The sequence below is a fragment of the Melozone crissalis genome, unplaced genomic scaffold, assembly GCF_028551555.1.
Source record: "Melozone crissalis strain CALT ecotype California unplaced genomic scaffold, PUWL_Pcris_2 ptg000027l_1, whole genome shotgun sequence".
NCBI classification, from domain to species: Eukaryota; Metazoa; Chordata; class Aves; order Passeriformes; family Passerellidae; genus Melozone; species Melozone crissalis.
Window position 1 is genome coordinate 1343673 of NW_026535805.1, and position 144179 is coordinate 1487851.

The 144179-nt window shown below is 41.6% G+C and overlaps 4 protein-coding genes across 8 annotated transcripts; all 4 read right to left on the reverse strand.

Moving 5' to 3' along the window:
- Positions 1-1272: 1272 nt before the first annotated feature.
- On the reverse strand, positions 1273-5386 carry CUNH1orf115 (chromosome unknown C1orf115 homolog). Its single transcript, XM_054280061.1, has 2 exons — positions 5099-5386; positions 1273-2792 (listed from the first exon to the last, which is right to left on the reverse strand). Exons 1-2 carry the CDS (start codon positions 5384-5386, stop codon positions 2673-2675), a joined length of 408 nt encoding a protein of 135 aa, XP_054136036.1. The 3' UTR covers positions 1273-2672.
- Positions 5387-8031: 2645 nt separating this feature from the next.
- MARK1 (microtubule affinity regulating kinase 1) lies at positions 8032-65516 on the reverse strand. Of its 5 annotated transcripts, none has more exons than XM_054279361.1 (18): positions 65378-65516; positions 42820-43023; positions 42196-42249; positions 35890-35938; positions 34722-34787; positions 33696-33766; positions 32659-32715; positions 28697-28933; positions 28488-28607; positions 24340-24439; positions 23608-23720; positions 22207-22360; positions 20962-21155; positions 18261-18361; positions 15972-16130; positions 14896-15150; positions 12350-12394; positions 8032-10279 (listed from the first exon to the last, which is right to left on the reverse strand). In XM_054279361.1, the coding sequence occupies exons 1-18, from the start codon at positions 65426-65428 to the stop codon at positions 9925-9927; spliced, it is 2385 nt and encodes a 794-aa protein (XP_054135336.1). In that variant the 5' UTR covers positions 65429-65516; the 3' UTR covers positions 8032-9924. The 5 variants fall into 5 exon arrangements, with proteins under 5 accessions (XP_054135336.1, XP_054135338.1, XP_054135337.1 ...); XM_054279362.1 differs by having other exon boundaries at positions 8033-10279; positions 14896-15147; positions 65378-65515; XM_054279363.1 differs by lacking the exon at positions 12350-12394.
- Positions 65517-121147: 55631 nt separating this feature from the next.
- Positions 121148-124079, reverse strand: LOC128938788 (acrosin-like). The gene is made up of 5 exons (XM_054279266.1): positions 124009-124079; positions 123034-123273; positions 122463-122728; positions 122056-122201; positions 121148-121567 (listed from the first exon to the last, which is right to left on the reverse strand). The coding sequence occupies exons 1-5, from the start codon at positions 124077-124079 to the stop codon at positions 121148-121150; spliced, it is 1143 nt and encodes a 380-aa protein (XP_054135241.1).
- Positions 124080-136089: 12010 nt separating this feature from the next.
- LOC128939354 (acrosin-like) lies at positions 136090-138232 on the reverse strand. Its single transcript, XM_054280259.1, has 5 exons — positions 138165-138232; positions 137664-137885; positions 137096-137361; positions 136751-136896; positions 136090-136275 (listed from the first exon to the last, which is right to left on the reverse strand). Exons 1-5 carry the CDS (start codon positions 138230-138232, stop codon positions 136090-136092), a joined length of 888 nt encoding a protein of 295 aa, XP_054136234.1.
- Positions 138233-144179: the final 5947 nt, after the last annotated feature.

Below are 144179 nucleotides of genomic sequence, written 5' to 3' on the forward strand. Positions count from 1 at the left end.
GTTTATTGCAGCAGCACAGGTTTCTCACTTACTTTTTCTTTCTTTGTCCTCTTTCTTAGTTTTTGGTCTATTTTAGAAACATTGGCCAGCCAAAGCTGACTCACCAATATGCCTGAGGCTTTTCTTTTCTCAGGCTCACACAGAAGAACCATGGACATGTCATTCAGGTTCTGTATGGATAGCAACCAGGTTATTCCCTTAAAGTTCCACCAGGTGAGCAGAGACTGGATGTCAGCAGGCAAAAGTCCACTGTGCTGAGCAGCTCAGGAGCTAAGGTTCATGTTTACCTTTGTGGAAAGTCTGAACGGGCTGGACTCTGTGTGTTGCAATGAGGGAGCAGCCTTACTAGTCAGGGGACATAGAGACAAATAGGTGGGACACTCACTCCACACAGAAAAATGGAGACACAAATCTCTTCCTGCATGGCTTAAGTAGTGTGAAAAAAGGTCTAATGATTTATGCTGTAAGAGCACTGTAAAACATGGAGGGGTGTAACAAAATGTAGTTAATCTTAAACTCTGCAGGCTGGTGTGGCATGTGGATGTTAGGACAGCCCTGTTCTTATTGCATTATAACAGCCCTATGGCATGCTGGTGGGGCAGACAAGAGGGACAGGTCTCAGGACGCTGTCGAGGCAGAGACGGAATGAAGGACTCCATTCTGCAGAAGGGGAATCATAAGGCTGAAGGCCAGCCTAATGAAAGTAGCAGGTCCTTTTGTAATGTGGCTTGCTAAGGTGAGACTTGATTGGTCTCAAAGTAAAAACCTCTCACACTATTGGTGAATTATGAATAGCACACTCTGGAGAATTGTATCTATAAACAATGGTTACAGAAAGAGAGATAATAATTGTTTTAATTCTTTTCTCTAAGTTTCCCACAGCTTCTCACAGCTTCCCAGGAAAATCCTGGCACAGCTATGTCTCTCTGTTCAGAGGATATGTGATTCCTACAGTCTGTCCCCACATAAAAGCTCAAGAGAAACAACTGAAGGTATGAAATCAATGAGCAAAATGCCTTTGTGGCTTCTCCTACCCCAGCTTCTGCAGCCTTAGATCCTCTGCAGCCTCATCTCCACACCTTGCTGTTCCTGAGCATTTCCACACGGTCTGGGCTACAATCATGTCCTACCAGGGCCCTGAGGCCACAGGCAAAGCAACGTAGGGAAGTTTACACTGCAGCTTCCCCTCGCTGGCTGGGTTGCTGCTGAGAAACTCCTCTTTTGTGAGCTTACTTAGGAGTGTAGGTAAAAACAGACATGGATCTCATGGCTTTTATTTACAGTCCAGTAAGAAAACAGCATAACACCCCGCCCTCTCCCCCCCCATCTGATTCATTTGCTACATTTAAAAGAAATACAGTGTGGTTTGCCAAGACATACAAACTCCTTTGTTCTGAAAAGGCAAAGAAAGCAAGTGAACAGCATTTTTTTCCAGTTAAGTCAACTCCTTGATTACAAAAACACCATCAAAACTAGAAAGATACATAATACACAGAGAAAGTGCTAGCAGGGAAGTCAGTTACGACCACCACAAAAGACTGACAGAAACAAACCAAAAAAAAACACCCACAAAATTTTTAAGGCCCATAAACCACCTTGTTCCTGTGTCATCAATATATAGCTTATGTCCCTGGAGGTGTGACATGGAAGCTGCTGCATCTGCAGCACTAAGCTGAGCTATCTGGTATTGACATCCTCTGCTTACAGCTTCCAGGTACAGAAATGATGATGGAACTGGCAGGTTATTTGGCCCCATTCTCATACATCACACCTGTACATTCTTATACCAAATGCTGTATGTATATTTTTTTTCTCAGATGCAGCTGGCAAACATTTGTTTTTGCCCTGGTGAACACCACAGAATTAGGTGTAAAATGCCCAGCTTCCAGAATCAAGTATATCACATATAAACTCCACTCCCAGTAAAAAAATACATGCAGATTTCATAGTAGCAGAGGAAAAGTTTAAAATGTTAATCACAGTGAGCCTTTAATGCCCCAAAATCACAAATACACACCTTGTTTTCTTTCTGTATTTTTACATCTTTCTCATGATTATTTAAAGGCTTGTGATGTCCAGGGTTTGAAATGCACAACCATGGTGCAGCAAAGCTCTCCGTGTCTCAGGCCACATTCCATTTATGTCCAAGTATATTTTTAAGTACACTCATAATCTTAACCCTCTCAGGTAAAAAACCACAACAAACTCAGAATCTCAGAAAACCAAAGACTATCTTTTCCTAATTCTCTGCTATCTGTTCCCTCCACTGTTCTGACAATTTCTCTCACTATTCAAACTCATCTCCACCTCTCCAGCAGCTCTGCCATCCTCTGTTGTCCTTCCTTTCTCTCTCCCTCATCTACTTGCTTTTCCATTTATCCTTGGCGCCCTTCCACACAGCAGGAAGCTCTGGAAAACCAACTCAAGCCTGAAAACAAACTTCAGTTCAATTATTCAAAGATTATTTTCTCATCCTTATACTTCTTTGACTTGATCTGATTTTACAAAGCACCAGAATTTTTTTCAGAGAAGAGCACTCAGTCTTGGAAAGGGCCTGGTGCAGGGGTTCAGGGGTGTTGGTCCAAGAGGTTTTTCAGATCCAAGTCTCAAATTTAATCCTGAGAAGGCAGCAATGGCCTTGTGTCCTCTCCCGTGGGGCACAGGGAGCTGCGCTAGCGGACGAAGGATGCCACGTGTGCTGACACTCCAAAGGGAGCAGAATAGGCTGCTGCTAATCCTTGCAGGCCAACCACCAAGTAGTGACAACCCTTCTGCAGAACCTTCCCGACATTCTGGGGAGAGAGATGAGAAAAAGGGATAAAAAAAAGTCAAGGTGAAAGAAAATACCTTCACATAAAATCATTCCAACAGCCAGTGTTGCAGCCCCAGAAAATGAAATCCTCCCATAGCTAACAAGGGCTGAAGGGTGGAAAAACATTTTACCATCTATTTTTACATAGGCCTACACACCCACAGGGTATAGTTAAACTGAAAGGATGCAGCCTCCACAGGAAGCCAGGCTTTTACATGTGATTCTATTCAAGAATAAAATTAGTTTAAATTCACCCTAGTTTCTAGAAGTACATAATTCCCACATTACGTGTTCTAACTATGTTAGCAATCCTAGAAGCTCATAATGTGCTAAAACTGGAGGTAAACAAGAGGGCAGTAATCACTGAGAATATTTTTAAGGAAATGTCACTGCTTTTTGTCAAAATAAGAAAGTTTTGGTCCACATCAGTACACATTCAGGAAGTCACCTATGTACTGCACTAGAGATAAACTTGCCATTGATTATTTAACCGAAAACCTTAATCTAATTTTAATTTCATTTTTGATAGTTTTTGCTCATGCGGCTGCTCTCAACTGGGGAATTAATACAATGTAGTCAGATTTGGAGGAAGATCAGAATTAATTGTTAGTAACTCCTTATGGTTACGTAGGACTAGATTAAAATGACCTCTTATAACATGGAAAAAACCAAATCTGAGTAAGTATTTTTAAATCAGTGAAATCCAGTCAATATCTATTATATTCTTATGATTTCTTAAAGCTGGATTACAGAGGTTCTAGCATATAAAAACCTTCAGCTGTCATGATGCAAAAACAAGTTAAACTTTGCTGGTTTTACTCCCATGGAAACTTACTCAAAAGGAGTAAAGATGCCAAATAAAATGTGTCTGGAGCCTGGGGGCAGATCCTGAGGCTGGAGGAGGAGATGCAGGGCCTTCTCTTCCCACATCTGCCCCTGCCTCACTATGTCATGCTTTCCCCCTTCCTGCCCTTCACTCACCCAGACCTCACCTGATCTTTGTTGGGTTGTTCTTTGTGCCAGAGCCAAACTGGCAACCCTTCCCTGTGGGAATGTCATCTGATCAACACAAAGGGGAATACAGAGTGCCCAAGAACCGGCCTGTGCTCTAAACACCATTAAAAGCCAACAGCAACAGCACCACCATCAAAGTCATGACCTACTGCAACCATTCTCACAAGACTGCACTGTACAGATCAGGCCTACAGGCTTGAGACAGCTTCCTACTGCACGGAACCTGGAAAACACAGTGCTGGAGACTCAAAGAATCAAATTCATCATGAAAGAATGAAATATTCTGGTAATTTCTTTATGAAACAGTAGGATTTGGGAGGCAGTTACTGACAATGTTGACATCTGTAAACTGAATTTCAAAAGTAACTTTGCCAGGCTTAATGGCATTTTCTGCATGTCAGACATAGCAAGCATATCTTTACCAAAATGATGCGGTTTTTAATAGAATGCAGTAGAAAATCATATCTCATGCTGACATCTGTAATGTCAGCAGCAGGAAAGGATTCCTGACAACAGACAGGTTTCTCCTGATAACACAGAAACTATTTTTTACTACGAACATCCAAGACATACCTGAAATGTACTTAAGTGACATGAACAAGAGAAAACAATAGAATTCTTCCACATGGCAGTTTTGTAACCAAAGGCACCCATCTTCCGGTGGGAGGAAAACCAAACCACCAGACTGTAGGACTTGTGATTTCCCACACAGGAAAGCAAAAGAACAATTTTGATCCAAAATTGTTGTTGCAGATGAAGAACAAACTGCTTTTTTTTTTCCCTGTAAATCACAGCAGTGATTTCTAAGGGTCACCTTGGCCAAGGAATGTCCTGCAGGGCTTTTTACCGTTTCTTTCGGGCACTTCAGTGGAAGGGAAAAAATGCAGGCCAATTAACTATTAGTTTTAAGAAATAGTTTTAAAATTATGACGCCGAGGAACGCAGAACCAAGCGAGACAGCACCCGTCCCCGTCACATGGATCAGCTTAGTGTCATTTTCACTTCGAGCAGACAGATTTTGTGCTCTTTGATCCAGACGGTGGGCGTCCGCCCCCCCGCCCCAGCAGCCCCGGCTCCTTCCCGAGCAGGTCCACAGCCGGCGCTGACCCCTCCCGGAGCCGGGCGCTGGCTCCGAACCGCCTGCGGGACAAGGGGCATTCCGAGAGCCCCGTGGAACTGCCGGTACCGCAGGCCCCGTGCCGGGGTCCCCGTGCTGAGGGTCCCCGTGCTGGGTTCCCCGCTCCGGCCGTCCAGGGCGCGCTGTGTCCTCACCTTTCCGTACTTCTTCAGGCGCTTCCCGTAGGGCCGCTTGCCGGGAGCCCGCGGCGGGCGCAGCGGCTCGTAGGAGTCGGGCAGGACGGCGAAGCGCACCTTCCTGCACCCGGCGCCCTCCTCCTCCTCCTCCTGCAGCGCCGCCGGCCGCGGGGCCCCCGCGCTGCCCCCGGCCCCCGCCGCCGCCTCCTCCTCCTCGCCGGGCAGGATGCACACCTGGTCGTCGCCGGCCCCGCGGCGGGAGAATCTGCCCCTCACCTTGGCGCCCAGCCGCGCACCCACCGTCATGGTGCCTTCGGGCGCCGACCCGTCTGCGCCGACCTCGGGCGCTTCCTCCGCCGCTGCGCCACAGGTGTGGCCGGAGGCGGCCGCTGCCCCCTCCCCGGGGCGGGCCGGCCGCGGGAAGAGGCGCCCCGGCCCGGGGCAGGCGGTGCCCCGGCTGCGGACCCCGGCCCTTCCGCCGCTCCCGTGCGGGAAGCCGGGAGCCGCTGCGGAGCCCGCGATTGGAGTCCGTCAGCTCAGCGGGGACAGGCGAGCGCTGCCGGGGCGGCACAGCCCCGCACCGCGCCCGGGCTGCTTCGGCCGCGGCTCTGCGAGGGCCGGCGAGACCCTCGGAAGATCCTTCCGTGGCACCGCACGCACTGCCCCAGCTCACGGCAGGTAACGCTCTTTCCTCGTCAAAGGCCAAGCTCCTTGGACATCCCTCAGTTATAGGTGTTCCTACTAAAGCCACGGATGAACAGCATCTTCTGCGTCCTGGGCTGCATTCGAATGCCCCTGGACAAGGGGAAAGTGATGAAGTTTCTCAGTGCCTTTGCCCAGATGCTGGGGGAGGCTGTGATAGCCCCACCTCCGCGGCTGGGGTGCTGCAGTGTCGCAGCTGCCTCTCCTAAGCGGTGTTCCTCTGCTAGGGCACATCAAGAAACACAAAATTGTACAGGGAGGACAGATACAATTTATTAAACCAGTTGGTGTATTTATCAAGATTTGATATGCATATGAAGGTTTGGACAGGCAGATGCAACAAGGGGACAGACTAAACCTTTCCCCTTTAGTAAGAAAAATCTAAGAAACAAAGCCTTGAACCCGCATCTCCCCAAGATGTGTGTAACATTCAGAAAGTAAATCCTGCACTTCACAGTCTTGCCTGCCCCAAGGATGGTGATTCACCACCTTCACAGCTCCAGAAAGAGCTGTGTAAAGAACAGGGGGGCGTGTCCCTGAAGGGAGGAAGGTGTGAGCTAAGTCTCGGGACTGTCACTACAGGAGAAGAGCTCTATCCCAATAAATGAGAAGCTCTGAGGTAGATCATTTTTCCCTATCTTCCCAAGAGAGGCAGACCTTTCCCCACAGAGTTGGTTTGCACCTTGCAAGCTTGCTTCCCTTTCCAGAACTCAACTATCAAAAGCCTCACAGAATACATCTCTCAGCTGAGATTTAGTGTCTCCATTTGCACGGTGGCAGGGGAATCATAACATGTTCTGAGATGAATAGGTCCAAGGTACCCTCAGGTGTATGACACCAGATACCAAAACCTCACATCTAAACAGTTCATGGAGTTTTAGCATCATCCACTACCATATGGCATAATGACCCCACTTGGTTCCCAGCAATGCCATTCATTCAGTGGACCAGGAATGACTGTTCATTGTATTTTCACTGATTTATATACATTTTAATATTTTTAAACTGGACTGTGTGAAAAGAGATGCACTAGTTTTGGAAATGTTGATATACCTGAAAGCAAGAAATGCAAAAAACCTCCCAACCCTGACTAGCTGAACCATGCAGTAACCTCACTGCTCACCCTCCACCCATCCCAAATACCCTCCAGAGATGCTGCCAACAAATTACAATTGAATTCATGAGGTCCCTGAAAATTTGAGGCACCTGTATCCTTGCCTCAAGCTGGGAAGTTTGATGTGGCATTTAAAAACTCTTTTGTATTTCTAAAGTTAAGGCTGTGCTGATAAAATGCCACACCAGTTCCCTCCCACATGGAAGTTGGGAACATTTGGATCTGAAATGCAGCTGATCCCACTCTTACCTAAGGAGTAACTGATAGTAAACAGGTCCAGCATAAGGCTGATTCCTGTTGAGGGAGCTGTTGAGGGAGCCCAGAACCAGACACTGAGGCTGGGTAGGCACCATCTCACTGATCCCAGACTAAGAAGACTCTGCTTGCCAATAAAACATGAGACCTTTCTCAGAACTGCTTTCTTTGATATTCCTGTCTTACTCCTGCTGGGGCAGCAGATTTGGAAAGCCAAATGCTGCACTTGTGTGAACCTACACCTTTTACACTCAGACTGTGTCCTTGAGGAAGCTCCAGGTGTATTTGCTATGGAGAGCATGAGGTGGGTCACAGCTCGTCTTCCGGCAAGGCAAAAAGAGGGCACAGTGTTTAGGAATCAGGGCAATTTCACACGGCTGGCAGTCACTGGACAGAACACCATTTGCAAGCTGCTTTGATATATAAACATTAAATTGGCAGTGCCATATTTCATGGGAAAGCTGAACTAAAATTTGTCAGCTCTGTCCTCTGGAAAAGCTGTGTCTTTTATGGAACATTGCTACATTTCTGGTTACGCGGAGCAGAGAAAACCAGCGGCAATCTAGGGCAAAGTTAGCCATGGAAAAACAGTGCCTGTAAAACGGGAAGCTCTCCTAAGTACTTAATCTACTGTCTCACAGCATGACCTATATTTTTTTCCACTGAACCTTCTGAAAAGGCAAAGGGTTTTGTTTCATGACCAAGTTCACATGTGACCTTAGATTAGCATCACGGTTACATTTGAGTTGTGTATTTTTAAGAATAATCAAACATTTATAGCCATTTATGGGTAAATTGAGTAGACACACAACTTCCTCCTCCCCAGATCAATTTTTGGTGAATTCCTGTAAAAGCTCCTGGACATGCATTTCTCAGCAATGCTAAAGCACCAACAGTTTCTGAACACTGCAGGACCACTGAATCTGTGCAATGCTAATTCAGAATTCCCACCATGCTGAAGATGGAGCCTCTGCACCTTGAAACTGTTTTGCTACCTGCAGTAATGACTGTGCTTTTATAAAGGGCAAACAACAAGTATTTTAGTATGAGAACTGTTCAAGTAAGTTTTAATAGAGTGCACCAGTGAATCAAGATGACTTGCATCAGATTTGGTTCAATGAACATCAGATGAAAAAAAAAGAAAAGGGGCTACAGTTCTTTCTTTCCAAACACCACCCTTTTTCTAAGGCAACAATACACGTCCATTTCCGAACATAACTGTTACATAGGAAAGCTACATCACAGTACAGTATGTAAAGTCCATCTTGGTCAAGAAGCCATTAGAGAATGGCACATTTACTACACTTACAGCTTTCTAACTTAGGGTTACAGAGTTTACCACAGCTTTTTTTTTTTAATTTTTATTTTTTAAAGTGACGATTTCTTAATGAACTTTCTATTCTTCACAAGAGTGTGCAGATGGGGCCCATATGTTGATATTACAGTAATTACGACATTAAATAACATTGCACAACCAACCTCTATGGTTAATTCAGTACAAAAGAACAAGTATTAAAATGTACCAGTACTAGTGGTTTTACATAGTTTATAATCATTAATTATGAAGGAAAAAAAAAAGTGGGGCTGTTTTTTTTCTTTTCTGTAGGCAAGTGCCTAATTACAAAGCTGCACATTACAGGCATAATGATGTGGAATAAATACAAGAAATCTGGTAAAATATTAAACACAAACAGGTTACATGGGAACAAACTGTACAACCACAAAAGCATAAATCAACAATTTATCATTATAAACAATGTATGTTTAGCTGTAAAATATTATGTGGAATTGCATGTATTCTTTGGGGGCACATGTTCCAAAAGCCAAGCTAATTCCTGAGGTGGTGTTATTAACTTACACAGTTGGTCAACACTTCAGATTATCTTGTGCTATTAAACAGTCCCAATCTTAATAGAGTTCCATAAAATGGAATTTGTATTATTCTGAAGGCAGCAAATAAGTGATATTTTACACCAAGATATTAAAATGAAATTATTTTTTATTTTGGTGCTACATTTGTTAATGGGCCATGGGAATAAGCACTGGAATTTGCAGACAGAAATCACTTATGCCTGGTTTCTGTTCTCCCACAGCTCCAAGCTGGCCAAAGGCAGAACAAAGTTTCTAAACTGTAAGTGCCAACACTGTAAACATATTTGTCTCTTTTCTTCAACTAAACACTATCCAATAACAAAGATAAGAGCCAAAGATAAGCAGGAACAGTCTCATGTAGAACAAAAGCCAATTACTCATTGACTTTTGGTTCAACTCATGAACTATTTTTAAATAATTAAAAATGGTCATGCTACAGTTGTGAAAACTAGTTTGTGCATTTGACTCAGGACACAAGTTTTTTAAAAAACGCATGGTAGAGGTAAGACTTATAAAACTCACCAAAAATGTAAATGATAGGGAAGAACTTTTCCAACTCAAAGCATCAAACATACATTTCTGTGCAGAAATCTAGACAACTATACAAGGTCTGAATTTAAGCAGTCATCTTTTTATTATACAACTCTATGAACATAAAATGAACAGAATGCTCTATATACTTACCTGTACATGTGAACATAACTTCTTTAGCTACAGTTATTTAATATAGGTCATACTGGATTTAACTTTACAATTCTGAATAACTATGTATAACCTTATTGCAATAAGGGCAATTTCTACATGGGGAGTTTCACAGGCCAATCACATTAGGCAAAACCAGTACATTCAAAGTGTAGATCATGTATGAATCTTCCCTGATCCCAAAGAATTTAGGTTCTCTTTACAGCTTAAGCTCGTTTGCTATCTTGGATGCAATGTTCTTAAATGCAATAGAAGTCCCAGATATTCTCTTGAAGCGAACTCCATTGAGCGACAATCGTGGCAGTTTGCAGACTTCCATCTCCCACTGAACAAGGCTGTCTTGTCGTGCATCACCGTGGACACAGAAGAGCAAAAACCTCTCTTTTTGTTCATAATCACAGTTATTGGCATCTAACACTTTCCGAATCTCTCTCATCATATCGTTCGGGTCCATAGAACTTGTGGTCTTCATACTCCACGTGAAGCGCAAGGAGCGTGGCTTTGAATCTTTGCTATCCTCCTTCTCTCTGTCTTTAGGCTCCCCAGAAACACTCCTGGAACAAGTGACACAGAGCCAAGTCAAAACCAGAACAGTGTAGCTGAGAGAGAGAAGAGAAATACAGTTCTTGAACAGGGGTTTCTAAACTGCCATTGAGATGCCATGAGTCAGGGAAAGCTAATTCAGAGAGTGGATGAACACTGCTGGAACAGCCTGCCCCACGTGCTGCGTGCGTGTGCTCAGCACAGCACTGTGCCACTGTAGTGGCACGCAGCAAAGCAAGTTTGGAAACCCCTGCTCTACAATGTTCTGATGACAACATATGCAATGGGAACTGCAGCAGACACACGTTACTCCATACTGCTCCAAAGAAAGTGGAATCTATGTAAAAGCATGACTGAAGTTCTGCTGATTTCATGATTTGGAGCATGCCATACACCAACAAAACTGAAGTTGAGGGACACAATCCTGAAGCAGAAATCATACGGTAAAAGCAGCAGAGGAAGAAATCCCACCCTGCAATTCACAAGTTTTAGTTAATTCCCTCCCTTCTATTCTGCCTCCCTCCCCAAACCCTTTTGTATTTGTTTAGATTTTTGACCTCTCTCTGTGTCAAAAGACCTTATAATAACATGTTTTATTTTAACTGATGAGGAAGATTTTGGACTGTAATTTGGTTGTGAACAGCCTGTTGGTCACCATTTGAGTACATGGCCAGCAGCTTTTACAAGTAAGCAACAGCAATGTGTATTTTACAAATACAGACAAACTATTTTATTTGATAAAGGACAAAATTGCAAGGGAGCAATTTCCAATTAATGCTCTTAGTCTGATGCTTCCTTATCAAATAGATTACTTGTTCCACTGCAGAAAACATTTTGAGAACCAGCACTAATTATTTTAAAGTAATTCCACAGTCAGCTGTTATCTGCTCTTGCCCCAGGGTACTCCTGATGCTGAGGCCTCCCCATCCATCACTGGGGAAAGGTGCTGCTCTCATTTCAAGTCTATACACTGTCATCATTATTCAGAGAGGAGTCAAAATAAGCATTTTTAATTCAACTTTGTGTGACCCCCAGAGAACCCCATTGATATTAAGAGATAGAGCAGGGATAAGATCTCAAATGACTTTAGCCCAAAACAGACACTGTAGGATGACAAAAAGCAGAGAAAGCTAGAGAATGAAAGCAAGAGCTGAAAGCAACTTTACACTTAATTTGAACACTCAGTCTCTTTTCCCTTTCCATAGCCAAGAATTTGACAGCTAAGAGACTCTGAATTGAAAAGGGCTAACTTAGATAAATGCATTGTGCATTATATGCAGTCTATCTGGGTAAAAAAGTACTGTTTATTTTTTTTTTAATAGAGGCTTTCTGTTTTGAAAACTAAATCAATACTTTCTGTAAGTGACCAGTTTAGAATGAATGCAAACTACAATGCCTGTTCATTAGAAAGCAGAAAAATAAAGAGGTATGTACTGTGCTTAAGCACACCAAAAGCAGAAACATGGCAAAATAGCAGATATACTGGAAAATGAGCATATGAAGAATGTTTTATTGTTAACAAAGCATCTATACATTTGTGTACAGTGGTTGCCACAGAAATTCAATATTTGGCAGTCACCAACCCTTCTGTCTGAATGTCACTTGCTTTATCTCTTAGAGCAAGCGACGTTCATTTCTCAGGGACTATAAGGTGTTTACTTATGGCAAGCAGCAGCTTTAGTAATGAGCACGGTATGTAACTATAATAAAAATTTAATAGATGCATATATACACACAGACACACAAAGTATTTACACTGTCCACTGAAACCAAAAGTAAACACATTAAATATTTGTAAGTCAAATCATGATTTTAAGTGCCTAAAGGATTGGTTAACTCCTACAGGGGGGTTTTACTGTTCAAAGGAATACGCTTACGTAGTTTTGTATTAAATACTTCGCAAGAAAGCAGAAATGAGGGAGAAAAAGGACCTCAACAAGACCCCCTCCCCCCAAAGAGAAAACATTTTTGAAATACAGAATACTTAAGCACTATTCTCTTTTACATCCTGATTTAAAAGGTTTTAAGAAATCACTTGATTTGAAAGACCTAGGAGCGAAGTATTAATAGTGACTCCTCACCTTGAGGTGTCAGTTCTGCCACTGGCTTCGCCTTCACTTGGATCCCTCAAAACAAAGTTAAGGTTGAGATTCAATGATAAAGGTGAAAAATAAAAGTTAAGAAAACCTATACCTAGAACAATGTTAAATAGCTACTGACAAAAAAAAAAAGAATCAGTATAATAATGTTAAGCCTAATACTATTTAAAAGAATTTTTTCACAGCTGTAATTTTAGTTTCCCTTTATGACACCTTAGTTTTTTTTCTGGCTCTGACATGTAATTGTTTAAATTTTTTTTCCCCAATTGATGTCAAAATGAACATGTTGTTCTGAACCTACAGCAGACAGAGCAATGGCCACATGTAACTCCAGCAAGCACCGAGGAGCAGTTGGTCAAGGTGGTCCAGGGGGCTCCACTCTGCACCCTTGTGGGTCAGGCCTTTTGTATCCCTGAAAGCACTTTGAGACAAGCCCATGCTTAAGCACACTCAAGCAATTAACAATAAGATGTGCCTAAGAGTTTGAGAGACAAAATGTTTGCAGCCCAGTTCAGGAAGGTTACTTCGACATCTGCTTAACTTTAAGCAAATCAGCTGTTACACTGACTTCAATGAGATTACCGAAGAACTTGAGATTAAATGTTATCTTTAACTTGTTGCATTAGAGCTTTGCAAGGAACTGTTTTATATTACGTAATTTTAGTATGAAGCAACTTGAAATAAATTCCCAGATTGCGTAAGCCACGTAGGTATGTTCCTAGTGCTGCTGTACCAACATTTAGCTCCTAATTTCAATTACCTGATTAATGTAATACTTTCAAAACACTAATACTTTAGTAACTAACACCAGGGAAGTATCATTTGACATAAACCATTGATTCAAAATACTTCAATACCCTATTCACTAAGCATTCTCATTAGGCATTAATTTTATATACTTACCAGAATAGGCATTTACCCTTGTCAAAAGTTAGTAAAAAAAGTCTTTCATGACATCTTCTAGTAAAAATATGTTTTAAACCATTATTTCCTGAACAATACAGAAGTTATGTGATCCAACTCAAAGAACAGCAAAAAAATAACCCCCTGAACCTCCACCCAGGTAATCCCAGCCACTAAGTCTTAAACAACCGAAATGAAAAATAAAAAATAATTAAAAAAAAAACCAACAACAAAAAAAACCCCCTACCATCAGCAGTAACAAAACAAACAGACATCCTGCAAGGCCATGACAAAATATATTTTTAACATTATAAAGCATACTAGGAAATTGTATAAAATCTTCTATAATAAAAATAAATTTAAAATACATAAATTTAGGGTATCTTAATTCTAAACACATAATATAATTTTAATATTTTAAGATAATGTAAACATTATTTCTTTGATCTAACTCTTAAAAACAAAGTCAAGATACCATTCCTTGCAAAAAACAAGGAGCTATAACACAAAAAAGCAGCCTGTACTCTTGAAGTTGATTAGTTACTCAACAGAAAATACCTTTCTTCCTATTTAGACATCTACACTGAGAATAGTTGACTAGCTTTACTGTAATACTTTTTTGCTCTTGAAAATCAGAGAACAATTCTCTCCTTACAACTTTATAAGTGCTGGAGATACCAATAATGGAAGATCACAGTCCTGTATGTTCAGGTTTCTGGAAAAAGAAAATAATTCATACACTTTTTTTCTTTTTAGGTCTTCATAGGAGGTATTACTTAGACACACACTGATGCACTATCAGCTCATCAGGTGAAATTCATAGATAAATCACTGGTAGAAAGAGGCAACATGAAAATTACGTCCCCTTTTGGGAAAGCTCTTGTGATTGCTAAGTCAACAGTCATTTGATCTTGAACAGTGTATTTGTAAACCTTTCTCAGCACCTCTCCTCACAGGATTATTACTGATCGCATCATCACAGGAATGAATGCAGATCCAGGATGTGTGGGTTTTCTTCTTTCAGAAAACTGAACTTACATTTGAAGAAACTGCTGACATAATAAAACAGGCTGTATGATACTGAAATACTATTGTTTCTGCACCTCCAGATTTCTGCCTGCTTCTAACTTCTCATTTATTCACAGATTTTAGAATTACCTGAAATAACTTGTGAACACCTACTCCTTTTATGCACAGCAATTAAGTGATTGTAAATATCATCCTTGCAACAAACTGCATCCAATTAAAAAAGTAAATAAAGTAAAATTAAAAGTAAAAAGTAAAATAATGATTTATTTTGAAGTCACTCTTTTCAATATTTAAATGAATTTGATTTTACTTTAATTGTATCACAGCTGTGAAACAGGGGTAAAAGACCCTTTTGACCAGCATTCTCTTGTTCCTTTAAGGTAAAGAACAATAGCTGGTCAAACAATGGTTACAATATATACACAGAAGTGAAACAAGTCAGATTCTGGAAGGAACACCCAAACAAAGCAGCATTCTAACTAAATTGATATTTACTTCAGAGTTAAACTGGAAATTGTCAAAGACTTTGTATTAAAGTCCTGCTTACAGGCTGGGCTTTTGTGATTCTTTTTTCTCCTGAAACTCGAGGTACCAACCTGCGAACGAACTTGGAGGTGATCTTGCTGATGATGCCCGTGGACGTCCCTCTCCTGGCGTGCGCGAAGGCGCCGGTCTCGTGGGAGGGCGAGGCGGGCGGGCCGTTGTAGGTGGCGTTGCGCCGCTCCCGCAGCTGCTCCCCGTGGAACGTGCTGCGGCTGGAGCTGCCCCGCGGAAAGCGGGTCCGGTCTGGAGTGCTGGTGCTGATGCTATGAGCAGATGGGGAGGCAGCAGGCACTCTCTGAGTTGCACTGCTGGGAAAACAGAAACATAAATAACGACAAAGACCAGGCTAAAAGCCCTCCTACATGACAACTGTTTCTCAAAGATGGGAAAGAAACCCTGCTCTTGATTCTTTTAAACAACTGAATGTGCTACTCATTTGCTCTTAGGATTCATACTTGGTTTGATTTTACAATGAAAATATCTCTTATTTCTATCTCAGGTATTAGAGCTGAGATATACTGTGTATATATACTTAAAAAAAGTATACACAGATAATAAGACAAAAGGAAAAAGGTTTAAAAAGTGTGTAGCGAGATCTGAAGGTGCCCCTAGCATTTTTCTGGAAAAATGTGTTCATTAATACCCTTAATGCACTCCCAAAAAACTTCATGGATATTTCTTAAGTCATAACCTGACAGAAATAAGTGTCTAAAACTATTCAGGCAGATAATAGAAAGAACAACTATACCATGGTGCTTTTAGACAACAACAAGTTTAGCAATCTACAAATCAGAAAGGTTTACATTCCAGTATTTCATTTCAATTTATGGTGGCCTGTGTTGTACAAACCCATCTAAAGTAGTCAAATTTTTAACTACTTAAGTTTCCAAGAAGTCTCTGGAGGGAGGCAGTCAAGGAATTTCTTTAACTGTATACAAACATGTGCCATGCACAACATCAGGTTTAAACCATCATTTAATACCCACAATACTCGAGCAAGCTCCTGTTTAAAACCAGAATGCAATGCAGCAGTTTTGACTGGATTACAAACACTTTGATGTCTGTCACAAACTGAACAAGAGCACTTCTGAAGTGCACAGCAAAAAAGAAATGCCCACCAATCTGTTACCTTGGTCGGTAAGCTTCAGTACCATCTTTGATGGTTGGCAGTGTGACTTTGATAGGGTGACCAGAGGCAGACATAGACTTTTGATGCCGAGGGCGTGTAGAGACAGAGGCCACTGCAGAGCCTGCAGAGGATGTGCTGCTTGCAGACATTTCTGTCAGGCTTTTCCATGGTAGCAAGGCAGCAGGGATGGAGAAATGGGAAAAGAAAGGTTAGTGTAAAACCCCTTACAAAAAAGAGAGAAAAGAACTAATTTATTCTTTTAGAACTCAGCAGTACTGCTTAATTAAACAGAAGACTGGGCGACCAGGCTGCCTGAGTCAGCTAAAGTAAAGAATACAAAACTCTAAAAAAATTATGTTAATCCATAAATGAACTCTCCATATACGTTAAGTTAGGCCTTTTCTTTGCTCCCACAATTAAAGCTTACACACACATTATTCAAAGTAATGAAGAAAGACTGCAATGAATACCAGGACATAATTAAAAAATACTGAAAAAGAAATTCACAAAGATTGATTAAACAGATTTTCCTTTTGTGAATACTCTTATTTGTAGTTAAAACAAACATCTAAAACATGAAACAACTGGAACTGCTGTCACATTATCACTTGGAAGTGACTGGTTTTTAAAGGACCAATTTGTCGTCCTCTGGACAGCGTCCTCCAGATGCTGCTGGGCTGGGTCAACCCTTTCAACGTACAGTTCCTTCTATCAGTACTTTTATTTTTCCTTCCTTAAGTGGCAAGAAAGATGAAAGTAGTGGTGAAAGTATTGTGCCATTAATTTTTTAAAACAAAAGTCAAATGAATTAAGGCAAAACACAGCTTTGCCTCTACAAGCATAAGTGAAATTGCATTAATAATGTATTAGCAACTGGAGTCCCACAGCTAAATATCAATAGCAAAGAGGCAGCGACTTCAGATGAATAATTCGATGACACAAGACATTCAGCTCCACCAAATCCAAATTCAACTGCAACATAACATCTTGTAGGAAGGGCAAATAATATAACTCAAAAGAAAATTCTTCCTAATGTTTCAGAATATGCTCCAAGAACTGAGCACAATATTCACTGCATTCATGAAAGGAATAAGGATTAGGGATCTTTTGATACTATATAAAAAAATCAACTGTAAAATGAAAAACTTTGGGAAAAGTCCCTTCTCTTGACAATATTTTATGTATTAAATCTCTTGAAAGAAAAATATCTTTGTCAGATCAGAAAAGTATTGTAATACATATTATAATGGTCTATCTAAGAAACATCTGTAATCTGTTTGGTTTTTTTTTCAGAGAAGGATTTTTACTACCTTTGTTCAAATACTTGAAACTATACACAAAAAAACCAAAAGTGTTTGGGAAAACACTTTTGAAAGCACCCGTCCAGTAATTTGAAATTAAAATGCTTTAAGGAAGTACATTAAAAAGCAGAAAACTAATTTGAAGTGTTTAATTAAATAGTTGTCTTTCACATGTTCCACAGCTCATAATTTTACTGTAAATGAACAACCCTGTACTTCTTATTCCCAAAATTTTATGCATCAGTAAAAAATTCAAACATTATGATGGAAAACACAAGAAGACTAGTTTACTAGATTATGCTACTTCATGCTATGAGTTTTTTATTCATTTTACAGTAACTGTTTTATTTGAATAGCTTGAAAAGCATCAGAGTAAGAGCTGTTATTTGAGTCTCAATTTTAAAAATCCAGTTTTTATTACACTCCATTAAAGCCAGTATTTTATTTTTCAGTCAAGTACAGGGGTTAAATAAGACCAAGGGTGACCAAAAATTTTTCAAAAAAGACTAACTGGCAGTGTTAAACACAATACTACTCAACAAAACATACTAAACTGAGCTTCATAGTCATCCCACAAACAGACACAAACTGGTTACCATCACTATGAAAATACTATTTAGGCCAAAAACTTCTATTGAAAGCAATCGACAAATTTTAACCATTTCAGCTTTCTGAGTGGTTAGGGGAGAAATTAAAAAGGATCAGGCTACACTCTCAGAGTAATCCATCTGAAGCTCTACACAGCACAACTGCCCACTGAGCAATTAGTTGTTAGCACAATTACTTCCTCCTGTGTTGGAAGACAACCCTCAGTAATTAATGTGTCCATAAAAAGAAGCAAAGGCTGACTGACACATTTAGCTTAAAAATTCATTGCAATCAAAGAAGCAGCAGTGGAAGATAAAAACATTCACTTGGACTTTATGTATTTCACATTGTGATTCAGTTCTTGTACCCAAACTAATAAACAAGGAAAGGTGAACAATACCTGTTGTCCTTCCCATTCTGTATTGCAGAATAGCGATCTGAAGAACGTTCACAAACATAAGTGTTCCTCCTTGTCATTCCACTGCCAGAAAACACATTATTCTAGAGGAGGATTAAGATTAAAGTTAAATACTTTCTACTGTATATATATTGGACAAAAATCTAAGCATTGGAAGAAGCAAATCAAAACAGAGTTTCAGCTACTTATGTATATTGTTAATGCATTCAAATGTACTAAGTCAATCTGTCAACACAAATCACTTACATCATCAGCTGTTTTTTCCAATAGCTCACTCACCATCTCATTACTTCACCACTGAGAATACACTGAGAGAACACAGGGAAGTGTAATTTTGCTGACACACACTACTAAGTATTATTATGCAATTCCCACATACTGTATTCCTGTATTGTTTGTCCCTGGGATCGAATAAACTGGGATCCCAGAGAACACACCTATGGCTGACTGAAAGGTTTTCCTGCACAGCATAATTTTCCAACAAGCACTCTGGTTTGTTGCCCCTGTCAAAAGAGCTTTCAAGAGGAAAATGGAAATACTGTCAATCTATGTCAGTCAACCCAGAAATTATGATGCAAATAACATGGCAAACACTTCTTGTTGCAAAAATACTGATGGTATTTCTTTCTGTTGCTAATTTCAATTTGGACAGACTTCCTAAAATAAGCACAAACATGCTCTTCCATCCCGACCAAGCACAGGTTAGCTACTGAAGGCTTAGCTTTAGTACATGACATACAATTCTCATTTTCAACACACTACATACTGAATTTGGGGTGGGAGAGGTTGTGCTGTGCCAACATTACATTCTGATGCCTGCTGGCAAATGATTTCAAATACTCTAGACTCAGGTACTGTAGGACATCACAAACTCTGCAAGATTTACTATGTTTAGGTCTCTCTCACCTGCAGTTTTTCAACATTAATATGAACCCACAAAGATCACTTAATAAACTGTTTTACAGCCAATTGTAAGGAAGATTAACAACTGCAATAACTGTTCCTGAAAGTCAACTCCCCTGAGTCACACAAATATGACTGATGGTCATAAATATGTTTTCAAGAAATTCTGCCTTTCTAACGTCATGTTACCCCCAAAGTTACACAAAAGTATTTTTAAACTATCCACATTAAATTAGCTTTTTTCACTTTAAATGTTTGAGTTTCAAACAAAAATACTCACTATCTGTGTAAGCTGTTCAACCTTGAACTACTGTTGTAATATCAGACACTAATATTCCCTAATCATGCCCATCACAAAGCCTTTCAAAGTCCCCAGTATAGTAACAGAGCTAAAAATGCACAAATATTGAAGTTGCCATTAGCAAGTAAATCAATTTCTCATTCTTCACAGCAAAGATACTCCATTTACTTAGTTCTCACAAAGCAGAGAAATGCTTGTGACATATCAGCTTGTACCACACGACTCTAATCAGCTTTGGGGCAAGACATTTTGGAAAAGCTCAGATATGAAATCTAATCTTAGAAGACTCAAAGTTCCTGCATGCAATCCACACAACCAATTTCAAAGATTTTTGCAGGGGTGGGGAGACAACAACCCTATTTAAAATAAAAAAAAAATTAAAGCATGTGCAGATGTACAGCAGACACAGCCTGCAGAACATTAGGAGTTAAATGAACTTCAGCATTTATTTTGCTTTCAGAAAATTCTAATAGAAATGCACATCATTTTTCCAGAATATCCAAGATGGAAGCACACCAAATCCCAAAGGACAATGAGAATTCCTGCTGCCAGTCAAGTGTACTGAAAGAGGCAAGAGTTTTTGCATTTAATAGACCATGTCTCCTTAATAGCACAAAGTATACTTGAATCTTAAATCATGATTCATGCATATTTTTTTCTCCTCACATGAACTCCTGCTCCTAAGTAGCTGTTTAAACACCATGCAGTGTTTAAATTTTTTCACTGTGAACCCTAAACATCAATCCTACTGCACATGAATTACCAAAAGGCAAAGTAGATGCTTTCACAGTAGAAGAGACAGACTCTCCAATTTGGAACAAAGGTGTTTGAGGCAGTAATATGATAGCAGTTTACAGAACTGTGAATATTGTAACAGAAGCATTAAGAAATTATTCATTTGTTAGTTCAGTTCCTTAATACAACAACCAGGTTGTAAACCACATTAGCAGGCACATGCACCAGGGAACAAGTGGGTTGTTCCAACTCATCGCACTCCCTTTCTGAAGCTCAAAATTAAGTGGTTTCAGAGAACCCAACAACCAGATTTACAGAGAAAGTTCAAGAGAGATATTATGTAGGATTAATCAGATGAAATCCCTGAATCAGAAGTCCCTTGACTTCCTTTGTAGAGAGACAAACATTAGACACCAGAAAAAGAGCACCCCATATTGGCTGCACTCTTATGTTCTTTCCTTAAATATCCAGTATTTTTCTTGACAGAAACTGAAGTTTGCCCAAGTGCAGACATTCTCATGTTTACTGTTATGTTAGTGTTAGAAAAAGTAAAGTTGAGGGGGAAGGGAAAGGTTTATTTTAAAAGGCGTCTACTGTAGCCTATTTCTGTCTGCCAGTAAAAGTTACCAGAAATAGATTTAGTGGCTTATTCAGTACCCATTATGTCTATAGTAATCTTGTGCTGCACATTTTGTTTAAATAGGGAAAAATAAATATAACAAGCCAAAAGCACACCCAACTCACACTGGTAACTGCACTTGACTTCTTTCTTTCTGGACCCACAAGTGGACTTGCAGCCATCTCTCCTTTGGATCCTACTGTAGTGCTGCCGTGTTTGCGTGAGACATCCTTGTCCCAGTCTTCTTTCTGCTCACTTTCCACACTGTTTGCCTGAGACCTTTTTGTGTATGACACAGCAGGAGGAATTGAGGGGCCAACTGCCAAATAAAAATAGAATTAATAAATACCTAAAAATAATCACTGCATTTTTCTTGGCCAAAGTAGCCTAAATATAATTCCCTGAGTCCAAAAAAAGCATTTGAACAACTCTGACGGCAAACTCAGCACACAGACCAGCCTACTAAATCGAGCTGTGCTCTTTTTACCTACTCTCTCTTCAATTCCAATTTGCAGTTCAGAATTACTTCCTATTTCACATCAATATGTAAAACCTAGAAGAGCATTTTAATTCTCATTTTAAATCCATGCAATTTGTACAGTATTATGAAAAAAGGAATTAAAATATATTTTTCAAATTTTTTTAGTACTTTTTTCTGTATACCTTTTCTTCTAAATACTATGAAATATTATTTTCCCCTGAAAACCCTAGGCCTACTTTGTTTACAAGCATGTCTATACTTGAAAAATAACACAATTATTTTCCCCTCATCATTCTTTAAAATGTTTTGGGAAAACTCCACCATCAGCAGACCTTTACATTCCTGTGAAATAAAATCATATCAGCTAACAAAACGCAGAAAATAGTAATGTAAATTAGGCAGAGAAAAGGGCAAAACATTTTAGAAATGTTTATAGCAATTTGACGGCTGAGGAAAAAAATAATCTTTCATTTAATGTTTCAAATATGTATTCTCTTTTCATAGAATAATTTTCACCTGAAAATGTTTCCTGAATACTTAATAAATTTGTTGTCTCTTGGAAGCAAACAATTCAGCCCCACAGCCGAATGTAATGATAAAATAATTGGTGTGCTGCCCTTGGGGTTATCCAGAGCAATAGCTGCCATTAGTTCCTAAGCACAAAACACCCTCAGTGTCTCATTTAGTGAGTCAACCAAGTAACAAATCCAAAGAATTAAATCTGTGAGGTGCGCAGATCCAGATTTACCGCGGAAACCTTCATACAGACACACATCCCGATCAGCTACACAACAAATGCACAGAGTGGGGGCTCTGCAAGGCTTACAAACCCCTGCCCACTCCCACTGAGCTGTGTCTGTAAGTTCACTTGTTGGAATGCTATCCGCACCGTGGTCGCTGAAGCGACGCTGTTTCTGGTTGGTGGAGATGCTCCGCTGGACCTTCAGGTGAGCAGGGGACTGCACCGAGCTGTTGTTGAGGTCACTGCTGGGGCGAGACCTCTGACCCAAGTTGCTGCTGGACAAGGAATCACCTGCTTCAAACTACAAGGAAAACAGGTTTTCAAAGCATAAACAAAATTCAACACTACTGGTACTTCTATAGCATTATAAAGCGAAAAGTTCCAATCAAGGTACTTTAAAAAAATTAACATTGTATGCAGAATTGAATATTCTTCAAGATTAATTTTATCATTTCATCTCTGTTTAATGTGCTTTAAAAACACACAGCTAAAGCTACATAGTTAATGAATGCTCAAAACAAAATTAGAAGGATCATGACAGAAACAAAAACGGTGCTATTTTAAAACCAAAGCCATAGAGTGGTTTTCCCTGACTTCTTAAATTTTATTTTTAATCCTAAGAGCATTCATAGCTCCAGAACAATTTTAAAATGCACTGGACTGAGTCAGAAGGACTAAAAAAGCAAGTACTGACTAAAGGATCCTTTATGGCTTTCAAAACATCTTTATAAGGTCTGTATCTCAGCCAGTGATTTGTTCATCTTTAAGAAGCCTAAGTTCTATGTAAATGCAGAGGAAAAGACAAATACCCTCTTCCAAGCAATTTGAGCCAAAATGATTTTAGACCAATTCCCTCCATGCTCTGCCATCAGAAGGGAATTCTGGCTCAGAAATGTGAGAAAATGCACTACTCAAGGATGCACATATCAGATCCACACTTTCTTGGAATTGAAGGAAGGCCAACGAAGCAGCAGGGAAAAAAATTCCTTCAAAAAGAAAGCCTCAGTCTTTGATTTCTTGAAAAATCCATGTGGTCTAAAAGATGTACAGATCATTCCAGTTCCAAAACAATCACAAGATTTTCTGCCACAAATCTATTAATTACTACAATGCAATAACTTACTGAATAATCCAGTATATTATAAAACAGTATATGAGTGAGAAAGGATGAGCATATTTCTGAGAAATAAAGGATGCCACATCTGAGTAGCCAGAAAAGTAATTGTTATTAACTATTTCAGATTTTAACTGAAAACATACACGACAAGAAGAAAACTCAGCAATTAAAAGTCATGACACTTCAGATTAACAGCCAGCTTTTTAAAAAAGCAATTCAACACATTTACAAGCAAACATGAACATACTGGAGGATTTAATTTATTTCTTCATATGGGAACTAGCAAGATATCCAAGAGGATATGAAAAGGGAAAGACATTCATAAGTTATCAATCACAATAAAAAAAAAAGTTACAAAATAATTTAAAAAACCCCAGCATTCAACCCAGCAACATATAAAGGCCAAACCAGAAAATGTAAACAGCACTTACTTCAGGTGGTTTTCTACCTAGAAGCAGGTAAGTGGCCATGACTTCATCATACTTTTGGTTTACTAAAGATTCATGGATTTCTTCTCTTGAAAAGCCCATTGTGACCATAATGTCTAAAAGTAAAAAGAGCCAGATATATCAGCAGAATGTGTTTGGGTTTACTGACAACTTAAGAACAGTGAAAATAGAAAAACAGCCTTAAATTTACAAGTAACTAAGATTCAAATCAACCCAGTGAGGTTTTCTTGCTGTGCAAAAATAGAAAACGCTACTAACTCCTCTCTTTCTTCTTATTTTTGTCTTGAAAACTCCCAACTACATTATACAACTCTGAACTAATTTATAAAACATTCAATGTTATTCAACAACAAATAAAGCAGTGGCAAACAGAAACTATGAATAGCTACTGGGCCAAAACAGTTACTTTCTCTAACCACGGTGGGCAAGAAGTGTTGCCTCCATAAGAAAATCTGCCTCTTTCAGTCTGTCAAATTCTGTAGTCTTATTTGTCTTTTGCTGTGCTTCAAACTAAATTTCAAGACTGATGTCAGCTCAGTGAAGTCACAAAAGTAGTTATAAGGAGGCCATTGTAATGGAATTTCTCATTTAAATAAAAAGAATGCATTTTACTTGTATGATGAGATTGTAGGTCAAATTCGTAAGAGCTTAGTTTGCCTTCCAAGATAAAACTGCTTGTGTGCACCAGATGTAACATCCTTCTGAAAGTCTTACCTATTCTTTTGGTGTCATTGAAATCTGGTTCAGGCTCAGTATATGGCTTTAGTTCTTCTTCTTCATGGCCAACATTCATCCACCGATCCTTCATGATTTGCTAAGAAAATAAAAGAGCTTTAGGCCAACATGCTCTTTACCATACCCCATTACACTTGTGCTAGCTTGTCTGATGAAAAGCAATTTAAAGTTCATAATAATCTGAATGCTGCTTGCTCTTTCCCTCATACCTTTTCTCCTCACGTCTTATTTTTCTTTTATCTTTCACATCCTTATGCTCCCATAAATTCATTCCTCCTATTTACCATTCCCTACACAATCACCCTGACTAAAATATCAGAAAAAACCACTGAAAAACAGAATCCTTCATTTTGTTCCTTCGCTTCCATGTGCTCTTCTTGGTTAACATCCTAAGATGCTAATGCAATACCAGCTCTATCATGATAAAGAGCTCCTTTGAATAATAGCAAAGGTAGTGTTTAAAAACTAAGGTATAATTCAGGAAAGTGCTGATGCTTCCTACAGTCATTAGTTTCAAGATCACGATGCCAACTGGTCATTCTTTCCTATGGATCTGCTCACTGCACTTGACCTAAATATGTTTGGCTGGAGGGACAAATGCCTCTTAACTCTATAACATGCATTTATTTACTTCAAAAGTTTCTCCTGCTTTCTTTGGAAAATTTCCTTCAGTTGTGGCCTGGATCTTTTCATAGGCCTTCAAGATTGATTGCCCAGAATCCCTAACCATCACAATTTTTCCTTTAAGAGCATATTAATCTTCAAACAGCTAAAATAATTTTTCCTCCTACAGCAACCGGCACGCGTGTCTCTTCAGGGGCAGATGCTAATACTGCTCACTACATGGACACAAGAACAAAACAAATGCCAGCAAGTCAAGTTTCCCACAGGCTCCAAATCTGCCTCACAAACACTAAATTAAGTTATTTCTCACAAAGAGCCGAAGATTCAATTTTCCATTGATATAACCAAATTCTTTGTATGTAGTGCTGCTGTCAAATTACAGACCCCAACAGCTGTATCCTTACAAGAACAATACAGAACTTTGTGCCAATTAACATTTTGCTGACAATAACACTTAAAGATTTTTTCTATCATGGAACTGATTTTTTGGCTTTTGAGGGGATAAAGAGGGAGAGATGGTGAACACATACTGCTATACTGTATTTCTGACATACAGAGCACAAGTCTACTTGACAACAGACTTGGGTTATGTATTTGTAGTCTTGCAGGAACTGAACAGACTCCCCAAAGCGTACTATGCACTCTCTGCAATCATAATTTTGTAAAGATACTGTTAAATAAATCTGAAGTTTAAGCATGATGAAGTGGATGACAGAAACCACTGCTCAAATTCTACCTCCCTTTTCTTTATCCTTCTTGAATGAACCAGCAAGCCTGGAAATTCCCACTAACAGTTTTTCATGGCTCCTCAGTAGGTGGATCTAGAGTTCAACGTAATCTGCTCTCTGTTTCCATCTACATTTCTGCTGGCTTTTGCCTTTTAAATACATGACCTCAGAGGCACACTGAGTTATTGTACAACTCTTCAACAGGCTCTTACAATTAAGCATTTTGAAACGACACAAACAATCCAATTCCAGGATCAATACTACATTTGTGTAAGTTCTGCTGGGCTTTCAGTCAGCTGATTAACGAGAAGCAGCCTTGGTGAGGGTATTTAGAAATCTGACTCAAACTGTACTTCTTAAACATTAATCCAAAATAAATTTCAACCAATTAGATATTATTGATGAATTTTCTCTCAATTTTCAGGAAAATTAACTAATAAAAATCTGGTCGGGCTCAAGTCCTGTCTGTGTCAAAATTATTTTGCTTTATTATACTCTGTAAGCATAAATCTGCTCTGGAGAAATTTCAGAGCAACATTATGCAAAAGAATTCATGACTGGGGCAGAGGGAAAGAGGAATTTGTTGAAAACCTGACAGTTAAGAAGTATTTTCTGACAGTATATTTTTCCCATCTCTTCCTGGGAAGATTTACTGGTTTATAACAACATTCTCTTGTTTCGAAAATGTTTCTTATCGGCTGCAACCATGAAAAAGTTGAGAGGAAGCATTTTAATAAAGATTTGCCTGGTCCTTACCAGAGAACAAGTGCTAAACCTAACCCATATGGTGCTGGACCTCTGTGGATCTCAGCTTTGATGCTGATGTCACTGACAAACATCCCTTTGGATGGTCTGCTAAAATCATGCATGGGAATTGAGAAGCTGTATGGCTGGGACTGAGCAAATATTCAGAATACAAAGCACAAAAAAAATTCTCCTCCCCAACCTAAGACGACATTATTTTTCCACTTATAGAAGCTTCCAAAGCATTTATACTTTCATTCTAAACATGTATTTTTAGAAGTGTTCAGACAGAAATTTCTTTCCAAACCACATGCCACACTTTTTAATCCAGCAAATGTGATTTCAGGAATATTCCTTCGACAAAAAAAGGTTGTGATGCCTCTCTACCCCTCAGGTTAGCATACTGATCAATGCCTGATATCAGTATTTTGGGACTGGCCCAAGACCTTGGTCACACAGAACATCTACTTTGTCTATTCCACACAATCTGACAGCCTTGTCCTTTCAGTGAGGCTGCTATCCAACACCTTTCTCCAGGGCCAGGAAGGAATTTTACAAAAACTGGGTAACACTACAATACCTAGAATGAAAGTGAAAATAGATTTGAAGAGAAAGTGCTGAAAATCCAGAGGAAAATCCAATAAAAGCAAAAACTATTTCCCTAAAACCTAAATATGACACACGTAAACTGTGATCTTTGAAGTGACTACACTCTTACCATTATGTTCTTTAGACAGTAATCACAGAACATAATGAGCACATATCAGTAAAGCAGACGCCATCATTCACTAGTCTCTTCAGTAGAGATTTTATTCAACTTAAAACTATTTATAAAAAGCCATAAACCAGCATCAGCTCAGAATGAGTTGCATGCAGACAGAGCTCAGTGAGTGCATTCTTCCTTGCACAGGTAACCTCCATGCCAGGAAGTGTAAGTCATGCCACTACAAACAAAAAGCTGCTTAAATGGGATTTATTCTCTGGAACACATCCATTGCTGCACAAGTGTAGAAAGATGAAACAAAAGTCACTAGTGATTAACTCATGCCAATACTACTTAAAAAGTATTCTATTTATCTTCTGCTCTACTTTCATCTCTATGGTAAGTAGATGTTATTTTAAAAAATCCTTCTCTGTTAAAGAATTCATACAATAGAACCAGGCAGCTTTTGGAGTGAACTCTACACCAATTATTTGTTAAATATCAGCTATGCATCGAGTATTATCCAAGACATCAATCTTGAACAAAACAGCCCCTTAAAAACACGGAAGCTTTCACACAACTTACAAGTTGTGCACAGATCTTTTCCGAATCACATGAAAAGAAAACATGATTTACTAACAACAACAATCATAACTCATTAGAAATCCTCAAAACAGATTTTACCCGAGGGATACAGCAGGAACTATTGTACATATAAAATTTCCAGCTACTCAGAAACAAAACTACCAGAAGAGGGAGAAGAAAGGCTCAAACAGAAATAACTAGCCATCATTAGCTTACTGTTCACAGAATTTGTAGTGTTTACATGTATTACAGCACTAAAACAAACTCCACACTCTTTTCCATAGTTATTCCTCTTCCACCTATCCTTTTTAAGAAGTCATGAAAAAGCTAATGGTATTACCTGCTGCTGGTTGCTAGTCTTGTTTTTTATATATATATATATATATATATATATATATATATATATATATTTATGGAAGATATTTACAATCTTGTCCTGCTTTCCACAGATTTTGAACTAGCTCCGTTATAAGACTGAAACAAGTGGGAACAATTTGCACTTTGAAATGCTCTTATTTTAGTTGTTAATCAGCTGCAATTAAGGTTAGGTTTTCATTGATTAACACTTGCTATTTTCAAGCTGCGCTGTTTCTGGAACATTGCCTCTTTTGTTTTAACAAGACTTTTGGGCCCTTAAAACAAAAACAAAGTATCTATCCTGAAAAATTAAGAACTCTCAAGCAACTGTTGTATGTATTTTATTCTTAATTTGAGTCCCCTTTCTCCAAGACAAAATTACTTACTTCCAAGCTGCCTCGTTTTATTGGATTCAGTACTAGTAGCTTCTTCAGTAGATTTTCACAGTCTGTGGACATATAGAATGGAATGCGGTACTTCCCCCTCAGCACGCGCTCCCTCAGTTCCTGTAAAATCAGAGTTTTTAAAGATGAGCTCCTAATGACACAGAAAATTTAAAGCCAGCAGAAGCCAAGCTTTCATACTGTAACTGTACCTTTAGATTCTGACCATCAAATGGCAGTGATCCGCTCACTAGTGTGTACAAAATCACCCCAAGGCTCCACACATCCACTTCAGGGCCATCGTATTTCTTTCCTTGGAAAAGTTCAGGAGCGGCGTAAGGCGGGCTGCCACAAAACGTGTCCAGTTTATTACCAACCGTGAACTCGTTACTAAACCCAAAGTCTGCAATTTTAATGTTCATATCTGAATCAAGTAGAAGGTTTTCTGCCTAAGAGGAAAATAAAAGAGGAAGATGACAATTTTTATATCAGATTAAGTATAAATATATATATATATAGTGCAATATATAATTTATCAATAAATACAAAAATGTTTTTTCTAAAACAGTTCACCATCTGCCTCTTTCTTGCAGAATAAAAGAAACTAATGCCCCATACATGTTACAAGGACTGAAAATCAGGAATGTTTATTCAAGAAAATATAACTATTAAAAGCAGCTAAACAAAATTAAAGGTCAGCTGGTCAATCGACTATGAACATTTTATATTCTGGAAGAAATAACTTAGTTCAGCCTTAGAGTGAAGTATCTAGACATCTCAGAATAGCAGCTGAAGCTTCTGACAGGTTCATGCCAATTTCTGATGCCAAGGAGAGTAAATCGAATCCCAGACATCATCTACCATTATGGCAGAGTAAATTTTAGAAGGAATTTAAGACTTAAGAAAAAGATACCTTCTGCTTGTAAGATGAAACACTTCAAGCTACACGCTGTACTTTACCATTCTGTACAAAAAAATCCTCTCCCTCTTATTATTAGTGCTTGCTTCAGCAACAGCCACACCAGGGTGTCAGGACCCAAGTATTTAATTCTTTTCACACAAAACATATTCTACACATCTAAAATTAATGCCTGTGCAGCAATCATGTGAATGCAATGCATCATACCTACACAGATGCAAGTGTACAGGTACCTGCAGAGTCAGTAAACAGTATCTTTAGCATCACAGGTAGGTAAAAAGATTAAAAGGGTGAAGTTACAGAAATACTAATACATTATTGGGGGAATATATTGATTTCAAAATGCAAGACTGCTGTGCAAGGAGTGCAGCAGAATTGGGTAATGTTTATTCATCTAACTGGGTGTCAGCTCCTGATCTGTGTGCCAGCAACACAAGACAGCACCAAGCAGAGCACAAATCATACTTTTTCAACAGGAGGCCAGATGTTAACCAGACTAGAGGGTTCACCTTATTGCCAAACAATAGAATCACAGCAAAGAGACATCTCTCATCAGATGCTGTGCTCAGAATTGAGCCCAGAAAATACAGAAATGTTTTGGCTCACAATCAGAGAAGCAGCAATCTAATTGTCAGCGGATTTGATTAAAAGGGTAAACATGATTTTGTCTGGGTTTGTTTGAGCTTATTTCTAATAATTTCACTTACACTCTGTGAACAGAACAGCAGACTATTAACTACCACTCTATCAGGCCAATACCTGCACAACAGAATTTAGCCTTTATCAGGAGTAAAATACAGCCCATTTTTACAAACTCTATCCTGGAAAATATTTTATTTTTCCAATTCATGACATGTAATCTCAGCCGGTTCCAGCAGACAGATCCACAGAGCTGTTTTCCAGATCTGACAGCTTTCTACACTACTTCACAAAGACTTCATTTTCCTTGTAGGGAAAACAGTACTGTCAGTGCAGCTGCTCTGTGATTACAATTGTCCTCCTAGTTCAACAGTACTGTGCTACCCAAGTGCCCCATGCTTACAGGTTCCTTACTTCAAACAAAAACACCAAAAGATCTTTTTAATATGCCAAATAGAAAGACGATGCTCTTTTTGATTACGTGTTCAGAGCAAAAACTAGGACCTGAAAAGGTAAGTTCTGTGCATCATAGGATGAGCAAAACTGGAATTGGTTACAGCCCTCTCAAAACAAATTGTTTATAATTACAAAGTAAAAAGGAGACAATTTTTCAACCAGAATAGCCTGGACAAACTCACATATTTTCTTCCACATCTCTCCAGTTTAGTCTGAAAAAACTTGTAAATAATACAGTTTACCCAGTTATTAAAACCAAAAAGTCTTATCAAAAATATCCAAAGTGGTGCAAGATCTCTGTCTTGTTGTGCTGCAATATCAATTGCTCAATGTGCTAATATCCTAGAGAGTCAACAGAAGCAGATGAGAAGGCAGACACCACTTTAAAGTTGCTTTTCCTTCTCCACAGCTCCATGAGAAGAGTTTTAAATGAGACTGAGATGTCATATTACTTGGAAAGAAGAGATGAAGCAGAAACACCTCCTCAAAGCCACACATTTAGCCTTTTTTCCTCTGGAAAATACATTTTTCATCGACTAGGCTGACTGGCTCTCAATCACACTTTACTCTGAACTTTTCAAATGAGTCTAGCATAACTCCAGCCAAGAGAAGACAGAGAAAAAATAGAAGTTATTTTGGAGCCTGCCTGGCTGCCTTGCAAATAGGAAAGAGATCAGCAGCAGACTCCTAATGTTGCAGGTAGTTCCGGTGTGAATACTGCAAAGCTGTTTAGCACAGGCTTGAGAGCACGGCCTGTGAGCTGTGTGTGCTATGGAACTAAGAAATGGAACAGAGGTGGAGCCTCTAAGGGGCTCTGGGAGAAAGTGCAAGACACAGGATGCTGAGTAACTGCAGGGGTTAATGAGGCAAGATTCAGTCACACAGCTGGGCTGAGGGAGCCAGAGCTAGATAAGCATGAGGAAATGGCTGGCTCCCTACTCCCAGCCAACCTAGAGAACTAGGGAAGGGCTTGTTCTGGCTGCCCAAGAGGTCCCTGGGTGCAGTCTTCTGCAAAGCTCAATGGAAGTGGCTGCAGTAATCTCCAGGGAGCTTGACAAAACATCGACAGGCTCCAAACCATCAGGCAACATACAGAGGAATTTTTTTTAATCACGATTTCAGCAAGATCCAATTCTTTTTTTCTTCCTTGCATTCCGACTTCAGAGTGCTGGGCAGGCACCTCCACCATCAGATGCCAACACTCCTGGGGCAGGGACAACTCAGCAGAAATGGATGTATTTATTTGTAATCCATCCTCATGTGCACATGCAGGAGCTGGGAGATTTGCAGGTATCAGGGAACAGATTTGTAGGAATGAGGCTGAAATTGTGCTGCAGTGCATTATAAGATAAGACAAAAGATACTGGTGAAGAAAAACCCTTAGGAATTATTCAATCTCAGCTTTTCACAAGTATCCAGATACATTAGTAAGAAAGAATCAACACCAGGGTTTTCTTTGTAAATTTTCAGAGACATCAAAGCAACAGCACAAGACAGCTTCTAAGTGGGTGAGGATGATGTCCAAGTCTCACGATACCTAAACTTGACATGAAGACAACTTCAGGCAAGGCTTAGGTTGTACCTGAATTTGCTTAACTCTTAATATGGTCTGGTGGCTTACACAGATACATAAACAAAAAATATATATATATTAAAAAAAAAACACAACTAATTTCTGTTTACCTTTAATTGATTTTCCTGTCCAAATTAAACACTAGAATACACACCAAAAGCTCAAAGAGATTAAAAACTTAATGTATTTCTTATAAATCACTGAGGAAAGAGTGTTTTATATATCCTTGCAATACACCTTAACTGGAAATATTTTAAATAAGTAGTGATGACTGGTATCAATTGATCTTCTGCAGCTTCACTGTGTAGATACCAGCATCACAGCAGGTATCATTCTCTGGAGAGTATGTCTTTTTCTTAAAGCCAAAACTGGAATGAAAGTAACACATGTTCTATTCTTGTCTCTTCTCTGTTCCAAGAGGCAAGCTACATTATTTTTGCGCTTCAGGAAATTGAGAATGAAATACAAGTGATAGAGTTCCTTCATTCACATGTTTGAGGCATTCATAGGCAGTGACAAGGACTAATACATAGAATGAAATTAAGTCTGTATAACAGGCAGCAAAAATAAAAGAAGTAACAACCTACCTTAAGATCACGATGAACTATGCATTTTTGATGACAATACTGTACAGCAGATACAATCTGAAACACCAAGATGATCAGTGAAATATTTTATTTCAACTTCACTTACATTTTTGCATATAATTTAGTAATTTTGTTTCCTGATATGATTCATTAGAACGTAAGAAATGAATAAAGTGTTTATCTTAAAAAATATTCATCTAAGTTTCTTTCATTAAGGCTTAGATAGTAAAACCAGAAAGTCCCTATAAGCAGCTCATTTTCCTACTAAAAAGTTTTATACATACCATTCAAGATAACTGGAGAACAATATTTTTAAAATGCAAATCACCCAATGGCAATAACTATTGAAAGGAAATTAATCCACCCTTCAAGACAGTAGCCAGATACATCAGCTCAGAATTTATCTTTTAAAATATCAACTGTGTACCTTTGCAATTCATCCCTAGCAGAACAATTCATTTGACATTTTCATGTCTTTCACATATACAACAAAAAACAAGTCAGAAATAGAAAGTTAAGAGCAGTTTCTTTAAATGTTAATTATATAACTTAATTCTGAAAAACACCAAACTTGATATATTTATCTGATTAAAGCTTTTCCAAAACAATCACTAAAACCAGAGTAAGAAAAGGATTAAGATGAGAAAGTCTGTAATAAGAATATAAAAGCCTATTACAGAATAGCCTTCATACGAAACAATGACATGGCACAGCAGTACCTGTCATTGTATCAACATCTCTAGATAGAACAGCTGTAAAATTCTAAAATATTCAGAAAAGGATTTAAACCTCAATTGAGTCACAGTAAAAAAGTGACTCTTAGGAAAACTGACTAAAAGAAAATGTAAAACAATTTTACTATCTTTAGACAGTATATAAGAAGTAGGTATTTTTCTCTTCTGGGATTTTTTCCACTGCAGCTGTAACAGATGCTATAAAAAACATTTTGTTAAGTAAAAAGTTTGCTCACAGTCATGTCTATCTGAAAGCAACATAAAAAGAAACAACAAAAAAGAATGGACACACTAATTTCATACCTGCCTGAATTTTGAACGAGCCTCTTTCTCTTTCATTCTTCCATGTGCAACTAGGTAGTCAAACACTTCTCCTGAGCATGACAAGGACAAAACATCAGTATTAATTTTTTTTACTATCACACATAATCAAAACATGCTTGAAAATAACACACACTCCATAGTGCTCCCCTTCTTGAAGGGAAAGCAAATAGAAGCAACCAAGAAAAATTCGTTCTGACTTTTTGTACCGGATTTCATTCAGACAAATAATAACTAAAAAGGAAAAACTAAGTAGTATGAAGGAACCCTTCACACTAGGACTTCTTCAATTTTTAACATAAATTTACTTAATCACTGTGAAACAAACAGAATCAATAATGAAAAATAGTCACATCATGAGTAAGACACATTGGGAATTAGGCAGATTTGTTTTGCACATCTCTAGTGGCATCACTTAATGCTATTTATACGATTTCTGTTTATTCCCTCTCATTCTTTTCCTACTAAAGCTGCTCAAATGCCTTTCAGATCCTCATCTTTGCACTGTCTCACATCAGCCTTTCCTAGCTGGTCACTGGCACTGTGCTGGATTCTCTTCCTACATTCAAACATTTCCCATTCAGATGCTAAGCAGCTTCTCAAGCAGGCACTCACTACCCCTCTCACTAAGAGCCTGCTGGTTTCCCTTCCTGTGTTACTGATTCCCATCCCCGGATCTGCCTCTTCAAGAGCTCTGGCACACATTTGCAAGATAAAATGAGGCACCAGTGCTTGCCTAAATATAGCTGATAAATACGAGTGGAGAGTTTTTGCCAGAATCTGTGCCAGATTATCTCCTGATACTGCAGCAGGAGCCTCAGAATGAGAACTACCCTTGAGCACAAATGTAAGAGGTTGCTTAACTGAATCAAGAAATCCTGCCCTGAGAGGTCTGCTGGGACTGCTCTGAAGGCCAGATTGAAATAACCCATTAAATCCTTAAAGCGTTTCTAGGAATGTAACTGGCATTTCAGTTTATCCCTAACGCACATTTCAGAATCTACTTACCCCCACTGGCATATTCCATTACCAAATACAACGTCTTTTCAGTCTCAATAACTTCAAATAATTTTACTGCAAGAAAAATGAATGAGAGAGATTGCAGCCAGGAGTAAAAGCACAGCACAAACAAAAAATTATACTCATGGAATGAGTATAATTTATGGCCAGTGATAACACTAAATCATACAGAAACTTTATATCCTTTAGGTAAGCGTTCTTTTGATAGGGAAAAAGACCAAAAATTAATTTCTAAATCACAGTTGATAATAAAGCATATTAATTCACAATTTTCTCAGAAGTTTATACGTACAAACGAGTTCATGCTGAAATTAGTTTCATTTGACACAGACTTCATTTAAGATCATACAAACCTCCCCTGTTTTGCTAGCAAACTGCTCACAGTCAGAAATCCAAAATTCTGACCAACTAAAACCAAGTGGATACCAGAAATGTTAAGTTTGACTTTCCTCAGATTGCAATATAACCACTCATTTAAAACAAACACACCCCCACCACCACCCCCAAGAAAACAAAAAACAGCAGAAGCTATGAATGCTGAAAAGCAACAAACAATTTAAGGGATGAGAAGGGAGTGCCTAGCATGTAATAACTTGTACACCTCATCCATACCTTGTATGCAACAAGCCCTCTGGCCAATTCAAGACCATTAACTGTCTCTGGAACAAGACTGTCCAGCCCTCCTCAGCCAGAAGAATTGTCATCACAAAGTAGGGCCCTGAAGCTGTGGGGTAGGTGAAAGAACTAAAGCAGAAAGGGAAAATTACATACTTGGTAATTCTAATTTTCTGGAAATATCAGTCAGCAGGAGTCTTTCCTAGACTGAACTAATGGAGTTCTGCTACTCTCACCTAAGAAACTCATGCTTTTGGGTCTCAAGAATAATTTCAATAGAAGAGGGGAATTGGGGAATTGGAGAGCTCACATCTACTCTGTGTAAGGCTTTCCTGGACTGAGCAGTTTACCTCCTCCGAGCAAAATTATTGATGCAAGTAGAGTCAATAAAAGAAGGGAGACAATGAAGCATTTACTGGATGCTTACTGTCCCTATTAGCTCCAGAAAAAGTTTAACAGAAGTACATTCAAATACAGCCAAATAGAGTAAAATGTAAACAGTATAATAGAAAAAAAGGCAGCAGAAATGCAGGGCTCCTACCAATATTGGGATGATTCAGAATCTTCATTATTCGTACTTCTCGAAACAGCTGTCAAGGAAGCAGGACAATTTCCTTAGAATGTGTTTATTAGGGAAAAATTACACAAGATATGCAATTTTAAATGGCAAGAAGACAGAAAAGGCTGTAGAAAGTAGCATTAACATAAAATACAGACAAATATAGTGCAGTGAACTCCAGAAAATATAATCTACATCTTATGCTTTAAAATAAATATAACAACCTCAAATATCTACATACCAAAGCTAAGCTAATTTTTAAGCATTATGCAAAAAGACACACTAAGTTGCACAGCTCTTTCTGAAGTTCCTCATTGACCAAACCCCACAGATTATTCACACAAGTATTCACACTCTCTTTCTCTGATTTCTTTGGTGACTGGCAAGCTCAGCCAACTACCCTGAACATATCAAAACTATAGGTGCAAGTACAAGGTGCAGCTCTAGATAGAGGTCACATACAGATGTTCAAATGGAATAAGCTACCAGGAATTCTGACATCCTCCAAGTCCTGCTGATCCACAGAGGTGAAGCAGGCAAGTTTGCTTTCCCCACAACTACCAAATTTTACACCGGTCACAAGCAGCAGTGATGCCCCCTCTCCCCCCCTGCAAGTCCTGAAGATTTATCATTGCTGAAAGTCTGCTGTATGACACTGAAACACATAATTATAAACAACTGGACAAACTTAAAGCCCTTAGTATACACACTTCACACCGATTTTTTTTTAAACAGAAACAAGAGGTTATTGGTCTTAAATTTCTACCATTCATGGCTTTATTAATTAGAGGTGTATCAAGATTAACCTAGGGGCTCAAAGGAAAGAAGGCAAATAAAAGAAATAAAAAATGCCTATGTAGTTTGGTGCCATGTACTTGAAGTTGGCAATACTGATAGGTTTGCACTGTTTAATTCAACAGCATAGCCCCTATTTAATGTGCTGCACACTCTTTGGTCCCTTATTGGGCTAACTCAGGACGCTGAAAAAAATTAAGAAATGCTCACTCTTCAGTGTAATGCTTAGACATTTTGGAAACATCTTATAGTCCTCCTTAGAGAGAAACTGGGTTCAACACATTAAGTGTGTTGCTGCTGTTTTGCTTCTCTCATGTTGCAGAGACATCTCACTCTTTTCATTTTCAAAATGAGTCCCATTTGATCAGATGCAACCACTGCAAAAGGGTACAGTGATGCAAGGCAGAGACTGAACAGCTCCCTAAGAGTAGCACTTTAGGGTATTTTATGTTTCTAAAATTCTGCATTTATTCTACAAGTTAAGACTACAGAGCAACATCTTATTGACACTCAGCTTTTGATCGTGTACGTTTGCTACAGCACAAGTAATAATATTACAGATGTATACTTGCATTATTCGAGTATTTCACGCTAGTTACTATGCATTTGCCTTATAACTGCCATTAAAACAATTTCAGAGGGAAGCAAAGACTACAAAAGCATTTCTCTGAGCAAATATGAACAGACGCGGTTTGCTTACATCCAAAACAGAAAACAAGGGTATGTAATATTATGCACCAGAATTAAATTCAGCAAATTTGTTTTCCTCATAAAATCAGCCATTGTTAAGGAAAAACACCACACCAGGATGTTCACTGTGAGTTTGTTGTTTTTTTAAGTGCTGGAGCTTGTTGCACAAGAATAAATTTCTCAGCTAAATCAAAATAAACTAGTCAGAAGCTAACAAATCTAATCCTATGGATGGTACAGCATCAGTAGAGCTTCTAAGCAGGTATGTGGAAAATCAATTCCTACCCTAAAGACTGGAAAGACATTTCATAACTTAAGACTGGTCTATGAGGTATATATCATAATTTAATGCTGGTATAAGAGGTACAGCTGCAAGTCTTCATAAACTGGATTACAATGAGACTTCTATAGAAAATAATTTCAACCTCCACATTTTTATATTGAATGTAAAGTACATGGGAATTGAAAAAAATGACGCACATTATTCTATTCAATATTCTCAGAAGATTTAGAAGTTTACTAATTGGTTTAAGACTCTAATTGGTTCAAGATTCAAATTGATTTTACAGCGAAAAGAAATTTTGTTCCACAACTATTTCTGAATAAAAGCCTTAACAGTATTCAAGGACATGACTTTATATTGCAACTCTGCATTCCATGAAGCATTACTTTGACATTAATCTCCTCCCCCACACTTTCCCCATGCAGAAGCACACTGGTCATTAACACCTACAATGCCAATAACCATGTATTTACAAACATAACCATCTTTGAACAATAGCCACTACACCCCTCAATAACACCCAGGATCCACTTCTTGGCATAGAGAGGTATTTAAGCAAAAAGAGCACAATTATTTCCTACAAAGCCAAGTTGGTTAAACTTACAAAAATTGGGACAGAACAGTGATGTTTGTTCTCTGAACACAAGGCAATCTGCTGCAGGATTATGATCTATTTTACTGATGAAAAATAGCTTTTTCAGAATTCAGACACACCTGTATTTTCCTGAGCAGCAGTGTCCTTCTCTCTCAGAAGGTGTAAGTGACTTATCTCCCTGACTTATTTCTCATCACCCCACAACATATTTATAGGACCACTCTCCATTCTTAAAAAACGCTATCATTCAAAACAAGCTCTTGAACAGGCATCTCCTTGTTGGAAAGGTGCTGCAGCCTCAAAAGCTTCACTTATAAAAAGAGACAGCCAGCACTGTACTTGGTTTCTAAAATTTATAGTTAGGAAAAAGCAACAACACTTGAAAAATTGTTTCCCATATTTCCAGCTTAATTTTTCAAGGCACAAACTGCAGAAAGCAAAGATCTGCCACACCATTAAAAACATTTCTACTTGTTGTCAGATTAAAAAGTAAATCTTAAACATAGGTATCAAAGTTACTACAAACTGAAAATATTCAGTTAACCAAGGCTCTGTCTTCTTTGAGAAACATGCTTGAAAGCTGCTCAACTTTCTAAACAGTTACTGAGAAAGGATGTGGCAAAAGGAGCACAACTCTCAATAGGTAACACATTGAAATTGTTCCAAATCTTCCACATTACTTTACTTCTGTTCTGCTTTTCTCAGCAACAGAAGGAACTTCTCCAAACATGTTTAAAGAATAAAAGCTTGCTGACCCCTAGAAGGGTTATATCTGAAATAACCATTTCCTAATTGCACCTATTAATGGAAAAAAAGGGCACCTTCTGCTCTACTAGCAGTTTGCAGAAGAGCAACAGAATGCTGTTTCAGAAACACCCCTGGTGAAGCCAGTAAAAGACAAAATTTTCAATGTAGCAGACATGAAAAATAGACCAGCTATTTTGATACAAACTTGTGTAATGACAAAACCCGAATACATACATTTGGAAACAAATTACAACAGTGACAGTGGAAAGAGCTAAGTCAGTACAGTGAATTACCATCAAGATCGCAAGCCAATAAAGCCAGCTCTGCTCTAAACAGATGCTCACCAAGTACTGTGGTAAGCATATACTGAACAAACTGAAAACAAAGTAGAAAGGCAGGACCCTTAATTCAACATAGGATTTCTGTTTAAAAAGATAGAGGTCCTGGAGCGAGAAATACAATGTATGTTAAGACAATAACATAAGCTATCACATTGCATCGACAAGAAAGCAAAATTAAAAATTCACAAGGTCAGCTAACTCAAGCCATCAAATGTTAGGCCATGACACAAACTAAAATAACTCTGTCTGGAATACCCTGTGCATACAACAGGGCATGAAAATCACTGGTGAGCAGCTAGGAAGAAAGGAAACACTCTTTGCTTTTACACCTGTGACTAACTACAGACCCAACTTGTATAACACTTCCAGCAAGTGAAGTATGCGCTCAAATATTTCTGTTTACAAAACAGAATGGTGCATGTGAAGACATGATGACTCATTTCACTTAATTAGGTCAGTAGCAAGTACTGTAGCAAAACTGACTTGCACTCAGTATCCTTCATACTTTGGTGAATGGAAAGGGGATGGTTTTGTAAATGACCCTACACCCAAAATAACCAGAAATTTGTCTTGTTTGATTAATAATAATCAGTAGTGATTGAAGATCTAAAAGTTTTGCTGAACTGCAAAACTTATCAGCTTTGAAGTTCTAGAGACCATCCTCTCAACCATGAGAATTTAGATGGGTTCAAACTCGGGAGTAGTATTTTTGTGCCTGTAACATACTCCAGTATCCTCTATAAACCTTCATTAGATAAGTATGCTCCTATCAACACAATACTACTATCACTGCTTCCCACTCCCAACACGGCCTCCTGAAGAAAAAAACAACCACTTAACAGCCCTTTGTACAGCATAAGCCTGATGACAAAATTATAAAACTTCACATTGCAGACATACTAAATGGTACAAAGAGAATGACAAACAAAATGTAATGGTTCAGCGCAGAAAGAAAGAAAAGAGTGACTGATTTCATAGAACAGAACAAGAAATTTTATTATTTGACTAACAATCCACAAATGACCCACTAAAACGCTAACAGAAATTATCTTAACCATGCTAATGAACCACCCTCTCATCCTTATTTGCCTTGTATTTACAATTGCTTCAATGACTGTGAAAAATTGTGTTTAAGTTTACTTTTTCAGGCAACCAGTATTCATTCACTCAGTCACAGCTAAAGACATATAACACTTCAAAACAAACAATTATTTTTTCTGAAAACCATAATCAGTATTTTACAAATGAAAACATGATCCCAATAAATTACCCAGTTTTTCAGTGTGAGCAGAAGATGCATCAATATATTTACAAGTTACTGAAGAATGAAATTCCAGTTAGATCACTAAATTTAAATGTCTATCCTTAGTTCTACTACAAGCAGCTCCTAACAGCACCTAACACTGTCTTGTTGCCAGCTTCCCACTAAAAAAAGCCAAATAACAGCACCAATGTCCTATTGCATGAGTACTTTATGTACTATCTGTGCAGCGTGACAGCATCTTTTGTATGCTATGGAAGTCTTATTTATACTTGGAATAGATTATTGAATTATTATTGAGTATTTTTGTATGAAATACAACTTAACACTAAAACTATTCTCCCAAAGCTGAGTTTTTCTCACTTAGTTTTCTAGAAAGTTTTAACATATTTTAGCTTCTCATTGCTCAACTATGAGACAAACCCAGCCCTAAAGTGTGAACAGCAAGCTACCTAGGAAATAAGCTATGTGAGCAGCACAGGATTTCCACAATGGGCTCTGTCACACACTGCCCCTGTGGGTCTCTCTTCTCTAGCTCAAATATTAGCAAAGAGATTTGCTTAATAAAGGATATATAGGACTTAATAGCAAAGCCTCTGCATGGACTGCACAGCAGGTTGAATTTAAAAAAAATCCAGAGGAACTCACACTCAAGTACTACAAAGGAGACATTAAAGCAAATAAAGTATAAAAGAGACAAAAGAAAGACAGAAATTAAAGGAAAACTGCTTACAACTCCCCATAACCAAAGTTACACAATAAAATAAATTGTAGCAGCAGCCAGAGATAAAAGAACAGCAATAAGCCCGGGCCTTCTCCCATTTCTACAGCAACAAACAGCAGTCTAATATTTGTAAACAAAAAATACCCCAAAATTTTATAATGGGCATCCTCCAGTAGGACAATACAACATTTCTGTGCTTTAGAACAAAACATACACAGAGTTAAGTAGTTAAAATCCAAAGCAAACTAGAATCCCCAGGGTTTTGATAAAACCTTGATCACAATGACTATGAAAGACTTCTGAATTTCTATCTACAGGCATAAACAACACTGCTTTGATTATATTCACTCATTTTGTCAATTCTGTGCACAAAAAGTAATTGCCACAGGTCCCCTGAGTTCAGCAAATATTTCATTAAAGTTGAAAGACTATGAAGACAAACGTAGAAAAGCCCATTAAAGCAACACAAGTTGGTACTCTTAAGTCCACAAAAAAACCAATTAGTACATTAAAGAAAAAATCCAAGAATACCATCCTTTACAGCATTAAATCTTGGTTTAGCATGTAGACAAACAGTTTGTATACCTAATTGGAAAGAAATGTTACTGTTGGCAAAGAGGAAAGCTAGAGGAGGAAGGAAGAGCAAAACAACAAAGCTCAGATAGGAACCACATGGAGCCACTGCCCCCAGACAAATGAATGTGCACATTATAGCAGAGAGACTACGCTCTCCCAAGGTCACACACAAAAATGTTGTTTACCAAGATAAGGGGATCAAATATTTCTGTCAAGTAAATAAAGGATCATGGCTCAACTGTTTACAGAATTTCAGATGTTATGGTCTATTCTTACCTTTTGCAGGCTAGTAGGATTTAGCTGGGTTTTGTCTATTATTTTGACAGCAACCTGGGGAAAAAAACCAAACAGCTATGTATTACTAAACTTAGAAGAAGTTTTGAACAAAAACATGCTGCACCTCTGTGAACAAGAGCATAGATGCACCTCTAAAACATGCATGTGTGTCTACTTCTACACATTTCATCAAGCAAAATTCCCAAACCTATTAAGATTTACCAGTAGGAGCTTGGAACTTCGTCACCAAGGAATTAGTTTTATACATCTGTCTGCATTTGGACTGAACAACATTACCTTGTCCAGGCCCTCTAAACATCAGATTTACCTATTAACAGATCACCAATATCAATGAAATCTGCCTTCAGTTTTAGAAATGCTTGGGGATGAACAGACACCTTCCCAGCCCCAAAATACCGTTTGATGCAGAACAAACATTTTGATCCTTCCACCAAGAAGCTACATTTTAAAAAGGGGGCGGGTAGGAAGGTGGGTAGGTGGTAACTCAGGCATGTCAGGTAACTTCTTCTATATGCTGAAACATCCTCTAGAAACACTTATTATAAAGATAGCCAAAGAAAACAAATCAGACTGTCAGTCTTTTTTTTTTTTTTCAAGGCTTACCTCTCTTCCAGTAAGCACATGCCTTGCCAGCTTCACTTTGGCAAAATTTCCTTTTCCTATTGTTTTCAGTAAGCGATAATTTCCAATGTGAGGATGCTCCTCATTTGTGGATGTTATGGAGTTCCTACATCGGGGGATGTTTTGTCTGCTACTTGACTTGATAGGCTGAATGTGTGGTTCAGTGTATCCATCCACAGAGGTGTGCTGCAAGGCAGACAAAACAGTTGGGAATTTAGCTACTTGAATTTTAGACAATTGAAACAGAATAGACCACAAGTATAAAAAGATGTAAAGGGGAGTAATTTATTTAACTTCTACAATATAACTGATAACTCTGGATGGCAGTCTAAGGAGAAAATGCTGCCTTTGGGCAGAGTACAATACATGTCTCATAAAAAAGTATGCAGAAAAATTTTACCAGCTCTAAAAGCAAAACTAGATACCTATGCAGTAATCTACAATCCATTGAAGACTCTTTAAACATGCCAAACACACACTATAGCTCTATGTTGCAGATAAATCTGTCTAATTATAATCAAATTTAGTCTTTTAAAAATACACTATGCAAAATATATTTGTACCTTGACATATTTGGAAACAAGGTTTCACTCTTTTTTTGTTAACTTTCTTCAGTCAAATGAAATTACTTTTTTTTTCCCCCAAGTAAACTTCATTCCCCAAACATGTTTGCATCTTTTTAAGTTCTTGTTCAAGTAGCAAACTATCTACATCTTTATTTAAAAATAACCATTTTTTAAAACTTTGTGAGATTGCATAAAATATTTTAAACCTCAAAAGTCTGAAGAACTAAAAGGAAGTTATTTTTAATGCATGCCAACACATCTTCCCACATTAAATGTTAGTCACTGAAATCTGCTTCTGTACTCTAACTTCCAAGTATATAAGGGGCAAGTTACAGATGGGGCTTGGAATTGTTCCAAGGAGAAACCAAAGTAATGAAAAATGTCAAAGGAGTGCTAAGTGTTTCAGTATTTCAAATACTTTCTAAGAGTGGCAGATGGGTACAAATGTTTAACAGGTAAAATTTAGCTTCTAATCTTTTAAGTTACAGACTTTGAAAGCTGGTAAATACTGGAGGTAGAAAGAATGTCTTCCTAGAGCAGTTTTTAGTTTTGTAGCAGGAAGGCATGATTACTCCCAGCTAAGCATAAAGCACCAACAGACACGTGAATATTACCTGAATATTTTCCCATTACCGATTGCCTCAATTAAAAAGTGGGCATCTTTGTACAGAGCACTAACAAGCCTGTTCCTAGATCCATGACCTTAAGCTGAAAGTAGTCTGAGGGTAGCTGGAGTTTTACTGCTTCTCCCAATACCCAACCTAATGCCGGGCTGTGCTGATCTCATCCATCATTCCTTATGGAATTATTTTCATTTACAACCAGAATTTAAAGAAGTACTTCCAGCTTCAGTCTGCATTAGTCAATCCTCTCCTGTAAACACTCAGGGTGACAAGCAGTCCCACTGAACCAGGCAAGATTATTTCAGGACATAAGCAGTAGTGGAATTGGGAAAAGTAGCAAACAGCTGCAACACAACCGGAAAAAACAAGGAGAATACCACAACCAGAATGTTCTTCCCAAATGTAGCACAACCCTGTTTACATCACCTCCAGCATTATTAATTATTCACTATAGCCAAGAGAACAGCCCTAAATATAATTTTGTTTGTCTTTTCTTTGCATGAGTTCTTCCGCAAAATACTACTGTACTCCCACTGCTAAACTGTTTTCCAAATTACTGGAGAACCAAGCAAGCCAGGCATGTTTAGATTCTGTATATCAGACAAATTTATTCAGCTGTGAAATAACACACTAGCAATAGTATTTATTCTTTAGAAGCACATCATTAAAATACTTTTTGTGGACTTTGAAGAAGAAGATCAGAAGGGCAGCTCCAGGCAAAAAAGGCTCTGAAACATTCTTTCAGCACTGGACACCAGCCCCACATGTGATAAACCACAGCCCTAAAAAAGTCTCCCCTAAAAATACACTCTGCAAAATCAGTATGTGTGTGGTGCTAACGACAAATACTTCAGCTGTGCTTAGAATCCCAGCCCGGGCTACAGCACTGTGCTACACAAACAAGTTTTAGAAGTCTTTAAGCCTCTTTACTCACCAAATTAGATCTTCACTACAGGAAATACAATGCCTACCAGAAGCATTAGCAACCCTAACATCAATTGCCATTCATATGCTTCACAGGATTAGACTACTCCCAGCAGATACCTGAAGGGATCTCTTCAAGAAACAGTTGGATAGACTTAATCAAAGCCATGGGCAAATAAGAAGATGCCTTCACAGAATAGATCATTTCAATGCAGAATGAACAGGGAAAGCATTATTTAACCAAAATGACAGTATAAGAGTACCAAACCTGAAGAGGAAAAAGGAGTAACAAGGTTCATGGTCATGATGATTCTGGATTTTGGTCTTTTTGTGACAGAAAAACGAAGCCACTCTGGATGGCTCCTAATTATTCCTTCTCAAACAGATTCTCTTCAGAGTCAACCAACCATTCTCTCCAGCTATGCCCAAGGATGACAGAAATCATGCATAAAGGTCAAATTTCCTGGTTTGTGAGCCACACATAACTAAATATATACAATTTCTGAATTTGAACAGCACTAAATGAAATTCAAATTATTCTTGTAACAGGCCTCTTTTCTGCACAGCAACAGCTCACTATTGTTGGAAGGTAAAGAGGAATTTAAAGTAGAAACTTATCAACTTCTAGAAATCAACATTCAGTGAAATTGAAACAAAAGATTAAGAAGCTGAAAAAAATTAAAATCAAGGTCAAGTAACAGTATCTCAGGGATTATTTCCAAAATATACTGAAGCTGAATTTCACAGAAGTATGCAACATCCACACTGTCTAGAAGGGCAGGCTACATAGTTTTCAGATTCTTCTGGTCCGTTACAATGCATTCATTATGCATCAGCTACTATGTGGCTATTTAAAATGCCATCTCAGTAGGCCAATCTCTAAATTCTGAGAAATTTTTCAGGGTGCTGGAAACAAGGGGGCTGTAGAAACCAAAACTCTCCTTGCAAGTTCACTGATTCACCGTCATCCAAAAACAATTTCAGTCAACAAGCTGCGTTTTCCACACAGGATTTCAATTAGAGATTGCGTTATTGCACTAGATATCCTGATTTTATACACACACACACACATATATATATGTATGTATATAAAATGTAGTGGGAAACACTACCTTACTAGTACACCATAAACATGACTCAATATATTCATAATTTATGGCAGTGTAAAATCAAGTCTCTAGAAATAAACATAAAATTAGATGTTTCTTAAAATAAAATGCTATTTTAAACAAAAATAGGGTGAAGCAAGTAACAAGCTTAGAGCTGAAGTAGTTTATTAGAGTATTTAGGTATTTGCACATTAATCAGGTACTTTAAAACAAGAAAACTCATGCAAAACAAAATCCACCTTTTCAGGAATCCTGAAAAAGTATTTCTAACATTCAATTTTAAATTGCAACTGAAGAGAGCTCGATTAACACTTACTGCTCCATACTAGGTCTGCTTCTGACATATTCAAGCAGGGTTGTTACAGAAAGCCAAGGGCAGTAAGACCACAAGAGAGTTAATCTGACCCATTGCTTCCCAAAGCTATAATTTTCTTTGCTTACCCATGGTAACTTTGCCAAAGCAAGATGACCCGAGGGCCACATCATCATTAAGAAAGTGCAGAAGAACTAACCCTACCAAGTAGGTACAATGTGTAGGTTTCACTACTTTACATATTCAGCATCCTTTAGCCACTTACAAGCCACTGGAGTGGTATTCTTGGGGATTATACACTGTAATCAAACTTACAACATCACCTATATTAAGTGCTCCTACAGCTTGGTCTTAAAAATTCCCCCAAACCATTCCAGTCACCAATTCACAGAGTCTTTCTCAATCAAAAACACTGAAGGCCTCTATAGTCCTTCATAGTAAGAGGGTAATTTCCACACATCAATCTGCCTACAAACACACCTCACTTGATTAAACAAGCCTCTCAGTCCTGAATTTTCCCCATCTTGATTTATCACAAGGCAAATTCCTTGGTAGAGCCAGCCCATGCAAGCAAAGTCTCACACACAGTTCTACTTACAAAAGTCAAATTATCACACTTTTCTCACTCAGTTTTTCTATCTTGTCCTGGACATGAGTATCTCGCAGCCAATTTTTATATTCATTACTCCTACCATTTCCAAGCATGTGCCATACACACGAACATTTATAACAGCTGTCATATTTTTCAAACATGCAAATATTTTTCCAAATAGCTAGCCCAGACAGAGGGTATCTGAAGGGTTGAAAAGATAGTCTTCTAAATAGCTCTGATCTGCAACAGTTTTGCTCTTAATATATGTATATTGTAGGGGGAAATATCCCTTTACTAGTACAACATAACAGGACTCCTGATATATTCAGTTTATGTCAGTATTAAACAAAGTCTCCAGAAACAAACACATTAATTTTAATTTTTCCTTAAAATACAGTGCCAGGAAAGGAAAGGGAACAAAGGCGTGAAATACTGTCCTGGATGTCCAGCTGCTGTCATGTTGCCCTCTGTCACTAGTCCTTAGGACCTAGGAGCTTATAGCAAGCCACCTCAAGAAAGATTTTTGCTGAAGCAGCAAACTGAACTGAAAGAGTCCAATTTACTGAAAGTCCTTGGTGAACGTCAAAGTAGAAACCATCAGGATGTTCAGATGAGCTTGTTCTGCATCATGTGTCAAGAGCAAGCAGGTGGTACAGGTATGATACAAACTGCACACAATTATAGTACCTGGTTCCCCAGTTAGGGGCAGAGGAAGATGGAGATTCCCTCCCCCCCTTCCAGGTAAGCCTCACATCTGCACAAAACCACACCTTACTCCTGCCACACATATCTATCACACCATACTACAATTCCTAAAGCACCTCTGCTCTAATAAAGCACTATCTAATTTTTCTTCTCAGACATGTGGAGAAATGCTTTGGAAGGGCCAATTTAAAAGATTGAATGTATGTACACATGATTTTTAAAGTTTCTTAACAGCAATTAAATGCATACTAGATTCTGAATGCATGATAAAAACATTCCTATTAAAAAAAAAATCACCAAAATGCAAAGCAACCAACCTTCCCCACTGAAAGAGGGGGATAATATGCTGGACTAAGCTCAGAAAAAACAAAGCAACGATGGCAGAGTGAGGAAAGAAGCAGTTACAGTTTGTATATCAGATACCAAGATCAGTAAGGCAGACAAAAGAATCAGACAAAACTGTGATAAAATGTAAAATGCACCCATCTCCTGTGCCTGCTCCTGCACACTTTCCAAAAGTGCAAGAAGAAAACAATCAAACATGTGCATGTACATCTGTCTCTTTAGATCACTTATATAAATACATTAAAATGCCAGGCATGATCTTCTTGAGCTTATCAGCTGTAAGATAAAAAAAATTGTAGAAAGCTGGCCTGAGTCAAGCATATACAAACATTTCATTATTTGATGCTGCAACTCTGAAAAACATTTTATAAAACTTTAATAACTCCAAACTATACAGCACCAAGAGACAAAATAAACAAAATAACTTCCTCATTTTATTTTCACATCTCTTCCTTTTTCTTCCCAGTTCTACTATTGCGTATCTCACAAAAACAACTTCAATGGTAACAGGAAAACATTTCTACCACAAGGTGAAATAAAATCCCCCAAAGCCAATAGACAAATAGTGTACCCTTCCCAAAAGCAGACATGTGCACAGGTGACAGGTAAATTTATGTTGAGCATTGAGTAAATCTTAATCTATGCTTGTTACTATGGTAACTAAACCCCATGGAAGTTTTGTTGGTGGTTTTTTTTTTTGGGTTTTGTTGTTTGTCTTTTAAGTGCTCAACATATGTGAATCTATGTGAGACATACAGAAATAAGTTTGCCAACTTTGAGACAGAATTGGTTTTTTCACCTTAAGCTACAAAGGATGCAATGTTTACAGCTCCATACTTGAAGGAATCTAGGAAAGAAAACATCCCATGATGTACCAGCACAGAACTAGACACAACTAATAGGAGTTTCAGAAGTTCATCCTAAAGGATCTTTGGAATAATTCTCATTTTCATGTAGTTACACCAACCTGTATTAATCTTGTGCATGATACAGTATGCTCATTCCCTTTTCTAAAAAAACTCTGCAGTAACATCATATGGAAGGGTGGAGTTCATTATCACATGAATTTACTGATCCTTTTTACTTGATAGATAAAAAACCTTAGAAATGTGCTGGTCATCCCCAAGATGAAAGCATTCCAGAAAAACAAATACTTCCATAGCATGAAATCAGGTCTTGTAACCTGAACTCAGCTCACGTTTCCTTCTCTCCCTAGGCCTGAAGCCCTCAGCCTGGCCAGGCATGCAGGTGCAGCAGAACAGGACCTTCCTGCCTTTGTTCTATTTCACTCAGAATTGGCACAGTTATTTCAACCTGGCACTTTCCTTCCTGACTCATCCCAAACACACAAACAAGATTTTCCAGGGCTAATTCAGGACAACCAGCCCATATCATCTCCATTAATTGCTAGGTCAAAATGAAACCCTCCCTGTAGCCCCATGAAAACTGAGACAAGCCAGCTAAAAGCTGCTGCAGCAAAACCACAGGTGGAACCAACAGGAGGGGGAGGAAAAGGATAAAGTTTTTGTAAAATCCTCTTGTTTACTCATTTTTGTTGTTTGTACAGTACTAAAAATTACTATGTGCCCTATCAAGCAAGAGAATAAAACATTTCCTATCTTGTTAAAATAAAATGTTAAATATGCCTCACCCATGAAACCTAACACAAAACTGTTTTTTTTAAGGAAAGCACTTACAGGAAGGAAGGAACAAAACTATTCCTGCATCCTTCTGGACACATCTAAACACAGCCCTTCACAGACAAGAGTTCTTTCAACATTTCTTGCCAGCCATTACCCTCTCCTCAGGAGGTGAACAGTTCACCATGCCAGTCTTTTTCAACTTATTTCATGAGATCTTCAAACCTGCCAGCAGAGAGTTCCCAGTGAGCATTCCCATCTCCCCCAGGACATCCTGCCAGCACTTGGAGGCACAGGCACCTGCAGGGCACTACTGATTCTAAATGCCACAGCACCCACAGTTTACTGAAAAATCCCCTGTGAAACGAAAACTAAATGCAAATGTTGGTTGTTAATTGACCCAACCAAACAAGAACAGGAACACACCCAGAAAGTGAAACTTCCGGCAAAGGAAACTGGCAGGAGTTTCCACTGCACTTAGAAATGATGCAGCCAGGTCATTTTTCAATCGGCCTGATGAAAGGCAAAAGAAGGGAGACATGAAACAACCCACAGTTCAGGATCATGTCAAGCACTTGGAGCTCCTCAAACATTTGCAGGGCTCAAGAAGTAGAAAATGCTTTAATATCCAGCTTCAAAACTGAGAAGAAAGGGCTGTTTCTACAGTCTAGAAACTGCAATCCTGAAACCTGAGGCTTGCCTCCAGACGAGGAAAACAGCAGCAGGAGGCAAGGTTTACTCACAAAAGAGCGACCAGATTAGAGTGTGAAGCATGTCTGACACTCAGGATCAAACAAGCGCTCTTCTGGGTCAGCTAAGGTTTTCCTACAGAAGGAAAGGTTACAACAGCTAATTGGGACCAAGCTCTGAACTGCAACTCATTCTTCCTCTCAAAGTTTATGAAATGGGCATTTTTCCCTTATCCACTGCATACCTACAACAACTCTGGAGGAGTCCCCATGTGGCACGATAGCTGCTGAAGCTGATCCAACACTGCTCCCATGCCCACACACGCACCTACAACCTCACTACTGCTGGGGCAGCAGGACACAGGACAGAACAGGCAGCCGAGACAGAGAAACCCTCGCAATTCTGTTGCCAGGGTCACCTCCAGCTGAGCACAGGCACGCCCTGACACCGCCCCAGCAGCAGCACGGGCACAAGGACAAAAGGCATCACCCAGCACTGGGAAGACAGGATCACATCAGCTCTATGTTAACTGTTGTGGAACTGTGCTATCAGGACAGGAACATGGAAAAGAAAATTGATCACACTACTTTTCTTGATAATCCAAAGGCAAATTGACACCAGTAGTGAAACTTTAGTAGGACATACTTATTCCAATTCCACAACAAAGTTAAAACACACAAGGACTCAGAAAAGAGTCAAAACCAACACAACAAAAATCCCCCAAAACACAAAAAGCCTCAAACCAACAAAAACAATTCCATAAACAAGGCTTGCTTACTGCTGTTGTTTATCCTCAGAAAAGCACACAATGTGAGCTCAAGAAGCTCCCCTTTAGGGATGACATGAGTGGCAAAGCAGCATCCCAGCATTTTGCTACACAAAAAAGTTCCTCCTCCAGCAAGCTGGACACTATTTCTAAAGTCTTTATATACCCATTACTGGATTCATCCAGTAGATCAAATGACAAATTCATCAAGACAGATCATCATCTCATTTTGAAGACTATCTTACCTCAAGGTCTTATTAACTTTCTGAAGTAAAGCCAGCTTCTCAAAAGTGAAGAGATGCCCAATTAAAATATCCAACCTGATAGCAGTACACACTAATTGATGCACACATGTCCTAGAAAAGAAACCATCCCAGGCAATGCAGGATGATTTGGCGTAGGCAGATAGCGCTGGTTATCAGTGCTCCTCACAGGGCTAAAGTAATGAAAGGCTGGTGGAGATTGTTTGATGCTGGCTTTACCAGACCTGTGACTCCTATAATGCCGCAGCCTCCAAGTTTTAGGAGCAGCATGGAGCCGGCAATGGGGGCATCTACGTGGAATGTTTGAGGATCACATCAAGCTCTGTTTCAAATGCCATTACCCAATGTTCAGCATGATTTTCCCATTTTCTCTTGACATTGTCCTTTTAGGGATCTTAAGAATTCCCTTCATACAATACCGTACATTCAAAATAAATGTAGATAGAAGTAATTCTCAAAATCAACTTGTTGCCTAGACAGAAGAGGGGAATAGAAAGCATGGATCTACAGCGGATTAACAAGGCTTATCTCAAGCCCTTCCACAGAGCCTTCAAGGGAGGGCAGGGAATCCTTCCTGACCTGAAGAGCATTTTCATGGCTTCTTGCACTAGAGCAGACCAGTTTAGTTGCTCCATCTCTAAGGCTTGATAATATGTGCTGGTCCATCACCCTGCAGCCAAGGACTTCTGGTGTCAGTAACAAGTCTTGCCTCAGAAGACTGAGCTGCAGAGGGTCTAATGGACCTCATCTCTCAAGGAGACATAATTTCATATTTAAGCCAGAATCTCATCAGACCCAGCATTCTGCAGACATTTTGTTTTTCATAAACACAAGGTTGACTCTGAGGAGTAACACATACCTTCTCACGGGAAAACCATAACACCTTCCTACGAGGAGGAAGCACCTTAGCTGGCATGGACAGCAAGCCTGCACTCAAGCAGCATTCAGTAACAAGAGTTTTGTCTCCTGAGAACAGGCTAGCAGAGCATGACCTGATGGTGGGAGATACAGATAAAGTTATAAGGACACCATTAAACTTAGTTTATGCTTTCAGAAGACCAACTATGTTTTACAGCAGAGCAAGATTAAGACAAGACAATGTATCCAAGTCAACTGGCTCAGACATGGCGAACTCAAAACAAACAGCAAAATGAAGAGTGTCTTTTGCTGAGTGCTCTCTACTTTGTTTTTCATTCAAGTGTTAATTAACAGATCAAATAAAATGTCCTCAGTTGAGTGGTAGTAATTATTTACCTTTATCTGGATAATGCTATACCACATTTCAACTTAGCAAATATATTTACAGACTTGCACAGATCTATGCTTAACTTTAAGCTGTCCAAACAGCATCTGGCCCTTGGACCTATCTTATGATCAAAGAGTATATTTCTCACAGAGCTCAGATGACAATATCCACAGCGCCCCTTGTTCCTAAAGTCGTGCAATCACCCTGTTTTAACCTTTGGGCTTCAATTATTCATGATCACAAACTGCAATGTAGCATTCCAGAAATACATGCAACTAGGAAGCTAAATTGATATATGGAGAAAAGCAAACAGCAGCAATATTCCTCAAAGATTTTGCAAAGTATGTAAAAGAACTAGAAAAAAAGAACACATTTCTTTAGCTGTTTTACACTGAAAGACACAGTGATACAGCAGCTAATGAATACTGAGAAGCACACACATACAGCATATAGATGTCAATGTGCTGAATTCAAACCATGGACAGAAATCACACGTGAGCGTAACTGAGATGTAAAAACCAAGCACAAGAAAAGGAATGAACAAAACAAATTTAACAGACCATGTAACATAATTTGGCTACGGAAGTAAAAGAAAAAAAAAATCACAGGATGCAAAGAAAATACTAAAACCAGCAGATACTGCATTTACCCAGATGACTAAAATAACAAGTTAGGAAAATGTGGAAGAAATAATACACACACTTATATAGGTAAAGCTTAATAAAACAAGTCAGATAATCTGTGATTAGAGGTTTGAACAAATCCAGTATGTCTTCAAAATGAATACAGTCATTAAAATAAGCAGCAAATCCAACAGTAAGAAAAAAGATGTATGACCTTCTCTAGAGTCCTTGACAATTTGTGGGTGAGGAACCCCAGATCCCCAGCTATGGGCTTTACACAGGAGCCCAACCTGCAGGCTGTAAAAACCGGGCCTTTCAGACTCCTTCATCTAAATGGTGAGACACCAAATTACCAGGAGCAGCAACAGCAGCCTCCAAGCCCACCATTAGCAGGGGCAGCTCTCAATTCTGTCCTGAGGTGGACATCAAACCAGTTTGAATAATACAAGAGCAGCATGCCTAGAAATTCCCAGCTGAAATGCCTTACCAAATCAGATGCTGTCTCATATTAAAACAGGAACTAATTTGATTCAGTCCCAAGGAAGGGAAAGTCATAAAAGCAAAGGAAGTCATGGGGGCCTGAGGGCAATGTCACAGGTGACAGGGATTATACGAACCTCCCTAGTGGAAACTGGGAATTTGTCCCCAAACCTTAAAGGAAAATCATCTCTAAGCAGATTTCAAATGGACACAACTGATTTTTTTCAGGTCTTAGGATGAGCCACCAGCAATGTTTTGTTCTCTCTTCCACCATCAATGTGTTTCAAAGGTCCTTTTCCCACCCACACTGCCAGAATGCCCCTCGCCTCTTAGAAGATGAGGAAAGCCACAGCATGGGAGAAAAGATGATCACATATCCCTTTATGCAGCACTGCAATCCCTGAATTAGCACAGGCTCACTGGGAACTCCATTTTTTCTTTAAATATACCAAACCAACTAGAATGCTCCCAGCCTCTGGGGATGGCAACTATTGTGTTAAGATAATATTTTTCCCTTTTCAACAGTTAAAGAATCTACTCATTTTCTATTGCCATCCTATGATCCAACAGGTGACCTGAAATCAGGTATAGTTTTGGAGAAAAGGCAGGAAGACATCTGGAGGTATACTTAATTCCAATATATATGTGTGTGCGTGTGTGTGTGTAAACCCAGGCCACAAACTTGACAGTCCTCAGTCTGCTTTCTTCTGTTCCTCTGTCCATGACTTGCTGAGTTTAATCTTCAATTAAATCAAGACAATATTAGGAAAATGGCTGATGCACCATTAACACTTCACTTGATTGTAATTCCAACCCAATACTCAAGTGCTGTATTCAATTCAGCTTCTTCAGGTTAGAAATTATTTCCTGAATGTAATGAAAACAAACAGATGGATACAGGAGTCCACTTTGTCTGTTCTACACCACTCCAGAAGGCTTGACGCCTCTCACTTGAAAATAATTCTAGTGAAACTTAATGTTACACACCACTAGGAAATTAATTTAATGAGTAACAAAGAAAAGGTTTGTACACAATACCAAAATACAAAGTTTTGCAAAAGGTCACACAAAAAACTAATAACAACAGTAATAATAGCAGCAGCAATAATAATGTTATCTTGTACTGTTTCAGAAACACTGAACTTGACTTTTATGAGCGCTATACCTCAGCATACTTCAATCACTGGATGAGCACAAATATCTTTCCTAAAAAGGACCTTTAAATGCAATTTTATCAGTCTACTTTGCATAGGCTGTGGGATTAGACTTCCCTTAGCCTGACTACAAACACTGCTGGAGGCATACGTTCTCTGATAACAATAATGTCTTCCACTGACTAATTCCAGCATCTATATTAGCGCAACCCTCATTGCTCATACCAGGTTTGAGGATAAGATTTCACTGGACTCTGCAGCAGATGGAGCAAGAGTTACACTGTAAAAGGCTTTCATAAATTTTCTTTGTTCATGTGCATCTTATGACTATCACTGGAAGCAAGAAGTCTAAAAAGCAGCCAGTCTTTTTCATTTAATAACAAATGAAGAAAAACAAGTTTTAAAAGCTATTACCCATACATATGTCTGCTAAAGACTACTCAGAACAGTATTATTAATATTTTCCGTACCCATTTCATTGCATTGAATGATTAAAAATGCTATTCCTTTGGGAGTCTGATCTTGAGGAAAAAATACTATTTTAGTCCTCCAACAAGTAAAGACATTAGTTGATTTTTTTTAACCACCAGTAGACTGTCCCTAGTACAATGGCAGGGGGAAGAAAATCAGATTACTGTTGGAAAAAAATTACTAAACAAAACGCCAAATGCTTTAAAGAATTATATTACCTCCAACCAATAATATTATCTGGAACAAGATATGAGTAAATACATTACACATGTAATCCATTTGTGGAAAACAACCATATCCTCTCTAAGAGCTCAATGTAGCATTTTATAGACTAAGGTAATTTCCATGGCAAAAACAAGACTCCTCTTAACACATAAGATTCTCTGAATTTCTGAGCTATGTCTCTACTTCTTTTAAGTGAAGACAAACATCTAAGTAGAAAGATACATATGATTGAAGCCAAGCATGCACTCTCAAAAGGCATTTCAGATATTTACTGTTTAAGCACAAGTAATTTACACTGCTGCTACACAGCCAGCAGTACACCCTACCCTCCCCTTCTCCAGCTCCTCAACTCTCACCCATTAAAAATTCCTCACATATCTGAGTGTAGGGAGAGAATCTCTAGGAGAACATGATAAAATTGTATGTCCTGTGTAAGTAATCACTATGAAGCTTTGGTTACTCTCTGCTGTTACCTGAGAGAAGAAAGCCCAGCCCAGTAACTTTACCAGGGTGGAGGGAAGGAAAGGTGGAATGAGGAAAATATGGTCTAACTGATGAATATTTCAAGTTGTAATAATCATTTTTGCTAATATTTGAAAGAGCCCCCAACACAGAAACAGGTCTTCCCAGTCCACCAACAGCAAAGAATGTTCCCATTCCCTTTAGCTTTACAATTCAAATTATTCCCACATTAAAATGCTCCTTGAGATTCCTACAGAAGGGTATTACTTGAAGGATAAACAGGCGCTACAACTACATGGCTTTTATAAAGCTTTGTATTGGGTTTGCTTATGTCATTAAATGAGCAAAACTGGAAAAGGTCCCAGAAAGAGTGAGAAGCATAAGGAAGCTGGCAATGAGTATGCCAAGTTCCAGCACAAAGCACATTAGTAAGCAAAATGGGGGAGAAAACAAGGGGGGTGGGGGGAGCCAGAATGTGAGATTATAGCAAATTGCAGGGATTTAATGGCCAGCACATTAATCAACAGAGTCAGTTCGAATCTTGCAAAGACAAATTTTGGATATGTAAGGATAAAGCTGATGTGATGGCAAGTTATAGATTAGCACCAGGTTTAAAATTAAATTGGTCACATTTTTGAGGGACTAAATAAGAGAAATTATTTATGTGACAACCTTAAGATTAAAAATAAATGGCCTTCTCCCTTCAGAAAAAAAAGGCTGCTTGAAGACAAGTAAAAGATGTTTTACTTCATTTTTCTATTACTTTCTTCTTGAGCATTGAGTTAAGCTGAAAAAGATAAGAACCAACAGTGGGGAAGGGAGGACTCCAGGAGGAAACCTTCCAGGAGAGATTAAAATAGTACTCTTCCCCAGTGACTAAGGCTGAGCCTCTGCTTACAAGGAGGTGTGTGTTTTACTGCACCGCGAGTGAGGTGTGGGCCCCCTGCAGAAGCACAGCACAGGCACTACAGGTTTTACCACAAGTCTCACCTTAGGCAAGAGCCTTTCCAGCAAGCCCTGTTACTATCCAAACCTTATCTATTTTCTTCAACCACATCTGTCTAATGAAAGATATCACTTCTCTCTAACAACCTTGCCTAATTCTGTGCCTGCTTAAGATTTTAAAAGTTATCATGCACTACTTTACTTCATAATACAAAAGCAATTAGACTTTGTCACCAGTAATATTATCTGCTTTTGCAAAAGACTGCCATGGGCTATCCAGTAACTCTGTATGTTCAGCTACATGAACACTGATGTTCTACACAAGTGCTTTCATCAGAGGTGAAGTAAAGTTCTGTCTTATTAGTCAACATATCACGACTGAATGTGTTTAAAATACCATTCTGCAACTCAGTTGGACAAAACTCCTTATGACTGATCACTTGAAACACATATTAAGTTCAGACATCATTCTCTACTTTGATTAAAATTCTGCTACTTTTGTGAATTCTAGAGGTGTTTAAACAAAAACCAGGATAATTATTCTGCCTCTTCCTAGCACTTCAGTAGGGCCACAGTGAACAAGGCAGAGGCTGCTCTGAAGTCACAAACCTGATTCATTGTGACCTCAGTAAAACTCCATTATGTGCAACAACTCTTACCTCAGAAATCATTATGGCTATGATACACATATCAGTGTGTGGCCATTCAATGCTCTTTTGGGTTGGGTATAAATCTTGGACATATAAACAATTATTCTGGCTAAAGCTTACTGTAAGAGTCCTCTTTCTGAAGAAGGCAAATGTAAAGAAAAAGAACCCTTATCTTCATAACACATTGTGTTGCTGTATTTTATATTTAGGTCTCTGTAACAAGCATACACTTTTATGAAACATTGCTAACTGAAATAGTTTACACACAAATGGACAGAAGCCACTGGTACTGAACACTTAAATCTTGAACAGCCATGAAGGATTCTCTACAAAAGTCATCTTAATGGTACGGTACATGCCTGCCAACCAAACAAGTGGAGTGCAGACTACTTCTCATTCTCAGATCACAGCCTGTACCTAAGGTGTCCCACAAGCACAGGAACAGCAAGATAAAAAAAGGAAAATTACTTTTTCCTGAAACCACATGCAACAGAAGACCCACAAACACATTCACTCCAGCAAGACAGCCTGCTTTCCACAAGGATTTAAGCAATGTGAAGTGACTGTTCATCAGCTGTCCTGATCCAATGGAGAACTGTAGCACAACAATGATCTTTCACTTGACAGAGATGCCCAAAAAACCTGCGCTTTTGGGTTTCACATAAATACAACTATTGATCAATCATTAGACACTAAGCTGTGGTAGTGCTCCATGAGCATGTCTGGCTCATTACTTTTAAGATTAACTGCAGCCCAGCTGAATTTAACTGTGCAAGCACCCTCCTACAGCTGTGAATATATGTCTCTCAGCAGAAGTTGCTGTTTTCTTTGAAAGCATACAAAAAAAGAAATCCCTGAAAAAAATGCTTGTGTTAAAAAAAACAACAAAAAAAAAACCCCAACAAACCAAACCCCACCACCAAAACCAACCAACCAAACTTTTTTTTCAACTGCGGTCCCAGATCAAAAAGAAACAGGATTATGACAAACACAGAGTGTGGTTTCAAAAGTTCTTGCCTTCAACTATTTTCCTGCAATAGCTACTGCATGATTGGTCACTACTTAGGAAATAGAAGTTGAAACAGTCACAGGGAAATGTACTTTAAAAACAAGGGCCATCTTATCATCTTGGAATTTTTAACCTTAGATTCACTAGGATGCTCACCAAAGCAATCAAAGCTGAATCATCACATACAGCTATGAAGTCTCAAACTGACCCTGAGACCTCAACAAGCCTTTGATTTTGCTATTTTACTAAGTTATTCACAGAAAAACAAAGATGATTCATTCTTATGTGAAATACAACTGGCCCAATTTAAAGCTCGGTTTAGCACTGAGCATGGAGAACACACCAAAGAAAAGCTAATTGACAATGTGAAAGAAGCAGAGAAATGCTAACAATTAACCAGGCTTGCTAGCTGATGTGGAGAAACAGCTTCTTATTAAAACTCAGATGGAGATGCATTATATTCATTACACTGAACAATGTGAATATTTTGATGAAACTTTCCTGTTTTCATAGCTGTTTTCACAAACAGTCAACTGTGGAAAACATTTCTTCCTAATTTACCACTGTCTAGAGCAGAGTAAACATTCAAGAACCGAGAGCCAGAAAAAAATTGTGAAATCCTAACAAAAATTTTTTGCCTATTCTGAAATTCCAGAAAGATTAAAAAAACACAACAACAAACCCAACCACAAAAAGCAAGCATTGTGTTTCCAACAACAACAACAAAAATATAGATGGTGTCATGACCACAACATAAATAAGCTGAATTTGAAACTTGTCACTGTCGGCAGCAGCTTATAAGTAGTATGTTTAACCTGGAGGGCAGCACAGACTGTAAACATGTATTTTAAAAAAAAGGACAGGCTGAAGTTACTAAAAGATAAAATCTGAAAAGAAGTGATAAAATGCTTTCTTTCTGATATTGCAATATATGAAAAGTTGGCTCGAGCTCTCAAGCCATGAGTAGGCCAATCTGTAAGAAACCTGTCTATGGGCTTCAGATGCACTATAGATTTTTAGTGCGTCCATGTTAACTGTAAAATCATCTCCTTACCGGATAGTTTCTTAATGAATCTGCTGTACTGGAACACTGTTTAAAGTTCTCTCAAGCATCAGTAAGATAGTACAGTCAGGTCTATCTAAATTCTGAGAACAAGAAAAACTCTACAAGTACAACTACAAATCACTAATTGAGAATATAATTTTAGAGAAATCACAGTATCTGCACTTAAAAATTTAGTCACTATCTTTTTGGTGTTTAAACTACTGATAACAATTGAAAGCTGGCAGGACATTGCTCTGCTGAGCAACAGCTATTGTGATGGCAGAAACTTAACACACTTATAGCAGAAACATTAGTTTGCAAATGTAATCAGGTATCATGGGGAAAAATCTCCTGTGTTTAATGATGATTGAAACATTTAAAATGCAGAGATAAAAAAACCATTTAAATCTCTCTTAATATAAACAGTAAGTCCATAGGATCAGAAATATACAATGGAAAAGACCCCACTGGTCAGTTTTCCTAGAACATATTCTCCTTGTTCTAGTTCAGTGTTTAAGTCCACTGACCATGTAAGTACAGTTTTCAGAACATCAACCACAAACAGTCCAACTTTATGTTTACCTATGAACCTCAAAACCCCATGAAGTATGAAATGAAACAAGTACTACAAGCAAACTGCATTAACTCTTTCTGAACCATAACACTGTATACTCATGCTCAGAAAGAACACTGAATCATGAACATTTTCAGTGCTTTGTACCAAAATTTTCCTCTTTACATGAAGAAAATGAAAGTAACCACGCGTATTGCCTGTCTCGTTATTCTCTCTGATCCACACAGAAGGTTAACTTCCAAACAAACCTCGCTCTCTCCATGCACAGGCTCTAGCTCAGCACATGTTTTACCCCCACAACACAGGAGCTCAGCCCATAGGTGAAGCAAAATAACAACAAGAGAACATCTGCATAGAGAAAACACAAGAACCTTCAAAACAAGATTAGGAGGACATACTCTCTTCTTACCGTTTCAACAAACATAGAACCTAATGGTGTAGTTATGATCAAGGAAAATAAACTCTCAAGGAAAAAACTCAGGCATTCTTCATTTTGCTCAAGTCCATCTCCTGTGGATAAGAAAGATACAGCTGTACTCTTGAACCCATAAGGCTTGGAAATTAGGCCATTCTTCTGCTTAAGGCACTGGAGGAAAGAATTCTTGTCAGATACTTTCTCCCACGCCCCCTCTGTCCAAATCAAAACCATGTGTTCTTATTGTGCAAAAGCAAATCCAGAAAGGAAAAAAAAAACCACCAGAAAGAAATTAAACATGGTATAATCATTATCATCCCAACTTGACCATTTCATCCTATCCTCTTATCTCTTGCCCTCTTCAACTTCTTTCCTCTTTAAAATGCAGCCGTCTCATAGGCTCCCCTGTCAGAAGGGCATCCTTAACCACATCCCTTGAGCTGGCATCTGAGATCTCACTGTCCAGTAGCTCACCCACAAACGGGTGTGAATGTGTCAAAGTTATAATTATTTGTATGATAGTGAAGCAAATCACATGGTCATATGTCACTGCTTATCCTTCTTAAAACTTCCCCTGCCATGACATCTCAATCATTCTCACACAGCACTGCCTAGGTAAAACAAACCACAATTCCCACATTGCACCACGACTCTGGCCAGAGTTATCATCCAGCAGTCCTGCCTTATTAATTTCTTCTTCCATTGTAAACATGCCAGATTGCTCCAGCAGAATTAAACAACTTTGAGGTATTTGAAAAAAAACAAAACACAATAATACCTTAAAACTTAGCTAGAGAGGTGAAACCACAGCACAAGTAAACAGCAATACCTTCACACATAGCAGTAATACCTCCAAAAGATTAAATTACGCTTACTATACAAGGAAAAAAAAATAAGTATTCTTATGTCAGACTAAGAGGTCCTTATGTCAGAAAAAGCAAACTACTTTCAGCATTCTCATTCTTATTAACTTAAAGTAATATACAGCAAGTAGTATAGAGCCAACTGTTGAATCTCTGAGTCTTTTCTTAAACACAGCTTTCCAAAAACATCTAAGAGAACATATTACCTATGTATTTCCTCTCTTTTGCCTTGATTCAGGAAAACTGTTCCTCAATTAAATGACACAATACAAGGCAACATATTACAAAGGGAAAAACATAAAAGCCCCTCTTTCCTCAATTAATACCAACTCAATGAAAACAGAAGAGATACTCTAGCTCAAAACTTTTGATTCCTGTCCTTCTCTTTTTCCATGAACAGCAGAGATGGGAATCTCAGTTCACCCAAATTAACGCCAAGTGCAATTGTTTGAAAGCAGTGATACACTACCTGTCACAGTCTACAAAAAATGTATCAAGAGGAGGCTGTATATACTTACATGTACAAAATCAAATCATAGGGAAAATTATTATTTTGCATACTGCTCTTACCCCTCACTTGAAAAAATAAATCCAGTAATACACATGAAAATACAGTACTCCCTCCACCCAATAATTTCCCTAAGATTCCAAATAAACTGTTAGTAAGAATAAGCGTTTGATAATCATAATCTACTTTGCTTCCTTAAACACAGCTTTCATGAACGAGAAATAACAATTCCAGTGAAAAGTATTTAAGGACATATGCTAGGGAAACTAAGCATAGCACTGGGAGATGTCAGGAATAGCAAAAGAGGCAAAGAAAAGGAGTGCAAAGCTCCACAGGGCAGGCCTATCAGTTACATACACACTGATGCTTCCCAGGCCCTGCCTCCCTCCACCTGTTGCTGGTCCCTTGCTGCCGGTTCCTGTTCTTTTCACTCCAGCTTTCCCATAAGACTTGATAAAGTAATATGCTGCCTGATCTTATCCCTTCTAAAATATTTTCAAAGGGCACTGTGGGACAAGAGGCAAAAAGCATTATGGAAACAAGCAAGTTTTTCACCCATCCTACCAGGAACTCCTGTAATTCCTCAAGCAATGTATAGGTGCTATACCCAGTATTATAATTTCTTTTTTCAAATGATAACACAAATGCTTGCTCACTCACTGAGAAAAGCACACATTAAAATTTTATTTGTTTTCTCTTTCAAAGTACCTAAAGCAGCTGCCAAGAGAGAGGGGGTGGTGGTGGCAGGGTAGCTGCCCATGATTTCATGCAACAACCTCACCCCATGTGCAGAGCACAGCTGGACACACACATAGGGCTGCACTCAGAAACATCAATCAGCTCTCTCCGCACACAGAGCTCCAGTCTGCCCCTTGGGAGTCACACAATGCAGCAACACTGTGAGAAGGCCACGAGCACCAGGTGGAAGAAAAGAGCCTCTCCTGAAGATCACCATGAGCTGTTCAGAAGAGCTTTGCTAATATACATACCAGAGAACTGGAAATATGCACTACAAAGATGGACATTTTACCAGCTCCTTAATTCCTCACTCTTTCCAATTACTTCTCCTTTTAGTTACAACTTCTCACCACCTCAGTTACTCAGAGCTTGCTAGCTTGACTTTGTCCATCATGAGCCACCAGCATAAACAGTTCCCCAGTCCATTAGAGTTTATTAGCAGAAGGGAGCACATCAAAAGTAATTTAAGAGTCTCACCTCACCCTCACAGAATCCATTTTAAATCAAGGAATGTTGCTGATCAGGAAGTCAGCAACGGACCACCTACTCCTCCTCCATCCTCCATTTACCACTTTAGCCAAAGGTCTGACGTAAGAGACACCACTGGCTGTCCAACAGGCAGAGCTCAAGGTCTCTGCTCCAAAATCCTGCGGACGCCCACTAATGACAGCACTGGAGTGACTCTGTGCAGACTGGGGAACTTACAGCTGCACAGATCTTTGGCGTTTATCTGGATAGAAGATTATACTCATTAGTATAAGGTTTCATACTTATACCAAGCCTTGCAGAAGCAAATGTGCAACTTTAAGTATTTTGATACTCTGTACAAACCTAGGTGCTTCTATGCCCAATGTACTCTCCAAAATTACAATAAAAACCTAACATTTAGTATTCCTTAGGTTTCAAAACTGAGCACTCACGAGTAGCATAATATTTTCTAAATTAATGACCAACACTTTGAAGTTTTCATTCCATAAAAGATTATGACATTTGAAAATATTTCCATTTGCCTTGTGTAAATCTTGCAAGTCTTATGGACTGTATTACTGGATATATGCATAAATACTTCTTATCCTTTCCTGTCATCTATATTCCTACATACATTTGAAATAGAGACTCATGAGTAACATGTATCACACAAACCTGGACTTTATCATTTAATTAAATCAAAATTTTAATCCCAAGGACTTGCTTTTGTTCTAAGAATAACACAGAACCCACCAGTCCATGAAGAGTAAGGAGAGACCAAACACATCTATTTGCTTTACTAGTAATAAGTCTGATATTGCTCTATCAATTAAACTTCCACTGAGTGACTGATACTAAAAGCTCATTAAAATAATTCACTACACTTGGGTTTCGCTTCTCTAGCTATATTATCTCTTTCTGTTACCTTTGCCTTCCAAATCATCTTCTTACATTCACTTTTCATTTCGTAGCGGTCAGTAACCTATTCATGAGGCACTACTGCTTGGGCTGGTACTGTAAGAAACCTTAGGAGCTCCCGCTACTAGCCAGAATATCTATAGAACAGACTGATGCACTACAAACACCTTCTTCAACCCATTTCACCCCACTAGGCCATCTTCCTTCGTTTCTTACCAATCACCTTCCACACAAATAGAAGGTGGGTATGACTGCATGTGTTATACTTCCTATGACTCCTTTTCCCCCTCCAAAGGTAATTAAGTATACGTATTTCAAACAATAGTGCTTTTAACACTGGTCCCCTCGCCCAAGAGGAAAATTTCACAACTCCCACACTACCACCTATGAAGTCACCACTGATGGACAGGACCAGACATGGTCCAGCATTCCTCAGGTACACCGTCCATCATAGCCAATTCTGATTATTTTCTATGAAAGACCACTACAGCAGAGAACACCACTCCATCGAGTCCGGGCGGAGCAGAGAGGACCGCAAAAATATTTAAACTGAGCACAAAGGAAGATACAATGAACTCGGGAAGAACCAAGGACACGACCACAGCCTCCCCTCAGAGGCAACACAAAGCAAAGCAGAGGAAGGAATACAACAACACCAGGGACCGTCTTGGAGGTGCAAACCGAACAAAGAGCAAGTACCGCTGAACCCCAAAAGGAAAGGCAAGGCCAAGGGCCAGGCTGTCAGACAGCCCACAAGTGGCAATCCCAAGGCAGGCGCGGAGGTGCCGTGTGTGGGGGCCGCCCTAAGGCGGGGCACCCCGGCTGCCGCCCGCAGGGGCTACAGGCCTCTCGCCGGCGGGGACCCGCAGCCAGCAGCCCGTGTGCGCCGACAGCCGAGGACATATAAGGGCAGCGCAGCCCGGCCCGACCCGGCCCGGCCCAACAGGGCTGGAAGGGGCTGCTGGAGGGGTCCCCGCGGGAGGCCCGGCGGCGACGTGGAGCGCGGCGGGCCGGACCCGCCCCGGCAGCGCCGCATGGAGGAACCCGGGGCGCGGGCAGGCGGCGGCGTTGGCCCGGCGCTCGGCACGGCCGCGGCCCGCCCGCCCCTGGGGCACTCGGCCTGGGCGGCACGAAGGGCCGGGCCGCCACCGGGTACCGGGGAGAGGCGAAGGAAGCCAGAGAGGGAGAAGGGTCCCGGCGCGACACTCACGTTCTCTGTGTCCCGCTCATTGACGGTGGGCAGCGGCGTGCGGGTGGACATCGTGCGGGCCGCGGCGGAGCCGCACCCGGCGCTCCGAGGGGAGAGGCCGCTCTTAGGCCTCGGCAAAGCCCGCCGGCCACCCCCGCCGGCAGCCGGGCGCACACGGCGGGACGCGGGGCCTCCTGCCCGCTACGCACCCGGCGCCATCGCCTCGCCCGACCGCCTGGCTGCCCCTCCGCCCGCCTCGCCGCCGCCGGGCTCCGCGCAGCTCGGCCGCCGGCTCCTCCTCCTTCCCCGCCCTCCTGCCCGCTCAGGTGAGCGACCAGCAGCGCAGGGGGGCCGCGGCGCCTCCTCGCAGCATCCGGCGGCGGTACCAACTCCGCCTCGCTCCCGTCCCCGCTTCTCCCCTCCTCCTCCTCCGCCTCCTCCCCCTGCCCGCCCCCGCCCCGCCGGCCCCGCCGCAGGAAGCGTCGGGCGGTACGGGCGGGCGCGGCAAGCGCGGGCGGGCGGTGCTGTGGCGCCAGCGCTGGGGTGGCCGCGGATCCGTGACGGGCCCAGCCTGGGTGGGGGCCGGGCGGGAGCGCGCCCTGGGCTGAAGTGAAGTGGGATCTCATAGTCAACAAGAGGCAGGACTAATCTCTCCTCTGTGGTGACCAGTGACAGGACCCGAGAGAATGCCCTGGAGCTGACTCAGGGGAGGTTCATGTTGGATATCAGGAAAGGGTTGGGCACTGGAATGAGCTCCCCAGGGAAGTGGTCACAGCACCAGCTTGAGAGCGTTACAAAGCTTTAGGACAGCACTTTTAGGCACATGGTGTGGTTCTTAGGCCTGCCGTGTGCAGAGTCAGGAGTGGGACTCGATGGTCCTTGTGGGTCCTTTCCAACTCGGTGAGGCCTGTGCTGCTGTGGGGCAGGTGTGATGCCCCGCCGAGGGGGGGCGTGTGGCCCGTGCTCGGCGCCAGGGCCCGCCGGGCGCCGGGCGCGTCCCTCGGCCTGGCAGGATGGAGGGGCCTCCGAGAGACGGCAACGCCGCTCGCCGAGTCGGTGCCTGGGGAGCCCCAGACACCCTGCGTGTGGACTGTGGGACAGAGACCTTCGGGTCCTGGGGCCGCTGATATTGGCTAATGGGTTGCTAGCAGCTGTTCCTCCTTGGCTCTCCTTTCTCTCTGGTAACCAGCATTATGAGGAAGGGCAGTGGGGCAGCCCTTCTGCCTCTAGCACAGCTTCAAGTCTGCAATTCATACTTTCTCTGGAGGCTTGTAAAACCCTGTTATTTGTGCACCTCAGCCAGCCCGCCAGCCTCCTTTACCCACTTGAAGCTGAAATGGGATCAACAAGACCATGCAGTGCATCCTTCCGCTCATGTCTGACCAGCTCACAGTCCTTGAACACTTAACCAATGACCTCATGTGCTTAAAACTAGAACCATACACGCATTTTTGTCTTTGAGAAGTTACAAATGTTTACACAACAGCAGCTTTTGCTGGAAAACCAGCCAAACCCTTCACCAAATTCTAAAAACAATCTGCAAAAAAAAATAAAAATGCAAGAAATCCCCCAACTTCCCCTGCACCAGAAGCAAAATATTGGGTCTGAAGTTCCATTGCAATATTTTGACAAATATGTGTAGCCGAGGCTGTAAACATCTTCATAAATTCTGTAAACACAATCCTTGTTCTGGAAAACCTTCCTTAGGAAAACACTTGGGAAGGCACTTCATGAGTTGTGTATCCATCTTCAGGAAGCTCTTATGTGCTCATGAAAGAGCACTGACTGTTATACATGACTTATAAATAACTCATATATATCCATCTCTATGTATAGGTCAACACACTATTAGCGTATGTTTAATTCTGGCTATATTATGGTGTCATTCAAGAGGTACCCCCAGCTCCTCAGCATTGGTCGGTCCGCAGTGGAGATTTCCACATATTTGGGAAAACAGCTGATGCAGGTACAGGCAGAGAACTGCTCCATGTTGTAGGAGCAGTGTAACTGGACTCGTTCTTTGCACATTCAGCATTGTGTTGCTCTGAGCATGCATGATTTGTCAGTCTGGAAATTATAGATGTTCCCAGCTCATCCTCGGACCAAAGCCTCCCAAACCCTGGCAAGGGCTTCTGTGAATTCCTAGCTGTCTCCTCACATAGCTGGAACTACCAACTGCAAAGGAAATTTTAGGATCCTTCATTTTACTGGGAACAAAATAATCCAAGATTGGGTTAATTCGAGGTAAGCAGCCACGGTCTAGCCAGCATGCCCAAACAGGTTTGTTGACAAACTGGATATTAACCCAGTTTAGTTGCTTAGCTCATCAAAATGCACTCACTTTTATCCCAAGTATGAACAAGACTATGTCTAGGGCTCTGTGTGGGGCCTGACTCTGCAATCCTTACTTGGTCAAAACTCCCTCTGATGCAAACCCATCCTGGTATGGATTTGGGTATGCACCTGTGGTCAGGGAAGAAAGAAGTGTAAGCTCCAATGTCTTGTAAATGTGTTTAATGGCACCACGAACTAAGACAAAGCTTAGAGAGACTTCCTGCCTTACAATTTGAATAAGCTTTGGTCAGTATTTCATAGGAAAATTTCATCAGAAATTAAAAGTGTAATGATGTAGTAATTCTTGTTATCTGAAGATCTGCTTTGCAGTTGTTTTGCCCATGGTTGTCACTGTTGTCATCTTCTTTCATGTTACCAAGGTCAGTCATTCATTTAATAGCACTGTTTAATTTTGTTGTGTTATTACTGCAGGCTTCATGTTTCCCCCAGATGGGAAAATGCAGGGACAATGACTGAAGAGACGGTGACCACAGAGATGGTCCTGTCATAATTCAGTCACTCTCTAAAGAGACAAAGCAGGAGAAAGGCTGAGCACAAAAATAGCCTGGAAGGAGAAGGCTTCAAACTGTCTGAGACCTGCAACTAAAATATGCCAAAAGTTATTGCTGCTTCAAGTAGCATTGAGTCCTGCTTAGTGCCCAGCAGGAATGATGTATGTTTAGTGAGTGACTTCAATTTTGGCTGAAGCTGAATTGAAAACATGGATATAACTGAAAACTGAAAACATGGATATTCCACCACCTTACCTGGACCCAAATCCCATCCACTACTGTAGTAATGATTTCAGGCATTGGCTTGAATGAAACCTTTTCCCACAATTCTCAAATTCAGTTCTCAACAGCAAAAGGGTGAGAGGTTCCGAAATAACATGGGAACAGGTGACCACTGAGATGTGAATATAACAGAGCAAAATCATGTTCTTAATTGCCTTTCATTAAACCAGGACATCTGCTGTAGTGTGGAAAACTAAATGAAAGACCTGGCAAATATGAAAGAGTAAAGTACCCCTAGCTGCATGCAGTAAGGATGCAATAGCATTAAGGAATCCTGAGGTCATTACAAACTACAGGTATAGGGCTCCATGGATTGTTTACTTTCATAAGGGACACTGGAAAAAAAATGGCATGTACTCTGAATATATGTAGACTTTGTAAATATGTTAATAGTTACATTCAAGATTCTGATTTTGCTGTAAGAATCATTAGGAAGTACAGTCTTAGTGGAAAATTAAGTAACTTATAATTTGTCCTAATACTTTAAACCTGCAAACAAATGAGGTTGGTTTTGGTTTTTTTTTGTTAATAGCAAGCCATACCTTTTGGGAATACTCTTATCATGTATGTGCAAAAAACCTCCCCAAAATGTTAAATACATTTAACAGACCAGAATTTGTCTCAAGGTCAGTTGTACTGAAATTTAGTAGTTAACTTTGTGTCTTCACTTTTTCTGGGCGACTGAAGTTTTTTATTGTTTCAATGCCATTCCAAAGAACTGCCCTAAGAATAAGCATGTAAGAACTTTATATGAAAGCAGTAAATAAAAGCAGCATTTGTCACTGATTAGCCTGGACATCTGGGAGAAGGATAATAAAATCACAGCACAGCTTTGTTGTTGCAGAAATTTCTTGCACATCCCCAAGGCCTCTAAAATGGTATCAGAAAATCTACTCCAGAGAAGAGAATTTGCCTCTTAAACATGTGGGTTGCTGGTGGTCTGAAGAAGCTTGTAAAGGCAATTGCTCTGTCCCTGGGTATGTCTCTGATGGCCTAAAAAACCAGAAGGTCCCACTATGTTAAAGGTCTCCTGTCTCTTAATAACCATAGCTAAAAATAGCTAGTTCTGATTGTTTCCTTCAGCTTTGATATCTCACCTTTCTTTTGATGCCCCTAGTCTCTTCAGCCATACAGCCAACTTCTTCCCATATCTGAAGAGTTTCAAAAGGAAACCAGCAAGCCACCATAGCATTGAGGTAGAACCACAGTGAAACCTGGGGCAATGACAACTCTGTGAATTTCACCTCTTGTTTTCTTTTGCTGCAGCATTTTTTGTCTGTTGTGGCTTTTAGTAGTGGTTTCAAACTTACTTTTTAAAAAAGTTTCGTATTTTTTCTTTCCTTTTTTTTTTTTTGTAGCTTGAATTTAGATTAGCATCTTGGCAGAGGAGGTAATGCTTGAATAATTTTCATGCATCAGCACTGACAACATCTTTTTTGCATTTTTGGGAAACATTAACATTCTTAGAAAAGACTATCAGAGAGTAATAATGAAAACCATGTAGTATGTTGGAAGTATCTGTAATGAATATGCAATATCTTGGCATTCCTTTTATCTGAAAATATTTATTTGTTGTGAAAGCATGTTAAAGAGTAAAATAACTATTTAAATCTTCATAATTCCTATCATAGTTGTATCTGAGCTATCAAATAAAACAATACATCTCTACAATTGAGCTGGGAAGCTTCCTGAACTGTTGGTAAGCTGTAGATCTGAGGAGAAGAGGGTCTAAATGGTCTGTCCAGCAGCAGAGAGAAAACCAGGGACAAAGGAGACAGCAGACTCACTAGTAGTCCTCAGGGACCCTCTGGATACAGTTTTAAACCCAGCTTTAGATAACCCCAGGAGATGGGGCAGGATGGCAGAAAGCCTGCAACAAGATGCCTGGTGATCTGCCATTGATCTTCAGAGGGCCACCAGAGACCAGAAGTGGGGGAAGAGTTGGGAAAGGCAATTAACCTAAGTGGTCACAGATGTTCTCACTCCACATCTGCCCTCTGCAGACTTCAGTGGTGTGGTTTCTGTGGAAACAGAAACTCTGTACTAAATGGAGCTGCTATCCCTGTCAGGATCTAATTTTTCCAAAGATGTATTCTACAGTAGCACAGCAAGAACTCCTTGATGCAGAAAGGCGTAGAGCTATCCTGCAGCAGTATTGCATATTCTGATACAAGGAAGAACAGCTTTTGATCCAGGGACAACTGCAGGATTTGTTATGAGTTGATCCAATGATTCTGTAAAAGGAAGGTCTCTGTGGCAAAGACTCTATGTAATCCCCAGGGAGCATGGGGTCAGTCTGAAGTCTTTCCTCTGACCATTCAAGAAGAAAAATATTTGAGCTAAACCCCTGATACATCATTTAGTGTGTCTGTGTATGTCCCTCTGTGTATTTTTTTACTTATTTTTGTAATACCTTATTTGGTTAAAATACCTTGTTGAGTGTGCTAGGTTTAATTTTTTATTGAGTCACTCTACCACTTTAGAGGCTTTAAATGATTTGGGTTGTGTGGTACTTTTTTCCCCTAGCTCCTCCTACACCCCCCCCCAAAAAAAGCAGTTGCCTTGTTTTGTTTTCTGCTGACTGCACTGAACTGGCAGAATAGCCTTAACTGACAAAATGACAGGATAGAATGAAATGTTGGAAGGAAAGAACTGACACAGGCATTCCTGAACTTTTTAACAGTTCAACCACAATGGCCTGTTCAAATGAATTCATTACTTCCACAAGTGAAAGTAAATTTTATCCCTCCCAGAATTTGCATATGGAACAAAATGGTCAACAGCTGCTGACTGCCATGAGTTGTTCTGACCATGTCTTACAGTGGACTGAAGGCTAAGCTGAGATCCATCTCACCTTCTCCAAGGTTATCAGGAGCATAGGAAGGCCATCTGGGCCTCCTGTAACAGCTGCTGAGACAGAGCTGGCAGTAACCTTGACTGCAATAGCTTCAGCCATGGATTTAAAAGAGGACAGATTCTAGAAATCTTCTTTAAAGATCCCAAGAAGGAAGTAAAACACCCAGATGAGAATGACAGGGGTTCACTTTTAATTGAATCAATCTCTGCACAAAAGCAGCACCCCAAAGTCAGGTGCAGGGAGAGGGAAGGGAACCTTACTCTGAATTACCTGGCCACTCCTGAGGTGGAATAACTGGCTATACAGGGCCTTAGTCTGCCACCAGAACCATCCCCTTGAAAAACCACATCATCTTGCTTTCCAGCTGGGAAAGGAGGGTGTCTGGAAACAGATAGGAGAACGCAGCAAACCATAAAATAAGCACGTTGTCAGATTCTAATTTTTAGGTTAGCCAGAGAAGTATGAAACAATGTGAACCTGATTTCCAAATTGAGATAAAAATAAACCAAAGGGGTTATTTTTAGATGTACCAAGCTATCCAATAATAATTCAGCTTTATGGCATGTACAAATAGGATCCAGATTCTGATTTTGGTTATATTGCTGGAAGTTTTCCATTGGCTTCAAAGATAATTAGTAGTTTCACCACAGTGATTTGATCAGAATTTAGCCATAGATATGATGTTCCTTGATATGATGCACTTATTCAATAGGTTTTAGGGGGAAAATAATGATTATAAAAGTAAAAAGAAGAAACACACTGCTCTACTTCAGTTTTATTGAGGTTTAAATTATTGTGTTTTCAGAATGAACAGTGCTCTATGTCTGCTAAGCATTATTATGCATTATATAAATGCATAGTATCAGGCTTCCTATTTTCATCTTTGCCCACAGCATGGTAATGATGTCTCTGCAGTGGGATGAAATGCAACACTATATTTAATAAAGGTTATGGATTTTGTTTCTATTTCATGTTGTTAGGTGCTGGGCTGCTTCTGGTATCTAGGTCACTGTTCAAATCTGCCAGGAGTTAACCATGGCCAGTCATTCCTATCTGCCCCTCTGCTGTTACACGGAAACTCTGTAACTCATCAGCTTAGTTTAAAGTTAGCAAAAATGCTCTGTGATAGTGCCAGTGCTTACAGGGATGGAAGAAAATGCCAGACTTTATTCTGGGATATTCATAACTCAGTGTTGTTGATAGTGATGTAAAGTGAATTAAGGACATTTAGCTGAAACACTGAAGTCCAGCATCTTTTAGGACTACTAAAAATCTAAGTAAAATATCTGGCAACAAGTTCAGTAAGCTAATGGTTTGCTTAGAACAGTTTCATTTTTTGTGTGGGTCCAATGTGTTTGCAATGAAGTATTAGACAGAAGAGCTCACTGGGATCAAAGAACACTTTCCAGTATGGTTTGCAAGTCTGTCTTTGACAACAACAAAGTTTATTTCCGTTGCAAAACTAATTATATATATGTGTGTGTGTGTGTGTGTGTGTGTGTGTGTGCATGTATATAAATTCTTTAGTTTGGATTTATGTCTCAAGCCTTACTTTTGGCACTGCTCCTCTATTCTCACTATTTACCCTGAAGAAGTGTATAAAAATGCACTGGAACAAATCTTAAGGTCTTCTGGTCAGCTTTTTATTGAGCTTTTACTAGAACAGAACTCGCAGTAGTTCAAATCCTGATGGATAAAAAACAGCTGGGCCCACATCCTTCCCTCTGATTTCCATAGCAGTTGTTGCTGAGTAAGAACTGGATGCACCTCCTGCTCCTGTGTCAGGACTGCTGACATGAACAAGTGGGAGAAAGATCAAGCTCCGGCAAGGACGGACTTTAGGAGCTGCTTCATTCTTCTTTCACACGGATGGGAGTGTCACAGCGCGCTTTCCTGTCTAATCAGTCTCAACGCAGCCTTGCACAACTCAGCCTGCTTTCAGCTTTTAACCAGGGTGTAGGAGTTCAGAAAAGAAAAAACACCTCCCTTCCCCCAAGAAAAATGTAATTGCAAAGATTTGTTTCGATGTAGCATGTGCAGTAAACTTGAATCACTGAGAGGGAACCACACATTTGCGCAAGTATTTTTTCTTTCCCTCATTTTCATTCCTAGTTAGGTATTAATTTTATTTACCTCCTATAGAAAATGTGCTAGAGACTGGATCTGACTCCCAGTGAGGCTCGTGGTGGAGCTGCCAGAGCCATAATCCCCAGGGCTGTAAGACAGTTCCTCTCTGGTGACCCTGCTGGGGCTATCCCAGTATATACCAGCAGACAAGCTGGTCCCCATCATCATTCATGCAGACAGTGACTCATCTTGTGGGCCAAAGCAAATGCTAATGCTTAGTAATTATATTAAAATAGTGCATGGTGATAGATTCCACTCTTGTTGTAATTGTGTTACTAATTACAAGTGCTACTCACTCTTTGTAAGACTCATTTGTTTTAGTACTCTGAGAGAAATCACGAGGTTAATGAATTTAAGGCTTCATACAAAAGCCTTGATGTTACAATATGATCTGCACCAAAACCAATGCATATATGTGCAATTTCAGTGTAAAGATCATGGTGCTTGTAAGCTCTCTAGACCTCTGGTGCAGCCTACACAGAAGTTTCAAATTTATTCTTCCATTAATAAGCTCAGAATATGGATCTTCATTATTATTATTATTGCCAGTACATAGCATGCTGAAATGTGGAGGACAAATGACAGAGCAGACTAAAATTCAAATTGAGCAATAAATGAGCATAGTAAACCGCAGGGTGAGAATGGAATATCAAGAGACAGAACTAATAAAATATTGTTCTGTTTAGGGAAGATGATACAACAAAATTAACTAATATTTAACAATCACATACTCTGTGTAGAGTAATTTATTGTGACAGCAATAAGAAAACCACCAATGAATGACTACAGAAATATACAGATTGGGACACTTAAGACAGATCTAAATCAATGCCACCAATGGAAATAGGAATTCCTTGACAAGACAAAAAGGCTGGGAATTGAGGTTGTTCAGCTTGGAGAAGAGAAGGACACCTTAGAGCACCTTCCAGTACCTAAAGGGGACTGTAAGAAAGTTGGAGAAGGACTTTTCACAAGGGTGTGTAGTGATAGGACAAGGGGGAATGGCTTCAAACTGACAGAGAGTAGGTTTAGATGAGATATTAGGAAGAAATTCTTGACTGTGAGGTTCATGGGGTACTGGTAAGGTGAGGTTGGATGGGGCCCTGGGCAACCTGGTCTAGTGGAAAGTGTCCCTGCCCACTGTAGGGGGTTGGAATGACGTGATCTTTGAGGTCCCTTCCAACCCAAACCATTCTATGATTCTGTGATATTTCTATCTCTGTTAATTAGAAAACTTGTTTTATCATGGCACCTGAGCATCTTTCTCATTACAGTCCTCATATCCCCAGCAATTGGAAAGCTTTGGAGTAGGCTCTCAGCAGCTGGCATCCCTGGGAGGGTGGCAGTCTTTGGGAATGGTATAGCCAGCATGGGCTGCCCTAGCCTGAGTACCTGAGCCCTACCTCCTGATGGCACAGCTGCTGGTACCACCACCTAGCAGTAGCTCTCCAAGCCTTCCCCATCCCATCCCATCCCATCCCATCCCATCCCATCCCATCCTTCTCTTCACCCTTGCACTTGGTTTTCCTGCAGCATGTCCGTACCACTATGTTCATCTTCTTCCCCTCTATTCCCAGCAGCCTGTGAGATGCAGGAGAGAAGGTTGGGACTGCTTCTTCTCAGAGGAAAGGAGACAGCTGTTGCTTTTGGGAGAGAGGAAAAATTATTACTCTTCCTATCTTCATTTCTATTTCACGGATCTTACCAGTCTTCCTCCCTTCAGACTTGTTCAGTATAAGTACAAAATTCACTTTTACCCATCTATCTTGGGATTCTTGGGTAATCTTGTGCCCTTCATACCAATGGCTACAGAAGCATAGAAAGAAAAAATTGGTCTATCCAGAAAGTCCACAGTAGGTACAGATCCCCAAAAAGTAATCTCACATGTAGTCTGTTACTCTGGCTAATTTCTTTATGTGGAGCCATGTTTTTTATGAGTTAACTCATGCTTCTCTCCCTTTTCTCACATTTTTGGGTCCTCCAAATTAAATAAAAATAGAGTTTTGCTTCTTCTGACAATGCTGATAAACAAAATTTCCCTTGCAATCATATCTAGGTAGCAAGAAAGTTTTGCAAATATTTGTGAAAGTGTTCATCTAGTTCATAAACTGCATTAATTAACCATGCTGAAATCCTCCTGTGGGTTAGAAAGCGGCACAGACAGGGGTCAGAAACAGTGCCATCTTGCAAACCAGGCCAAACTTCAGGCAGCTGGTCTGAGCAGTTGTCTTAATGCATAGTTCATGAACAAGCCATTGGCTGCAATATGTTGGTATTGGTCATGTATCAAATAATAATGAGCACTGAACAGTAGATTCTGCAAATGAATGAACAGGGCCTCATACCTCACCTTGGTATGAGGAATGTGTCTTGAGGCCCGTGTTTATGGAGCTACAAATTTTGTTCTTTGATCTCTTCCCAATAATAAGGCTAAAGGAATGCAATCTTTGTTGTTAATATTTTGCTTAACGTTAGTCTAGGGAAAGGTCGCTAATATTCTGTAGCTATCTCATCAGTCTCCAGGGACATGTCATATACCTTACAGGAGACATATCAATAATTAACATGAACCCCTTCTAATCCTAAAGTCAAATATTAACATCCTCCCTTACCTTTTTCTTTTCTTCTTTTTCTTTTTTTCTTTTTTTTGAGGGGAGGCAGTTCTGGCAAATTCCTGAAGAACCCAAGGCTGAGAGTGGTAGAATTTTGCCCAGAGATGATGAAAATAAAGAAACAGCCATGTGTCTGCCTGTCTGTGGCAGATTTCAGGTGTGTAAATCTGCAGTAATCTCAAAAGTTAAGTATACAGAGAAGTGCTTTATAATGTGTCATAATCTTGCAGTTAACTGTAATTAAGTGAAGCTTCAATACTGATAAAACAATAAATTTTAGGGACAAAAGGTATTCTTCTCTGGACTGCAGCTGCTTCTTTCTAAAAGTTTATTGAAAACTAATTGCTATAAAAATAATACTTTTAGATATGCACACAGTTATTTTCAAAATTGAATATAGTTAGATGTTTCTAAAACTGACTTATGAATCTGTACATAAATCCTTGTATTAAAAGCTCCATTTTCATCCTGTAGCATTAGCATTTAGATCATTTAGAAAGGTGTAATAGTGCCACATGTTCAAAGCAAGTCCAAAATCCAATTAAAGAGTATCATCACATTAAACAGGTATAAAGTTAAACATATGTGAAGAATTTATTAAGTATAGGCATAAAGGTCTTTTTCAAATGTCTATGTACATCTGAAAATGGTGTCTATCCCTACATATATTATACCTATATGCATAATAAACTGCAGGCCCATAGGTTCATTAGGTAGATGCGTATAGATAGTTCAGATGCATTTCCAAGGCATCTTCAATCACTAACTTTTTTGTCGGTGGGAAGGAATATGATTTTTCATAACAAGGAAGTAATTGTTTGTTTTCTCCTTGCCATTTTCTTGCAAGAATTAGACATTTTGGGTTACTTATTACCATGAGATAATTCCTGCTGTTCTGCTGAAGGCTCAAGCAAGGTGAAATGTTTCCTAATTCCCAGAAGGCATGTGTGATCTCATGGTAACACACACACATTGCAGTGTGACATTTCTCCTTGATACAGGTAAATGGACCATACTGTATCCAGGATACAGCTTTTTGCTTCCGTTAAAATCTCACTTGTATTTTCCTGCTTGCAAAATATTTTTCAAGCTGTATAGTACAGAATACAAATTTCACTGAGCTCTTTTACCACTGTGATTTTAATAAAATATAGAGAAAGGCTAAACAGAAACATCCAGCTGCTAAAAACCTACAGGACTGGCATTTAGGTGGAAGTTGCTGTCGCTGATCTTGTACATGTAGGAAAGGATATTCATAATCTCATGCTCCTAATGGCCAACAGCGTGTGGATAGCTCTCTCAGAATATATTGCGTATATAATGGAGATGTTATTGTTCGGGTTTTCAGGATGTTGCTGTTGAGGCCTGACTATAACAAGGTTTCCCAGCTTCACTCAGCAAACCAGGTGAGGAGCCTTCTGCAAGTCTTCTCCTCCCTGGCTGCCTGCATTTATCAACATTGTCAATCAGGAAATGCATCCAGGATGCATCCCTGATTTCAGACTATTCCTTGTGCTGTCAGTTCTGCAGTTAGTCACTTAGAAAGATGGACAAGTCTGTGCAGTGGGCAGCCACCTCACATCACCTCAAACACCCTCAGGGCCAGCTCTGGCTTATTTTTCCACACATCGGATGCTCTGAGGCAGATACTCTCTATGCTGCTAATGTCTGGTCAGGGGAGACATAAAAACTCTCTCGTACAGGAGGCAGGGGGAGGAAATAGAGCAAGGCAAGCCCCCAAATCCAATATTAGTTTCTGATTGCAGCATATTTTTCTCCTTTCCTCATGACACTGTCACTGTGCCACTCTCAGCTCTTTGAGTTCTAAGTCCACTGAGATCGATATCTAACAAATGTGGCCATGAGAGGACACATTCATGATAGGACAGGGAGAGGACAGTGAAAACAGCCTATTCACTATTGCACTTGGGGATTTGCCTCTAGAAACTAAGGTCCTTCCAGGATCCCTCTAGAAAGGAATTTGCAGCCACTGGGCACATACTCTTTCTGTCAATAATTTATTGTATATTGCCAATGAGGCAATGCACCCTTTTCTTCATGTACAATGAGCTACTGCCCTGGCAGATAAAGCCACACATGGCCTATTGTAAATGTGATCTTTAAACCCCAAGTTCTTCTGTGTTACCAAATCACCAACAGAGGAATCTTTCTTCTGTTGAACAGGGACTTGGATATGGGAAAATTTTCTATGGGGGACTCCCATATGCCATAAATAATTACCATATGCCATAAAGTGATAATGAACCTGGTTATCTTCTAAATAGAGTCATAAAGAATATTTTCCATTTTGTTAGTAATAATCCACCTGTTTAGTTTGGGACATTAACAGGCAAAATTTTAGCAATAGCTTTTCATGCACCAAATGCTTTCCTTCAAGAGAAAGAAGGAAAAATCCTGGACTGGAGAGGCACACTGACTGGAACACAGATGCAGTAGATAGACCAACATGCAAAACAGATTTTTGGGGGGTTTGGTTTTCTTTTTTCACAAAATTGTCTGTGGGACTAGCTCCGCTGCAGATGTAATTCTGAAGATGACAGCCTCTGCTTTGCATCTGTTACATACAGAGCTGAACACAGGCTGTGCAGTTTGAAACTGGATTTCCAGTTCATCAGAGTTCAAGGAACACTTGGGATTCTATTGGCTTGGTTTCCATAGCTCATTAAATGGGGTAAAATCCTAGCTGTCTTGAAGTCAATGGCACAAATCCCACTGGTTTTAGTGGGGCAAGATTGTCATCCCTTGTATTTTAGAGGTCAACTACAGAAAAAACATCCCACAACAGCTCTGGTTCTGACCATACAGTAATTTTATCATATTTATTCATGTGCATGCTTGTCATGCTTTTAGTTTACTGGATCTATCAATTTCCCACTACATATTTATAAATGTTTCCCTGCCTGCCTTTCTGCAGTTCCGTGATTCAGCCAAGAGGTATGATCTTCAAATCTAAGAGGCAGAAAGACCCCTAGGAAGTAAATAAGCATAAAATGCTGATAGCTATCTGGCACTTAAATTCCAGTTCCCAATGGGGTCACAAAACAGATTCCATTTATTTTAATTGTCTCTACATCAGTCCTTTTTAGTGCCTGAGAAGTACTGGACACCATCAGACAAGACATGCCAAAAGTGTTTGTCAGAACAAATTGGCAATAATCATCTGTTTAGCTATAATATTCTACTTTTTTTTTTTTTTCTATAATCAGGACATCTTCCTCAAATATTCCTAGCCATATATGGTATGAATTTCTTGCCTTTATTCAGGAATTTCCTTTTCAATTTTTCTCTCTCTTTTTCTTTTTAAGGCAGCTTATACTGGGAAAACATTAAAAATTTCTTGAGTATGATCTGGTCTCTTGCATTCATATCTGATAAGCTGATGGCTCTGTGAGCCTCAGGCACTGGGAGAATATCATCATATTTATAGGGTTTTAATCACATCTCCTATAGTTACTCCAAACATAGCATGTTACACAAATATTTTGCACTGAGTGAAGGGTTCTGCCAAGGCTCCTCAGTGTGCTTTCTCATAGCTGTGCTGCTGTCAGCCCAGAGACAATGCCTGCAGTGAGGAGCCCAGCATCCCCGCAGATGTTCAGCTGACTGGAGGCTGGACCTCAGCCAAACAGCTTCTGAGCTCTTTCCATGGGCTGTGTTCTAATGCGTGTTGCCTGTGCATTCACACAGCTCTTTCTGATGGGAGGAGGATTTGCAGGAGAGCTGCTGGCTGGCTCAGAATCCCCTCTGGAAGCACATAAAGCAGAGAGATCCCCTCTGCAGAACTAACATTGTATTATTTTCTATGACAGCTGTGAGCTCACACATAGATATTGTCCTTTGTTGCTTTGTTTGCCAGAACATCATCAAACTGTGTGGCATTGAATACACCAAGCCATGCTGGTTTGTGGTACCCTCCTTGTTGACTGCTGTGTTGATGTAGCTATGACCTTGTCTGATGGGGTGGTGTGGTATTTTGGGAAGACAGCCCCTCTTGTGATGCTCTGCCCCTTCATTTTGCACCTGGTGGTTTCTCTGGCAGTACACCTTGGGATGGCCACCACAAAGTACAGAGCACTTGGAAATCAACATCCCTGCTTCTTCTTGGGTATTGATGATGATGAGGAAACTGGGTGAGTACTTCAGCAGAGCATTAATCTGAGACAGCTCTGATCAGTGCAGCAGCACTTTGGGTGCAGTGGTGGGTGCATCAGGGAGCAGATGCCATCCTGGGACCACCAGCCTCTGTTGCCAGAGGTTCCACTCCTGTCTGCATCAACATCAGGTTCACACATAGAGCTTCTCTCCAGATCCAGTTTTGCAATGACTGTTCATCTGCGGAGGTTGCTGTGCCACAGGCATTTGTGATTTTTGTCATGATGCTGTATCACTTAATAGGACACAGCAATGCAAAGGGGTTTATTAGTTGCACTGCATTTCAAACAATTTAGAAAAGGTCCCTTCTGACAAATGGGCTTTCTCAGGTATCTGCACCAGCTGACACATTAATGCTTTGATTACTTACAATAACATAAAAAATAAGATGACCACAGAAAATTAAATCACATGGCCTGAGTCGCAGGTCCCTGCTTTGGTGCAGAGGTAATTTATGCAAACCGAAATTCCTTTCATGCCCTTCATGCAAGGACATCCCCAGTGAGAACGGTTACTCGGAGTGGATTTTGACATATGTCAGTTCAGAGCTTCATACCATAATAGGAAAAAACACCTTGCCTGATGCTTCTCTGCTTTCCAAAACCTTTCATCATGTTAATTGTACAGAAGAAAACAGTGGTCTCATTCTGAACTACGGGTATGCAGAGTGCTGTGAATATTCTCCAGAATAGCTGAACTCCGTAGCAGTGCCCTGTGTAAAAGCTGATGGTTCTTAGCATTGTCAGTTTTTCATGCTAAGTGTCTGATGGCTTTTGCACATTTGTGAGTGTATGAGAAAGATGCTGGAGGACTGTGGGGATCAGGAGGTCAAGAGATCCTCTGGACATGTGTAAGCCAAAGAGGATACACTGGCAGGCTGCCTTGTGTGGTCAGGGACACAGAATCAGGGAGGCATTATGCTCCCATTTGGAGACCAGAAAATAGTTGGGGGGAAGGAATGTCCTGTAACCAAGAATATATCTTTGCATTTACTCACACCTGGAGTTAACAGCATGGAAGGATATTGTGCTTTCAACAGATGGTACTCCAATGAAATTGGCAGCTGGGTGGCATCAGAATAAGTTTATTTTGTGATACGCAATAACAGAAAATAAATGCAAAACCAGAGGGATCACATTGTTTCCTGAATAGCAAGCCCCTCGTGAACTGACCTTTCGGTAATGAGGCAGGTAAGCAACAAAGCAAGGAGACTGGAAGGTAATTGGATACAAATCAGGACCTCCACTGGAAAAGTGCTAGGGATCTGCAAAGCACACACCACAGCTTAAGAATGATCAGTGTAAGTAATGCCTTTGTTCTCATTCATCTTCTGGTGGTGGGGTTGCACACTGCATGCTGTGGGATGGCCCTCCAAATCACCCCCGAATGTGTATCTTCTCCAGAGTGCACTTCTCCGGGGTGCAGTCATTAGAGCCAATCACAAAGGAAGTTCATGACATTCCTCCCTGCAATGCCTGTGTCAGGGCTCTTTCCAGGGCAATGAGCTCCATTTCAGTCCTCTGAGGATTCTCCGGGAAATGCTTTAGGGCCTTCTCTTGGATTAAGTCCAGAAGTTGCTGGAACAGATCCCTCTCTTGCTCCTTTTTCTTTTTGAAGTACATGTTGGTCATTCTGTCTGTGTGCACTACTTACTGCTTCAGGGGAGTTGTGGAATCAGAAAGCCTAAAACAGATTTTAGAAAAGAGGAAAGTGTTTCAAGTTATACTTTCTTAAAATCAGTCCCCATGCTAAATGAAGCAAAAATGCTCCCTCAACACTGCCCCATTCCAGTTCATGCTCTGGAGTCTAGGTGTGGCAGCAGAGTGTAATCCAAATTGCTTCTGCTTGCTGTCAGTCTTCATGTAGCAATCATGAGATGCTCTGAAGCATGGCAAGACGGGGAAATTAGCTGGGGGGTGGTGGGGGGCTGTGGTGTCACATATAAATAGAGCACATCAGCTGGGAGGTTGGCAATCCCACTGTATCCAGTTCTGTTTGCACAGGAGGGTATTACAGCCTCAGGGATCAGAAAGAGCTTTGTGAGAGTCCTGTGTAAGAGAAAGGACTTTGTCACAACAGTGGCCCAGTGGGTTCTTCAGTATTCCTCTCTGAGCTGGGCTCTTGTGCAATTTTCAGCCCTGCTGGTTTGTGCAGCACTGGCTGCTCTCATAAATCTCCTGACTGAATCCTAATTCATACACAGGATCAAAGGAGCTTGCGGAGGGGTTTATGCTGTTTGTTTGGTTGTCTTCAGTGCCTGTGCTGCAGCCTTGGGCACTTTGCAAATACACAACCACTGTGGAACATTCAGAGCCTCTGCCTGCAATACCAGCTACTCCTTTGCTAATTAATTCACCTGGAACTCTACAGCTTTGCCTTGGCAGGAGAGCCAGTGTGGTGTGTTTCTTATTCCCTCTTTGTCTTGAAAGTGTTCTCTAAAGGTGTCTGCATTCTGGGGCTTCTTCTGGGAGAAACTGCAAATGTCTGTATGAGTGCCAGTGAAACTTTCTCTCTCAGAAAAAGCACACAGTGCAGGTATCTACTCCTCTCTAAAATTTTGAGTAGTAGCAAGTTCACACATAATGTTCCAGCCTGGGGTCTTCATAGACCCCAAAACTAGCCTCATATGACGTGCTGACCCCGAACCTTCTGGCTCCTAATCTAAGCCTAGCCTGGGAGCCTTGGCAAGTCCCAGCCCTAAGCTCAGCTTGCCAACACACAGCACGGAGCTGCATGGCATGAGGTGGCAGGGACCATGGCCTGTGTTTGAGCCCTCAAGCTGCAGCCAGAGTTGTAGGAAGCAGAGATATGGAGAATGTGGTTTTAAGTGCCAAAATTCTGCAAGACCATTAAGATTTCCTTTCTTTTGCTAAGTTGCTCCTGACAGTAACCTTAGAAACCTTGCATGCTACATCTGGTTGCTATTCTACTGGTTTTCATTTTATGTCTAAAAATTGATTTCAAAGACATCATTACACAATATAAGACAAATATAATAGTTACTGATAGAGGTGAGCAACATATTAGTCTTTTAAATATGACACTGGCTGACTTCACATTCCAGAGAGTCCACACAGATCATTCCCTGGATAGTGTGGTGAATCATTTGCCCATCCCAATGTTTTGTTAGAACAACAACTCTACCAGTCATCTGATTTGTCAGACAACTGGATGATGTCAGATTTCTCCTCTATGTCTCACTTTGTGCCCCCAAGGCTGAGAAAATGGATTGATTTTAAATGGGACCTCTCGTGCCAAATTTCCTCAGAACTTCAAATGAATACTCTCACTCAGTCACGACAAAAGCCTTCTCAGATTCCAAGAACGTGTCCATGGCCTGCATGCTCCTCTTTGGTTGGAATAACAAAGAAGCTCTGCTCATAAAGGGATCTTTCAAGAAACTTCTTGTAAATCAATCACTGACAACTGCACAGTCAGTCTTCTTGGTCTTGTCAGTTTTTAATTAAAAAGTTGCACCAACAAGTGTTGACAGACACAAGCAGCACAGCTTTCTTCAGAAAGTCCAAATATGCTTAAAGGTGGGTATGCAGGACAGGTTACTGTGCTGCTTACGGAATAACAGCTGAAAATTACCTGCCACATAGAAACAAAACCCAAACTTAAAAAGATAGATTTCTGATTTGTGTATGCCCAAAATGTGCTTTCTAACATTTTGCCCCAATCCAGGCCCGGATGTAGCCCCAGCATAGAGAAGGTGTCTGGGTTTACCCTGCATCCTTTGATGACATGACATCATTCACTCACCAGTGGTGGCTTACAAGGAGTCAGGAAATGATAGCTCTGTGTTTCCATCCATATATTCTCCTAGAAAGCACTTGGATGTTTGGATTATAAATTGATTAATGTGCTGGAAGAAGGAAATCTCTGTTCCAAAGCTATCCAGCACTAAGTGTCTTTCCCTTCATTTCACCACCTCCTGGTGATTTCAATCAGCTCCTGAGACTTATTGACACACATCCTTACAGGATGCCAGCAGATGCTCATGCAAAAATAGTGAAGACCTAGAACTGACAATCCAGATGATATGAGGTGAAAGGAAAGTAAAGGCAATACTTTTTAGAGGTTTAGTCTACTTAGGATGACTTTCAACATCACAGAGAAGGCAAGAGAGAGAGAGAAAGAACAACTCCATCTAAAAGTATTTCTTTCGAGATAGATACCCTTAAAAATAGAGAGAAGAAACCTGCTGATTTGGGGCTTGTGAAATCTTCCGTTCATAGATTTTTATGAAACCTCTGTAATTTCCTGCTTGGTCAGGAAGCACAGATTAAGAAAATTGGACCTGACTCACAAGAAAACTTGAGGCTCATTTGGAGACATCTTTATCTTTAACCCCAAATATGAAAGTTTGCATTTTTATCATTCAGTCAGTCAGCTGCGGATTGCCTAAGATATAGAGACTTACTGAGGATTTGTAGAAGTCTTTTCAAAAGACTTTTGTTTCTACACTATCGAGTAATTCTGGCTGCAACTTCAGCTTTCCCCACTGGCTTTGTTTTTGTTTTATGTAGCATAGTCTGGGAATAAAGTAACACAGAGTAGAACAACAACAAAGAAGGACCACTTCTCTTAACTTTTTCTGAGCATATAACACAGCCTTTTGTTTCTCACTTTTTATGGTGCTTCATCTGCATTTTAGTTAGGGCTCATTTCTGATCCTATGGGCTCAGACCCATGGCCTATGGGTCCAGTACTATTGATGACTGCAGTTATGTGGCATTTTATTCTCTGAGCCCTGTTTTCCTTGTGTTCTGAGTAAACAAAGCAGATCATGAGTAAAACATAGTCTCTACCTCCCAATAAATTATTTTTCCCCTCTTTAAAGAGCCAGTACCTTCCCATAAATTATTTTCCTTTAAAAACCCAAAAGAAACCTTTTGGCTTGACCTGTAAGTTCTAGACTTTTCTGTAACTTCTACAATTAAGAGTAAAGGATAGTACTGTGGTTAAGGTATTGCGTTTGGACTCAAAATGTAGGGAAGCAATCCCCTAAAAGTTATTCCAGTCCTCCTTTGGCAGAGAGATATAAGGCTTGTTTTCAAAACTGGCTTTTGATTTTTGTTGTGTTTGGTTTTGCTTGTCCAGTTGGAGGTCTGGCCTTTAATGCCTCTAGCTCAATGAGAAGTCAGTGGGACCTGCAGTTTTTGCCATGTGTTAATCAAGGTCAAGGTGCTCCCAGAGCAACCAGGAATGGCATATTCCCAAATTAGAAGCCATGCTTGAAAGTCAGGTTTTTAATCTCTTGTGATAATTCAGAATACCTAATTTAGGTGGCAGGGGATTTAACTGACTCTATAAGGAGCCTAAGGCTCCTATGTGCCAAGCCAGAAGCTTAAACATTGGCAGAGTGAATATGTAATCCCCTGTGAACTGGGATGCTGGCCCATCCCACCAGGCCACTTTGAGGCTTTGGAAGTGCTTGGAGACTCTCGGGTGCCCATCAAAGACAACGTATGGAAAAAGCAGAGTAGGGCATGATGAGCCCTCAGTAGCACTGACTGCAGGCACAGAGCTATCAATTCCCCCCCAGAAAATCTCTTCTGTAGGGTCCTGTTTAAAAACATCCAGAAATCACACCAGCATCCATATCTTTACAGCAGGGATAAGGAATGATGGTGGGTAGCCAAGCAGAAGGTTAAAATATTAAGAGTAGGAGATTGATTCTCATTCTTTCTTTGTACTCATCAAACCAAGAGCACCTATTCTAAAACTGATGGACTTGCCTCTGTGAAATTCCTTCTGTGAAAATGAAAAATGGGCTCTGACTGACAGAGACTCCTCAGTTTCAGGTGCTATTAGGTAGGCAATATATATTGACAGCAAGCAAAAGCTTAAGTTCATTTTAATCCTCATAATCACTTCTTATATGTTCTAGTGAGTTCGATGTCACATCGGGATATCATCCAAGACTAATAATGATTATGATACTATCACATGAAGGCTGGCTTTTACCCTTACCAGAGCCCAGCACAGCAGCATGGAGAAAAGAGAGCATAGAGGAGACAGAGACCCTTAGCTTTTCCCTGTCCAGGCACAGGCACTCAAGAAAAAACTCAGTGTCTTCTGCAACACATATATGCTTTGGATGATGGACAAAGAAAAAAAAATGGCAACACCAGCAGCTATAACTCTGCCAAATCCTCTCCTGATATGGGATTTACAAAGGTTATCATGGACTGGAGAATAATTTCAAAGGACTTCTTTATTACTATGGCCTGGGGCCAGGGGAATAAACCTTCTGAAGCAGAGGAGGATTCCCTTTACCTCAGGCTATTTGTTCTAACTGTGAACGCAGTGCAGAATTGGACGTACCAGTCTGTCCCTTCCAGAGGATCCCCAAAGTCTCTTCTTACAGCACCTAAAGAAAATCAGCTTCTGGAGATGAAAAGATTAGAGCTGAATTTGCCACTATCCAAAGCACATTGTGTAACACTGTAAAGGGAAACGGATGGGCCAATGTCAGGGGAAATTTGTGCTCCTATAGAAGTTGCACCAGGAGAGAGAAGGTAGAAACTGATTTCCTAAACATCATGTGAAACTCTGAAACCAGACTAGAGAGATCTATTTTAAAAAACTTAACAGATACACTGAGCAGTAAAAAAGTGTATTTTTTTTTGTTTGTTTTGTTTCTCTGAAGTTTCTGGTCTGATGCAAACACCCCATCCGCTCTTTTGAAAGTCCCAGCCTTCCTTTTTAAAAATTATTTCTATTTCTCAGCAGATGTTTATTACTTTCTCTGAGTCAGACATCATGTCAAGATCAGGCAGGAGAGTTAAACACTGAACTTTCCTCTTCCTAAAATGTAGCTATGGGTGCTCCAGACTATGTGCAGTTGTACTGGGGCAAAAAATTGGAAATTCCTCAAGATGCTGTCCCATGTGGGGACACTTCCATTGCCATCAGAACTTCTTCAAGGGGTCCAGCCCAAATAGAGTATCTTTATTCCTTTTTTCTCTCCAGTCCCTCATTTCACTGAATGCAGGAGGCTGCTGGATCCTCAAAGCTGGTAGATCTCAGCACATAACTTTTTTTGCTTTCTAGTGGAGATGTTCTAAGCTTGTACAATCCTTGTGTCCCAGACAGGTCGACACAGTTGTGGTTTGCAAAGGAAAGAAGGATAGAAACTTTCATTATTTGCTGTTGCTAGTCACGAGGCTACGGCACAGTCAACCTGTTTTGATTGTGCCCTGTAGTGTGACAGAGGTGCTCAGACACTGATTGGTTTACTGTGGAATATACTGAAACCCCATTTTTTTTCTCCCCCTTCATTTATTTTCCCAGCTTCTTCTTTCCACAACAATCAGAGCTGCCATTATTTTTTGCCTAAAGAGAAATCCCCAGCCAGTCATGAAGCAGACTGAAGTGCTGGGAGTGGCCATACGCTGCTGTCAGCTTTAGTGCTTTTCATTGGCATTACAGCTTGGGATCACGTGGAGCTTGGGATCACAGGCTGAGGGCAGGCTAGGAATGTGCATGCGCAATCACAATATTTATCCCTCGGTCAGTGGAACACAAAGCCCATCCCAGCCATTCCATGTCCTGCCTTTGGATCAGTAAATTAGAACATACTTTTGCATGACTACATCTAAAGTCCAGGTAACTTCAAGAAAGCTAAGAGCAAGGTTTCCAAGCACTGAGCACAGAACAATAATAAGAAAACCTACCCCTGACTGAGTCTGATTGCTCAGTTTGTTCCTTGCTCAGAAGTGAGCCTCAGATCAGGTTGTCTTCTTCTCTTACATGGTAAGTTCGAATGCTGAAGAAGGTTTCTGCTGCAGATTCCACCCTGAGCAGCTCCTTCCTGGAATCACTCCTGAAAATGAATTTACAGCTTCAAGACTACACCTGCACAGGAGATGCCTGTGGCAGTCAGTAGGGAATGTGCCTAATTAAATATGAGCAGATTTTCAAAGATTGCTTCATCCAAGAAGCAAAAGCAAAATAATTATATGGAACAAGATGATTACCTGGAACAAGATGATAAAACTCCTAATGTTCCTGTTTATGACTGTGAAGCTTCTCTGTTAAAGCTGGGATGCAATGCATTATCATTTATTGTCTAATAATAAAGAAATAATGCTGCTGGTATTCTGTGAGAGTCAAGCTTTTCTTCCGAATAAAATTCCACTTGGAACTGACCCATCCAAGTAACTCCCACAATTTTTTTCTGGCTTATGCTCACCTGGGAGGAAGGAAGACTTAGGAGGGGAGAATTATGCTTCTGCATCATATATAAAATGCATCTGATCTGGGAACTTTGGTAGGTCTTGAAGGAATGGTTGCATCTTTACAGGAAGGAAAAAAAACCCCAAAGTACATTTCTACGAGATGACAAATTGCAGTGAGAGGGTAGATTTGTGACCCTGTCCCACCTCTTTTGTGTGATGAAAATGTGCTGATGCCATGGCTCCAGCTACCCCTCTCTCCTGGATTTTGTTATAAAAAGGAGAGCTTTGCCACTGTGTGCGCCTGGTCAAAAGCTACCGGAGATCTTTTGTTCCTCATCAGCTGGGGGTGAGATTGCAGGGTGTACCCAGTCCATGCATCCAGCCCCTACACAAGCAAACCAGCAGTTAAAATGTTGATATTCATGATGATTTAACTCCTCTGACCTCCCCGTGGCTGAGTTCCAAGCTCCGCTCTGATCTCCACCCTGCCTGATGCATTTTTATTTATATCTACTTTTTTTCCAACCTTTCTCTATTTCTTTTAAAGAAATGTGGAATTCTGGGGAATAAAATAGCAGCTCATGAGAGGTGCCAATGTGCTATACCATGAGTATAGCTCAGAACAAGTGCTGTCTAAACTCAGTCTCAGTACTCACTGTATTTCACTGATGGCCCTTTACAAGACATTAAATTACTGCTTCTCTCAAAAGCAACCCTTCCTCCTCCTTGACTGTCTCTCACATCTTCTCTAAAGAGATTTACAATGTCCTCTGCAGCTTGGCTTCAAAAATGACAAAGTATTTTGGCAATTGCTGCTGGAACTGGTCTCCATGCTGCAGCTCCCCACCTCTGTGAAACTCTCCCTGAAATGAATCTTGACAATGGGGACCAGCTCCACTGGGGTTTTAATGCACCACTTAGTTCTTTCAAATTCTTTGAAAATTTTTAAATTTCTGTTAGACTGTTCGCACCTTCACAGCTAAGTATGAATTGAAAAGTCCTCTTGGGTTAGGACTTATGGTTTTACCTGGGATGGCATCTCAGACTTGGAACCTGCATTTCTATATGGCCTTTAGTGTGTCTACCTAAAATTTCCTACATGCAGAGATCCTGGAATCTCTCTGTTATAGGGCTGAGCAGTTCAATTCAAGTTAAAAAAAACTTTGATTAATAATGTGTGTGTTTTAGTTGCTGTTTGTTTTTAACCATTTGTGCAATACCTCAAGCCAATTGGCAGGATTAATTGGTTCACAATACTATATTAATTAATATCACAAAAACGTTTTGAAGGAAGGAAGAGCTAATTAACTACAAAGCATTAATACTCCAACTGGGAGAGAACCCAAGGGAAAAAGTCTACAGTGTAATTAATACAAAATACATTTTTTCTTCCTGCCCTACAATCTCCCCACAGTCCCAGACACTAATGACTTTCATTTGGCTTTCTGAAAGGTTTTCTGCTCTCTATCAACCTATCCCATGCTTAAAAATATCCAGAGATAATTTGTATTTTTTTTTCTTTCTTGACCTTTTCTTTCTGGCGATTCCCTCGATGCAAGGCATGAGCTCAACTCTTGCCCTTGTTCCTGTGAAGTGCTTGTGAGGCAGGTTCTTTCTGATATGGCTGTGCTGGTTAAGATCCAATGTCCAGCAGTCAGTAACACAGGCACAGCAGGAGAACAGGGCAGCAACCCTTTCCATTCTATAGTTTCCCTTCCTACTGCACATCCCACATTTTTCCTGTGAACGTCAGATGACTCACTGATTTATTACAGCCTTTTTTAAAAATCTAGTTGGCAGTCAATCTGCTTCAAACCACAGTGCATTTTATTTATTTGCTGTTCTCTAGTAACAATTCTCAAAAAACCCCAAAGCTAAACAAAATTACAAATTATAGACAATTAAGGGGGGGAAAATACCTAACAAATATGTGCTTGTTTCTGTAAAATTCCAACTAAAAGCATACTGCCCTGCTTTTTGTGCTTGGACTTCAACCACTTACACAGAAATGCCCCCAAGTGAGGAGTTGGGCAAAGGCACACGGAGAATTGTCATAATAAAAACATATAGTGAAAATAGCTACATTCTCACTATAAAAATATCTCCCTGCTAAAGTTTGGGCTGAGATAACTGATGGCATCCAGGAAATAAATGTTTACAAATGTCTAAACCAGAATTTATAAATGTGAAATAGCAGCTTCAGTGAACTAGCCATCAAATCCTAAAACCTTTGTCCATATGAAAATGCTTGAACTACTTCAGTAAAACTGAAAAAGTGAAACAAATAGACCAATGAAAAACAACTGTAATACTGAAGCGTTTCCACAGCATATGGCTTATTCCCTGGTAAGAAGCATCTGCAGCAGTGATTATGCCTAATTATTCAATTTAAGGAAAAAAAAAATAAAAAAGCTCAGGACTCCAATTTACACAGTTCTTAGGAGTTCTGACACAGTTAGCACGAACCATATGCCCGAGTCAGGTCTAAGTCCAGCATGGGAAATACAGCTGTGTGGTATTGCCAGGAGAGTGCTGTGTCATTAAAGAGTCTGCTCCTTCAAAGGGAAGATTAAATCAAGCTCCCTAATCTCTGGATGAATAATCTCATTATTTTCCTGAGAAAACATCTCACCTAGCAAATACAGTGGAGTCTTGCCCAGACATGTTTTCTATAGGTGGGAATTGGTAATACGTGGATGAGGGCGTGGAATGGCCCTGCTTTGCTCGGGGAAGTCTCTCTCCATTAATCACTGCATGTCTCATACCCGACAAAAAGTGTTGATGGAACAGGTTTAGACACACTTTTGAGTTAGAACAAAACCCATGTCACACCAGCTCAGCTAACATTGGGTATTGTGTTTGTAGTTGCCTGGTGTGATGCAATGGAAAATTGCAAATAAAATTCTGATGCGTTGTCAGCTCCCGTGAGCTTTATCTGTAGGCAAGAGGGTGTCACAGAAACAGAGCAGCTTCCCAGGTCTTGCCACAGACACCTCCCTGGGACAGGGGGAGGAGAGGAAGACTGAGATTACTGTTGTGATAGGTGGTTTTTCTCACAAAAGCGAGTTTGGTTTTGAGAGATTTGCATCTTTATTTTGTTTATCTAGGGTTGAATTTCCTTTATCACCTTCTTTAAGTCTGTGTAATCCAGGGCTGAATACACCTGCCAGTTTATAGAGCTAGACAATGCACTGTGATGCCTTTCACTGGCACTTCACATAGTGAAAGATTCCTGCCACCTCTTTTAAGAAGTTCTAACAGCTTCAGTAATTGTTTCATGTTTATTAATTGTTTCATGTTTGTTAATTGTGTCACCCTCATTCTTTCGGTAGTTGTGTTCATGCTGAGAATAAAAATCTGGCAGCTTTGAAATCTGGCAGGAAGCAAGTGATCAGCACAGAAAATACCTCATTTTTCTTCTGTGAATTTCTCTTCAGGTGTTGCTATAATAGAAATTATTGAAAATTTGCCATTTGCCGACTCCTGGAGGAATTGCTGAAAGGAAAGGTATTGGCAGCACATCACATTGTAGCTGATAGCAAATATTCCTAAGAGAGGGATTCACCTACCACCAGGGCAGCTGTGAAAACCAATGTGGCACTGGCAGTGCTCGGAAACTGCTGGAGCAGATGGGGCAGCAGGTCTGGGAAGCAGGAGCAAGACCAAGCTTCTCTGGCCATCACCTGGGGGCATTCTCTATCTGAAAGACACACAGGATCCTCCAAGATATTTCCTCCCCCATCCTCTCCCACATTATTCCTTACCACATCCCTTGGGTGACCTGGAATAGGGTTTTCCTGGGCATACCCTACAAGCTGCAGACTCTCCTGCTTGATAACCTGTCCTTGTCCCTTTTTAGAGATTCTAGCCTATTCTATCAGACAAAAAAAAAAAAACAAACAACCCAATATTCCAATCATCCCCAGCCCAGCCCCAGGCTTCTCACCTGTTTTACTCTGGGTTGACTGGTTGTTGCCTGAGGGAAAAGCATTGCAATCTGGCACTCACCAGTTATCCTGGCTGTCAGCCCAAGCAGCAGGACACCCACAGCAGCCTCAGGAGAGAGCTGGGATAGCCTTGGGACCGGTGCCAGCTTTCCCAGCTAGGGCCAGGGAGGTGGAAATAGCCAAGCTTGTTGAAGTAGCTGGAGGTCCCCTGCACTGGGCTGAACCAGTGTCTGTGCTAGATAAGGAGTATGCACAGCTCACTGGGATGTTTGCACCTGCCATCTCAAGCTGCCTTCACACACAGCTCACGAGGTGCTGCTCTGCTCTCTGACAGGAGGAAGGCAGCTCTTGGAAATACCTTTGCAATGTAAATTGTCAGGGGAGCAGTTTCAAAAACCAAACCTTTGACAAATCCTTACAACACTATTATTTACCACACACCATCACCAGGCAATTATTTTACTGGAGTCCTTACAAAGTGGAAATACAAAACGGGCAGAAACACATTCAAAGAAAAGGAAATCAGTGGGACACAGGGTTCACCTCGACCTTTGGTGGTGGAAACCGAGGAGAGCCCCTGCTCAGCTACGAGTGGTACAAAAGCCATTCCTCACTTTTCCTTCACAGCTTGCCTCCTGGGCTTCTCCATCTTGTCAAGTTCAGCGCAGGCGCATGCTCAGTAGATGTGCCTGGAGCATGTTCAGTTAAACAATCAAACTGAAAAATATTTTTGCAAAAACTTCTTGCCATATTCACACAATTCCAGGGCCATTTTCCTCTATTACAAGGGAACAAAACCAGGTAGAAAACCCTGTTGTGTATAAGCTTTAATATAGTTTATAAAATGTGGGGTTTGAATCTAAGGAAGCAAGTGACATCTTCTGCTTCTCTTGTGTTTTTGTAGGGTCTGCATGAGTCAAGTTTGAATGTATGGCCAAAAGAAAATGCAGATTCATGAGCCAAAGGTAATATCTTTGACTTACTGGCACAAAACACCTTTTCCCTGCAGATAGTCTACACTGCTTCAATCATTTGGCTCTTTCCTTTTTAGCAGCTTCCAAAAGTGATAAAATGTATATTGCTACAATATACATTTTGGATGTACATTTTCAAGGCCTTAAGACCATGAAGTCATGCCTGTGTGTGTCATTCTTTCCATTAGTGATGAGCCTGAGGTGCTGAGTTTATTCCTGATTCCAGGTGGGTATTTGAGGCCTGTTTTTTCATCTGGGTATATGATCAGATGCCTTTCCTGAGTGAACACATTTCTATATATCTATTGTTTGAGTATTCAGAGAAAAATATAGCCAGCTTTGTGTTACTACTGAATGCGACAATCAGTATTTCTTCTCATGCTGAGGATAAAATAAGGTAGAACTGTAGTGACTGAACAATAAGTGGAATCCTTGCAATCTTCTGAAAATTTTAGTCTGTTATACGTCTGTCTCGATTCAGAATCTTTTGTTTATTTTTAGTTGGAAAAGAAAGTGTTGTCTAGACTCATCCCTATTGATGATTAACTGTTCAAGGGGAAACACACAGCAGGCACGGATATAAAGATTCAGATGGGAAAATTGCTATATGTTTGAACACTGTATCCTGCTGGATAATTCTTTCCTTTGGGGACATGCCTAAGTTCAGATGCTATATTGTGCTACAAAGTCAAGCTGAAGTTGATATTTAGGAATGTTGGGACTGCCCAGGCTCCGAGAGAGTCTGGGCAGTCTCTTGGGGTTTGTCCTTGAGGCAAAAGTTGCTGTTCCTGAAGGCAAGAAAATGAATGCACCAAGTATTCTCCCTGTTTCCTGTATATAGGCCAGCTAAGCTCCCTTTGCCCTGAGCTCCAAGGTGTGTTCCTTGTGCAGAGTGCTAGTTTTGACAGCTATCAATTTCAGTGTCACGGTAAAGAACAAATTGGGTACCCAGAGTGGGCTCAGTGGATTTTACGTGCACCCCTGGCAGGCAGCACACAGGCCCTCCAGTGAACATGGCAACAACGTCTGTAAAATGGGCACAATAATCCTCCATTGTCTCCAGTGTGGGAAGCTTAATTAGGAATTTCAAATCATCTTGAGCTCCTCAGAGGGATGGTGCATATGCTGATACAGTGAGTAATTTGGCACAAATGCTTTATCACACCTACAACTCTATTACCATGTGGATATGCAGGGCAAATAGAGCAGTGAATGTCCCAAATTCTGTGGAGACAAACAGCTCTGGAATTGCCTGAAGACCTCTAGCAGAAAACAGGTATACACCTTCTGTGCAGAGGCTTTATTATAACACATACTGATATATCAGCAACACACAACTTTTCATCCCTATAGAAAAGGACATTCACAACCACATTCTTTTGGCAGCACAGAGATACACCTACAGTTCAAAACCTTCTGGGACCCCCTGGGACAAAGTCACAGCCACAGCTTACTGGCAATGCACGAATGCTCTGTCTATAGTGTGCAGACTTTCTGGCAACACAGCTGCATCCCCAGAGCCTGGTTTCCTACGAGCAGTGATATTCCAATCAGACCACATCCCTTAAGGCAGAGAGATGATACAGAAACACCTCACATTGCAAAGGGAGATGCCTTTGAAAAACATTTTAAAACCAAAAAAAACCACCTCACACTAGATAACAGGGGCTTTATTGTTACTTAAGTGCCTACAATGTCAGAGCTATCTGTGCATGAAGTGGATGCTCAATGTTAATAAAATACATTCCAACTGAACAGTTTGTGTGTTCTGCTGAGCTGTACAAACCACGAGAGCTCTCTGCTCTCATGGTTTGTGTTCCCACCATGAACCCCTAATAATGAAAGCACTGACCCAGCAATCAGCATTTTGAGTGCAAGCCCTGAGATTGCTCAGCTGGGTGTAGTTTCTCTCTAGAAGAGAGCATGTAATGCAATTAATCCAGCTAGTGGAACAGTGTGTTAGGGGCTGGCCACTCTTCTGTAGGAACAGAACAGCTGACATTCTAGTATTTCCTTATTTCTGAGCACTTGACTGTCAAAGCTTATGATGTTCTTTGACACAGGGAAGACAAAAAGTAAGGGGGAGTTATTTAATATTATACAGCAGATCCAGATTTGTTGTTATTTGGGATTATAGCTAGAATGAAATACTGTGGGATTTACTTTAATCTTCCCAAGGGACTAGGTCTGTTTGGAAATGTCAGTGTGTAGGCCATGGCTGATCTACTGGGAATCACTTAGACCCAGAGTATTTTTTTTTTTTTTTTTTTTGTGGTGGTTGTGCTCATGTTATGCTCAGGAACTATTCAAATTGGGGTCTCAGTTTCCAGGTGTGTTGCTGGCTGTAGCTGAGTGAGGTGTTGGAAACATAAAAGAGTTTTCTTTTACCTTGTGGCTTCTGCTTTCAGCTGGGAGGGCAGACAGGAGAGCTGGAGGCAAGTGGCTGCCAGACTGCTTTTTATCATCTTGCTCAGTCCAGGGCAGCCGTGCCACTCCCCCAGCACCACGTCCTTCAAGGACTGGACAGAGCAGGACATCTCTGCCACTTCCACACTGTCAGAGGAGGTGGAGAGTGGAGCCAGAACTCTGCGCAAAGGAGAAAATTATCAGAAGTCATTTTTAACAGCCTGATAAGTAATAAATCAAAGTCACTTGTATTTTGTCTATCATACAGCAATGAAAGGTGCCCATTACCCTGTCGGATGTGATGCAGGAGGGCCCTGGAGAAACCCAGGTTAGTGTTTGGAGTCGCCTGCTCAGAATTGCCTCCAGCAGCTCCCCGCGCTGACTCTGCCTTTGCTCCAGCTCATTGCTATAGCCCAGTGGTGGAGGGCTGCACTGCACGGGCTGGTGAGAATTCCCTCTGGCTGGAATGTGCCTTCGGGTGTGGGACTGTGTCTAAGGATGGTGGGCACTTGCACTGGATGCTCATTCACCTTCCCCTGTGGATTGAAAGGCAGGAAAAAAGCCCAATCCATAGGCATTGAATAGACATAGTGGCAGTAAGACTGTCCTGTGGAGCCTCCAGCACTGGACGCTGAGAATTATGAAGACCTGTGTGGGTCAGACTCAAAGGTATTGCTTCCCTCAAGAGCCTGAGTCGACATGTATGGTTGGAAACATGAGATAAGCCCCTTCTGAGAATATCTGACAGGTCTGGAGAATGGGACTTGGCAGAGCTGCTTGCAGTACTGCAGCTTGCAAGAGAGGTGCTACACAAAGATGGAAATAGGGAGGGATGAAAGGGGATGAGTGTGCTGACTCATTTACATCCCACCACCTTCTCTTGGACCTTTAGTCAGCTCTTTGCTGCACCATGGTTTGGTGGCAGGAATGACAGCATTCTGTAGAGAAACTGGTAAATTGCACTGTTCTGCTGTATGATAAGGCACTCTCAACAATGTTTATAAAAAGAAAATATAGTCTATATGTTTATGAAAAACTTGTAAAAGAAGTTGCCAGCACAGCTTGTACTTAATGGCAGTAAGAACCAAAATGACAATAAAAATAATAATTTTAAAAAACCCATAAAGGCTTATATCTTGTACAGGAAATTGAAAATGAAATATTTCCAGTTTGTTGGGTTATGCCTAAGTACAGTAGGTCTTGCTAAGCTATGTCAGGCTCCATTCCTACTTCAAAGTTTACTTTGATCTTCCTTTATTTACATTAGCCTTTGCTACAGAATTCACAAAGAATTTTCAATGACTGCTCCAAGTCATATATTACACTCTGCTAAGACAAGTTTTAAGTCAGTGTTGTGATGGTGCATATATCTGGTGTTACAACAATACCCAGCAGCATGAAGTATTACCCTTATTCCTTTAGAGCACACACTCCAGAATTTATACAACCTCAGTGGTTGTTGCACATAGTTAGGAACTGGGTCTAATAAGCCATCCCCAAAGTTCTGTGAATGTTCCCTTACAAACCCAAATCTCATTCTCAGCATGCTCTTTCACAGAGCGTGCTCCCTGAGAATGGTACATTGTGGTACGCAATGGTCCATGAGCAAACTCACAGGGACACAAACAATTGCACGAGGACAAGCAGCCAAGGAAGCGTCAAGCCAGGCAATGAGTTGTAAGTACAGGGGTTTTACCTGTTTTGCTTAGGTATAAGCAATTTGCATGTTTGAGTGCAACAGAAAATCCAGCCGAAAGCATAAAGTCTCTTCTGCATCTTGCAGCACTCCCTTGCCTGGTGCCACAGACCTGGACAGGCAGGATGGTGGCTGGCTTGGTCATTCCCATGGAAATCACAAGGAGACGTGGCTTCCCCATATTTCTAAACATCCCAAGGATGAGGCAGGAAGTGTCTCAGCATTAGTTCCTGACTATTTTGTCTATTTAGGAAGTATCATAACAATAGCTTTGTAACAAGTGTCATGATAAATTCCTTAGCACGCTAAATCCTGGATTTTTGCCCTCCCATTGGCTTTGGTTAGGTAATTGGAAGGATGATGTAGTGGAGAGACTGGTGAGATGATCAAAGCATCACACCGAGAGTTTAATTTTCACTGAGTCCACCTTAGGCTCCTGTAGAGCCAGGGAATCCTAAACCAGGCAGATATTCCAGCAGTGACAGACAGTGTGAGAACACTGTGAATGGCTTTGAATGCAGATCTCATGCTGTAATTTACACTAGTCAGAAGGCTACAATAACTATATCACTCACAGAGGGTGGGGAGTATGAATATTCCACCACATTTTCCAGAAGCCAGACAGTTGGTACAGAGGACATTATGCAAACACCAAGCTTCTCACTCCCATTAAGAATCTGCTCCAAGTAATCCAAGTAATGTTCCAAACTTGAATGTACTTAAGAAAACATCTAATTCTTAAGATTAGAAATTTAGTTTTATTTATGTAGCAATCTACCATGTTTCCACTGTCTTTTAGAATAACAATAAGAAACCAAGTAAGGCATTCTGCCATCCCCACCAAGGGGTAAAGGGAGGAACACCAACCTCACACCCTGCAACACATGCACTGCAGAATGCCTGGGAAAAGAAACTATGTATTTATAATGCCATTTTAGGAACATTTGTATTCTTACCAGTATTTCTGGTTGCAGTAAGTCTAACTGATACTGCATTTACATAATAGATCTTTTAAAACAAAATAATGTTGCATTAATTAGTGAAAAATTACCAAACAGTCATAAATCAGTAATAAGTAGCTATGGCAAAATATTTCAAGGGTTGTATTTGAAAATAGATCTGGAATTACTAGTTTGGGAGCTTCTGAGTTTTCTGTTGACTGGGTTGTTTAAAATGGAATGTTAATCACTAAGTAATTCTCATTTGATACTATGAAATGTATGCAAATTGTGAAAGGAATGGACAGACAATCAGAAACCAGGAATTTAGGTGTGACAGTGGACCCAGTTCAGTTTTTTATGATTTTCTTGAATTTTCTATGTCCTCATTTTTGTGTCTTTCAGTTTGAGAAAATAGTGTGTTCTTATCTTAATAAAACATTCTGAGGTTCTCATATACAGTTTTATTCATAAATACAAACCATTGTAACTTCACATATAGAAAATACAGTCAATATTTGCATTGAATACTGACCACTGGGTTTTAATCTTCCCTCTGTAACATCAATAGCACTGTCCTGGGAGCACTGCTGACTATAAACAGAAGTCCACACCCTTTCTGCTTTCCTCATACACCTTAATGGATGACACGGAGTTTGGGGAAAAGGCCCTATGACAGTGAAGAGGTGTAAAACTGAAGTAGGGGAAGAGATGAGTCCCATATTCCTAAGTGGAGATGAAAGTGGAACTGGACCACTTATTCTATTTCCCTCTGAAACCACTCATCTCCACCATCAAAGAAAAAAAATAGAAGGAGGGATGCTGGTTACTAAAAATCTATGTCTGCTGTGTTGCCCTGGGTCAATTGGTCATAAAATCAGGAGAGCAGCTGGAAATAGGGCCTGTAGGAGGTATTGTCTGTGGGAAAGGAGACTTTGCAAATTTTGTGGAGCACAGAAGTATGACAGGTTAATGATAGGCTGTGCTCCTCAAGCTCAGATAGGAACATAAATACTCTGGACTTCAAGACTCCAAATTTGGATGATTTCCATTATAAAATACAGAGTAGTTTTTCAGAATCCAAATCCAAACTCCATCAAGTTCATAAGAGTATGAATGAAAAGGTTTTTATACTTCAGGGTGTAATCTGCAGTCATGTTAAATGTTTGTAGGCCCATTAATCTCACCAATAATCTGACCTAAAAGTTTTAGCATTCTCTCTTTTTTTCCTAAACATTTGTTTAGGAAATTTTAGCAGCATTGTCAGTCATAGACTGTAAATGTCAGAAATGGTTCATTAAACCTCCCAACACTACAAATTTCATTTTGGAAATGCATTAATGGAAAAAAATAATGGCCATATTGCTCCATTCATGAATGCATTGCAACCCGTAACAGGCAGGTAATATTTTTTCTAAGATGCCTTTTTCTTAAGTTTTTATAAAATTGGATGAAATTTTATAGCTCCTGCTTGTATTTTTTTTTCTCTTTCAAAACAAAAAAGCATCAGAATTGCCATGAAAATTGCATTGTGCTGTCAGGTCTCCATCCTGGGCTGCTGTGACCAACAGGGGGTCTTGGAAAACACCATTAGTCTAGAAGGTTCTTCCATAGAAGCATAAAAGCTTTGCTGACTTGCCATGAAAGCATCTCGGGATGCACAACTGCAAAGCAACATGAGTGATGTTTTCAGAAAAGTGTAAACCAGGAAACCCTGTTATCCACCACGTGTGGGATGCCAGCCTGTTTGTGTATCCCCATGCAGCCAGCCAGTGCTGATTTTCAAAGTAAACTTCCAGCTGGGGAAAGGTTTAGTCAGGGAACATACAAAGGCAATAAATGAAAAACTTCAAGAACCTGTGTCAACGAAATGTCCAGCACCATCTTGTGGCATCAGCATCAATTCAAACAATTGGTCCTTTCTACTGTGGAGACTTCTTAACTCTTGTGCTTTTCTCACCTGAAGAGACTGATCATTATAAAACAAGAGTACAGACACAGCTTCACTGATAAAAAGATCTTAGGACATGGACTTGTTGAAGTGGTTCTAGAGGCAACTACAAAAATGCACAGGGGGCTGGAGCACCTCTCCTGTGAAGACAGGCCAGGAGAGTTGGGGTTGTTCAGCCTGGAGAAGAGAAGGCCCTGGGGAGACCTTGGAGCACCTTCCAGTACCTAAGGGAGGCTTCCAGAAAGTTGGGGACAAACTTTTAGTGGGGCTTGTTGTCATAGCCCAGGAGGTAAGAGTTTTAAATTGGAGGCGGGGGGAGGTCAAGATTCCCTATGAGGAAGAATTTTTATTTTTTTGTAATGAGAGTGCTAAAACATTGGAACAAGTTGCCCAGAGAGGTGGTAGATGCCCTGGACACATTCAGGGTTGGGCTGGACAGGCCTCTGGGCAACTTATTCTATTTGAGCTTGTGCCTGCTCATTTCAGGATGAGTTTTAAAGGTCCCATCCAATCCAAACTATTCCGTGATTCTGTGACTTGAAATAGGCTGGGGAATAATTCTGTTTCTGATGGCCTGGCCAACATTCCTTTCTTTGTAAGCTGAGATGAACTTGGTGCCAGCTATTGCTGAAATAGAGCTGCTGCCACATTTGCTTACATAGCTGGTGCATGACCAGGATCTAAGGCATTGTTTGTAGAGCACTATACAAGATGTTCTGCATAATTGTGTGTAGAAACCCGCATCATGCTCTTAGATAAGTTTGTAAAACACTTCACAGCTTCATCCCTGAGTTAAATTGGGCCAAAAAAATGGAAGAGTCATTTCCAAGAAGTCTTCAATTTTCTGGATTGGTGCTTCTTTGTCTTTGCTCAAACAACAAAACAACCCAGCTGACTTGCCTGGTGTTCTCCACATCTGTGTGTGAATTAAATTCCACTGTGAGGTGCTTGGTTCACAGATAAGATTTTATCCAACTGAGAGGGAACTCTGAAAGCTCATGTTATAATTTCTTTCAAGCTGAAGTTTCTTTGTCTCTTCTAGTGCTTCTTAGCCTGGAATTTACAAGCCTGTACTTAGGAATAAGGTTTTAGTTCACTCATTCTTTGGCCTCTGCTGAGACTGATAAAACATTCCAACATTAAACAGCACCTGGCAGGGGAGCTGTTTGTTTATATTTCATATGGTTGCAGTATCATTACCAGATTAATTTCAGAAGTCATTGAATTCTTTGGTCTCTACTCAAAAGCAATGTACATGGGTGTAGCTCCACAGACATAAAACCTCTTGAGGATCTGGCCAGAATTTTTTAGTACTGGTCATAGCTCTGCTGCAAATATGCTAATGCATAAGGCCCATACATATAAGCCTTTTTTATAAGTACCCACATACTTTTTAAAGCTTAAGCTTTGAATTTTAAAGCTCATGCAAATCATTTTTATGAAACCTTAAGTGGAAAAAAACCCAAAACTTAAGAACCAACAAAAAAACCCCCAACAAATAAAAAACCCAAACCAACAAGAAAACAACCAATTAAAAAAATCCCCAAAGCCCATAAACCACTAAGGCAAAAGGATATAGTACTTTCATCAGTTCTGTAATTACTAGTTAATCAGAATGTCATGATCATGCCTTGAATTGAAATGTTGGAGATCATTTTTTTTTTATAATAGCTCCCTGCTCACATTAACCCCTGAGCACAGGGACTGTCCCTGCAGTTGGTCACAACCCTGCAGTCAGTTGCTGCACTCCTTGGTGTGCTCTTCCTCCAAACACCAGGAATGCAGTTTCCAAGGGAATTAAAACAGCTTATGGTTATCTACTGCTGTCAGTGCCCTTCTCCCCTCTCTGACCCCATTCAGAGGGGCAGAGGATGCTGTCCCCAGAGCCTGGGGACAAGGAGATCAGGGAGCCTGCTTGAGAACTCACTGTGACTTCTGTTCCCATTGTGGCACTGGTAGGTACTGGTTAGATACCTAAAAAGCCATCTGAAGGTTTGATCATTTAAGATTTAAGTCTAGGCTAATGGTTTATTTTAACAGCCTTTCAAGCAGGGACCAAACACAGGTTCTCAAGGTTCACCTCAGCAATGTTGGCACTTGTCTTTAAAAAAAAAAAAAAATTAAAAATTGAGATAAACCCAACTATTGACCAAAAGTAAATGTACTCAGCCTTTTTCTTTTTTTTTACAAAACAAAGTTAATAGCTATTGAATCTCAGATATAGTTGATATTTAGTTCAGCTCTCATTTTACTAGCTATTTAAGTGAAACAAAGCTGTACTTTATTCAAGCCTGTAGCTACAGTAATTCCTTCCTTGCCTTTCACAATAAATCAGGCAAAACAGAGCTCTGAAATAAGACATGTGTGATGCATGATTTGTAGTCAGTGACTCCTGAAAGGTATTTTAAGTCACAGAGAAAGTTGATAAATTACTTTACCATAAAAATGGAAATTTAGTTGGGAATATATTTTAACCACATGGGTGCCAGGAAGGCTTCTCCATGCTTCTGTAAAAAATTGCTTAACAAACAGATGTCTGATCTCCAGCTGAAGGGATTACAGAATTAATAGCAGATTTGTCCTTCTAACTGTGGCTTAGTGAATCATAGGTAATATGTCAAACTTGATGCACATCAATAAATTGACTTAATGTGTAAGTTGATAGGTGGGTTGTTTAGTTTTGGTATTTGTCAAATGGAATTTCAATCTGTCAGTAATAAAGTACCACAAACTACAGCAATGGAATACATTGATGTGCATGGAAAAATTATCAAAATTCAGCATGGACAAAACAGTGAACTGCTTTGGACTAAGAGAGCAGACTGTGGCTTTATTAATTTATACAAGATAGTTAAATGAATTCATACTCAGAAAAAAAAGCTAAAACTATAAATTGAAATGTAATAGTGATAGATAACCTAAGTGAAGAAGAAAGTAATTGTTTTATTTGCAAAAATGTTAGAGAAAGGTACATTATTCAGTAGTTAATCATTGACAGAAATGCCTCTGAATGCTTGAATACGTTTTTAAATGCTTGAATGCCTCTGAGTGCTTGAATATGTTTTTCAAGAGAAAATTTTTCTCACTGTTGCCTGTCAGGAAATCTGAATGAAGACTCGATTTTTTCAGCAGGATTGCTGAAAATAATTTTTTTATAGTGCTACAGAGCAGCTACATTTACCTTTATAAATTACAATAAAAACATAGTATTGGCTTTGACAACAAATTTCTGAAATGCTGTTTCATATCCATCATCTACCTAAGCCTTCAATTGTGCACTGAGGGAAGAGGATGTTTTCTCTGAGAATAGAAATGCACCTTTCCTGTGGGGCAAAGATGCCTCTTGGCTCTTCTTGGGATCAATGCTTGTCCCAGGATACTTTGCAAAGAGGGAATTATGTATAATTTGAAAAAGGCCCACACAACCTTACAACCAGTCTTAATAGAAAATGGATAGGTTTGCTTCCTGTGACATTGAAAGGATTAACAGCTGAGATTGAATCCTGCCCCCTGCTATTAATCCACTGGCAAGTAAAACATCCGTGTGAGCACTGGCAGCTCACTCCAGAAATTATTCTGTTGCAGCCCTCTGCGCCTTAAATAATTTTCAGCATCAGTAACCACGGTGTGTGGCATGCCCACACTTGTGCAGGACACCCCCGTGGGACAGGGCAGCTCCTGCCTTCACTGAGTGTGGAATTGGCATGGCACACAGGGCTGGCCATGGCAGGCTGCAGCCAGTTTCATTTCCTTAACCTGTGGAAGAAAACTGTTTTAAAGTGCTTTTCTTTTGGTTTTCACATCCTGATCTAGCAGGTGGCTGCTCAAGGTGATGTAATGAAGGTGAGAGTTACTTTCTCCTCTCCAGCAAGGGGACTTGAGCTCTCCCTACCCTGTTCCCCAAGAGCAGGAGAGGACCCTCAGCATCTCCTGGCAGTCTGAGCAGTGTGGCACTCTTGTATTTGAGTGCTACAGAACCATTTCTTGATACTATCTCATGGAAATCTTAGTGGTATCATAAATGTTCCCGTGTAGGAACTTGCTGATGATGGAGTATTCCTGTGGTAATCTTCAAGGGGATATTTGCTGATGAGGTAATTCTCTTGTCCCATTTTTTCTGTAGGAGTTTGTTGGTGGTGGAGGGCCTCTGTAGGAGTATTCCTGCAGGAATTTGTTGATGCTAGTGCACCACTGTAGAAGGACTTCTGGATTTATTTTGATGGGCAGCATTGGAGAGCAAAACAGTGGTTTGGCATGAGTTTGTGGAAACAAGAATCCTGTGGGTAAAGTGCAGACAGCAGACCTGAGGTTTTCTGTGCAGGATGGGAGAGTTAATGAAGGTGCTTCTCCAAAAGTGAAGAGAGGTGAAGCAAAGCTGTCTGCTTCAGCCCCTTCTGCCAGGACTGAGAAAGGCTGCATGGAACTGAAGAGTTTCCCCAGTTTGAGGAAAAATCTGTTTCCAAGATATAACTTCTATTAAACAGGCAATTAATTTCTCTCTGTATGGAGTAGATTTGGATAGAAGTGACTGTGTAAGTTTATTTCACGAGAGAATTTCAAAACATATTGAAGTTCATTTCAAGAGAGGTCACTCTAAATTACAAAAAAAAGATCACTTCTTATAGTCCTGTTATGATATAATTAAATAAAGTTCAGGAAGACTCTAGACTTAATTAAAGAAGAGGAAAGGCAACACAACTGTCATCTTTCTACTGAAAATTAAATAAAACCTACTTTTCATGGAGGAGGGTTTTTTATAGTAATGCCTTGTCTACTAATTTATTTTGAATAATAGAGATTCAAAGTTCAAAGAAAATCTCACCTAAACCCAAGAGAAATCAAACAAAGCTGGTATTAAACCTAAATTACACCCACCTGAGAGAAAGGTGGGGGCTTGAAGCCGGGAGTGGAGAATGTTAGAGTCAAAAGGGAATTCTCTTTGGAAGAGGGAAGCTGTGATTTTGGGAGGGATTGCAATGTGGTTTAGGTAATAAACAAGCAATGCTCAAGGCTTGCCTCCTCTTTAGGAGTGAAGGCAGTGCAATTTTAGAGGCGGTAAGAAGGAAGGAGGATAAGGGCTGTCTTCTCTTCAGGAGAGGTGAGGTTTGTGGTTCAGAACAAGGGCAGGTGAACTGAAAATTAATGTTTAGAGAAAGGTAGAGACATTTTTGTCAGTCCAGGGTGTGCTGAGCCAGCTGCCCACTCCCTTTGCACAGTGACCTGATCTGGAACCAGGATAGTGTAAAACAGTATATCTGTGCTGAGGAGCTTGTCTCGTGGAGAGAAATGCATATACAGGCTAGGAAAATGAAAAAGTTCTCATGCATTCAGGAGTTGCTTGAGCAGGGACTTTCTCCCATGTGGCAGAAACAGTAAAACATCCCCAAAGCTTGGGGGTTGAACTGTTGTATTCCAGGTTCCCTTGTGGTTGAAGCGCCTGTTGGCAACAGCTGAATTATTAAGAGGCATGGGAGGCATTGAGAGCTCTAGAAAACTCATATGTTTGCAGTCTTTGCAGGTAGCTGGGACATGAGTTACATGAGTATGTGGAGAACATGCAGGATTAGACATTTAGAGCAATTAAAAATCCCAAATGATAAGAGAATTGCAGTTAGTTCAAAAGACATGGTCTGGACTCCAAAGGAAGACACTGTTCTCAATGGAATATTGGTGCAAGCTTACTTCCCTGCTTGGCCAGGACCTCTCTGGTTTCCTTAAGTTAATCTATTTGCACTGGGTTTCCTTTCCTCCCTTTTGTTCATCCACTAAAAGAAACAGAGAAAGGAAATCTCCTCTGTAGGATCTGGCAGTGGGTGGTGTTGGGGCTCCTCCTGTCTCCCTGGGAAGGGGAATCAGTGCAGCTGTGTGATCTTAGTATGCCTGCATTGAAGCTTTTAATCTTCCATTTGTAAAAATAAAATCTCAGCCTGTCACCTCTAAGGATCATAAGTAAAACTGTCCTTGATTTCTGGAGGGATTATGGGGTAATACCTGGAACAGCCTTGTACAGACGCAAAAGAGCATTGTCGTCTCTGTTCCTTTTCTGACTCTAGATGAAAAGTGTTTTCCAGCCTTTGTTTGCAAGGGCTCAGTCTCTGCTCCCTGGGTTGAAGGAATGTGCTTCATCTACTGGTTTACATTTGTGAGGTGTGGGCTTTTATTCTGCTGGTGGTCTGTAAAACTCAGTGTTTCTCATTTTAATCCGGTGTAATGACTTGACATTTGAGTCACATTCCTCCCATCTGCAGCCATAGAAGGCTCTTCCTGGTAGGCCAGAATTGGCAGCAAAATGCAAACAGGTTCATTCCCTTGGCTCCAAAATGTAGTCAAGTAAGACAAAAGCAGTTACAAAATGAAACTGTAAAGTTTTAGTTTTTGTCTCCTATAACTAATTATTTCCAGCTACAGCCAGCTCCAAGGGTGACACTGGGGGAAGTTAAAGTCAATTAGTGGGTATTTTGCCTGTTTGCTCAAATTATATTTCCCCATTCAGTTAGGTCAGGGCAACCAAACAATAAAAATGCCTTCTAAAAGTCATGATGAACTGCTCTTTTATCCTCACGGCATTCATTTTTCTGAAATTACTTGAGCACATTTTGTGGTGAGAGGAGTAGGTGGACACCTTTGGAGGGAGCAACCTCAGGCCAGGACCCACTCTTTCTCCTGAACCAGTGAGGTCCTGCATACCCAAGAGCAGTTACATCCTCCAGGCTTTCTTTCTGTATTACCTGTGATGCACAACCAAGCCTAAAACACCTGACAGAAAGTTTTGCCTGGGGAATAATCATCGCTGTGTCTGCTGCAGCCCCCCCATGCTTGCAACAGCAGGTCTGTGGCAACTTAGATTGCATGGAGTAAGGCTTCCTCTGGAGGAGGATCAGGCACAAAGCAATGGATGTTTCTTTCTTTTCTGTTTATTTAATATAATTCTTATATTTCTATCATTCTGAAAATGAAGCACCCATGCTGTTGTTTTGTATGATTCTGCTTCCTGAAGGTCTGCTGTGTTCTACAAATGTCCACAGGCACCTGCACATGTCTCCAAAGCTTTCTGTTTGTGTGTCCACTGGCTAAAAAACATTAAAACAAATTGTTGCTATCTACTCTACTCACATTTAAGCTTTATTTTTACAGGAGGTAAGTACCAGCAGTGGTATGAAAATCTAAGGGTATTTGTATCAGTATGGCAAGTTGAAGTTCTTATTTGAGAAAGCATCACTGTTAATTCCCCACCTGCAAGCTGGTCTCAGCGAACCTTCTGCGGAATGATTCCAGGACAGTCTCAGACTCCACAGAGAAACTGGTACAAAGAAACCTTTCCCTTTCCCTTTCCCTTTCCCTTTCCCTTTCCCTTTCCCGTTCTGTTTTTTCAGTTTAAACAAAGCCAAAACAAACCAACCAAAATTCAAAAAAACAAACCAGTCAGCACATTGACATTTTCTCTTCTGCTTTCAGATGAAACAAGTTGCTTCTGCTATTAGTACAGAGCTGTTTCTGCAGTCATGAACTAATTTCTTTAATAACACTATGTGCATACCAAAAATACAGCTCAGTAGTTGCTGTCACTGACCTTGGTGTAATACCTGTGCATCAGGAAAAAAAGAAGCGGATTAGGAAAGGACTTGAAAAATAGGAGACTGGGAAAAAGGAATGAGTTCTTAAATTACCAGGTCAGGCAGAAATGCTTAAGAGAAAAATAAGATATTCAGTGAAGTAATAAACAATTCCTTTAACTGGTTAGAATAAAACTGGTACAGGGGCCTGGTTCTTCAGGATACTGGCATATTTAACCATATGATATTCAGTTTAAATGGGCTGTCTTATTAACCATCTGCAGAAATGTCAGAAAAGGAATGAGGGCAGGGCCAGATTACAATTCACTGAGCCTGAGCATAATCTTCATTCAACAGAAAACCAGACAATTTCACCATCCTGGCCAATGTTTGCCCCATATTTCTTTCCCCATTAGAAAACTTCTCGCAGGCCATTCTCTTTACAGATCATACTTTCCTTTGGCAGCCCCTCTGCAGACCTACTCCAACTGCAGCTCCAGGCTTACACTCAACCCAAACCTGAATCCTACCACTAAAAATAACCATAATCTGAGGATTATCCTTCCACACATGGCAATGGTAATGCCAACTAGTCATTACCCAGGAAAAAGGCTTTTACAACCCAGGTCTCTCCATGGTCCATGCTTCTCTTTAGGTGCTCTTTTCTAGCCCCACTGCAGCTGCAGCTGTCTGGGCTCTCTCTTTCTCTCAACCCCAAACATAACCTTTACTTAGGCTGAGTCTGTAAGAAAGGCCCCCAGTTACTGTCCAGATGAAAACTTTCTCAAGGCACAATCCTCTATGCAGACTACACCTCAGTAACACCCCTTGTGACAGGATTTTATTAAATATTGGCTTTGTGAGTGGACGCTGCACCTGCAAACCTCTGACTTTCTTAATTTTCTGTATTTGTAAGGAAACGTTTATATTCAGTATGTTTAATCAGGCTGGTATGTTTGGGCAGGATTTCCAAGAGAAGCAGTTACCTCCAAATGAGGTAACTGTAGAAGGTTTCTTCTTTGGGCAGATCCCTAATTATTGGTATAGCAGAAAGCTTTTGAATAATACCTCCAAAGCAATAGCAATCAATGAAGTACAAAATCACAGGAAGAAACAATCCTGTATTCAAAATAGACTCACCAGGAAAGAAGAGAAAGAAATTACTCTTGAGCACACACATTTCTATTGAATATTTAGTGATGATGCTGAATTTCTAGCCAGTGTTTGCATTAATAAAACAACACAAATACCCTCAAAATCTGATGAGGTAAGATTCTGAACTTAAGGGGCCAGATATGGAATAATAAAGAAGTTCATTACGTTATGTAAGTTCTTTTACACTGGCCTGGCCATACAGATCAGCAGAAACTCTCTCCTCAATACTTTTGTGTGAAAGCCCCTGAGTAGGAATAACCTGTGGGGCACAGCAAGATCAGCTGAACTGTTGGAACTACTCCCTATGGCCTTGGGTTGCAAGTGCCCACATGAGGTTATCAAATATCCACCTGTATTAAATGGATTACTCCTTTGCAATAGTTTCTTTGCTTAACTAATGCTGCTGGGCACAGATTTTCAAACATTTGCATCTGCTTTCTCCAAATTAAAAACATGGCCTGCATAAAGCAAAGTTTTCTATCAGTTCATTGTTGAATTTTCTTTCTCTTCCACAAAAACAAGGAAAAGTAGTCCAACAGTCCAATATATTCCTTTTATATAAAATTCTCATCAGCAAGATGCCCCATATCCCACAAGAGGTGCTAATTTATTTATTTAAATAAATCCAGCAATGAGTAACAGGGGCATAGGTAAAGTCCTTCTGATTGGAAATGTTCTCCTTTAGCTGCAAATTGGAATTTCTAAAGAAATTACACTGACACAAGACATTTTATTTCATCAGTCAACTTAGATTTATTTATGCACGTCTTTCAAAATTTAATGAGATCTAAAGTTTTAAATCTCTGCACTGCTAAAAGGACTTTTATCTTCATTGTCTGGAAGAAAAAAAATTTATGAAAATAGCAAGTTAGAGCTTGACTTTTCTACAATTTTCTGTGGAGTGTTTACCACTAAGAAGTTATTGTGCAATAAGAAATCCCTTGAGTTTTTAATACAACTCAGACTTATTTAAACTCTCACTCTCTCTCTCTTAAGCTGTTTAGTGATACTTTCTAGAGGACAAGAAGCCAGAAAGGAATAAAACATTGGTTTTTATATGCATGATTTTGGCTGAGATACCAGAAACTCCTTCCATTTTCTAAGAGACAGGGGAGATGCTGCTGGCCTTGCCATCAAAGTACTGCTGTGACCAGAGGAGAATCTACGGGGACTGTGACTTCCCCACCAGCTTTGGGAAGCACCTTCAAAGTAGCTCACGCACTCTGTTATCTTAATACAGGCTTGGTCCTGCTCCTCCTCGAATCAGTGGGCATTTCTGAGGTCTATTGAAAAGGAATCAGGACCTGTGAGGTTTTGGGTCAATGCAGGTTCGACTAGGTGATGTTCTTTTTAAAACAATGTAGAATTCAAGCACTTTAAAAGTTAAACAGCTGGATTCAGAAAAGTCAAAATTAAAGCTCTGTGCACAGCTTCCATTCTCCTTTACATGTGTGCATTGCAATATGGCCTATACAATAATGTTCTGCTTTCTCCAGAGATGTACAGGACAGATGGAGAATATGGCAGGAATATGTTTGGGATGATTGGGTTTCTGCAGAGTCTGTCTTACCTCACACATAAAAGTTGGTTGGCAGAGGATCAGTCATGAGATATGGGAAGAAATGGGCTTGCAGGTCTTGGCTATGATCTTAATTGTGGCATTTCCAGGTATCTCATGTTTGGTTATTTAGGTAAAATAATAACAAGCAAATTCAGATTCATCTTGGTGCTGTTCCCTGCATCATTTTCTAAAGCACATTTGCCCCTATGACACTGCTGTGGAACGAGAGCAGTGACTCTTGGCTTCATTTATTAGATTTCTTGGACTGCTGAGTTCAAGCAGTCAGTAAACAATTAAGCTGTTCCCTTTTTTCTGCATGCCACTTTTAGATGGGGAGCTTACACTTCCCCAGAGAGTTTTTGTTTTGAAGACTTGGGTCTGAACTTTCTGCTGCTTATACTAAAAATCCAGAGGAACCAATTAAATGCCATTTTTTCTAGAGTGATATTTATAGGTATCAGAGTTAGGCATACAGAGAGTTTTCCTTTGGAAATCACTGTAGTGAAATGGACAAAAATTAAATTGAAGATAAATTTCCTGTACTGTAGAACTGAATCTGCAGGACTTAGCTGCCATAAGATCCTAGGTCAGGACATATGGGTTTGATTAACATTTTAATTAACTCTTAAATTAGCACCATTGAAAGAGTTGAAATCTAAAAGGCTTCCAGAAACTTAAGCCATTTTTTGATTGTTTCCTTGCTTTCCCCCCACAACTAAAGTAACAGATGTATGATGAGAGCTGAAGTAGCAGAAGGTCATGGAGGTATCCTGCTAAAGAGAGTAAAAGCATGGTATTAATGGAATAGCTGCAAGCTTTAAAAGCACATATTCAGTAAGCTTAAGTAGTTTTATCATGATTTTATCATAGAATTCAGTGATGCCCAGTGACAGGATAAGGCCATAAATTAAAGCACAAGAAGTTCCACCTCAGCATGAGGAAGAACTTCACACTGATAGTAGCAGAGCGCTGGAGCAGGCTGCCTGAGGAGATCCTGGAGTCTCCCTCTCTGAGGACATTCAGGCCCCACCTGGACTCATTCCTCTGTCGCCTGCTCCAGCTGAGTTGCCCCTCTGCCTCAGCAGGGGGGTTGGACTGGATGATCTCCAGAAGTCCCTTCCAACCCTAAGGATTCTGTGAATACAGTATGTTTCTAAAAATTAAAATAGGTCTAGAGTCCAGCACTACAGTTTTCTAAAAATCTCACTTCCAAATGTTAGAAACATCAGGTGATTTGATGTGGCAGCAGCTCTCTGGCCATAGAGAACAATGCACAACTTCACCAGGCATTGTCCAGGGAAAGGTTGTGAGAAGATCAGAGAAAAGAATGAGAAACAATTCGTATCTTCACTTGCTGCACTTGTTGTTGTGCACATGTGGAATGTGTTATGGAGATTTGTTTACCAGAGGGTGGTTTCTTAATTGCCCAATGGTGATGGTGTTTAGATGGAAGGACCAATTGAATCCACCAGTTTCATGATTGTCTGTGAGGGCAATGGGTTTCTTAATAAGTATAGTAGAATAAAGTGATTGATCAGCCTTCTAAGAAGCATGGAGTCAATGCTAATTATTACCCGGCTGGGGGCCTGTGGCAACAATTTGAAGACATGCTTGGTAGGGCTGTTGCTGACATTAGCAGAGTGATAAATTTTCGACTAATTGCTATCCCAAGGATGATTGTAAAACTGTTCAAATTCTGACAAAAGCCTGAGCTGAGAAAGATAGGACATGGAAAATATTAACCTGAAAAACAAAAACCTCAAACGTTCTGAGGTAGCCAGAACCAGAGATTGAAAGGAGTCTTGGCAACATCTCTTGGCCATTGCAGATGCCACAGAGCCCCGGCAGAACTAGGTCATGGTCTCCACAGACCTAACTTAGGATATCTGCTGCCCTCTAACAGCAAAATATAGGAATCACAAATTGGTTTTGGCAGTGAACTGGAAAACACAGGGCCAGCTCCTGCTCTGAGCTGCACCCCCTCTTGTCTCCTGAACTTGCACAAATGTGCAGTGCTTCTGTTTTGCTACAGCTTTAGCAACAGCCTGTACATGGCTTTTGCCTGTCACACTCCTCTGATTTTAATCAGCCCTCAGGAACATAGAAGGATGATAAGTAGATGCACAGCTTAGAGTCTTCTCCCCAGCACCACATTTTAAACCAAAAACCAGCTGTTACAGGGAACAAAGGGTCTTTTGGGTTGGTTTTTTGTATCCTCTCCCTCAGTAGCTGTGGCTTCTGCACACAAAGTCTGACTGCTACTAAGTGAGTTGAAGTTGTATTTGTTAAAAAAAATACCCTGCAAACTAAAATTCAAAGGCATGTTTATCTTCCTGAACCATCTTCCTGAACTGTGAAAAACAGTGTAGAGGCTAAGGTAGTAAGGCTAATGTCTATGCCACAGAACTCAGGATGTCTTCTCCCTAGAACCATGTGGATAATGTATAAAAAGAATTTATACCATTTCTGAGATGAGCATGTGAAGAGGGGGCTGTGTTAGCTGCCACTTTATGATTCTCATCTTTTTTCTCAAGCACTCAATTTGCTTCTACTTTATGATTCTAATACTCTGACTCTTGAAAGGGTGAGACCATAAATAAAAACACAGGAAACAAAGTTTTCTTCCTGAAACCTATACAAGTACAGTAGCTTAAAAAGGGAGTTAGATTTTTTTATGGTTTGAAATTAGTATAATAGGTGTATTCATAAGGATCCCCTTGAAATGTTTGTTTAAAATGCCAATTTAGAAAGCCATTTATGTAAGTACTCTAATTGCACTCTTGTTCTGCATGGTAAACACACGCTGTTCTGTGCAGGCAGTTTGAAAAAGTGAAGAGAAACTCTTTCCCTGCCAACCTAATTTCTTTTGAGAATTTATTTTTCATGCTGTGTAGTTTTTCAGATCTGAAGGAGAAGTCTAGCTAAAATAATGAAGCTGAGCAAGACTGTCATCCAGTATTTCAGTTCCAGTTTTAGAAACTAAGCAGCTAATGCTAATGGGATTAAGTGTTAGCCCACTGGCACACTTGGTGATTGTGACACTGGCCAATCTAACAAGCCCATGGCACTATGAAGGTAAATAAATTACATAGGGCTTAAAGCTAGCAGCTGCTCTGTCCTCTTCCTTTATCTAGACATTGTTTATTCCTCTCAGGAGGCACAAATCATGCCCATTTTCATAGCTATAGCTGAGATCTGGATCCCTAACCATGTCACCCAGCTCAGCAGTACACAGCTGCTTGCTTTGTGCATGCAGTGCATCATCTCAGAGGCATTTATGGATGTTCCCTTTCCTTATGTCTTCTAACAATGACAGCAGGACTGGTCTCTCTGCTTCTCTGGAGTTATACATAGAAATAAGAAAAGTTAGTAAAATCCTGCAGAAATGAACAGATGAGTAATATCTTAACTGACATTAATTCTCCATTATTCTAAGTGGAGATTTAAAAGACAAATTACTATTTGCTTAGCATTTGAGGGGGGAAAACTCACATTCACAGATCTTTAGGTACACCTTAATAAATGGCACTCTGATTTTGCAATGATTCATTACCTCAGTTAGGTGGGAAGGTGATAAAAAAAGCACTTAAGCAGAAATTTTATGCCAGAAGGCTTAATCCAATTTGCAAGTCCAGTCTCACTGACCACATCCACAGTATTTAAAATAATAGATAGTGCCAATTGCATTTCTGCTCTGGCCATGAACAATCACTGCCATGATTAAAGAGCCAAGAGGACTAGGAAAACCTTTTCCTTTCTAAAATCTCCATCATTTCATGAAAGGAAATGAAATTTTGAGATTTCATCTAATTCCCCATCCTTCCCTTCCATTTCAATTTTTGATATTTCATTTCTTTCAATGAAATCCTTTCATGATTTTCTATGAGCTCCAGATTTGTAACTTTCTCTGCATGTGTGGATAAGCCTCTTGCTACCTGAATAACTGTTAGGAATAAAACCTCTTCTGAGGGTGAGAAATTCAGTTGTTTCTTTTCCCTCTATGGGGTTTTTCCTCCACATGAAGAAAAGGAAATAATTTAGAGATTGATGCAGAAACATGAAAGACAAATTACAGACAACCTTGTGTGTCTATCTCTAGGATTTGCTTCTCTTAGTTTTACTTGTGATCTCCTCTTTTTTTCCTGCTCCTGAATGTGTGAAATAATAAATTGAATGTGCCAAGGAAAGAATAGTAGTTCACAAGGTGCAGTTTTGTATAAAGATTTCAGGTACTACCACTTTCCTCAGCTGGAAATGGCAGCATGGCTTGCAAACAACAAATTTTGTGGTTCTCAAAAAATCACTGAGGTGTCCTGCTGAGGTGCAGTGCTGAGGTCTTCTGTTCTTAAACTGTGGACAAAAAACAAATATAATTCCTGGCTGTGCAGCTTTCTCTGGCACAGATGAAATGGGGATTTCTCCCTGCGTGTACAAAAAACCTGTCTAATGACTGCTGAACATTTATTTCAGACAAAAATGTGAAAAGGCACTTATAAAGTATTTGTACAGGGTCTGCTTCTTACTGTGTCACAGCCTACTTACCTCTGTATGGAGTGGATCTGCAATCACAAGTATTTTCATGTACTGTTCGGTTCATGTGAAAGTTACTGCAAAAAATAACTATATTCAGCTCTTACAGGTCTTTAACTAGAGTCACCATTTTGGCTTGTAGTTGATGGAGAATTCCATTTTCATCATGACCACAGAAAATCAGCTATGGCAAGCTGTCTTGCACACCCCTGTGCTTCGGCAGCTCTGGTCCCCCTAGCTGCTTTGCACTCTAGTGTAGATTTCCCTACAAGCCCTTGTGGGTGGCAATTCTCTCTCTAACCAACTGTTACATTAGATGGTTTTTGTTACATTGGTCATAAAACTTTTGCACAAAGCAAATATTGTACACACAAACTTTAGGGAAGCATTTCCCCAATTTCTTATGAATGCCTGGGTAGAGATTTGGTAGAGACTGGTCCTCTTTTTTTCTGGTGACCATCACAGACAGGTCATATGACCTATATGACCATATTAACTATCATAGCATGATTTTTGTTAATTAACCACTCTTTACTATGCAGTATACTTTACTTTCCTCTTTAAAAAGAAACCAAGAGAAAAAAACCCACCTAATCAAAACTGAGCAAAACTGCCATGTCAAGTAACTAGTCACAGATCAGAAACACATTGAAGAGATGGCAGAAGAAAAATCCTAGGTCAGAAATTATTCATACAGACAATTCAACGAGTGCTCAGAAATGAGGTCAGGTTTGCAAATAATTTGTGAACTGAACAACTAAGTAAAAATTTAAGTGGATAAGATTTTTGCAAAGAATGCTCTGACTACTGGAAGGTATCCCATTAGTTCCACTACTCATGCTGAATTTCTCAGCCCTAATCCCCCAGATGGCAGTCTGAACTCATTCTGTGAGATGGCAGATTCGCTCTGTTGACATTCAGGTTTTCTCTCATTAAGGATCATGAAGATCAGGCATCCTTTCTTTTCTATAACTCTCCCTGATTTGTCTCTCAGATCAGTGACATCAAGGTCTTAATGAAATGAATAAAGAATCTGAAAAGATGAACTTTGCTTTGATTGGTAGCATGGTAGCAAAGCAGGAATGATTCTGCATCCACGGATGTGTCAGCTGCATTCCTAACCAAAACCAAAAGAGAGGTCCCTGCATTTTAAACACCTCTCTAGAGAGGTCTAGCTTACATACTGAAAATCTGTATTTATTGAAACAACCACTTTTTTTAAAAAAATGTACTTCAGAGATATGACTTATGTAAGTAATCCATCCAGTCAGACTCTATCACAGAATAAGTCGATGAGATTTAGATATTTTGCATTATTTAACACTCTAGGTAGTATCTGAGGGATGTCTGAAGATATATTTGTGAATTAAGATTTCTAGAAATCTATTGTAGACCTCTAAAAGCAGGGAAGAAACAGAACAAATGACTGGCTGATACCCACTACAAGCAAAGCTGCACTGGTGCAAAGCAATTACCTTTCTATCAGCTTTTCTTTCAGTGCTCTGAACACCAGGAGACAGTGATAAGTTGGTTCAGATTCACTCACATGTTAATTGCAACAGACTGCTTCAGCCTGTGAAATAGGTTTCTGAAACATACATGAAACCTGAACATTATTGAGAATAAATACTATTGCAATGAATTAAGGACAAAACATTATTGTGCTCAGAAAAGCTTGCATAGTTTTTGCTTGGCCTTCATATCTCTAGAATAATAATGTAAGATATCAAGCCAAATAGCCAATGCACTTTTTCGTGGAATGCTATGATTCAGATTCTCAGGCCCAGGAATTCAGGCAATACAAAAGCATGGGATTTGGCCATGCTTAATTAGCACAGAACATCTTATTGGAAGAAGCATTCTCTATGAGCTATGCATGAATGCTGAGTGACATCCTTAGGTTACAAAAAATATACAGTGAGTCCTCAGTCACTACACAGCCACCTGAGGCAGCTGCAGCCTTGACATCTCTCAAACCAGCACGACTTAAGAAGTCAATGGAGATAAAAATTTCCCAGGACAAAAAGTTGAACTAACAATTTCCAGCCCGTTTCCTTCCATGTTCTTTATCTCCCACTAAAGGTGGCTGTGAGGCTGTGTTTAAGTCAGGACTGGTGAGAGGCTGAGGTGAAAGCTTTGGTGGCAGCACTTTTTGTTCACTTGTTTCTGGTATTTTCCTTGAAGACCCCTGGATTGGAGCTTTGCAGTGTTAGGTGATATATAAGCATAGAGACAACACTTGCCCTGAAGAACATCTCATTCTTCATGTACTTCTTCCATTTAGTCCACACACATCATTTCCTCTTTCCTTTCAAAATTCCCTCTTCTGTTTGGACACCCTCTATTCTCCAGTGCAAATTACAGCTGCCTTTTATTTTACTTTTTTCCTTTCTCCTGCCTGTTCTTCAGCTGTACCTTGTCTTCATCAAAACTAATCTAGTTAATTCTTCATTTTCAAACCAGGCTGTGGTTTGCATGGTCCACAACTGCTTAGCAACATCTCCCCTTTGTGTGCAGGGATAAGGACAGACAGGGATGCCAGCCTGGAAGTCTAATCCACCAAGGTGAGTGAAAACAGGAACAAGACAGGTTGTTTCCCTCTAGGCTTTAGTGCTGCACATCCTACTGCTACACACTGGCAGAAATGTCAGAGCAGCAGGATTTGCTTTCATTACTAGAAATGGCTTGTCAAATAAAAAATCCTGTTTTAGCACACAATAGGAATCAAGTATGCACAACTCTGGTATGTTCTGGGTGCACGTATGGGTGATCTAAAACCATTCCTTTATTAGCATTAGGCATGGTTTACAACTTCTTAAATCCCAACACTCACAACTTCACATAAGCCTGAAATGTACCAAGGAGGAATGTGTGTAACTTTATTACACAGAATTTAGGGGACTAAGTGTTGCAATCTCAAACCAGGAGGTCTGGCATTTCACGACAGATATGAGCGATTTATGGTATAGATCTCTCCCCAGATAGACTTCCAAAAATGCAGAGGAAACTGTAGAAAGCAAAAAGGCTGTGGGCTTTTACCATCCTCTGTAAGTATGTGTATATGGGAATGCACCTTGTCTCTCTGGTGAAACTCTGTTTACATCACATCCTTGAATGAAAATCAAGAAACGCAAATGATAGGGCTCTGAGAGAATAGCATTAATAACAAATATTCAATGATTTTAAAAGATCCAGGTCATCTTAAAAATCTTATTACTTCAAAAACCTGTAAGATGGCTTTAGGATTCAGGTTATCTGGAGATTGGGTTAAAATATTCTTGTAACTGAAGGCCAGGATAGTAAACACTCCAGAGGGCTTTGTGAAAATCTCAAGAATAGTCAGACTGAGACACTAGTCTTCATGCCTTCCACATTACCTCAAGCTGCAAAGAATGAATTTGGAACAAGGTGCAGCCAGAATTTTGTTAAGCCTTACAGGCTGTTGTAGATTAATTTCAGCTGGAGAAGCCTGCAGTGGTCCTAAGTATGTAGAGAGGAGAAAAGGTTACTTAAACCAGACTTAATCCAGCTCAGAATGATCAGATGAGATATGTCGTCTGGCCCATCCCATCTTCACCTCTCTCTTACCTTTGCTGTGAGTCAGAATACTCTGTCTAGGTACAAAATAGAAGTAATTTCTCCAGTATGTTGTTTTTTCTCAAAACAAAGGTTTAGAATTATTTTTCTATATGCAAGAAGTGCAATATATAGGAAAAGATAACTATCAGGTGCATCTCTTCATCCTCTGTTCTCCAAATACAACCTTTACTGGACCTCATAAACTGTCTGTGCCAGTAGTAAGGAATCCTCATGCTCCTAGTCTTGCCCCCATTCTGCCTGGTGCTCATGCAGGAGCTCGCAACAAAGAATTCGATGCCTTGCCAGCTAAGTCTGTCACAGATACCCCGAGAGATAATACTTTGTGACATCTATTTTTATATTTTAGATATATATTTATACTTTGTATACAGTACTTGCTCTCTCCCCATGAGTACTAGCCACATTACTCAGAAGGCAATCATGCATGTGTTTTATAAGGTGATTGTATCAATTTGACATTATGGTGTAGACGTGTCTGTTGTAACTGTTACTAAATTGCTGGTTTAATTTCTACCTATCATCCAATACCAAATGTGGATTTCTGCATATGACAGTGTATTCACACTCATTCATTAATGAATGACAGCTGGAGTTCATAAGTGCTGCTGAAGAAGGCAGGGTTTTGCTCAATGTCACTCCACAGATCTTAGAATCATGGTTTGCATTGGAAGGGATCTTAAGGATCATCCAGTTCCTATAGGCAGGAATATCTTGCACTAGACCCAGTTACTCAGAGCCCGGCTCAAAACCTGTAATTGAACTCTTTGAGGGATGGGGGATCCACAGCTGCTCTGGGCAACCCATGCCAGTGCCTCAGTACCCTGACAATCAAGATTTCCTTTGTATTATCCCAGCTGAAGCTGCCCTCTGTCACTGTAAAGCCATTGCCCCTTGTTCTATCAGGACCTGCCCTTGTAAGAAAGCTCTCTGCTGCTTTCTTTATGCCCCTCTTCTTGCAGGATGAGGCTGTGCAGCCCCTGGGGAATTTCACTGGTACCCTGCTCTCTGCAGTCTTTTTCCCCACAAGATTCTTCACAAAACAGAATCACTCTGGAACAGGGCTCCTTCAGGAAGCATGTGTGTGCTTGGGTCAGGAGCCAATCCAGTCACAGCCACAGTGGGTGAGGAGTGAAGTGCCCAAGCTGCATCATTCTTGCTGCAGAAGTGCAGTGAAATGCAGGTGCAGCACAGTCTGTGCTGATGCCATCAGCCACAGAAATGTCCTCTGACAGGCTCCATATCCTTGCTGCTGGGGAGTTCTGTTGCTGTTTTGGGCTTGATCTAATGAGGGCACTTGTGGCACCCTCATGCCAGGGTGGCCAGTGACATACAGCAATTGAATGCTGTAGACAGAGGAGGATGCTCCTGCTCTAAGCCAAGGCCATGGTCCATGCCATTGTGCTGTGGGAAATTAAGGGCAAAAGAGTTTCTTTCCCTTCCTGTGGTGACCCTCAGGCAAACCAGCACAGCAAGCTGCAGTTTGTGTCTCTGCAGCTGGCTCTTTGATTGCTCCTTCCCTCCATTGCCATGCTTATACAGCCCTCTCATCTTCCACAACTCCCCCCCTTTCCCTGCCCTCGTCTCCTCCCAGATATGGAGCCAGGCCCAGGCATCATTTCCCCCTGGCTCACAGGCTGGCCATGTCTGTGAACAGCCTTGGTGTTGCAGGTGGTGTTGGCCCACTCACCTTGGCCTTCCACGGCATTCCTGGTGCACTTTCCTAGGGTTCCTGCCAGGTTCCTCTCCCCAGAATGACCCCAACTCTTCCTCTGAGTATCTGTGGAGTGTGACCACCTGGCTCCTCAATTCCCCTTTGCTGCCTGTGAAATCTGGCTCTGCCTTAGGGCACTGGCACTCCAGTCAGGAGCCAGGAGTTTCCCTTGTCATGCTTGGGAGTTTCCCAGATGTGTTCCCTTAGCCCAGGCTTTCACCAGGCTCTAAATTAGCAGCCCATGTACATTGCAGCACCACCCCGCAATGTATCAGCTTTTTTCCTATCCTCTTCCAAGGCTTGAGGTAGCAGGTTCCTCCAGGCCATGGTGGCTCAGAGCACTTCCCTCTCTGACCAGGCACTCTGGAGCTCTTTGGAGCCACTGTGTCCCTTTGTGCTTGCCAGGTCTGCCCTCTGGCTCATTCTGCAGGTGCCAAGCATGGAAGTCCTTGCTTTGCCTAGGACTCAGAATTCAGTCAAAGAGATGGTTCCCTGTGACCGTAGGCAACTTTACTTAATTCAGGTAAGTCAATTGTGGTGTCTGCGTGCACAGAGGAGATGAGTGTGGTCAGGACAGAGCAGGATTTTGACCCTGAGGCTGCCTTTGGATCAGCAGGCATTGCCCCAGCAGGAAATGGTTGTGGTGCACTGCAGCCTGCCCTGAACCATGGCTGTCCTGCTGCTCAAGATGTGTTTTGATCAAAGGTCTGCTGGAGGAGTTCCTTCACTCGAGTAAAGAACTCCATCAGAATCTTGATGGGAAATGAGCAGGAGTTAACTTTGCCCAGTGTTGGTAATAGAATGGATTTTAGAGAGGGAGTTGGTCTTGGCCATGGCTTCAGAGAGGTTCGTGGGGTGGGAAAATAATGACTCCAGGGGTGTGAAGTAATCAGAAAATGACTACATGCCCGAGATGTTGGAGAGGAACTTCCATCTGGGCTCAGGTTCATGTGGAATAGGATCCAGTTATGGAAGTACTGAGTGGAGATGTAGATTCCAGGACGCCTTGCTCTGGCACAGCCTATTCCCCAGCTGGTGATTCCAATGACCCACCAGTAGTCGCTGTTTTTCTCTTGACACATGAGAGGACCACCGCTGTCACCCTGCAGCAGAGCACAGAGGATTAAGGTGGTGTGGGTAGCACCTGCCAGCACTGGGGCTGTCTCCTTCTCTCTCACAGCCCCTGCCAGAGCTCTATTCTGGGCAGAGAAAAGCTCTGCTCAGAGGCTGGAGCCTCCAGAAGCTTGGCTGTGAATGGCATGGGTTCATGTAGGGTAGGGCTCTCCCTATCCTATCTGCACAGGACTCCTGGATGTGCAGAGGATGGAACTTTGGTTCATCCAGGATGAACCTGGACCTCTTCACTGGCAAGAGCACTAGCTGGGCTTTCTGGGCTTTCTGGCACAAGGGGAGGCCTGGGCAGGCAGGTGTGGATGGGCAGTGTGTGGGAAGCCCCCACAGCAGTCAGGGGGAGCTGGGGCTGGGAGGGTGACTGAGTGGCCGGGCAAAGCAGGCCCTGGGCTGTGTTGGGGTGGTTCTTCCCTGGCTGCTGGTGCTGCTGGGGGCTGAGTGGCTCGTGGCACGTTCCTACCTGGCAGGTGTCAATGGCGCCCTGTGTGTAACCAGCACACACATTGTGGCTGTGGACCTTCCCTGTGTACCAGCCAGTGCTGTTGCAGAGCTGGAGATTGATGAGCTGGACCTTGGCCTCCTGGAGGCGATCACTTGATCTTTGAGCTGTGAGCAGAGAAAGGAATAAGCCCCCAGCAGCTCCTTCCCAGTTCTCCTCCCACGGCTTTCTTGTGGGGGATCCATGGTTTGGCTGTGCCTCTGCAGAGGCACTGGAGCTGCTGCCAGCCTTTGGGGAGCAGGCCAGGCCCCTGTCTGCACAGGTGTATGTCCTGCACCCTAACTCCAACTTTGGCCTCTGCTGTGGGGAAACCCAAACCATCTCCCCAGTGTGTTGAGCTGGCCCAAGAGTCTCTCTTGGGGACTGACCTCTTGGAGCAGTTTCACCCCAGCCAGCCACCCAGCAGTTTTGCAGCTCTGACACTCTCAGTCTGGCGTCGGGCACACAGGCCAGCTGGATGTAGGGGCTGCACTTGACAGGATGGTCCAATTCCATCAGGGCAATGTCGTAGCTCATATCATCATGGTTGTAGTACTGGTGTAGCAGCACCTGCTTGACATGGCGCACTTGTGCCCCATGGCCTGGCTTAGTCAACTGGGTGGCTCCAATCACCACATACACCTTGCTGATTTCCCTAGAAGGCATGGAGAGAGAGCTGAGAGGGAGCAGAGCCATGTGCCACAGCAGCCCAGCACTCTGCTGGCATGGCAGAGAGGGAGGAGTGCTCTGTCAGATGTGAGTGCCCTCACACATCTTAGGCTGGGAGAATGTCAAGCTGGAGGCTGCTAGGAAGCCTTGGCACAACCACAGGCTTCTCCTGAGCACTGTGGCAGCCTGGCTGCATGAGAGGAAAGGGCATGGGAGTAGCAAGCAGGTGGTGCTGCTGGCAGGGCACCTGATGGGATTGTGGACATGTCCCCATTCCCTGCTCCTCCTTACGTGACCTTATCGAAGCAGTGGGCTGCTGTGAGGACCCACTGTTTGCTGATGAGAGACCCTCCACACAGATGTTTCAGGCGTGGTATCCAGGGGTGCTGGATGCTGACGATCCACGGCCAGGCCCCTGGCTTGGCATCTGTGCCACCCACGACGCGTGTCATGCTGGGGTCATAAGCCACGTTGCCATAGGAATTAGTGGTGTGATAGGCAGATGGCACAGCTCGGAGCCCGCAAGTTCCTCTGCAAGCAGAAAGTCATTTCCATGCTGCTTCATGGCCTGCTGTGGCTCAGGCTGAAGCTCAGCCCTCTGCCCTCCCCACAAGGCCTTGCACGCACAGCAGGCCAGGGAAGGCCATGGGGTGTGTGTCTGTCCGTGCCAGCACCTGGCTGCTGGCAAGGAACTGAGGCTTCCCATGGTGGGATCTTGTCCTACTGGTATTTTTACCTCAGATGCTTTTACAGAATATTTTGTCCTCAGACCGTGGCAGACAGTATGCTGAGAAGGGACACCTGACCAGGCCACAATGGGAACCATGGGGTCATGGGAGTTAGTAGTATGCTTGTAGAACTTTCCTATACTTGATCAAGTTTCCAGTTTTCCTTCACCTTTGGTCAAGACCTTTTTCTTATCAGGTCATATCCTGAGTTCACCCTTCTGATTAGACATTGTGCCCCTATACCTGGCTGCATTTTCCGCACCAAAGGGGTCTTTGGAACTTAGCCTCTGCACCTGTGTGACGTTTGTTATTTTTGCTATTAAAGTTTTTTATTTTCCAGGTAGTTCCATTGCTCCCATCCCTTCTTATTCAGCCAGCTCCTCCCAGCCAATCCATATGAGGGAATCACAATGAGCTTCTACACTTATACCCCATGGCTGGTGGGAAGCTGTGGCCTGGCCACGGAGGACAAGTCGGTCCCTCCAGGGAAGGCCGCAAGTGTTGCCATGGCTCCTTCCCTGGGCCTGGGCCCACTTACCTGCAGGTGTACTGGATGCTCTGTGCCAGTCCAGCCACGGTCAGCAGGATGAGGAGGCCGAGCCAATTCATGTCTGCCAGAGGCACGAGTCAGCTGCAAGCACTGAAGGCTCTATGAAGGAGCGAAGCCGCAGTGCCCGCAGCAGCTGCACTGCCCATGGTGCCCTCGGCCCCGGGGCTGATGTCATGGAAGGGTGGGTTCCATGTTCTGGGCACTGTGGCCTATGGCCTGGGCCCCACTGGGGTCAGGGCTGCATCAAATCAGTGAGCCATGGAATGGTTTATGCTGGAAGGGACTTTGAAGATCACATAGCTCCAACCTGCTATCATGGGCAGGGAGGGATGGCTTGCACTAGACCCATAGTGTGCACAGCCTGGCTCAGAAGCTGTCCTTGGACACTTTGAGGGATAGGGCATTGAAGTACTAAGTCCTGATCAACAGTCCCTCACTAAGGCCAGAACAACAGGCCTTGACCAAGAGCTGGCCTCTGGATGAGTCTTCCAACCAGATGACTTTGATGTTCACTCACTGGCAAAACATGGATTTACCTTTCCATACTTAGAGACTGGACAAGGCCCTATCTTGTTTGGGGGTGTAGGATCACAAGCAACCCCCTGGATTCCACCTGAAGCCCTCCAAGGCCTTGGGGGATTCCCAGTAGGAGACTGAAAAAACATGTTACTGCACTAGAAGTCTTGGTATCTTGTTTATTCAATGGTATAAAAACAGGGACCTCTCACAGGCAGTCAGTAACCTCACTGCCTGTAGGGGAAGGTACCTGCAGGATTTCCCAGTTGCTGTCAGTGGTTCCCAGTCCTTCACTATGACAGTGGCTTCCACCCAGTTGACGGGCAGGCCTGGATGATGGTCAAGGGTTAGGGTAACTTGTGATGTGTCTTTCTTCATCACTGTAGGCAGTTGTTTATAGTAATGATTAGCTGCATTGCATAGTTTATCCTTTCACAATTCTTTGCTAATTATTTGATGTCCTGCTTACTTTTGCAATTCTTTGCAGGTTTGAATTTTATAAATTACATTTATTCCTGAAGTTGGTGTCTGTGTCTTCTGTGCTGACCTTGCCTATATGAAAAACAGGCACCCACAGCTGCTCTGGGAAACCCATGCCAGTATACCAGCAAGAATTCCTCAAATTCTTCACAGTCAAGAATTCCTTCATATGATCTTAGCTGAAGCTACCCTCTATCACTGTAAAGCCATTGCCCCTTGTCCTATCAGGACCTGCCCTTGTAAGAAGGCTCTCTGCTGCTTTCTTAGGCCCCTCTTCCTGCAGGATGAGGCTGTGCAGTCCCTGGGGCAGGCAGCAGCTGAGGAATCCATTTGGGGCAGGGAGCTGGGTGTGCAGCTGCAGTGCCAGCTGCAGATTGAGCTCTGGCTGGCAGGAGCCTGGGAACAGAGGCTGTGTGCATCCTTCGCATGACAAAGGGCACAGGGAGCAGGGCAGGGGAATGGACACTTATTGAAGTTTGGGATTTCTTTTCCTCTCCATTTCTCTCAGGGAATTTTCTCCCATTTGTTGCCTAAGAGATGGGAACAACAGATACTTAAGAGAGATAAAAGATATAGCCAAGGAGGAGTGGGAAGGGTGCAGTTTGCTACTGTCTCTGAGCAGTGAAGTTCTCTTGGAAGTGTTGAGATAGTGTGAGATTTTGGCTGGGGTTGAGAGGCTAGGCTCAGCTCCTCACTCTCTCTCACTCTCAGGGTCGGAGGGGAACAGTTCGGTTTGCTGCTGCTGTGGGGTGAATTTGCTGCCACAGCAGAATTCTGTCCTGTACTGCTTTTCTCCTTTCAGTGGGTAAGCTTCTGCTTGCAAGAGCAGCTGTTGAACTGGGACCTTTCCAATGCCCAACCTCATTGAGAAGGCAATCCTGACTCCTTCCCCCTTCCCAGAGGCCATCTCCCAGCAGCTTGTGGCTGCTGCTTGTGGTAGCCTGGCAGCCAGTGCCCAGCTGTGCTATTTGAAGCCAATGATTTAGGCTTTTTTACTACACGTTAACCTGACACTCCATGCCTGCCGAAACACTGAGCGGTTTCCAGCCCGGTTCTGGAATCTTTGCTACACTTTGTCACTCCGGGATGGGGCTGCCTCTGCTGTTCCAGTCTGTTTCTTCAAAGTTCCTGCTGCAGTCCATTCAGCTTTCCGAGTGGCACTGAGACCAGCTGCTTCCTGAGAGTTTCCAAAGGAAGCCCCTTCTCCATCTCTTCTGCCATTACCGTGTGGAGCGAGGCGGCGGAGCTCGCGCCACAGCGCCCCCTGCAGCCGTGGGGGAATCATTGCACCCACCCTGCCTGGCCGGGAGCCACCAGCGCCCCTACTGGCGCTGACTGGAACTGCACTGGAGGGGAAGTTCCTGCGGCCGAGAGAAGGCCGGGACTGGGTTTCTGTTTCTGTCCTGCTTGTCTTTGCTGCTGTTGTTGTTCTTTGTTTGCCTTGTTATACATATTAGTAAATTATTATTATTATTATATTATTATTCCTGTTCTCATATCTTTGCCTGAAAACCCAGTAATTTCAAAGTTAAAATAATTTTTAGGGAAGGGGGTCACATTTTCCATTCCAAAGGAGGTTCTGGCCTTCCTTGGCTCACACCTGCCCTTTAAACCAAGACAACACTGAGAGCTGCAGTAGGAGCCAGTGGCTCTTTATGGAATGAGGCATCTGCAACTCTACTGACAGAACCTCAGGGTAGAATGGGTACAGAAACCTGCTCCTTCTGGGTGAGAGTGGCATTGGTGGTTAATCGAACAGGGCACCTGGCAGCTCACTGAAGCAACACGTGTCTCTGGAATGGTCACACAGGGGAGTTTCTTCAGCACTATAGTAGCCCAGATAGGAATGTAGAGGAGTACCTCTGGAGCCTCCCTCCTCCAAATATCCAGCTGCTGGGATTTTCAGGGCAGGAAGAAGACAGAGGAGGAGTGTTATAACTCCATGTGAGAGTCTGTGTAAATTATAAGGGTTCATTTGAGCCTCTCTATTGTTGAGACTTTTGATGCAGATTTGTTGAAATCATGGGTAGTGGGTGGAGAAAACACGCATAGCATGATCAGCCTAAGGCGGCCACAGTTGTGGAGGCCCCCATAAGTTCTGAGGTGCAGAGGCTCGAGTCTCTGTTTGAAGCTTTTGGAGACAGGGACAGGGAGAGCCTTGTGTCCCTTGTGCCACACAGTGGGTGCTAGAGCACACACAGAAAGGGGTGGAAGTTCCTTCTTAGTGTTATAGAAAGATAATGAGATAATTGGTTCTTGCAGTTAAGGAATAAATCTTGTGCGAATATTAAGAAAAGCTTTCTTGATGTATATAGATGTCCTCTGTTCTCCCCATAGTTCCCTTTTCCACCCCACCTTCCCCCGCCCCCAAACCCCGTATTGTTACCATCAGACAGCTGGGATCGTCTTAGACAAGTAGAAAGAAGGTGTGCACATGTGTCCCTTATCTGGGGCAGCTGGGAATGGAAAAACTTCTTGCTAAGGGGATGGGGCATGATAACACCTGACCTCCAACCAAGTTACAAGAAAGCAGTCTCTACCAATAAATGGCAAAGAAGAGCTGACTGACAGACTTTGGGAGGTGCCAGGGTTGGCTGAGGCAATCCCTCAAGAGTATAAAAGACTGAGCATCCATCTTGAAGAGGGACTATGTGGGAGGCAGCCATGAAGGCGGCTCCCAGCGCTGCAACATTTTCCTTATTTAGTCCTTTTGTTGTATTTTTGTTAAGGTTTAATAAACCTCTTAAAATTTTTAAAGTGAGCCGCTGTCTCTCGCATACAGACAGGGGTTTCACATGCCTTGAAGTGTTTGATATGATGGGAAATTTCCCTGGTTTAGGTGAGAAGATGCCCGTGGCTGAGGTTGCACAGAACTGGGAGAAATTGTTTGGGCAGCCAAATTTTGCCAAGACAGTGCAATAAGGTTGTTCCAGGATGATTGAGCGACTCTAAGCTGATCTGCTTACTGGACAGGGTAATAGCCATCCTCAACTCTGAGTGACACTCTTGCACTCAGTGTCTTTAGTGAGCAGGCATCTTCTGACATCAGGAAATATTTGAAGAAGTTTATGCCAGGGTGGCAGGCACCAGTACAGATGTGGGGTGGTTGTTCTGAAACAGAGTGAAAATTTAACAGGATAAAAATCTATTCCGGATTTAGGTGAAATGTGCTGTTTTGAATTATTTAGTCTGTAGCTTGCTTGCATAGATGAAAGATGTTGTTTAGTCTGTTAACCCTGTGCTGTGCTTAAGACTGCCTGTTCCTGTAAAAAGCCTGTGCTCACAAAGCTGTCTCAGCCAAGGAAAAAGAATGTGAATTTCCAAGCTGGAAAGAAAGATAAGGGGGTGCCCCTTGAACTCTGAAACAAAGATGAGAGCCAAAGCTGAAGATGGAGGAGATGAACAGGATGACCCGGAGTTCTTTCTGTACAAGGACTGACGAAAAATACTAGCTGCAAGTGTAACACGAAACCAGTAAAATGAATATGCATGAAACTATTGTGGAACTCTACGCATATGTACAAATAAGGGGGGTAAAAAGAAAAGGTTTGGAATTCTCAGGGGTGTGCATATCCTTTAGGGGGAACGATCCAGCCCTGCAATAAACACACCTGCTTTACAACTTTTACAAGTTGTGCAGTTAGATTTTTTCCCGCAAATCATTTTGGCGAGCTAGCCAGAAGACTGTCCTCACAGGGGCGGAGGGGGGATGGACCTCCTAGGTGCGCGCCGGGATTTTCCCTGGAGGAGCTCTGCTCTGTCTCGGCTTGCCTCCTGTGGGGACAGTGAATGACCTGCTGGTGTGTGGACAAACGGTATGTGTATCAAAGGGCCGCAGGGGAGAGAGAGATAGGGCTGCTGGTGGGTTGCTCAGAGACGTCTGAGTGCACAGCCTTGTCCCTGTGCTTGCAGGCAGCCATCGGCTGAGAGCACAGTTCGTGGCAGAGGTCCCCTAACTGGTAGAGTGATTGGGGGGATTGGGGATGGGTTCATTTTCAATAAAGCCACCTCTAGCGACTCTGGGGGTGAATTGAGTGAACCCGAACTTTGTGTGCTTGTGGTGTCCAGACATTTTGGTTAATGTTAATGTGTTTGTAATTGTGTGAGTGCTTGGTGTATGGGAAAGTGAGTGAGTGTACCATGGCATGTGGGGGGAAGTTCTACCTGTGTCTGAAGCAGCCGGGTGAGGCCCAGGGCACCGGCTGGGGCAGGCTGTGAGGGCAGGGAGCACCCTGCGGAGAAGTGGAACAAGTGGAGAAATGTGGGCGGGGACATTTATTGTGTTTAAAGGTGGTGATTTGTGTAGACTGTGCACATTTTAACTGTGGCTAGACAAACTCAGGGGGTTCCTCTGCCCCAGTGGCTTGGACTTGATCCCTGGGAGTTTGTGAATCCAGTAAATCACTGGATCCAGTTAATAATTTTACTGTGTGCTGTTATTTTCATTGTGTCCAGACTGTGTGAAGACCAGAAGAAGCTGATGTGGGCAGATGCTGAAGTGTTGTATGCTGTGTTGCATGGAGAAAAGTGGGCACTTTGAGAGATACCCCCTTTCCCAGTGAGTTTGTCCGGTTCTTTCCCCTGCATTGTGGTAAATTGATTCTTGGGATTGTATGGTTGTGTTTCTGGAGATTTTAGGATTTTGTTTGCAACAAATGTAGCATTTTACGCAGAAAAACTACAGTATGGCGATTTCTGTTTAAGTGTGGTAAAACAAATTAAAGAAATTCCAGGATTTCCCCTCCCACAGAAACTTAAGCTCTGACTCTTGTGAATTTGAGATACTTTGAGATACGGGGGTGGGGGGGCGGGGGGGAGGGTCTGTGTTTGTGGGCATGTCAGAGTTTTTGCGGTAACAGGCACAGCCTTTTGTAAGGCAGCAAAGTGAGTGTCAGTGGAAACAATGCTCTAATTGAAGATTGCATTGTGCAGGAAGAGAACTGGAAAAGACTGAGATTTTGTAAAGCAGAGTTTAGGTGGAGGAGACCAAGACAGGCACTTTGTCATTTGTGTTATTCTAAGGAAACAAAGGCTACTCAGAGATCTGTAAGAATTTTAGTAGCAACCGGCCACAAGAAGCAAAGAAGTAATAGGGTGTTTGAATTATCAGAAAAGAAAGTTTCAAGTAATTTAAGAAACCCACCAAAAATAATTAAAGCTGAGTGTACTCAGCCTATTTTCATACCCCAAGACTTTGGATTATGGCAAAAAGTTTAGATGGAGTAGAAAGATGGGGACTAAGAAAATGGAATTTTTAGTAGACATGGGGGCAACATACTCAGTGTTAAATAAAGCCTTGATGCCTATAATAGATGATTGTGTTATGATAAGGGGGCAACTGGCCAATCTGAAAAAGCATACTTTGCAAACCATCAACATATTCATACGTTTTGGATATGCCCAACTCTCCAAAGGCCCTTTTAGGTAGGGATTTGTTGGAGCAGCTGGAAGCAAAGATCACATTTAAAGATGGGGAGATTATTTTGGAGGCAAAGGATCAGCAATATGTAGACATACTAAGCTTAATTTTAACAATTAGTGAGACTGAAATTGAAAATAAGGATGAAATTAACAAGAAAATAATGCATCTGGGGTTTCCTGGGGTATGGGCCTCTAACATACCAAGGAGGGCAGAGAATGCACCTCCTTGTGCAAGTTAAGGAAAACAACCAGTTAGGGTCAGGCAGCAAAAGCCTTCTTCTGCACCCAGTGGTGGCAAACCTATACACCTTGCTAACATGTTTGACACCTGAACTAACCTGGTTTACCATTTTAGATCTGAAATATGCCTTCTTTTGCCTCCCTATCCATGAAGCCAGCCAGAAAATTTTTGCATTCAAATGGAAAAGCCCTAAAAGCAGGTGCAAAACCCAGTTCACATGGACAGTGTTGCCTCAAGGCCCTCAAGGCTTCAAAAATTCCCCCACTCTGTTTGGGGAACAACTAGCAAAAGATCTAGAGTCCTGGGAAGCTCCAAAGGAAGAAGGAAGGCTGTTGCAGTATGTGGATGATCTTCTAGTGGCCACTCAGATGAGGGAAGCATGTGTGGCCTGGACAGTAAGGCTTTTGAATTTCCTGGGACTCCAAGGATACAGAGGATCAAGGAAAACGGCACAGGTTGTGAAACAGAAAGTTATCTACCTGGGGTACGAGGTGAGTGCTGGGCAACAGACTTTAGGGCAGGCTTGCAAGGAAGCCATAAGCCAAACCCCGAAACACCAGACAATAAAGGAACTCCGAACCTTCTTAGGCATGGCAGGGTGGTGCCGGCTCTGGGTTTATAATTATGGACTGCTCATCAGACCTCTCCGTGCTCTTATTGCCGACGGAATCAGAGATCTCCAGTGGACAAAGGAAGCCACGTGAGCCTTTTACCAGCTAAAGAGTGCCCCCATGTCAGCTCCAGCTTTGGGACTTCCAGATGTAAGTAAACCATTCTTTCTTTTTTTCCCATGAAAAACAGGGACTTGCTCTGGCAATATTGGCTCAGCACTTGGGTCCACATGGAAGGGCAGTTGCTTACTTTTCCAAGCAACTAGATGCAACAGCCAAAGGATGGCCAAGTTTCCTCAGAGCTGTAGCAGCAGTTGTGCTGAATATTCAAGAGGCATGCAAGTTTGCCCTGGGACAGAAAATGACTGTGCTAGTGTCCCACACAGTGTCCACAGTACTGGAAGTAAAGGCGGCCACTGGCTTTCACCACAGAGATTCCTGAAACAGCAGGCCATCATGGTAGAGCAAGATGATGTAGAGATAGCAGTGACTAATATTGTCAACCCAGCTTCTTTTCTCAGGGGAAATCAAGGAGAAGCAGTACACCACGACTGCCTGGAGACTACCGAAGCTTCCTACTCCAGTCGCCCAGAGTTAAAGGACACTCCCTGGGACAGTGCAGAGACCTGGTTCACTGACGGGAGTAGCCAGTGGAAAGTGGCTTGCTTGATATGCAGTCACTACCTGCAGAGAGGTAATAGAATCCAGACCCTTACCAACAGGCACCTCTGCGCAGAAGGCCAAGATAATTGCACTGACCTGAGCCTTGGAAATGGCAAAAGGAAAGAGAATAAACATCTATAAACATCTATACAGACTTGAGGTTATGCATTTGGAGTTGTGCAGACTCATGGAGCCATCTGGAGAGAGAGGGGACTGCTGACCTCACAAGGAAAGAACATCAAACATGTGCAAGAGATAATCCAGCTGCTGGAACCAGTTCAGCTGCCTGAAAGGTAGCAATTATGCATATTAAGGCACACCAGAGAATGAGCTTAGAATTGGAGGTAGGAAATGAGCTGGCGGATAGAGAGTCAAAGGAAGCAGCGAGAGGTGAGGTAATTATTGAAGGAGGTCTAATTCCAGATGGACAAATTTCCCTTGAAGGTAAGCCAGAATATAATAAGAAAGGCAGAAAACTAATCAAAGATCAAAAAGGGACATGCAACCAAGAGGGGTGGGCTACCATTGAAGGGAAGCTGGTAATCCCTTCCTATTTGTTGTGGTCACTAGTAAGGGAGGAGCACCAGAAAACACATTGGGGAGTAGAAGCCCTGAACGCCTATTTGATTGAAAGAATTGTTGCCAGGAATTTATGTGCCGCTATTGCTCAAGTGACCCGACAGTGAGATCTTTGCCTCCAGACTAACCCCAAGAACACCCCAAGACCAAAACTTGCTCAGATTGGGAGGGGCTATGGACCTGGACAGCAGTGGCATATGGACTTTTCAGAACTCCCAAGGAAAGAGGGGTATTGGTATTTATTGGTATTGACAGATACATTTTCATGGTGGCCAGAAGCATTCCCCACCAGAACTATCAAGGCTCAAGAGGTGACCAGGGTATTATTACAAGAAATAATACCACACTTCAGAGTTCCAGCCACAATATCCTCAGAGAGAGGATCACATTTCATTTCCCGGATAGTGCAACAGATTAGTAGCCACCTGGGCACAGATTGGGAACTTCATACTCCATACCATCCCCAATCGAGCAGCCACGTGGAGAACAGGAATCATTTTAATCTACCCTGGCCCCAAGCTCTTCCACTGGCACTGATATGAATTTGAACTAAAACTAGAGCCAAAGAAAGACTGAGTCCCTTTGAAATGCTTTATGGAATTCCATATGGAATACAAAAGGGCATGTCCACCCACACTGGGGAGGTAACATTAGCCAACTATATGGTGCCTAAGTAAACAGCTCAGAGAAATTGAAAAACGTGTGGCTGGAACTTGGAACAGGGAGCTAGTTGGACCAGTACATAAAATGCAGCCTGGGGATTATGTCTATGTTAAGCCTCTTACAGAGAAGACTTTGTACCACAGTGGGAAGGACCATTCCAGGTGCTTCCCGTCACCTTCACCGCAGTCAAGATCTAGGAGCAGAATGCCTAGATCCTCCACTCGCAAGTGAAGAACGCCCCAGAAGCCCCTTGGAAAGCTACATCAGGAGACAATGAACTAAGACTATAACTTACTTGGGCAAAATGAGTATATTGCGGCCGGGGGTAATGTAATTTCATTTACAGAATTGTTTTGTGTATAATTGAAATTGGAGTTTGGGATTAGAGAGTACTTCTATCCAAAGCGATGCTGAATGGCCTTGGTCCCAGGCTTTTAATGAGTCTACTGGATCCATGGCAGAACCTTCTGAGATAAAAGATTTAAACCTATCCACTGTAGTAATCCTTGGGAATCAGATATATGAGGAGCAGGAGTGGCAGGAACGGGAACTGTGGACACTTCAAGGGATCAGAGGAGAAGAAATCAGGGCAGGATGCCGGGTGGCCCGTGGGACCACTCATGAGAGACCAAATCAAATTAGTGTTTCAGCCTCTCCTGTATACAGGCACCAGGAGGTTTGGGATAGCCCAAGTAAATCAGACTGTTTGTGTAATTTCACATTAATACAGCCTGTAGAAGTGATTTGTCCTTGGGCTCATGATGCTATCGGGCTCTCATTTAAGTTTAAAATAGATGCTATACCTTTTGCCACGGCAAGACCTCATACAACCTAAAGTATATGAAATAGGCCCATACGTTGTGAGGAATATGGGTCAACAGCAACTGTTATTCAATCCAGAGTGGTCTCTCAAATGTGTTGAATTGCCAATGCAAATTAGCATCTCAGAAATCCAACTAGCCTGCTCCTCTTTCCTAAGGACATCCTTTGAGGGCCGGACAACGTAGTTCCAGAGACAAGTACACCTCAGGAGCAGAGTAAGAAGGGATGTAACTGGGATAATAGGGACAGGATTGGGAGTTTTAAATGGAATTGATTCAGAAATACTGATGAATAAACTGGCCACTGCAGCAGGTGGTCTAGCAAAATTGAAGCAGCTTTTACAGTCATCTCTATTGGCGTTAGGAACTAGCCAGTGGCAGATTTCAAAAGTACTGCCAAAGTGGGAAAAGGCCGGGGACCAAGACCACAAGTTAATAGTAGAAGCCCCTAGTATAGTTCAAGATAATGTGTCTTTAGCTCTCAGTTGTGTACAAGCACAGTTATGGATGTAGGCAACAGCATCTCTGATTGTACGGGAAAGGGGTGAAGGTGATTTTCCAGCTGAAATTAGAAAGATTGTCTGGGGTAATGTGATTGATTTTGAAAATAAGTCCTGGTGGACTACGATAAATTTTACCTATGATCCTGCTTCTAATGTGGCCACTGCCTTTATGCTTACTATACGTAAGGCCACTGTTTATGTTATCCACCCCGTCACTGCACTAGGATTAAATAATTAAAAAATGGTACTCCACCCCTCAGGGTGTGGGCACGAAATGTGAATGAAAAGTGGCAAACAGTAAACTTAGAATCTTGTGCTGCCAGGGAACAACTAGGATTCATTTGTGAAAGCAATACTATTATTGCTCAAGATGTGAATGTTGACAATGAACAAAGTATTTGCCATTTCGAGATTCATCCATTTATCTTGACTTCACCTGAAAAAGACAGGTGAAAACTGCCTTCAACAAGCCTACCCCATGGCATTTGAGGATCCTTTACCATTCCCCCCACTCCCCACCAAACAGTATCAAAGTGTGATTGAAAAGGGCAAAAATTTTACTGCAAATGTGTACAGTTTGCAGATGATTTGTTAATTAACAAGTTAAGAAAGTTCTTTCCCTTCCTGTGGTGACCCTCAGGCAAACCAGCACAGCAAGCTGCAGTTTGTGTCTCTGCAGCTGGCTCTTTGATTGCTCCTTCTCTCCATTGGCCACGCTTATACAGCCCTCTCATCTTCCACAACTCCCCCCCTTTCCCTGCCCTTGTCTCCTCCCAGATATGGAGCCAAGCCCAGGCATCATTTCCCCCTGGCTCACAGGCTGGCCATATCTGTGAACAGCCTTGGTGTTGCAGGTGGTGTTGGCCCACTCACCTTGGCCTTCCACGGCATTCCTGGTGCACTTTCCTAGGGTTCCTGCCAGGTTCCTCTCCCCAGAATGACCCCAGCTCTTCCTCTGAGTATCTGTGGAGTGTGACCACCTGGCACCTCAATTCCCCTTTGCTGCCTGTGAAATCTGGCTCTGCCTTAGGGCACTGGCACTCCAGTCAGGAGCCAGGAGTTTCCCTTGTCATGCTTGGGAGTTTCCCAGATGTGTTCCCTTAGCCCAGGCTCTCACCAGGCCCTAAATTAGCAGCCCATGTACATTGCAGCACCACCCCCAATGTATCAGCTTTTTTCCTATCCTCTTCCAAGGCTTGAGGTAGCAGGTTCCTCCAGGCCGTGGTGGCTCAGAGCACTGTCCTCTCTGACCAGGCACTTTGGAGCTGTTTGGAGCCGCTGTGTCCTTTTTGTGCCCCCAGGCTTGTTGTGCAGGTGCTGAGCATGGCACTTCTTGTCTTACCCAGGAGTTGGAATTGCACTGAAAAGATGGTTCGCTGTTACCAAAGGTAATTTTATTTCAACAACTAAATCAACTCCAGTGTGTGTGTGTGTGCACAAAAGAGAGGAGTGTGGTCAGGACAGAGCAGGGTTTTGACCCTGAGGCTGCCTTTGCATCAGCAAGCATTGCCCCAGCAGGAAATGGTTGTGGTGCACTGCAGCCTGCCCTGGATCCTGCCTGCTTCTGCTGTTCAAGGAGCACTTTTAACTGCGTTTATCTGCATATTGTAATCAATCCAGTTATAGAAGTGCTGAACGGAGGTGTAGACTCCAGGCTGCTTTGCTCTGGCACAGCCTTTTCCCCAGCTGGTGATTCCAATGACCCACCAGTAGGCAGCGTTGTTGTCCTGGCACATGAGAGGACCACCGCTGTCACCCTGCAGCAGAGCACAGAGGATTAAGGTGGTGTTGGTGGCACCTGCCAGCACTGGGGCTGTCTCCTTCTCTCTCACAGCCCCTGCCAGAGCTCTATTCTGGGCAGAGAAAAGCTCTGCTCAGAGGCTGGAGCCTCCAGAAGCTTGGCTGTGGATGGCATGGGTTCATGTAGGGTAGGGCTCTCTCTATCCTATCTGCACAGGACTCGTGGATGTGCAGAGGATGGAACTTTGGCACGTGGACCTCTTCACTGGCAAGAGCACTAGCTGGGCTTTCTGGGCTTTCTGGCACAAGGGGAGGCCTGGGCAGGCAGGTGTGGATGGGCAGTGTGTGGGAAGCCCCCACAGCAGTCAGGGGGAGCTGGGGCTGGGAGGGTGACTGAGTGGCCGGGCAAAGCAGGCCCTGGGCTGTGTTGGGGTGGTGCTTCCCTGGCTGCTGGTGCTGCTGGGGGCTGAGTGGCTCATGGCATGCTCCTACCTTGCAGGAATCAATGGTGCCCTCTGGGTATCCAGCACACAAGTTGTAGGAATAGACTGCTCCTGAGTACCAGTCACTGCTGTTGCAGAGCTGGAGATCGATGAGCTGGACCTTGGCCTGCTGAAGGTGAGCAGGTTGATCTACATCTGTGAGCAGAGAAAGGAATAAGCCCCCAGCAGCTCCATGCTGGTTCTGCTTCTCTGTCAGATGAATCCCTTCCGCTAGGGGCACCCCTTCTCTGCAGGGATTTATGTTCTGCAGCCTGGCTTTGGCCTCTGCTGTGGGGAAGCCCAAAACCTATCTCCAGTGTGCTGAGTGGGCCCAGAAGTCGCTCTTGGAACTCACTTCTTGCAGTAGTGGCCCCCCAGCCAGCAACCCAGCAGTTTCTCAGCTCTGAGACTCTTAGGGTGGGTTCAGCCAGACAGGCCAGCTGGACGTAGGAGCTGCACAGGACAGGACGTTCCAATTGAATCAGCGCAATGTCGTAGCTCATGTCTTTACGCTTGTACTCGCGGTGCATCACCACCTTCTTGACATTGCGCACTTGTGCCCCAGGGCCCGGCTGATACAAGTTGGTGGCCCCAATCATCACATACAGCAGGCTGATGTTACTGGAATGGAGATGGAGAGTGAGATGAGAGGGAGTCACAGCAGCCCAGCAGTTGCTAGACCTTGGCTTGGAAAGGTACAGAGGGAGGAGTGCTCTGGCAGGTGTGAGTGCCCTTGCACATCTTAGGCTGGGGGAATGTCAAGCTGGAGTCTGCTAGGAAGCCTTGGCACGAGCCCAGGCTTCTCCTGAGCACTGTGGCAGCCTGGCTGCCTGAGAGGAAAGGGGATGAGAGTAGCAGGTGGCGCTGCTGGCAGGGCAACTGCTGGTGTTGTGGAGATGTCCCCATTCCCTGCCCCTTCTTACTCAAACTTGTCCAAGCAGTGGGCTGCTGTGAGGACCCAATCTCCAGTGATGAGGGAACCTCCACACCAATGTTTTGTGCCTGGTACCCATGGGTGCTGGATGCTGACGAGCCAGGGCCATTCTGCTACTGCGGAACCAGCACCACCCACGATGCGTGTCATGCCGTAGTCATAAGCCACATTGCCGTAGGAATAAGCCACAGGTCGGTACCCACAGCTCCCTCTGCAAGCAGAAAGTCATTTCCATGCTGCTTCATGGCCTGCTGTGGCTCAGGCTGAAGCTCAGCCCTCTGCCCTCCCCACAAGGCCTTGCACGCACAGCAGGCCAGGGAAGGCCATGGGGTGTGTGTCTGTCCGTGCCAGCACCTGGCTGCTAGCAAGGAACTGAGGCTTCCCATGGTGGGTGGGAAGCTGCGGCCTGTCCATGGGGGACAGGTGGCTCCCCTCCAGGGAAGGCCACAAGTGTTGCCATGGCTCCTTCCCTGGGCCCGGGCCCACTTACCCGCAGGTGTACTGGCTCTGTGCCAGCCCTGTCACAGTCAGCAGGACGAAGAGGCTGAGCCAATTCATGTCTACCAGAGGCACGAGTCAGCTGCAAGCACTGAGAGCTCCGTGCAGCAGCACAGTCACAGCCGCACTGCCCGCAGCAGCTGTGCTGCCCGTGGTGCCCTTGGTCCTGGCGCTGATGTCACAGACGGGTGGGTTCCATGTTCTGGGCACTGTGGCCTATGGCCTGGGCCCCACTGGGGTCAGGGCTGCATCAAATCAGTGAGCCATGGAATGGTTTATGCTGGAAGGGACTTTGAAGATCACATAGCTCCAACCTGCTATCATGGGCAGGGAGGGATGGCTTGCAGTAGACCCATAGTGTGCACAGCCTGGCTCAGAAGCTGTCCTTGGACACTTTGAGGGTAGGGGCATTGAAGTACTGAGTCCTGATCAACAGTCCCTCACTAAGGCCAGAACAACAGGCCTTGACCAAGAGTTGGCCTCTGGATGAGTCTTCCAACCAGATGATGTGGGTGTTCACTCAGTGGCAAAACATGGATTTACCTTTCCATACTTAGAGACTGGACAGGCCCTATCTTGTTTGGGGGTGTAGGATCACAAGCAACCCCCTGGATTCCACCTGAAGCCCTCCAAGGCCTTAGGGGATTCCCAGTAGGAGACTGAAAAAACATGTTACTGCACTAGAAGTCTTGGTATCTTGTTTATTCAATGGTATAAAAACAGGGACCTCTCACAGGCAGTCAGTAACCTCACTGCCTGTAGGGGAAGGTACCTGCAGGATTTCCCAGTTGCTGTCAGTGGTTCCCAGTCCTTCACTATGACAGTGGCTTCCACCCAGTTGACGGGCAGGCCTGGATGATGGTCAAGGGTTAGGGTAACTTGTGATGTGTCTTTCTTCATCACTGTAGGCAGTTGTTTATAGTAATGATTAGCTGCATTGCATAGTTTATCCTTTCACAATTCTTTGCTAATTATTTGATGTACTGCTTACTTTTGCAATTCTTTGCAGGTTTGAATTTTATAAATTACATTTATTCCTGAAGTTGGTGTCTGTGTCTTCTGTGCTGACCTTGCCTATATGAAAAACAGGCATCACAGCTGCTCTGGGAAACCCATGCCAGTATATCAGCAAGAATTCCTCAAATTCTTCACAGTCAAGAATTCCTTCATATGATCTTAGCTGAAGCTACCCTCTATCACTGTAAAGCCATTGCCCCTTGTCCTATCAGGACCTGCCCTTGTAAGAAGGCTCTCTGCTGCTTTCTTAGGCCCCTCTTCCTGCAGGATGAGGCTGTGCAGTCCCTGGGGCAGGCAGCAGCTGAGGAATCCATTTGGGGCAGGGAGCTGGGTGTGCAGCTGCAGTGCCAGCTGCAGATTGAGCTCTGGCTGGCAGGAGCCTGGGAACAGAGGCTGTGTGCATCCTTCGCATGACAAAGGGCACAGGGAGCAGGGCAGGGGAATGGACACTTATTGGAGTTTGGGATTTCTTTTCCTCTCCTTTTCATTTCTCTCAGGGAATTTTCTCCCATTTGTTGCCTAAGAGATGGGAACAACAGACACTTAAGAGAGATAAAAGATATAGCCAAGGAGGAGTGGGAAGGGTGCAGTTTGCTACTGTCTCTGAGCAGTGAAGTTCTCTTGGAAGTGTTGAGATAGTGTGAGATTTTGGCTGGGGTTGAGAGGCTAGGCTCAGCTCCTCACTCTCTCTCACTCTCAGGGTCGGAGGGGAACAGTTCGGTTTGCTGCTGCTGTGGGGTGAATTTGCTGCCACAGCAGAATTCTGTCCTGTACTGCTTTTCTCCTTTCAGTGGGTAAGCTTCTGCTTGCAAGAGCAGCTGTTGAACTGGGACCTTTCCAATGCCCAACCTCATTGAGAAGGCAATCCTGACTCCTTCCCCCTTCCCAGAGGCCATCTCCCAGCAGCTTGTGGCTGCTGCTTGTGGTAGCCTGGCAGCCAGTGCCCAGCTGTGCTATTTGAAGCCAATGATTTAGGCTTTTTTACTACACGTTAACCTGACACTCCATGCCTACCGAAACACTGAGCGGTTTCTAGCCCGGCTCTGGAATCTTTGCTACACTTTGTCACTCCGGGATGGGGCTGCCTCTGCTGTTCCAGTCTGTTTCTCCAAAGTTCCTGCTGCAGTCCATTCAGCTTTCCGAGTGGCACTGAGACCAGCTGCTTCCTGAGAGTTTCCAAAGGAAGCCCCTTCTCCATCTCTTCTGCCATTACCGTGTGGAGCGAGGCGGCGGAGCTCGCGCCACAGCGCCCCCTGCAGCCGTGGGGGAATCATCGCACCCGCCCTGCCTGGCCGGGAGCCACCAGCGCCCCTGCTGGCGCTGACTGGAACTGCACTGGAGGGGAAGTTCCTGCGGCCGAGAGAAGGCCGGGACTGGGTTTCTGTTTCTGTCCTGCTTGTTGTTGCTCCTGTTGTTGTTCTTTGTTTGCCTTGTTATACATATTAGTAAAGAACTAATATTCCTGTTCTCATATCTTTGCCTGAAAACCCAGTAATTTCAAAGTTAAAATAATTTTTAGGGAAGGGAGTCACATTTTCCATTCCAAAGGAGGTTCTGGCCTTCCTTGGCTCACACCTGCCCTTTAAACCAAGACAACACTGAGAGCTGCAGTAGGAGCCAGTGGCTCTTTATGGAATGAGGCATCTGCAACTCTACTGACAGAACCTCAGGGTAGAATGGGTACAGAAACCTGCTCCTTCTGGGTGAGAGTGGCATTGGTGGTTAATCGAACAGGGCACCTGGCAGCTCACTGAAGCAACACGTGTCTCTGGAATGGTCACACAGGGGAATTTCTTCAGCACTATAGTAGCCCAGATAGGAATGTAGAGGAGTACCTCTGGAGCCTCCCTCCTCCAAATATCCAGCTGCTGGGATTTTCAGGGCAGGAAGAAGACAGACGTGGAGTGTTATAATAATTAGCATTTTCTTGGACCCAGCCAGGTTCTTTGGTCATTTTTAGCGACTGTATCTTCAGCTTCTTTCCTGTGGCCCTTGAAAACATATGCTGAGAAGGGGGGGGGGGGTGGGTGGAGCCCCTCCTTTCCCTCTCTTCTTTGACATTACAACTTTAACTATTAACTATTTTATTATTCTCAAATATTAATTACTGCATCAATATTGATTACTGATAAATTTTTATCAGCACGAATCATACCTATTTATCACAAATCCCTCATTTCTCTTTTTGATCATTATGATTCGTGCTGTATTTAAAAAGCTGTACCTTGATAACCTTTATATTCTTCAAAATTTTGATTCTCTCGTTGTCTCCTTTCAGCTTCAAACTTTTCCAGCATTTCTGCTGCTGCCTCTAATTTTTCACACTCTTTTTCAAATTTATTTAACATTTCTTGGGCTATTTCAATCTCTTTAGGTCCTTGTTCTTTTACCTGGGTCGATTTAGCTGTTAGGACCATTACAGATTTTGGTTTTCCTTTTTCTGGGGGTTCTGAATCTTGAGACATAGTTGTAATCTGCATCCCCTGAATCACTGAATTAATTAACCTAATAGAACACGGAATCATACAAGGTAGAAACAGAAGTCCCAGAACTGAACACAACAACATGAACCCCAACTTTTTCCACCAAACACCTCCAAATAGGTTACCCCACCAATCTGCCTTTATCCCCATGACCCATCCTGAGCCCATGTTGCTGGGATGTAATATGCTATAATTTGTTCCGCAAGCCATTCGTCCTCCCCCCATTTTTTGGTTCCCTCCTGCTGTTGGAAAGTTGAGACTCAAATCTCTTTTATTCCGCTGCAAGGTTTCATACAGCAGAGTTCCTAACACATTGCTCCTAGACCTTGGTAGAACAAAGAAGGAGGGTTGTATTATTTCCAAGGTACAGGTTCCTCCCCATTTTTGAGGTAACACACTGTATTCTCGTTGCTCACAAATCCAATATATCCCATCTGGGGCTTTCCATTTCTTATCAGTTTTTTCCAGTTGTTCTCAATAAGACCTCAGGCTGTCGATGGATTGGTAGGGGTCAGCTCCAGGACTTTTGTACCAGCATAAATTAATCTGTTTATCCCATTCACAATTTATTTCTTTTATTGGTCCCCAATATCCAACAGAGTTTTCAGGTCACCAAATTTTTGAATGATTATCCATATTAACCACCAATGTGGATTTACAAAGAGAATGCCTCTCTGCTTTATTAAATTTTCTTCCTTCTCGAGTTATACAAATACTTCCAATTACTTGATGGCTTAAAATCCATCCTTCAGGTCTCTTCAATGTTCCAAAAATTTGGGTCTGATTCCACTTTAAAAATTGCTCTGGAGCTAAGCTCTTACCTTTCCACGGCCATCTCTTAGCCATTTTTAGACCTCCACAAATCCAACATTTGGATTGTCCCAGTTCTGTAGCAATCTCTTGCATCAATCCCACAAACAGATTCTTATTCCAGGCTGGCAAATCCCAACCTTTGTAGTACTGTTTTAGCTGTTTATACAATTCAGCCAATTCTGTTGACTGTTTTCTCCTGTTCTTTCCTCTATTCCCCTTTGTTTCTTTTTCTTCTTTTATTTTCTCTTTCAATTTTTCTTTTAGTGCCCGTTTTCCCATGCATATACTTGGATCATCTCCATTATAATTTCTTTCAAAACAAACAAATCTTTCATATTGAGGGCAAATTTGATCACCATGGGGATAAGGAGCTCGTCCATTACATCCCAAATTTTTCTTTACCCAATACATCTTTCCTTCCTTAATAGAAACATCTATAACACAAACACAGATTCCACCTTGTCCTTAATCCACACAGGTTGATTGCAATAGTGACAAATGTTGAAACTGCCGGGACTTGGGTTTTGCCTTGTTTGCTTTTTCATTGCCAAAACTCTGTTCAGTGTGGCTCTCTGGCTTTGGCCAACCGTCCAGGGTACCATAATGATCACAGTGAAAATAATCCTTAGGAAATCTACCTTTCTACCTTTCTCAAGGCCCCTTGGGTTGCAACCAAGGGCCGAGATACCAGTCTTCTCGGTAGCAAAGGTAATATCCCGGGATCTAGTCACTGGTGCTTTTAGTTTCCTTGGTACCCATAGGCCCACAGAGTTTGCTTGTCTCCTTTTAAATGCCATTTCCCAGTTCTGGCTGGTTAAAAAAAAAAATTAAAATGAAAAGAACAGGGAAAAAGATTAGGCCGGAATACCATAAACCTGTATTTTCCAAAATTTCAGGGATGTGCCAACCACAATAAGATTTTTCTAATTATTTTTTGCTTCAAGGGCTGGGAGTTCATTAAGTCGCCGCCTCCAACAGGCAAACTCGCGGCGCCAGTGTGCCCCTGGAATGTGCTTGTGATGTCATATATAGACTTCTTCTATATGCAACAACGCAACAACTACCAATTTTGAGACACTCGTCTATACTATTATGAGCTGCTCGTTCTCTTATTTGTGCTATAGCCAATATAGCAAGAATCAATTGCTCTAAGTTCTCTATTAATCTAACAGCTGCTGGAAGGGTCCTGTCTCCCAGTCTCAAAGGTATCCAAAAAAAATCACTAGCAATGTGCTCTATAGTTAGCTGACTAAATACATAACCATAGCAAAGCAAGCAAATCAATTGTCTTTCTTTTTCTTCCCTCTTAGTTACTCTCCACCATGAGTTAAAGCAAAGTGTGCAAACAATACATATCCGTGGATGATACCCTAAACCATGTTTACCGCACTCCCAACATTTTACTTGTCTCTGAGCTCTTTTAACAACAGCTGTTATCAATCTCAGTTTCTGGAATTGCAGTTCTGCAATCAATGCTAATAATGTTGCTGGTGGGTGATCCTGGAAGAGATCTTCAATCCTTTTAGGCCATTCCCACTGATTCAGAAAGTCTTTTATTCTTTTTCCACCGGCGTTCTTCTGCCTCTGAGCTCAAGGGAATTACGGTCCACAGTCACTCCAGGATGCTTTGTTCCTTCTTAATAAATCAGGGTTAATATAAATCAACTTAAATCCTACCATATTATCACATTCTT

What these genes read in the sequence shown, in the direction of transcription:
- LOC128938788 (XM_054279266.1), bottom strand. Translation starts at nt 124,079, where the DNA reads ATGAATTGGCTCGGCCTCCTCATCCTGCTGACCGTGGCTGGACTGGCA. An exon ending in GGGTGAAACTGCTCCAAGAG is followed by an intron (nt 122,202 to 122,462) that starts GTCAGTCCCCAA and finishes CTCTGCTCACAG; the next exon opens with CTCAAAGATCAAGTGATCGC. An exon ending in GCGCCATTGACACCTGCCAG is followed by an intron (nt 121,568 to 122,055) that starts GTAGGAACGTGC and finishes GCTCTGCTGCAG; the next exon opens with GGTGACAGCGGTGGTCCTCT.
- LOC128939354 (XM_054280259.1), bottom strand. Translation starts at nt 138,232, where the DNA reads ATGAATTGGCTCAGCCTCTTCGTCCTGCTGACTGTGACAGGGCTGGCA. An exon ending in CAGAGCCAGTACACCTGCGG is followed by an intron (nt 137,886 to 138,164) that starts GTAAGTGGGCCC and finishes TTCTGCTTGCAG; the next exon opens with AGGGAGCTGTGGGTACCGAC. An exon ending in GCACCATTGATTCCTGCAAG is followed by an intron (nt 136,276 to 136,750) that starts GTAGGAGCATGC and finishes GCTCTGCTGCAG; the next exon opens with GGTGACAGCGGTGGTCCTCT.
- CUNH1orf115 (XM_054280061.1), bottom strand. Translation starts at nt 5,386, where the DNA reads ATGACGGTGGGTGCGCGGCTGGGCGCCAAGGTGAGGGGCAGATTCTCC. An exon ending in GCCTGAAGAAGTACGGAAAG is followed by an intron (nt 2,793 to 5,098) that starts GTGAGGACACAG and finishes CTCTCTCCCCAG; the next exon opens with AATGTCGGGAAGGTTCTGCA.
- MARK1 (XM_054279361.1), bottom strand. Translation starts at nt 65,428, where the DNA reads ATGTCCACCCGCACGCCGCTGCCCACCGTCAATGAGCGGGACACAGAG. An exon ending in ATGTGCTTACTGGAAGAGAG is followed by an intron (nt 42,250 to 42,819) that starts GTAAGCCTTGAA and finishes TTTTTTCCCCAG; the next exon opens with GTTGCTGTCAAAATAATAGA. An exon ending in TAGGTAGAAAACCACCTGAA is followed by an intron (nt 22,361 to 23,607) that starts GTAAGTGCTGTT and finishes TTTTCCTTGTAG; the next exon opens with TTTGAAGCAGGTGATTCCTT.